The 144,179-nt window shown below is 44.7% G+C and overlaps 1 protein-coding gene across 1 annotated transcript; it reads right to left on the minus strand.

Annotated features, from left to right (window-relative positions):
- Nucleotides 1-37,094: 37,094 nt before the first annotated feature.
- CCK (cholecystokinin) lies at nucleotides 37,095-99,270 on the minus strand. Its single transcript, XM_069211500.1, has 3 exons — nucleotides 99,130-99,270; nucleotides 73,116-73,370; nucleotides 37,095-37,818 (listed from the first exon to the last, which is right to left on the minus strand). Exons 1-3 carry the CDS (start codon nucleotides 99,200-99,202, stop codon nucleotides 37,682-37,684), a joined length of 465 nt encoding a protein of 154 aa, XP_069067601.1. The 5' UTR covers nucleotides 99,203-99,270; the 3' UTR covers nucleotides 37,095-37,681.
- Between the last annotated feature and the right edge of the window lie 44,909 nt (nucleotides 99,271-144,179).

The following is a 144,179-nucleotide window of genomic DNA, read 5'->3' on the forward strand; positions in this document are numbered from 1 at the left end:
ACTCATATGGCTAAGGGACAGTGTGTGCCACTTACCTCTTTTCCGTAGCCCATGCCCTTGTATGAAGTCCATTGGATCCTGGCGCCATCTCCCCCATCAGCAATCCGTTTCCAGTTCACCACTTGCAGAGCTGTAACATCTGAATAGGGCGGGGGAACCACCCTTGACGTGATAGTCTTTTTGGGTCCGCCACTGACACAGCTTGGCAGTAACACTTCCAAGATCTAAAGCAGGCCCCTAGTCTGGAAACACACTTTTATAACATTACATACTGCAATAAATCATAAAGCTGAGTAGATAATATTCAGCTCCAGCCAATCAGATCTTGATGTCTTCATGTGAATAAGACAGCTCCCAGCGAGACGTTTTAACAAAGAACATTCTAACTACACAATACATATAAGTATGATTTAACCAGTAATGAAACACTCAAGTTTCTTCCCAACATTCAATGTCTTCAGAGAAAGAACAGTTAGGTGAGCATGATACATAATTTAAATGACTTAATTGACTTAATTTTCATTCTCACATCTCTTTCTAACAAAGCCTATTCATAAAGAAAATGTTTTTAAGATTAATCTAACATTGCAGTAATTCTTTTCATATGTTAAATGGTCATGAAACAAAGCTCTAATACTCTCTCTATCAGAAAGAATGAAGGAAATAAAGAAATAGAAATTTGTCTGTGTCAGCAGTTCAATCAAGTACATGTTGTTGTGCACATTTCACATGCAAAATCTACCTGTAATTGCAGTGTTTAATTAAGGCCTACAAAATCCTTCCATACAGGTTAATAATATAATGTTTTTAATCTAATAAAAGACTCTCTCATGTCTATGCACTTTAGACACTACAACGTTTTACAAACAGGCATACAGCTATACTGTGAGTCACCACGCCCATTCCTGATAAGGCTTCTGAATGCTATCTTGGTAGATCCCCTCCACCTCAACTTATTAGTGGCATAGGGATTAATTTAATTGTGTACATACATGTAAATTGTCCTTAATACGTTGTATATTGTGGCTCACATGCAAAGCAGGCTCTTGCCGTGCTTCCCCACCATCTTGTCCAATAGTAAGAACTGTCTCTATTGAATAATGCCCTGCAAGTAACAAAATGGGGCTTATTCACAAAAGCATTTATGAGTACTGGAAGTAGCACTACAGAAGTACTCTTTTAGTAACTCTTACATGCCTTTGTGAACGAGCACTGACATGTCCAACTCATTAGCAAAAGTGCAAAGAGGGCATGGTTCTTTGTATGTGTATTGCACAGAATCTTTTCATAAATATTTCCATTTTTAATATGCTAGGGCCAGGTCAAAAAGGCCTGTAAGAGTACATAAAGAGTACTACACGAGTATCACTTGGAATGCTCCAAACACATTTGTGATGGACCTATTGAATTACCAACAAGAACCTTTGTGAAAATCAATAGAAGGAGGAACCTTAATACCTTCAGCTAATATTCGCTAGGGTTGGGTGAAGTTTTCAACTTGGCCTTTGAATCTGGAAGAAGTTGAAAAAACTGTAGTGTATGCTTTTTGCACAGTTTACGGAGTTTACCCACATTGCAATCCTTTACTTGTAGAAGAAGATATCCACTTAAAGTGGGCATTTGCTTTGATTTTCTACTGGTAACCTATGTTTAGATGAACTTTTTGCCCTTTTTTTCTTTAAACGGGTCACAAATCTATGTGAATTATGGAAATACATTGATATTTTATCAAGTCATAGATACTTTGCATACCCATAATATCTACTCGTAATGTTTTTTTGTGAGACTATGAATAATAAAAATTAAAATAGCATTTAATAATGTTTTTCTTTATGTGACAGAGGATATATCCCATTAACTGTTGTCTACCTGTGTTCTCTGACTGCATTGTATACCTTTTTCTCTGGTAGATTTGGGAGAGCCCAATTTTACCTTTGCATAATTAATGCATATATGTACAAAGTGTGATCTACATTGCTAAATAACTTGTGCAAATTAATCATATCATTTGTAGTAGGTGACTGCATTTAGCCATTATGAGCAGCCATCAAGTTAACATGTTAAATAGTTGCCATTCTATTGCTATTTTGAATAATGACTTTTACAAGTGTAAGGCTGAAAGACCTGTAGGTTTCATTCTCGTTTGTTTTCCACATTATGGGGGTCATTACAACCCTGGTGGTCAGTGTTAAAGTGGCGGTAAGACCGCCAACAGGCCGGCGGTAAAAAAACTGCAACTACGACCGTGGCGGAAACCCCCAAAAAAGACAGCCACTTCAACACTCCGACTGCCACGGCGGTACAAACAAACAGCTTGGCGGTCACCGCCAACAGACAGGCGGTGGACAATGTACCGCCCACAGTATCACAACCTACCAATCCGTCAACTTTTCCGGGGCGGATTCACTGTGAACAAAAACACGTCAGAAACAGGACTTCAAAGGGAAAACGCTCACCTCTACACACCCCATGAGGAATCCGGACGCCATGGAACCCGAGCTCCAGATCCTGCCAGCCCTCATCTTCTTGTTCCTCTACCAGGAGCACGAACGCCGGCGGCGAAGACAACGGTGAGTACTGCACCTATGACACAGGGGAGGGGAAAAACAGGGACACACAAACGCAACGCCCCCACCCCCACCTTCACCCACTACAACACACACACTAATACAGCATGATACATTACAGTTACACCCCCCAAACCCCCTGGAAGAATGCAAAGACAAAAGCAAATTAGTGTAACCATTGTAATCTATTAAAATCCAGGACGCAAAAATATATTTACACTATAAACAAATATATACACCAAGAATAGTAGTCCAGGTAGTGCTCCATTGAAGTCCGTGGAACACTGGGCCCACACGGCATGGGCGAGGCCCACACTCAATCCCCGAACATGATGAGAGAACACTGCAGGGGCATCAGGTAGTAATAAAACAGGCACCTCGGGGGGAAGGGAAAGGGGGGGCACCTCAGCCTGTTGAGTGCACGATGCCAAATCCACGAGGGGGCCACATGCCCACTGTTCAATCCTGGGGAGTGCAAAGCCTCAGTCTCTCAAGTCTCTACAGTGGGTGGGTTGACCACTGCTTTATCCTGGGGAGTGCAAGCCACAGTCTCTCAAGTATCTCCAGTGGGTGGGTTGCCCACTGCTTTATCCTGGGGAGTGCAAAGCCACAGTCTCTCAAGTCTCTCCAGTGGGTGGGTTGCCTACTGCTTTATCCTGGGGAGTGCAAAGCCACAGTCTCTCAAGTCTCTCCAGTGGGTGGGTTGACCACTGCATTATCCTGGGGAGTGCAAAGCCACAGTCTCTCAAGGCTCTCCAGTGGGTGGGTTTCCCACTGCTTTATCCTGGGGAGTGCAAAGCCACAGTCTCTCAAGTCTCTCCAGTGGGTGGGTTGCCCACCGCATTATTCTGGGGAGTGCAAAGCCACAGTCTCTCAATCTCTAAAGTGGGTGGGTTGCCCACTGCTTCATCCTGTGGAATGCAAAGCCACGATCTCTCAGGTGGATGCCTTTCTCCACTGGTTCTGGAATGGAGGGAGCGCAGTTACCTCACATCCCATTGTCCCACTTTACAGGTCAGGCAGCCGCCATTTTAGGGGCCCACATGGCTTTATTTTAACTGCGTCATACATACTTAGGCCTTGCCTCAACACTCATACAGGCAAAATTCAGGTTATAAATGTTTTTCTGAGTAAGCTGTGTTTACGTACCTCTGAGTTGGTTGACTCTGTGTTCGCTGTTGTCCTTCATAGGCACCGTCCGCTGGGACATGTGAGGAGATGGCGGCATCCTCTGGTGTACAGACAGGTGATGGACCTGTCGACAATGGAGGAAGGACATGTGATCATCACCTACAGGCTTGATTGTGCCACAATCCTGGAACTGTGTGCCCAGTTGGAGCCACACCTGATGTCAGCTATCCGCCATCCCCCAGGAATCCCCCTCAAGGTCAGGTGCTGTCAGTACTCCATTTCCTTGCAAGTGGGTCTTTTCAAACTACAGTGGCCATAGAATCAGGGATGTCCCAGCCTATGTTTTCCAACGTGTTGTCCAAAGTGTTGTCTGCCCTGCTGAAACACATGCGTAGCTACATCATTTTCCCTCAGGTGGAGGATTTGCCTACAGTGAAAGGTGACTTCTATGCCCTGGGACATATCCCCAACATCATAGGTGCCATTGATGGGACACATGTGGCCTTGGTCCCCACACGCTGGAGTGAACAGGTGTACAGAAACCGGAAGAGTTATCATTCAATGAATGTGCAAATGGTGTGTTTGGCCGACCAGTACATCTCCCATGTTAATGCCAAATTCCCTGGCTCAGTGCATGGCGCTTACATCCTGCGGAATAGCAGCATCCCTTATGTGATGGGTCAACTCCAGAGGCACCGTGTGTGGCTAGTAGGTGAGCACCTGGAAGCAAGTCAGTGGGAATAGTTGTCTGGGTCTGGGGATATCCCTACAGGTTAGTGTGTGTCTAACAGTTGTCCCTCGCCATTTTCAGGTGACTCTGGTTACCCCAACCTGTCATGGCTACTGACCCCAGTGAGGAATCCCAGGACAAGGGCAGAGGAACGCTACAATGAGGCCCATGGGCGAACTCAGCGGATTATAGAGCGGACCTTCGGCCTCCTGAAGGCCATGTTCCAGTGCCTCCATGTGACAGATGGTTCACTATTCTACTCACCAAAGAAGGTGTGCCAGATCATCGTGGCCTGCTGTATGCTTCACAACTTTGCGACGACAGGTGCCTTTTCTGCAGGAGGATGGTCCAGATGGAGGTGTTGTGGCAGCTGTGGAGCCTGTGGACAGTGAAGACGAGGAAGCAGAAGAAGAGGACATCGACAGCAGGAACTCTGTGATCCTGCAATACTTCCAGTGAGACACAGGTAAGAAGACAAACCTGCCTACTACATGTACTTTAACACTACTACCTCTCTACTGTCAGTCCTTTTCACCCAGTGTATGGTCACTGAGTTGTCACTTTCCCTTACGATTTCACAGATGTGGGTCCCACTGTGTGACATCTGCTTTGTTTCCTCATGGACTAGAGCTGTGTGACATAGGTATGTTGACATTACATTTGAAAGAGCATTTTGTCACTGTAATTGCTAATACACTATTTCGAAATCACAGACAGATTCCAGATTGTTTTGTGCTTCAAGGGTGTTTATTTAAGTGCTCAATATTGGAAGGTGCTGTAACATGGTGAGGGGTGATGGTGGAGGAATGTCCATGGCAGAGTCCAGTCTATCAGTCTCACAGGTGCATTGCCCAAAGGGGCATAGGAAGTAGAGCTGGGGCAGTTTGAGGATGGACAGGGTGACAAGGTGGGACAAAAGGATGACATTCAGGGCGGTCTCATTTCTTGGCGGGGTCTTGGCATTGTTCTCTGTCTTTGTCCTGGATCTCAGGGACCGTTTGCGGGGTGGTTCCCCATCTGCCGGGGGTGGGGTGCCGGTGTGGTGGTCCTGTGGTGGTGCCTCCTGTCCACTAGTGCCAGCGGAGGTGGTGGGCTGTTCATCGTCCAGGCTAGTGTCAGGGGCCCCTTGTTGTGCCACAGTGTCCCTCCTGGTGTTCAGGACTTCCTTCAGCACCCCTACAATGGTGCCCAGGGAAGAATTATTGGATCTGAGTTCCTCCCTGAAGCCAAAATACTGTTCCTCCTGCAGCCGCTGGGTCTCCTGAAACTTGGTCCTCGTCTCCTGGGAATTATGGTATGCTCCCATGATGTTGGAGAGGGCCTCATGGAGAGTGGGTTCCCTGGGCCTGTCCTCCCCCTGTCGCACAGCAGCCCTCCCAGTTCCCCTGTTTCCCTGGGCCTCTGACCCCTGAACGGTGTGCCCACTGCCCCCAGGTCCCTGGTGTTGTTGGGGTGGTGGGTTAGCCTGGGTTCCCTGTAGTGGTGGACACACTGCTGATTGACGTGTCCTGGGGACAGAGGTATGGGCCCGCTGGGTGGGTGCTGTGCTGGTGTTTCCAGAGGGGGGAAGCTCTGTGGTGGCCTGTGACTGTGTGAGGGGAACCAACTGTCCCGAGGTCCCAGATGGGCCAGGCTGGTCGTCTAGATCCAGTTGGACAGAGCTGCTGTCATCACTGTGGGCTTCTTCTGTTGGTGATGTGGACATGTCTGGACCCTCCTGTGCGGTGACGTTGGGTAGGGGTACTGCAGGGGTGTAAAAGAATGATTATTGCATCTGTATGTGCCATGGTGTGCAATGGGTGGGTGACCGTGTACCCCAGTGCTTGCATTCCTGTGTGGGACCTTGTGTGATGATGGTTTAGGGGGGTGTATGGGTATGTGCAGTGGCTTGCATTGGTGATGGGTGTCCATGCTTTGGTGTTGCATGCAGGGCTTGGTGTTGGGATGTGTGGTTTGTGATATTGGGACAGTTGTGAGGAGTAGGAGTGATGGGGGTGATGGCGAGGGTGGGGGTATGTGATGGCATGCAGGTACGGTAGGGGATATAGTAGTTAAGGTTTGACTTACCAGAGTCCATTCCTCCAGCTACTCCTTCGAGGCCCTCAGGAGGCAGAATCACCAAGACTTGCTCCTCCCATGTTGTTAGTTGTGAGGGAGGAGGTGGGGGTCTGCCGCCAGTCCACTGTATCGCAAGGTGGTGTCTGGATACCACGGAACGCACCTTCCCCCGTAGGTCGTTCCACCTCTTCCTGATGTCATCCCTATTTCTTGCATGCTGTCCCACTACGTTGACCCTGTCCACTATTCTGCGCCATAGCTCCATCTTCCTAGCTATGGAGGTGTGCTGCACCTGTGACCTGAATAGCTGTGGCTCTACCCGGATGATTTCCTCCACCATGACCCTGAGCTCCTCCTCAGAGAACCTGGGGTGTCTTTACCGTGCCATGGGGTGGTGTGGGTGATGTGGTGTGTGTTGTGATATGTGGGGTGATATTTAGTGGTGTGTTGTGTGGGGTGCATGGATGTTATATGGGTGATGGTGTTGTGTGCCTGTGGATGCTTGGTTGTAGATTGTAGTGTCTCTCTCTGGCCTTCTTTTGGGATTTTGGTCGTAGGGGTTTGTGGGTGATGTGGGTGTGTGTTTTATATTGTATTGGGTGTGTGGGAGTGGTGTGTGTATGTGTATCAGGTGTGTGTATTTGGAATTGTCAAATGTGGATGTGTTTTGTAGGAGTGTGTGTATCTTGAGCGCAGTGGTGTGTACCGCCAATGGAATACCGCGGTTGAAAGACCGCCACGTGGATTTGTGGGTCGTGATAGTGTGGGCGTATTCCTGTTGGCGTGACAGTGGAGGTTTTGTTTTCGCCAGTTTATCACTGACCTTTGGTGTGGCGGACTTGTGTGAGTGTCTCAATTTTGGCGGAATCCGAGCTGTGGGTCATAATGGCCGTGGCGGATTTCCGCGGCCGCTGCGGTGTGTTGTCAGTCTTCTGCACGCCGGTAAGCGGCTTTTACCGCCAATGTTGTAATGACCCCCAAAATTAGTCACAGAATTAATCCAAGGCACACCAGCAAACAAAATAGGACAAAACGTGTCAGAGGGCTCTCTCGCTGAGCGAATAGAAGGAGCTGATGGTCTCAGGAGTCTAGCAAGTCTCTCCTACATTAAGGATTGATTTAGATGTTGTTGGTAACAGACCCGCTATCAACGTTTTGGCTGAAAAAAACCTGTCCGTCACAACAGTATGCCCGCCATATTTAGATGTTGCTGGTCCTACACCTGTAAGCCTGCATTTCAATAGCTGTCTCGGCCAAGAAACAGAGCCCGCATTGATGGTGGGAGAAGAAAAAGTGGATTCTGATGGGAACTCAGACATCCTTTCTGGCGTACAGATTTGGATGTGCCTCACCGCCAAGAAAAAGTGGTGGTCCGACCTTGACTTCTGAGTCGGCGGATTGGTGGGGGAGAAAGGGTGCAAACTCACCTTTTTTTCCAATTCCACTTCTGATTTCCACTGGACACGACTGGACAATACCCGCTGTTGTTGCTGCCACCAACCCATGGAGCAAACACTACCCCCCTGTCACCGGACTCAAAGGTAGGGACCCTGCATTGCCAGGGTACTTGGGTGGGCACTGTATGGAAGGGCAGGACCACTGCAGGCATATACATGTCACAGTAATTTATTTCAATCACTGTGACATGCATTTTTGGGGGAGAAATTGTGTCACACATGGCTGGGGACACACTGGCACAATACCCATATCGCACACATAGACAACTTTCATTGTGGTTTCAGTGTTCATTGCCAAATGAATGCTGGCACCGCAATGACAGTCCATTCCCACTTGTCAATGGTGTCCATGTGTGTGCAGCACAAGTGGACCTGTACTGGTAGGTTTGTGCCATTTGCTGTGTATGTGAGTCAGTACGAGTATGTGGATTAGCTGGTTGAGGTGAAGGGAGCTGAAGTGTGCGGTGTGGTTGCGTCCATATGTGTTTGACTTGCATGTGAGTTTGATGTTGTTGTGTATGTTGTGTTGCTCTGTGACACATTCAGGTGATTGTCGTTGTTGTGTGATGGACATTGTTGTGATGTGTGTAGTTGTGCTTGTGTGTGAATGTGTTTGTGTAGATGGGTGTGTGATTGTGTTTATTGTGGTTGCATCAAGTGAGGGTGCAATGTCAATGGTATGTGTATTTTGTGGCATGGATGTATGTCACTGTGTGTTTTCAGCATGTACAGGTTGTGTTGGAAAAAGTATAGGTTATTATGTGAATGTGGTGTAGTGTGTAGTGCGGGGTACTCATATGGCTAAGGGACAGTGTGTGCCACTTACCTCTTTTCCGTAGCCCATGCCCTTGTATGAAGTCCATTGGATCCTGGCGCCATCTCCCCCATCAGCAATCCGTTTCCAGTTCACCACTTGCAGAGCTGTAACATCTGAATAGGGCGGGGGAACCACCCTTGACGTGATAGTCTTTTTGGGTCCGCCACTGACACAGCTTGGCAGTAACACTTCCAAGATCTAAAGCAGGCCCCTAGTCTGGAAACACACTTTTATAACATTACATACTGCAATAAATCATAAAGCTGAGTAGATAATATTCAGCTCCAGCCAATCAGATCTTGATGTCTTCATGTGAATAAGACAGCTCCCAGCGAGACGTTTTAACAAAGAACATTCTAACTACACAATACATATAAGTATGATTTAACCAGTAATGAAACACTCAAGTTTCTTCCCAACATTCAATGTCTTTAGAGAAAGAACAGTTAGGTGAGCATGATACATAATTTAAATGACTTAATTGACTTAATTTTCATTCTCACATCTCTTTCTAACAAAGCCTATTCATAAAGAAAATGTTTTTAAGATTAATCTAACATTGCAGTAATTCTTTTCATATGTTAAATGGTCATGAAACAAAGCTCTAATACTCTCTCTATCAGAAAGAATGAAGGAAATAAAGAAATAGAAATTTGTCTGTGTCAGCAGTTCAATCAAGTACATGTTGTTGTGCACATTTCACATGCAAAATCTACCTGTAATTGCAGTGTTTAATTAAGGCCTACAAAATCCTTCCATACAGGTTAATAATATAATGTTTTTAATCTAATAAAAGACTCTCTCATGTCTATGCACTTTAGACACTACAACGTTTTACAAACAGGCATACAGCTATACTGTGAGTCACCACGCCCATTCCTGATAAGGCTTCTGAATGCTATCTTGGTAGATCCCCTCCGCCTCAACTTATTAGTGGCATAGGGATTAATTTAATTGTGTACATACATGTAAATTGTCCTTAATACGTTGTATATTGTGGCTCACATGCAAAGCAGGCTCTTGCCGTGCTTCCCCACCATCTTGTCCAATAGTAAGAACTGTCTCTATTGAATAATGCCCTGCAAGTAACAAAATGGGGCTTATTCACAAAAGCATTTATGAGTACTGGAAGTAGCACTACAGAAGTACTCTTTTAGTAACTCTTACATGCCTTTGTGAACGAGCACTGACATGTCCAACTCATTAGCAAAAGTGCAAAGAGGGCATGGTTCTTTGTATGTGTATTGCACAGAATCTTTTCATAAATATTTCCATTTTTAATATGCTAGGGCCAGGTCAAAAAGGCCTGTAAGAGTACATAAAGAGTACTACACGAGTATCACTTGGAATGCTCCAAACACATTTGTGATGGACCTATTGAATTACCAACAAGAACCTTTGTGAAAATCAATAGAAGGAGGAACCTTAATACCTTCAGCTAATATTCGCTAGGGTTGGGTGAAGTTTTCAACTTGGCCTTTGAATCTGGAAGAAGTTGAAAAAACTGTAGTGTATGCTTTTTGCACAGTTTACGGAGTTTACCCACATTGCAATCCTTTACTTGTAGAAGAAGATATCCACTTAAAGTGGGCATTTGCTTTGATTTTCTACTGGTAACCTATGTTTAGATGAACTTTTTGCCCTTTTTTTCTTTAAACGGGTCACAAATCTATGTGAATTATGGAAATACATTGATATTTTATCAAGTCATAGATACTTTGCATACCCATAATATCTACTCGTAATGTTTTTTTGTGAGACTATGAATAATAAAAATTAAAATAGCATTTAATAATGTTTTTCTTTATGTGACAGAGGATATATCCCATTAACTGTTGTCTACCTGTGTTCTCTGACTGCATTGTATACCTTTTTCTCTGGTAGATTTGGGAGAGCCCAATTTTACCTTTGCATAATTAATGCATATATGTACAAAGTGTGATCTACATTGCTAAATAACTTGTGCAAATTAATCATATCATTTGTAGTAGGTGACTGCATTTAGCCATTATGAGCAGCCATCAAGTTAACATGTTAAATAGTTGCCATTCTATTGCTATTTTGAATAATGACTTTTACAAGTGTAAGGCTGAAAGACCTGTAGGTTTCATTCTCGTTTGTTTTCCACATTATGGGGGTCATTACAACCCTGGTGGTCAGTGTTAAAGTGGCGGTAAGACCGCCAACAGGCCGGCGGTAAAAAAACTGCAACTACGACCGTGGCGGAAACCCCCAAAAAAGACAGCCACTTCAACACTCCGACTGCCACGGCGGTACAAACAAACAGCTTGGCGGTCACCGCCAACAGACAGGCGGTGGACAATGTACCGCCCACAGTATCACAACCTACCAATCCGTCACCTTTTCCGGGGCGGATTCACTGTGAACAAAAACACGTCAGAAACAGGACTTCAAAGGGAAAACGCTCACCTCTACACACCCCATGAGGAATCCGGACGCCATGGAACCCGAGCTCCAGATCCTGCCAGCCCTCATCTTCTTGTTCCTCTACCAGGAGCACGAACGCCGGTGGCGAAGACAACGGTGAGTACTGCACCTATGACACAGGGGAGGGGAAAAACAGGGACACACAAACGCAACGCCCCCACCCCCACCTTCACCCACTACAACACACACACTAATACAGCATGATACATTACAGTTACACCCCCCAAACCCCCTGGAAGAATGCAAAGACAAAAGCAAATTAGTGTAACCATTGTAATCTATTAAAATCCAGGACGCAAAAATATATTTACACTATAAACAAATATATACACCAAGAATAGTAGTCCAGGTAGTGCTCCATTGAAGTCCGTGGAACACTGGGCCCACACGGCATGGGCGAGGCCCACACTCAATCCCCGAACATGATGAGAGAACACTGCAGGGGCATCAGGTAGTAATAAAACAGGCACCTCGGGGGGAAGGGAAAGGGGGGGCACCTCAGCCTGTTGAGTGCACGATGCCAAATCCACGAGGGGGCCACATGCCCACTGTTCAATCCTGGGGAGTGCAAAGCCTCAGTCTCTCAAGTCTCTACAGTGGGTGGGTTGACCACTGCTTTATCCTGGGGAGTGCAAGCCACAGTCTCTCAAGTATCTCCAGTGGGTGGGTTGCCCACTGCTTTATCCTGGGGAGTGCAAAGCCACAGTCTCTCAAGTCTCTCCAGTGGGTGGGTTGCCTACTGCTTTATCCTGGGGAGTGCAAAGCCACAGTCTCTCAAGTCTCTCCAGTGGGTGGGTTGACCACTGCATTATCCTGGGGAGTGCAAAGCCACAGTCTCTCAAGGCTCTCCAGTGGGTGGGTTTCCCACTGCTTTATCCTGGGGAGTGCAAAGCCACAGTCTCTCAAGTCTCTCCAGTGGGTGGGTTGCCCACCGCATTATTCTGGGGAGTGCAAAGCCACAGTCTCTCAATCTCTACAGTGGGTGGGTTGCCCACTGCTTCATCCTGTGGAATGCAAAGCCACGATCTCTCAGGTGGATGCCTTTCTCCACTGGTTCTGGAATGGAGGGGGCCTTGTGCCTAGAGTGCTTCATCCTTCCAAGAACAGAGGTAGTGGATGTATCTCTCCACTGGTTCTGGAGGGGGCCTTGTGCCCAGAGTGCTTCTTCCTGCCAAGGACTGAGGTAGTGGTTGTATCTCGCCACAGGTTCTGAAGGGGGCCTTGTGCCCAGAGTGCTTCATCCTGCTCGTGACGGACTCAGTAGCGTCAGTGCCCTTGGTGCTCATGGGCCAGCGGTGCTTGTTGCGGCTGTGTCCTTGGCAGCGGTGCTTGTGGCGGCAGTGTCCTTGGCAGCGGTGCTTGTTGCGGCGGTGTCCTTGGCAGCGGTGCTGGTGGCGGCAGTGTCCGGTTCAGCGGTGCTTGTGGCGGCAGTGTCCTGTTCAGCAGTGCTTGTGGCGGCGGTGTCCTGTTCAGCTGTGCTTGTGGCGCGGGGTCCTTAGCAGTGACTCAGCTGCTGGCGGTCCTGTCTGGCCCAGTGACTCAGCTGCTGGCGGTCCTGTCTGGCCCAGCGGGGCTGGTGCTGGCGGTCCTGTCTGGCCCAGCGGGGCTGGTGCTGGCAGTCCTGTCTGGCCCAGCGGGGCTGGTGCTGGCGGTCCTGTCCTGGGCAGCTGTGCTGGTGCTGGCCTCCTGGGCAGCAGAGCTGGTGCTGGCGGTGGCCTCCTGGGCAGCTGGGCTGGTGCTGGCGGTGGCCTCCTGGGCAGCTGGGCTGGTGCTGGTGGTGGCCCTCTGGGGCTGTTGCTGGCGGTGGCCTCCTGGGCAGCGGGGATGATAGAGGTGGCCTCCTGGGCAGCGGGGATGATGGTGGTGGCCTCTGGGCCTTCTGGGCAGCGGGATGATGGCGGTCTTCTCCGCCGTGCTGCTCTAACCAGGCTTGCTGACTTTCTTGTGGCCCTTCCCCACCTTGGAAGTGTCGCAGCTGACTCCACATTCCCACCGGTACCCGTGGGAGCTGCTTTGGTGGCTGGAGTCTTCCCCCTCTCCCGCCGGGCACTGGCCAACTTTTGATGCTTCACAGGTGGGGGACTGTCCGTGCTGTGGCTCCGTGCCCCACTGGCTGCCCTGCTGCCTGGTGCACTCCAGATTCCGGTGACTACAGGCACCACTGGTCCCGGAGATGTTGTGGCTGAGGTGCTAGGTTGGGACCTGGAGAGTCAGACCCTAGGAGACTGACGGCGTGGGGGAGGTGAGGGAAAGAGGTCAAGGCTGGACAGGAAAAGTTTCTTGAGAACACTGGGACGGGTAGCTGGAGGGGGTTTGAGAGTGGAGGAAGAGGTTGTGGTTGTAGGAGGTGTTCGTTTGGTGACTTTGGGTGAAGGTGTATGCGCTGGAGGCTGTTATGAGGTAGATGGCTCTTGGGTGGGTGTGTGGTTGCGTTTGTGTATCTTGGGAGGTGGCGTCACAGACACACTGGGAGAGGACACAGGGGACGTGTGAATGGCAGTGGGGGTGGTGACTGCACGTGAGCGGGCTGTGGTGGTGTGTGTGCTGGTGATGGAAGTAGTGGCTGTAGATGTAGTGCATGCAGGTGTGAGTGGAGACGAGACTGGGAGGGAGGAGTGAGACGAGGAGGAGGGGGACACAGTGGAGGCAGTGGATGTTGGTGTGTCTGCATCTGTGTGATGCTTGTGTGAGTGCCTGTGGGATGTGTGGTGCTTATGTTTGCCAGAGCTTCCCTTGTGTGTTGATGTGTGTGCATCCTGGTCTGAAGGTGTGCTTGGGATAGGCTGAGGTAGAGGGGATTGGGTCTGGGTGGAGGAAGTTGGAGGGGGGAGGTTAGAGACAGGGACAATAGCTGCCATCAGTGCTGAGGCCAGAGTCTGAAAAGCTTGCTGAAGGGCCGTCTGACCAGAATGAATGCCCTCCAGGAATGCATTTGTTTGTTGCAACTGCCTTTCTACACCCTGGATGGCATTCAAAATGGTAGACTGCCCAACAGTGAGGGACCTGAGGAGGTCAATGGCCTCCTCACTGAGGGCAGCAGGGGTGACTGGGGCAGGGGCTGAGGTGCCTGGGGCGAAGGTGATGCCCAATCTCCTGGGTGAGTGGGCATGGGGCAAAGGCTGAGGGGCTGCTGGGAGGGCGGTGCTGGTAGTAGGGGTGGCGGCTGTACCTGTAGATGTGGGGGGCACAGATGTGGCCGCCACCACAAGGGAGCTCCCATCAGTGGGGGAGTCCGTATCACTGGTCTCAGCTCCTGTCCCCGCTGTGGAGCTCCCCTCGCCCTCCGTCCCACTGGTGAACTCCGAGTCTGTTGTCTCGCCCTCCAGGGCCATGTGGGATGCAGCTCCCTCCTGCTCCGGTGCCACTGCTCCTCTGCCTGATGATGCTAATGCACACAAGAACAGGGAGACCACAAAAAGGGGGGGGGGACAGAAGAAAGACATGTTGAGTGCATGCATTACCGCTACCGTTGGCAGACACGACAGACACAGAAGTCCCCGGCACTATGCCGCGCACTTGGGCTCCACTGTTCAAACCCTGGGACATGGCCTACAAGGCTATGGCCGACATCTGCACACATGGATGACAACGGAGCCTGACTAGGTGTACTTGGCACTGTACACAGGTGGGGTGGGGTGCCACAGGGTCTGCCAGAACAAGGGGACCTAACTAGCACACTCGCCCTGGCCTAGGGAAACCCACAGCCCACCTCCCCCACCCAGACACCTCCACTGCGCGCTAAATCAGCAGAATGAGAGTGTACTCACCCCCTTGTGGCTGCTGTGATGCCCTCAAGCGCCCATCTAACTCCGGGTATGCCACCACCAGGATCCTGAACATCATGGGGTTCATGGTGCGACGGGCACCCCTCCCACGTTGGGAGGCCATCCCCAGCTGGGCCTCCGCCGTCTTCTTGCTCCAGCGGTGAATGTCCTCCCATCTCTAACGGCAGTGTGAGCTCGGGATCCAGACGTCCTTGGCGATGGCACGCCAAATATCCTTTTTCTGGTGGGCCCTGACCTACATGAATTGTACAGGGGGAAAAGAAGAGTTATTACCAACTGTACCGTCACAGTCATTGGCCCCCATCCCTACCCTTGCCATGTGGCACATGCACTCACCGTCGTTTCATGCACGCCTCAATCTCCCCCCCATCTTTCATCCACCCCACTCCACACAGGCATAGTCCATACAGCATGCTCCCAGTGTACTTACCTGTTTGTCTGGAGGACCGTAGAGTAGCGTGTACTGGGGGAGGACCCCATCCACGAGTTTCTCCAACTCCTACGATGTGAAGGCAGGGGCCCTTTCCCCAGACGCACAAGCCATTGTCTCTTCCAGACCGAGGACACAGCAGCACTTGCAGTGTAGGTCCTCTCCTGTCGAAGATCAGGTATCGAGTGATTGAACAGATAGAAAATGGCGGTCAAGTCCTCGTCGGTGCGTACCGTCACTGCCGGCATACATCGTCATTGGCTCCTGGGATCCATAGGGTCCAATGTTAACCAATGCAGAAATGCGCTACGGTCTTCGACCACCTACCGCGACGGTGTACAATGCCAGCGCAGTTACCTCACATCCCATTGTCCCACTTCACAGGTCAGGCAGCCGGCATTTCAGGGGCCCACATGGCTTAATTTTTAACTGCGTCACACATACCTAGGCCTTGCCTCAACACTCATACAGTCCGAATTTCAGGTTATGATTCGTGTTCTGTGTAAGCTGTGGGTACGTACCTCTGAGTTGGTTGACTCTGTGCTCGCATTTGTCCTTCATAGGCACCGTCCACTTGGACATGTGAGGAGATGGCGGCATCCTCCGGTGTACAGGCCGCTGGTGGACCTGTCGACAATGGAGAAAAGACATGTGATCATCACCTACAGGCTTGATCGTGCCGCAATCCTGGAACTGTGTGCCCAGCTGGAGCCAGACCTGATGTCAGCTATCCGCCATCCCACAGGAATCCCCCCTCAAGTGCAGGTGCTGTCAGTACTCCATTTCCTTGCAAGTGGGTCATTTCAAACAACAGTGGCCATAGCATCAGGGATGTCCCAGCCTATGTTTTCCAACGTGTTGTCCAGAGTGTTGTCTGCCCTGCTGAAACACATGCGTAGCTACATCATTTTCCCTCAGGTGAAGGATTTGCCTACAGTGAAAGGTGACTTCTATGCCCTGGGACATATCCCCAACATCATAGGTGCCATTGATGGGACACATGTGGCTTTGGTCCGCCCGCAGGAGTGAACAGGTGTACAGAAACCGGAAGAGTTATCATTCCATGAATTTGCAGATGGTGTGTTTGGCCGACCAGTACATCTCCCATGTTAATGCCAAATTCAATGGCTCAGTGCATGACGCTTACATCCTGCGGAATAGCAGCATCCCTTATGTGATGGGGCAACTCCAGAGGCACCGTGTGTGGCTATTAGGTGAGCACCTGGAAGCAAGTCAGTGGGAATGGTTGTCTGGGTCTGGGGATATCCCTACAGGTTAGTGTGTGTCTAACAGTTGGCCCTCGCCATTTGCAGGTGACTCTGGCTACCCCAACCTGTCATGGCTACTGACCCCAGTGAGGAATCCCAGGACAAGGGCAGAGGAACGCTACAATGAGGCCCATGGGCGAACTCAGCGGATTATGGAGCGGACTTTCGGCCTCCTGAAGGCCAGGTTCAGGTGCCTCCATATGACAGGTGGTTCCCTATTCTACTCACCAAAGGAGTTGTGCCAGATCATCGTGGCCTGCTGTATGCTTCACAACTTAGCTTTGCGACGACAGGTGCCTTTTCTGCAGGAGGATGGTCCAGATGGCGGTGTTGTTGCAGCTGTGGAGACTGTGGACAGTGAAGACGAGGAAGCAGAAGAAGAGGACTTCGACAACAGGAACTCGGTGATCCTGCAATATTTCCAGTGAGACACAGGTAAGAATACAAACCTGCTTACTACATGTACTTGAACACTACTACCTCTCAACTGTCTGTCGTTTTCACCCAGTGTATCGTCATTGAGTTGTCACTTTCCCTTATGATTTCACAGATGTGGGTCCCACTGTGTGACATCTGCTTTGTTTCCTCATGGACTAGAGCTGTGTGACAAAGGTATGTTGACATCACATTTGAAAGAGCATTTTGACACTGTAATTGGTAATATGCTATTTCGAAATCACAGACTGACTCCAGATTGTTTTGTGCTTCAAGGGTGTTTATTTAAGTGCTCAATAGTGGAGGGGGTTGTAAAATGGTGAGGGGTGATGGTGGAGGAATGCCCATGGCAGAGTCCAGTCTATTAGTCTCACAGGTGCATTGCCCAAATGGGCATAGGAAGTGGAGCTGGGGCAGTTTGAGGAAGGACAGGGTGATAAAGTGGGACAGAAGGATGACATTCAAGGTGGTCTCATTTCTTGGCAGGGGTCTTGGCATCGTTCTCTGTCTTTGTCCTGGATCTCAGGGACCATTTGCGGGGTGGTTCACCCTCTGCAGGGGGTGGGGTGCTGGTGTCGTGTTCCCGTGGCGGTGCCTCCTGTCCACTAGCGCCGGCGGAGGTGGTGGGCAGTTCATCGTCCAGGCTAGTGTCAAGGGCTCGTTGTGTGCCACAGTGTCCCTCCTGGTGTTGAGGACTTCCTTCAGCACCCCTACTATGGTGCCCAGAGTGGAATTGATGGATCTGAGTTCCTCCCTGAAGCCAAAATACTGTTCCTCCTGCAGGCGCTGGGTCTGCTGAAACTTGCCCAGTACAGTTGCCATTTTCTCCTGGGAATGGTGGTAGGCTCCCATGATGTTGGAGAGGGCCTCGTGGAGAATGAGTTCCCTTGGCCTGTCCTCCCCCTGTCGCAGAGCAGCCCTCCCAGTTCCCCTGTGTTCCTGGGCCTCCGCCCCCTGGACCGTGTGCCCACTGCCCCCAGGTCCCTGTTGTTGTTGGGGTGGTGGGTTAGCCTGGGTTCCCTGTAGTGGTGGACACACTGCTGATTGACGTGTCCTGGGTACAGAGGTATGGGCCCGCTGGCTGGGTGCTGTGCTGGTGTTTCCAGAGGGGGAAGCTCTGTGTTGGCCTGTGACTGTGTCAGGGGAACTGACTGTCCAGATGTCCCCGATGGGCCCGGCTGGTCATCTAGATCCAGTTGGACAGAGCTGCTGTCATCACTGTGGGCCTCTTCTGTTGGTGGTGTGGACATGTGTGGACCCTCCTGTCTGGTGACGTTGGGTAGGGGCCCTGCAGGGGTATAAAAGGATGTTTATTACATCTGTGTGTGGCATGGTGTGCAATGGGTGGGTGACCGTGTACCCCAGTGCTTGCATTCCTGTGTGGGTCCTTTTGTGATGGTGGTTTAGGGGGGTGAATGGGTATGTGCAGTGGCCATGCTTTGGTGATGGGTGTCCATGCGTTGTTGTTGTTTGCAGGGCTTGGTGTTAGGATGTGTGGTTTGTGATGGTGGGACATTTGTGAGGAGTTGGAGTGATGGGGTGAGGGTGAGGATGGGGGTATGTGATGGCATGCAAGTAGGATGGGGGATGTAATAGTTAAGATTTGACTTACCAGAGTCCATTCCTCCATCTACTCCTGTGAGGCCCTCAGAATGCAGAATCACCAAGACCTGCTCCTCCCATGTTCGTAGTTGTGGGAGAGGAGGTGGGGGTCCACCGCCAGTCCGCTGAACAGCAAGGTGGTGTCTTGAGACCACGGAACGCACCTTCCCCCGTAGGTCGTTCCACCTCTTCCTGATGTCATCCCGTGTTCTTGGGTGCTGTCCCACTGCGTTGACCCTGTCCACTATTCTTCACCATAGCTCCATCTTCCTAGCTATGGAGGTGTGCGGCACCTGTGATCCGAATAGCTGTGGCTCTACCCAGACGATTTCCTCTACCATGACCCTGAGCTCCTCCTCAGAGAACCTGGGGTGTCTTTGCCGTGCCATGGGCTGGTGTGGGTGATGTGTGGGGTGATGTGTATAGTGATAAGTGGGGTGATATTTAGTGATGTGTTGTGTGAGGTGCGTGGAAGTTATGTGGGTGATGGTATTGTGTGCCTGTGGATGCTTGGTAGTTGTTTGTAGTGTCTCGCTCTGGCCTTCTTTCGGTAATTTTGTCGTAGGGGTTTGTGGGTGATGTGGGTGTGTGTTTTATATTGTAATGGGTGTGTGGGAGTGGTGTGTGTATGTGTATCAGGTGTGTGCATTTCAAATTGTCCAATGTGGTAGTGTTTTGTAAATGTGTGTATTTTGAGCGCTGCAGTGTGTACCGCCAATGGAATACCGCGGTTGAAAGGCCGCCGCATGGATTCGTGTTTTGTGATAGTGTGGGTGTATTTCTGTTGGCGTGACGGTGGAGGTTTTGTTTTCGCCAGTTTATCACTGACCTTTGGTGTGGCGGACTTCTGTGGGTGTCTGAATTTTGGCAGATTCCGAGCAGTGGGTCATAATGACCGTGGCGGAATTCCGCTGCCGCGGCGGTGTGTTGGCGGTCTTCTGCACGGCGGTAAGCGGCTTTTACCACCAATGTTGTAATGAAGGCCTATGTGCTTTTCCATTGCAGATGCTGGGTTTCCAGGCGCCTTTTGCTAGCTAGTAAATAGTTTATTGTTATGTATTAGCTGACTGATAGTGAGGGTCTCATCAAAAGAAAAAGAAGATGCCAGAGTGGGAGAGCTACTTGTGGGAAGAGCTGACTGTAGCAGGCAGACTGTCCAGTGTAACAATTCAACCATCTAGCCATTCATGGACCATTGTACTGCCCTGAGAACGTGTTTAAAGTAATATGATTGATTCTCAAGAGTAAGAACAAGCTGTAATGTTGTAAACTAATGCCTTTATTGAACAATAATTTAAAAAGAAAATGTCCATCCTTTTTTGTTTAAACTAGGCCTTCGGGTAGAGCAATTAAAAGACCATAGTAAAATGTATTTGTGCCAATAAGAATCATATTTTTCTGTGGTGCTCATTAGATGTAAAAAGGGTTTCTATTATAATTATATGTGGTAATTATTTTTCTTAACTGAAAAACTTATATTACAACCACATGTCCACCATTTTTAAGTGGTGCCATGCTTTCTTCTTTTTTATTTACGTGACATATGTTTGCAGCCAGAAACAAGCATTGGCAAAAAGAATAGCTCCTGTCTTTAAAATGTGAATCCAGACCTATTGGCTTTTCTGATGCTTTTTGTTTTGCCCTCTTGTGCATAATTGTTTTCAATTTGCCACTGAAAATAACCACTATTACCCAAACATTTTATTCTTTACATGTTTTGCTTGTGATTTGAATTGGACTTTATTTCTTGTGTGTAGTCCGTTTGCCTTGATGTTGCAAAGGTCCTACGTGTCACTATAGTTTTGGCTCAAAATCATTGGCTTTACCGTAAAAGGATTCTTGCTTATCCTCCAAAATGCAAAGTTCATAACATGAGGAACCCACTAATATTGGTCTGATAGTGGCACATATTCCGACCACTGTGGTGTGAAAGAGGCAAATGTATTCCAAAGACTTAACCAAGGGAATATAAAATTCTCTCAGTAGCAGATGAAGGAGACAGACCTTCCCAGGTGAATTATTATATCTGTCTACTTATTTGTTTATGTATTTAGTGTTAGGAATTGGGTTTCTGGTTAGCAGAGGTATGCACCCTGTCCAAGCAGGAAACACAGTCAGGGTAAGTCACAACACACCCTAAATTAACCTATGCCCAATAGGAACAGAGCAGCCAGGCTTAACTTAGAGCAGTATGTTAAATATGTATGCAAAACTTCAAACAGTAAAACAGAGATAAACACCACCAAAAGGATTCCAAACCAAGCTAGAAAGGTAGCTCTGAGTTCAATAAATAAAACAAGATCTAAGTGACAGAAATCCCAAAAGTAGAACTGAAGATATTGAATTTCAAAGCTTTAGAGTAAAATAGCGCTAAGAAGCATAAGTTGTTAACTGTGGGTATCTGGTCACGCTGGACAAAGTCAAAAGTTGAGGCTGACCACAATGGGCCAGCTACAGGGGCCCAGTTAGGCCAGATGAACTAAAGTACCTTAAATCCTAGATTGAAGAATGTTGCGTGGACGTGGTTCAAAGATATGTCATGTAGCAAAAGTAATGCATTGGTTCTGAGATACGGAGAGGCTGTGGTGCAAGGTCCTTTTGCGTCAACATAGTGAATTCTGTCAACTGGGCTTGCGATGGAAAGGCCAGTGTTGAGGATGTGTTACGCAGTCAAGGTGATGCATTGGCTTAAATGAGCGATGAAGCTGCAATGTGGAGTTTTGGCATCCTCCAGGCTGCCATCGAAGGGAGATGTGACAAGCTTGTGCTGGGACAAGTGTCGCATGGTGGTCGTTCTGAAGGCGCTGCATCAGTCCGAGATGGGGGATGCGGCAGTCTTTTGCGATGGTCCGATCCACACAGTAGTGGGGATGTGTTGGTTCTGCTAGAAGATATGCCGCTCATCCAAGGAGATGTGTCGGTTCTGTTGGGGATGCGTTGCTCAGCAGAGGATGCATCAGTTCCACTTGAGGAAACACCTCAGTCCCACTTCCAATAGTCCAGGACTGGGGTGCACCACTTGACAAGGCAGACTCATAGGTGGCAGAGTCCATGTGCAGATGTAGGGTGGTTAGAAATATTTTATACCCCTGAGACGTCAGGTCAGAAGGTCAGGTAGCTAGCCCTTGGAGTCACCCTGGGTTCACGTTATTCAGTTTCGGTCTTCACCCAGGAAAGGGAGCAGCAGGCAGTCTTGCAGCACCGCAAGGCCTTCTTCCTGGCAAAGTATTCACAGGTACAGAGGTGTACTGAAGTGATGGTGTGTGAGGTCCAATACTTATACCAAGTGGACCCTTTGAGGTGGGGGAGGCCTTGGAAGTGCACAGAGGATCTGCATTTCCTGCTTTTCCTACCCTGGCTCCAGACTCACTACAGGGTGTATGCACCCCTTTGTATGTGGAAAGGACACAGCCTATTCAGATGTAAGAGAGGAGGTACCCAGTTCCTCCCTCCCATCCTGCTTGAGATGGCCCATCAAAACACATCTAAGCTCCCATTATGTGTGGCTGTCTAGGAGGAATGCACAAGGCCCAGCTGTCACCCACCTCGGACGTGATCAGAGACAGGTAGCAGGCATTGAATGGCTAAAGTAAGAAAATGCCAACGTTCTAAGGGTGGAATCTTCAAGACTGCAATTTTACATCCAACTTAACCATAAGTTTGGATTTTAAATTGTGATTCCAGAGACACCAGAATTGAAATGTTTATCTCTTCTGAATTGGAAATTATGCTTATAAAATGTAATAAGGTCATCGTTATCCTTATGCTTATAAATGTAATGAGGTAATGTTATCCTCTCAGAGAGATAGGCGTTGATGTACAGAAAACAACTTTGGGAGCTTTTCACTGCCAGGGCATGTAAAATTTAAAAGTACATGTTCTGCCTTTTAAATACATTGCATCCTGCCCGCTTGGTTGTCTAGGGCCTACCTTAGGGGTGACATAAGTATAAAAAAGGAAGGTTTGGGCCTGGCAAAGGGATTATTTTGTCAGGCCGACATGGCAGTGAAAAACTGCACCCACAGGCTCTGCAATGGCAGATCTGAGACATGATTAAAGGGCTAATTAAGTGGGCGGCACAATCAGTGCTGCAGGCCCACTAGTCGTGTTTAATTTATAGGCCTTGGGTACATGTGGCACCACTTTACTAGGGACATATATTTAAATTAAATATGCAAATTGGGGATAAACCAATATTACCATGTAGGGAAACAATAGCAGCAGTGGCAAAGTGTCCAGAGTTTTAATACCTGCAAAAAAGAGGTCTGAAAAATGGAGGAGACAGGCAAAAAGTTGAGGGGGAAAACCACCCAAGGATTGTCAGGTCTGACACTGCACTGAGGTTATTTTTTACATGTGTGTGATAGACATTTGTGTCTTCTTTATCTATCTCTGTTAAATTAGCAATGCAATTTACTCTTCTAGCAACTGTCCCAGGTTTGATGGGTATGTCTAGACACAGGTGTTGTGTTCACTGTGCCACTGACAAGACCTAATTACAAGACTATTGTTTGCCAACTTAATATGGGTAGCACACAGACACACACACACCACCCTTTCTCTTACACACACAACACTGTCAAGCACACAATGCTCCTAGACACATAATGCTAGTGGTAGTAGTGGTTATACTGGTAGTTAAATCGTGCTGTTGGTAATAATTGTAAAGTTTGTGTTCGTGGTAGGGGGTGTAGTAACAGTATGTAGACATGGTAGTGATAATGTAATGATGGTGGTGGTAATATTGGTGATAGTTAATGTGTTCATTAATGTGGTGCTGATAAAAGTGGTGGTGATGGTACGGGTGGTGGAACAGTGGTTGTGATAATGGTGGTGGTGGTAAGGGTGGCGGTATTGGTGGCAGTCATAGTGGTACTAATATTGGTGGCTATTATGTTGGTAATTGTGGTGGTAATATTGGTGATAATGGCAGTGATGTTAATTAACCCCTTGGGTGCCACGGACGTAACGGTTATGTCCTCGGCAGCACCGCTCAGACATAACCGTTACGTCCTGCACCAGGCCCATGGGCCTAGGGCAGGGATGGAAGGGGAATCGCTTCCCTTTCCACCCCTGCCCCCCTCCACCCCTCCAGTGACGTCTGATGACATCACTGAGTTAGGCAGTGGAAGCTCAGCTTGGATCTCTGATTTCAGTGCGATTGGAAAATAAATGAAAGCATTTCTCTTCTGATCGGGATGGGGGCAGACAGAGAGGCATGATAGGAAAGTAAAGGCATTTCTTTTTGTTTAATGTCTCTCTGAGCATTTCTGTAGCCTGATTGTAAAGCGATCGGGCTGGAGAAATGCCCACTAGAAACCAGGGATTTTGTTTGTGTGGATAGGGTTGCTCCACCAGGGGGCAAATATTTATTAGGCCTTTTCTGTCCCCCGGGGGAAGAAGCCACTAGACACCAGGGATATATATATTTTTTTTACCTATTTGCCTATTTACAGTGGGGAGTGACCCCTTAGGCAAGGGTCGCTCTCCTGGGAGGCAGATTGGCGTATTTTAATTAGGCAGATAGAAACCACTAGGTACCAGGGATTTTTTAAAAAAAATTACAGATGGGGAGTAACACCTTAGGCAAGGGCCACTCCCCTGGGGAACAATTTTATTTTACGCCATTTCTGCCCACCTTGGGGACAGATCAGCCTATTTTTCTTAGGCTAATCCGCCCCTAAGGGGGGCAGAAACCACTAAACATCTGTTTTGTTTTTTTTGCACCAGTTTCACGCAAGGGGAGCAACCCCTTTCGCAAGGGTCGCTCCCAATGGGGGCAAATTTCTTTTAGGCCATTTCTGTCCCCTTGAGGGCAGATCGACCTATTTTAATGAGGCAGTTCTGCGGCAGTAACTACTAGGCACCAGGGTTTTTTTTGTTTTTTTTTACAGATGGGGAGTGACCCCTAAGGCAAAGGTCGCTCCCCTGGGGGGGAAATGTATTTTAGGCCATTTCTGCCTCCCTTGGGACAGGCGCATTTCTGTTAGGCCGATCTGCCCCCAGGGTGGCAGAAACCACGTAGACACCAGGGATTGTGTGTGTGTGTTTTGTTTGGGGGGCAGCCCCTTGGGCAAGGGTCACACCCCATGGGGCACATTACTGTTGGCCATTTCTGCCCCCCTTGGGGGCAGATCGACCTATTTTTGTAAGATCCATCTGCCCCCAAGGGAGGCAGAAAGCCCAGCAAAGACCAGGGAAGAATTTTGTTTTTTAAAAAGAGGGTGGGGGTATAGCCATACCCCCACCCCAAGGAAATGGGGACAAATTTGTTCTACTCACAGGTGGACAGATGAGGAAATTAGCCCAGATCTACTCCCAAGGGAGTTGCCAGGGAGTTAAAAGAAAATAGTGGGGTGGTGGCTACCAACCAGTATGGGCATGGTTATACCCCCCACCCCAACTAAATGGTCTTTCAGCTCTCCCCATGCACACTAAAAGATCTTATCCCAGTGAGTTCAGGGTGGTGTGCTTCACATTCACACTGTACCGTTTTCTTACCCACAGTGCCCTGAAAACCTCCATCTTTGCTTGAAATCACTCATTTTCCCCAAATGTTTGTGATGGAACCTAACAGAATCTGCAGGAATCCACAAAATTCCTACCACCCAGCATTGTCTCATCGATACCGATAAAAATTCTGCCCCACTAGTCAGCCTAAAAACTTTTTTTTCAAATTCCCGCTTTGGTTCCCCCTCACATTTGACATGTTTTTGGGTCTTCCCTGTTACAGGCACTTGGCCCACCTACACAAGTGAGGTATCATTTTTATCAGGAGGCTGACGGGAATATTGGGTGGTAGGACATTTGTTCCGGTGCAGTGATCCCACACAAGAATGTGGGAAAAAATCGATTTTTTAGCTAAATTTGAGGTATGCTGAGGATTCTGGGTAATAAAACACTGGGGGATCCACGCAAGTCACACCTCCCTGGACTCCCTTGGGTGTCTAGTTTTCAGAAATGTCTGGGTTTGGTAGGTTTCCCTAGATGGCTGCCGAGCCAAGGACCAAAAACGCAAGTATCACCCTCTGCAAAACAGGTCGTTTTGTATTTGATAATTTTGATGTATCCACATAGTGTTTTGGGGCATTTCGTGTCATGGGCACTAGGCCTACCCACACAAGTGAGGTACCATTTTTAACGGGAGTCTTAGGGGGAATACTGGGTGGAAGGACATTTAGGGATCCTCTCAGATTCCAGAACTATCTATCTATCACCGAAATATGAGGAACGGGTGTTTTTTTGCCAAATTGTGAGGTTTGCAAAGGTTTCTGGGTAACAGAACCTGGTGAGAGACCCACAAGTCACCCCATTCTGAATTTCCCTAGGTGTCTAGTTTTTAAACATGTATAGGTTTACTAGGTTTTTCTAGGTACCGGATGAGCTAGAGGCTAAAATCCACAGCAAGGCACTTTGCAAAAAACAGGTCAGTTTTCTTTGGGAAAATGTGATATGTCCATGTCGAGTTTTGGGGCATTTCCTGTTGTGGGCACTAGGCCTACCCAAAAAAGTGAGGTACCATTTTTATTGGGAGACTTGGGGGAACACAGAATAGAAGAACAAGTGTTATTGACCCTTGTCTTTCTCTACATTTCTTCCTTCCAACTGTACGACAGTGTGCAACAAATACATCTATTTGAGAAATGCCCTGTAATTCACATGCTAGTATGGGGACCCCGGACTTTAGAGATGTGCAAATAACCACTACTTCTCAACACCTTATCTTATGCCCATTTTGGAAATACAAAGGTTTCCTTGATAGCTATTTTTCACTCTTTATATTTCACAAAATGAATAGCTGTATACCAGGTATACAATGAAAACCCATTGCAAGATGCAGCCCCTTTATTGGCGCTGGGTACCTAGGGTTCTTGATGAACCTACAAGCCCTATATTTACCCGCAACCAGAAGAGTCCAGCGGACATAACGGGAGATTGCTTTAAAACATTTGCCATAGCTGGAAAAAGTTATAGAAGAAAACGTGGACAGAAATGGCTCCTTTTTTCATCTCAATTTCAATATTTTTTTATTTTAGCTGTTACTTTCTGTAGATAAACCTTAAAGGATCTACACAAATGACCTGTTGCTGAATTTAGTGTTTTGTCTACTTTTCTGAAATGCTTTGCTGTTCCGGATCCAGCATTGGTTTCATATTCATTTCTGGCACTAACTGGAAGGAGGCTGAAAGCACTAAAAATAGTAAAAATGGGGTAAGCCCCAGTAAAATGCCAACATTGTGTTGAAAAATGTGGCTTTCTGATTCATGTCTGCCTGTTCCTGAAAGCTGGGAAGATGGTGATTTTAGCACCACAAACCCTTTGTTGGTGCCTTTTTCAGGGAAAACCCCCCAAGCTTTCTTCTGCAGCCCTTTTTTTTCCCTTTTTAAAAAAACAACGACATTTTAACTGTATTGTGGCTAATTTCTTGGTCTCCTACAGGGGAACCCACAAACTCTGAGTACCTCTGGAATCCCTAGGATGTTGGAACAAAGGACGCAAATTTGGCATGGGTAGCTTATGTGGACAAAAGGTTATGAGGGCCTAAGCGCGCACTGCCCCACATAGCCAAAAGATGTCTTGGCACCTGAGGGAGAAAAGGCCTGATAGCCAGATGTAATGTTGGTTGTAAATGTGGTGGTTATAATGTTAACGGTGGTGGTAATAAAGGTGGTAGCAATAGTTTTAAGGTAATAGACTGGGCACAACAGAAGTCATGCCTGCTGTGAGCTTCAGTGATGCACTTACGAGTAGTGGGTGGTAGAGAATAAAATTGAACTGCCATGTGGCCTGATAATAATAGAATACGGTACCGGAGAGACAGGATCTCTGAGTCACAGTAATTTGGAAGGACGACGAGTGGAGCAGAAACTGGTACCGCCAAGAGTCACAGAACCAAAGAATTGGTAGAGCAGAAGCCAGAATCTCGTGAGATGATAGGATGGCCATTTTGAGGTCAGACCATCCTGATGTATAAACTCAAAAAAGTAATGAAATAGACATCTTAATTTCAGGCTTGCACTTGAGTTCTGGAAAATATTAATAAATAGATACTGTGAAAAACTTTACCAAAAAAGACTGCTTTGTGTATACAATACATGTATGAGGCAAAGAATTACGTATGCGATGAACGAGGAGAGTTCTTTTAAAAAGTAAAATAGTCCTTCAAGTAATGCAGTAAAACTCCTTACAATAGCATTAGGTGAGCGAAGTATACTCTTCTGAACCGAGCTACGTTGTGACTGACACACACTCGTCTCAGTGGTTGAATAGGACTGACTGAAAACATTTAGTGGCCGAAGGGCACTGGTGCAAATCACACTTTCTGAATACTTGAAAAAAAGGTCAAGCTGACAGCTGCACTTTCAAGCCAGGCCTAACAAGTGGAGCTGCCATCTTGTTTTAGTGTATGTAAAATGTAACCCGTGTCTTGCTATGTTAAAATTCACACAGTGGAGCACACTGCCACCATTGGGGTTGTAGCCTTCCACGTATGTACTTTAAGCTACGTTTAATGTGTTTTTACATTTAGCAATTTCAGGTATGTACTAATGTTTTCAGTCATAACGGTGCAAGTGTTGTACTACTTTCATTTTTTCTGAAATTAGTCTACCTTTCAGAATTTAGTACTCGAGATTTTCTCTTCGTCCATGTTCCCTTGCATTTCTGGCCAGGGATATTGCTAACACTTAAGGTCTCAGCAGACAATATTCTGGCACCTCTAAGCCTCTGTGCTAGGGCAATGAATTACAATAGAGAAAAGGGTTATTGCAACATATCGTTCCTGTACTAACTACCAAAACAATGATGAGCAACAGGAAAAAAGTAAATGTCATACTAATACATTCCTAATGCGCTTGACTGATGTTATAACTGACGCTTTGTTAGTGGCTTCCCAAGTTTTTTCACTTTTCTCTAGGAGGTTTTGCTGGTTCTCGCAAGGGGCCCACTGGCACTTGCACTTTCCCATGCCATCCTAACATGCACCTACAAGTGGTGCTTGCCCATGTGCACATACTAGCACACGGGTGCTTTCTATATAGATATTGGTTCTGACATCATGTGCCAGGGTGTTCACACTTGCACACAGGTTTTCTAAAATAAGGGCTGAGCCTGATAGTGCATGCCAGTATAGGCATACCTGTCCCTTTGTTGTGGCTGCAACCTAATTGTTCAGCATGCATCTGCAGGCTTGCATGTGCACCAGGGCACAAGTGCCCAGGGGTACAGAACACCCATACGTGTTCGCACTGTCCAGGAGAGCTGTTCTGTCCATAAGGTAACATGGGAGAAAAGAGTCTTATTAGCTCTGGCTGCAATAGTGGATTGGAGAGGAGCAGCTTCATTATGTTTGGTATCATTGGATTCAGAGTGGCAAACCCCCTCTAATGGTAAAGGTGGTTTTATTATTAATGCCCTAGAAATTCCACTTCTAGTAAGTGGGCATTTCTGTATTCTAAAATTCTTTGTTTTGTCCAGTAAATACAACTTCATTCCACTGAGTGCAGGGGAAGAGCACATCTGTGCATTTCCCAATTAACAGCTATAAAACTTGGGCATACAGAATGGCAGACTCTTGCCATTGGGTCCTGGGATAAATTGATTGGAGGGAGAGGTTTCTGACACTTGGCCTCGCAGAGCCAGAGCATGAACCCACTAAAGATAAAAATCTACATTCCACGTCCTCAGGGCAGATGGGGAGGAAATTTAGGGAAGACATCTGTGATTCAAAGGAAAACCCTTTCAACCACCCTTAACTTCAAAGGCACACTATAATATAACTAGGGGTTCTAATGTTCAGCAAGGCAGAGTTGCATCTACAGTGACGCAAGACTAGTGCTGCTGGACTATGTGGTGCACACTGCCAGAGGAAGCTGTTGTGTACAGGAGGATAACTGCCTGAGGAGGGGATCCGTGCACCCTTCCTGTTTTGTGGCTGGCCTAAGCCGACTGCCTGCTGCTGTTTCGTAACTTGAGGTGTGCTCTCCAAGGGCAGGTTGGCTACCCCAGGTTTTCTCCGGAGATCTCAGGGACATCAAGGACCTCCTGTGAGGGATTTACATTGTCTGCCAGTACCATCTGGAGACTGATGCCCTCTTCTGCGCCTACATCGTATGCTGGACTCCACCAGGCTGAAGCGGCATGAGCGTGGACTAGGTAATGTGTTTGGAGACTGGAATTACCTGGTGCAGAGCCTGCAAGTACTGCCTGCACTTCAGGTGAGTGCCCTTCAGTGTGGGGACCACTGCATGCCAAGACGTCTTCTGGTGTGAGCAGGATCACCCATTGCAGGACCCCGCATGTCCCGCTGTTGTCGAGGGAGTTTCTCTCATGTGACCCTCGGCTGCATGCACATTGCACGCTGTGTCCTGTTCATGGGTTGAGGCCCTCGGAGGTGGGTGCGCAACCAGAGATGTGCTACACACAACCTCATGTGGTACGGCTGAACCTGCATCGAAGTGTGTGACCAGGGAGTCTGATGCGACTAAAGTCATTGCGCACCGGATGCCTCATTCTAGGGATGTATGGAAACAAAGTTCCTTGTGTGACTGGATGATCTAGACTAACTCAGGCCATTGAGCAGTAGTCATTTTGCCTCATTCCAGAGAGGTGTGGGATTTATATTCTTCATGGGAGCGTCTGGGAGTGTCTGGTGCAGTTCAAGTCATCAGGTACCAGATTAGGGCCTCCTCCTGAGGAGGTACCACACTGGGAATTGCCTATGGAGTGATCATATGGTCAGGGTGATTCAGGTAATTGGACCCCTGACATTGTGCCTCATTTTTGTGGCGGTACAACAGTGAGCACTTTTCACATGCGAAACCGTCTGGTGTAACTCACGTCTTCATGCTCCAGATGCGGCGCTTCCATGTAAACTCATTGTGTACAACTGGAATTGTCAAGGGGGGCAAAAGTCAACACGCCCCAGCAGTGCACCTCCATACTGGAGTGCTGAAATTGGTAACTACTTTGTAATGCTGACTGTCTGGCTGGGGTGGGCGCCACAGTGGCTAATGGGCAGCGACAGTGACTCTCCCCCTGTGTGTTGCAGACCTCTGAGAGAACCTCATACTGGGAACCCAACTGTCTCCTTGCTAATTGTTGTCGGAGTGGCTGTTGTCTTTCCTTCTAGTCTCCCATTTTGTCCCTGGGATCCTGTGTAGTGTGACTAGGGTGACGAGCGGGCTAGTATCCAGGTGGAAGGTTGACTCAAACTATGTTTTGTGGTGTAGCGAGATAGCCAAAGCTGGTTGGTGGGTAGAGAGTGGTTTGGGACCCAGGATACCTGCAAACATAGTGGCATCCACTAGCCAGATATCAGGGCACCGCACTAGTGTTGCGGGAGCGCTTGTGTATGAGTATTTGTGTGCATGAGCCAACTGATACCCATAGCACTGCATGGCTGTGCAGAGTGGATGTGCGGGAGTGAGTGCCTCGTGAATGCGAGGGCAGCACTGTGGTGTTTCTGGTCATGTTCTTCTACCAGGGAATTCCTGAGGTTGGCATTACAATTTACTAGTGCAGCCTAGGCCGCAGCGCTATGTGAAAGTGTTCAAAACTTTGAATGTACTTATTGCTGTTAACGTTGGCAACCAGGTGCACCCTGAATTTATGTTACATTGAAGTTGGTCAACTCTAGGGTGGGTCTTGTGCTCACAATGTCTGGCACCACATGAGGGTGTGGGGAGGGGCAGTATCGTTTTCTCACTTGTACATACTGTTGTTGTTACACACAGTCGGGCTGAATATTGTGAACTCTATTGCTAAATGGGATTTATGCCCAGATTTTCATGACACTCATGCTGTGTTGCCAATGTGTATGTTAAATACAATTTTTATACACTCATACAATCTATGAAGTCTCATTTGTGCCGCTCAGCGTGGTTGTGGTGGGGCAGTGCTGTGAGATTGCTTTACACGTTGCCTCTGTGTTAAGCCTGTCTTGCTCTGTGCCAAGCTACCCAAGGGTGAGCGCAGGTTATACAGGGAGTGTAATCACCCATCCTGTCAGGAGTGGCAAGAATCTGTCTGGCTGGGGCCTTGCCGCAGCCAACCAGAACATGCCGCCTCCAACAACTGGTCTCTGTGAGAAGGTAAGGTGATCTATTGTCTGGAAACAAGAATCACAGTGAAAACTGTGATAGTATGGATTTTTTAGACAAATATCTGGAAAAGTTTCAATACCTGTAAAATACAGTGATCCACTCTTCTGAATTTTCAAAGATTTACTTCTGTAAAGGGCAGGAGTAAATCAATTTCTAGGCAGCGAAGGGTAACTGAACACCCATCAGTTTTGAGTGGGTCTAGGCCAAAGGGTTTCTACAGGGGAAAATAATTCCCACATGGACAAATAGAGATAAATGCTCTTGGATAAAGGTATTGAGATTTCAGCAGATATAATTGTAAACCATGCACAATTGTAATGGTGACAATGCCAAAGCACAGTCATAGCCAGTAATTCACAAAATCTTTTTTGAAGCACATCTCAGAAGCTGTGACTAGCACAACTTTCCAGGAATATCTTGGAAAAGTTTTGCGACTTGCAGAAGTCATATTTGTCTCTGTAAGCAGTTGTGGATCTGCAGGTTCAAATTGATCCCTTTCCTATCTACACTGTTTCTACCAGATATCCCTAATTACCTTTAACCTCTCTTATTTATAACTGATATGAGTTTCTCATTTGTAGAAAATATACTGAAAATGTGTTTGTTATATGTAATTATACAGCCATGCAGAGAAATGGTAATAACTTATATGTAGTCATAAATATATCCACTGTTACTCAAATACAAATGTTACTTTCCATTTACTTGAAGCTTCCAGTCACACTGTATTATTCACAAACCTTTGGTGATCTTATCAGACCTAGAATCCATAATGTTCTGTGTTGTGCACTGCACATTTCCCAGTAACTTAACCTTGTTTTCAAACATGGTAAGTGACACAGACTTTTCTGAGAATAATGGGACTAGTAGTGTTCATATCAATAATATCAGTACAATACAGGGATACCTTTCCTCACCAAACTCAAAAGTGACAGTTGTCCCACACTGGAAATGACATCACATCCATCACCAAGACTTATGGTCCCCTGAGAGCCCACCCCAGAACTGAAGTAGGTGTAGGTAAGCCAGCTGGGATTTGACATCATATGATCATGTGTTAGTCACATGCCATGGTCCTTGCCACAGTGTTTAGGTCTATGGGATGTGTAAAATTCTAGCCCTACAGGTGTGTGCAATATTTCTGCACCTAAGAGGACAAGTCTGGACATGTTCAAGCTGTCACGGCCCTGTGCCAATTGTGTGCCTCTTCACAGGGAGGAGCAGTGGAAATACACAGCCCCCTCCCCAGTGCTGCTTAACCTTAGGAGGGCTATTCAAATGTGATCTTTTAAAAAAAAAATCTTCATGCACCGCATGTACAGAAAGGATCAACAAGGGTGAATCTGACCTTAGAGCAAGGCATTTGAAAACCACAAGTCATAGTTATCTTAAGGAGGGAAACTATGTGTAAAGGGCAGATAAGTGAGGTCACCCATGAGGAGGCTTTCATGCCGTTATGCTATTTCAAGAGGAGTTGCTACCCACCACCCCTATTATCTTATCTGGCCTGCTTGTTTCTGCTTACTTCAAACAATGAACTTTTAACCGCTGTTGTTTTTTTGTGCATGTCATAGGACTCATACCTGATTAGCAGATGTCAAAGTATAAAGTGACTACCCTCAGGTGACACACTAAAGCATCACGATGTTGTGAAAAGGCAGCCCTAAAGCATGATATATTTCTGATCCTGGCCCTCCACAAAGCCTTGCATAATTAACATTTTGTAGCAAGTATAAAAGCCCCCACAGGGATCTTACACATAACCACATTCACAAGCCTCTTTTTGAACTACATATTTAAAGTTTGCAAAGAGAAGTGCTACCCCAGACCATCAAGGAGAAAAAGAATATGAAGGGCAGAGTGCAAATTGGTGATGCAAACCTGCTTCTACTTAAGGTAAATAACTATGGTCTGTTTTTATATTTATAATGTATTTTCTCCCCTACTACTGTCTCCATGCCTTGCCCTCTCTCACCAAGAGTATAATGCTTGTGCATTATACTTTGAACAGTATTATCAGAGGCCTGTTTGTATATTTTGTGCAAACCTATGTTTCATTTGAGATGCTGGGGTGGGGGCAAAGGCACGTATTTGTAGAGGCGAACAGAATTTTAAAGTCAAAAACCAGGGACATAGGGCAAAAATAGAAATATTGAAACTTTACTTCAAGAAAGCACACAGAATCACAGAATTCATCAGCACAGAAGAAACACTAGTAACATAACACCACATAAATAAAAATAATTTTAAAGCCAGTATGATGCATGTTAATTGAATTGCTTTACTGATATCACCTGCTCAGTATCACAGCTTTTGAAGATAATTAATATTTTATAACATTGCTATGCATGTTAGGTAATCACAATCTTAGTATTCTGGTGGATTTTCCAAATAGTAATATCTTTTGTTGAAGCGCTCACCCTATACCCCTACCCAGCCCCAACTGCCTTCCACCCATCTCACATACTACAGCAGAGCTAGGACAGAGTTGCGGACAGCTGTATGCAGTTTTTCTGGGCCCATGGTGGCAATGGTCTAGTTCCAGTGGTGTAAGGTTCCAGAGGTGTAGGGTTACTGTTGGGGGGGCAGTCCAACACACCAGGCCCACCGCAGTGATATTTACCCCCCAAGTAGGTGACTTTAAGTCTACTCCATGTTTTTTAAGGGTGGGCAAGGGTCTGCCATAGCACCCCAGGGCCTGCGGTGGTGATACTTCTCAAGTAGGGGTCTTTCACTAGGGCCGCACTCCTCCTGGTGGATCCCGGCGAGATCCGCAACCAACACTGAGGCCCCTTACGCTGGTAGGAATTGAGGTGCTGTCATGGCCCCTACTGGCCTTAGGGCCGAGGTGCAGGGTTCCTGACAGGGTCAGAGTGCGTCCTGCACTCTACACCGCTACCCTTCAGGTCGTTAGGGGTCAGACAGCATTCCAGGAGGAGGAATGCGGCCCGATCCCTAATGGCATGAGGGGCATCAGTGTAAGGACCAGGGCCACACTCCTGGAGGCGGCGGTGCATCCTGCATAAAACTCCCTACTTGGGGAATATCACTGCTGCAGGCCCGAGGTGTTATGGTAAAACTCCTGCTGTTGAAGCTTGGGCCATCTAGAGCCATGCAGCCCCTACCCCTGAGGCTAGTAGGGAAGAGGGACAGCACTTACCCTCCTGGAGCATTGTCCTGGCCTCTAGAGCAGGGCTGTAGGATGTGGAATGTGCGCCAAACCTGCCAGGAACCCTGCACCTTGGCCCTCAGGCCAGTAAGGGCCCTAACAGTGCTCCCAAAGGAGGAAGGTGCCTCAATCCCTACCAGCCTTAGGGGCCTCAGTGTTGGTCGGGGATCAGGCCACACTCCATGAGGAGAAGTGCAGCCTTAGCTAAAGACCCTTACTTGAGGAATATCACCACCGCAGGCGCTCGGGTGTTACGGCAGACATCCACCGTTCAATCTTGGGCTATCTAGAGCTTTGCAGCCCCTACCCATGAGGCCAATAGGGATTGGGGACAGCGCTCACTCTTCCGGAGTGTTGTCCTCAATCCCTACCAGCCTCTGGGGCAGGGCTGTAGGGTGCAGGACACACTCCGACCCTGCCAGGAACCCTGCACTTTGGCACTCAGGTCAGTAGGGGCCCTGACAATGCTCCCAAAGGAGGAGAGCAGCTCAATCCCTACCAGCCTAATGGGCCTCGTGTTGTTTGTGGATTGGGCCGCGCTCCACAAGGAGGAGTGCAGTCCTAGGAAGAGATCCCTACTTGAGAGAATTCACCGCCGCAGGTCCTGGGTTGTTATGGTGGACCCCCACTCACCCTTCAAAAAAAAAATGGAGCAGACTTAAAGTCACCTACATGGGGGGTAAATATCACTTTGGTGGGCCAAAGGTTTTGTACCAGCCCCCACCAGGAACCCTAAACCTCTGCAACCCTACATCACTGGAAGCAGACCATCGCCACCATGAGCCTATACAAACTGCATACCGCTGTCCACAACCCTGTGCCAGCTGCTGTAGTGTGTGGGGTGCGTAGAAGGGAGTTGGGGCTGGATAGTGGTAGGGGTTTTACTTTGACATCTCTGTGACATGCAAAAAAGGTTGAAAAGAGGTTGAAAGTTCATTGTTCGAAGTAAGCAGTAAGAAGCAGGACAGATAGGATAATAGGGGTGGTGGGTAGCAACTCCTCTACAAATAACGTATTGGCATGAAACCCCCCTTCATGGTTTTTCAGACCTCACTTATCTGCCCCTTACACACAGTTTCCCTCCTTAAGACAACTATGACTTGTGCTTTTTAAATGTCTTGCCCTAAGGTCAGATGCACCCTTGTTGATCCTTTCTGTACAAGTGGTAAATGAAGATTTTTTTTTTTAAATATGTCACATTTGAACAGCACTCTTAGGGTTAGGCAGCAGCACTGGGGGGGGCATGCATTTCCACTGCTCCTCCATGTGAGGACACACACAACCGTACAGGGCCATAATAGCCTGAACATTTCCAGACTTGTTGTCTTAGGTGCAGTAACATGGCCACACCTGTAGGGGTACAATTTTACACATTCCATAGACCTAGACAATATGGCAAGGGCCCTGGCATGTGACCAACATATGATCACATGATGTCACAACCTACCTGGCCCACCTACACCTACGTCAGTTCCGGGGCAGGCTCTCAGGGGACCGAAAGTCCCGGTAACTGATGTGACATAATTTCCAGGGCAGGACAACTGTCACTTTTGAGTTTGATGAGGAAAGGTATCCCTGTATGCCACTAGACCTTCCCTTCAAGGCTGTCCTGCACTTCCTTGAGGGAAAGATCCTGACACCTGCTCTTTTGTTTTTTCCCGCGAACAACAGGTTTCTGTAATGTGGTGATAAAACATTAACTTGAATTGAGAGAGATTGTATATATGCTTAGTTGAAAGAGAGATGCTGAGACATGAACAGACAGAAGGTAATGAGAAATGAACATGCCTTAAAGCACGTTATACTTTCAGTTCTTCTGGTTTGAGTCAAAAGTAAGCTTACATTTTACAAGGTTTTACAAACCATGGCCCAGTATATTTTTCAAAGTCCATTTAATAACATTGATTAATAAACCAAAAATATTTTGTTGAGTTAGAATAGACTTTCCTCAATATTGCAAATGGCGAATTAAAAGTACGGTCTGCAAACATACTTTCAGGTTTACCATAAATGAAACATGTATGATTTATTACAACAGCATGATGTTCTGTTTATTCTCTGAAGAGTTGAACTGAGCAAGATTTTCACACATACTTAAACAACAAAAGATTTATTTTTAACTAAGCCACTTATTTAAGGGGAACAACTCCCAGGATGCAAACTGTTGTCAATAATAGGTGCCTCCATTTTATACAAAGCATTGTTAACAATGAATGAAATTAACACAAGTAAACTAATATTAGGTTTTACTCTCAATGCGGATAAAAGTGATACTATCTGATTATTTCAGTGGTTCATTTTCTGCCTAAACGACCTCATTAAGTATGGTGTGTTTCTTCATAAGTCCTAAAATGGGTGTGTACGTGTGTGTGGCACTGTAGAACACAGGCAGCATTTCTACTGCAGTTTATGATGAGACTTCTAACAACTTGTGACAGGAAAATGGATGTCGAATTAAAGTGTTTTAATGTGGCATTAACAAACAGTACATGAAAAGAAACCAAGGACAAAGGGACATTGCTTGTGAAAATCTGCATATGTATATTGCATTGTAAAGTTTTACAAACAAATTTACATCAAGTACATAATAAATATATTATAGAACACTTATTTTTAAAGACAACTAATTATGTTTTTTCTGTACAGAAAGGGCGGTGCGTTTTGGAAACGGGCATGATATTTCACGAGGAGTATTCATATTCTTCGGCACTGCGGCGTCCAAAATCCATCCAGCCCATGTAATCTCTGTCATTTATCCGGTGGGTGGGGTCGATGATAGGCCGGTTTTGCACAATTGCATATCTGCCAGATGGGCCACCTAAGAAACATGAGAATAGGTATCAAGAAAAATTGCAAAGCAAGATGTAAGCTACCAGTATGTCACAATATGATTTGTGAACTCCAGTGAATACCCTGGGCCTAATTTCCTAAGCCCTTTACGATTTTGAGTCAACATTTATGGCTGGAAATGGCTCCTATAATGCCTGCCATCTGTCCTGAAACGCATGCATGACACGTGTTTATGGTTTTACTACTGCTAAACTGCATGCCCACATCTGTATACAATAAATCAGTAGCAAATCCCACACAAAATGTGAGAAATTGAAGTTTTAAGGCAAGCTTTGCTTTGAGAGTTACATCCAGAAATGTAAGAGCTTGTCCTGGTTCACAAACTATTCTCCTCCCTCTTCCTCTCCTAAAACCTCCAGATATTTACTCCATAAAAGAGTTGGAGTAACTCCCTTTCCACGATAGGAAAGCAACAGAACATCTTCAAACTCCATGGCATTGTAGGTGATAGGCTTTATCCACAGGCCAAATGTTTTTGGTGTGAAGCAAAAACAATCAGCATTTGCGCATTGGATTGTCTTTACCCAATGTTCTATTATAAAGCATGTACAATTACATATTGGTAAAATAGCAGCCTTCAAAAACATCAAAAACTCACACAATAATACCTATTGAAAGCTGGAGCTAGCACATGTTTTGAGGAGTACTACTGCTGATTTTTGTGAGAAAGAAAAAAGCGCAAATCAGGGCTTGCGAAGAACAGTACTTCTACAAGTGCAGTTTATGAGCAATTTCTGCGGGTTGTTCTGCAGATATTGTAGTTTGTCTCAGTAAGTATTCCAGGTGCTTTGTAAAGTACTTTGTTGCCTTCCAGGTATAGGCCTTCATAATAAAATAAATGCCAATAAAACTAAAAAAATAAAACAAGGAGCAAAATTACTGTTGCTGTGACAACCCTCGGACGTCCCTGCGTGAATCAAACAATACATTATTATGAAAGTCTGATTTCATCTTAACAATCATATTCAAATGCAAGAATTAAAAAAGTATTGTTAATTTCACACGTTAACATTGGGCTACCGTTTCCTGTCTTGCTGTTTCCAAGAAAAATATGTAATAAACATCACAAGCTAACCCCGCTGCCAGATTTGTTATGTAAAAATGCTGAATTGCAATAATGATACTTCTCCAAATGCACATTTTTCATATACATTCTCTATGCAAGTCACTTACAAATATTTTTGTAGCGTTTCACAGATCCATTGCAGCACAGACTCTGGACACAGTACTTAGCAGTAAAGGAATCTCCATAAGGTTACCTTGTGGACTAGCCAGGGAAGTGTATATTTGACTCTGTTCCAGTCATCATGTACATCTGAAATGGTGGTGTTGAAATCTAATGCAACAAAGTATAGTAACCGAAGGAGCTGCGCTGCGTTTCATTAAAGGGAGAGCGAAAAACAGTGCTATATCTTCTAAGATATGCAGCAGATTTGATCTGCCCCGCGCATGCGCACTTTAGTTTGCCATGGATCAACGCACTGTGGCCCATATTTATACTTTTTGACGCTAAACTGCGCTAACGCAGTTTAGCGTCAAAAAATTTAGCGCCGTCTAACGCCATTCTGAAGCGCCATGCGGGCGCCGTATTTATGGAATGGCGTTAGCCGGCGCTAGCAGACCGGCGCTGCCTGGTGTGCGTGGAAAAAAAACACGTAGACCAGGCAGCGCCGGCGTAGGGGGAAAATGGCGTTAGGGCGTCTTAAAATGGGGCAAGTCAGGTTGAGGCAAAAAAATCGCCTCAACCCGATTTGCGCCATTTTTTTCGACGCCCAGACGCCATTTAAATGACTCCTGTCTTAGTAAAGACAGGAGTCATGCCCCCTTGCCCAATGGCCATGCCCAGGGGACTTATGTCCCCTGGGCATGGTCATTGGGCATAGTGGCATGTAGGGGGGCACAAATAAGGCCCCCCTATGCCACCAAAAAAAAATTAAAAAAAATAAAAAATTATACTTACCTGAACTTACCTGAATGTCCCTGGGATGGGTCCCTCCATCCTTGGGTGTCCTCCTGGGGTGGGCAAGGGTGGCAGGGGGGGTCCCTGGGGGCATGGGAGGGCACCTGTGGGCTCATTTTGAGCCCACAGGCCCCTTAACGCCTACCCTGACCCAGGCGTTAAAAAGTGGCGCAAATGCGGGGTTTTTTGACCCGACCACTCCCGGGCGTGATTTTTGCCCGGGAGTATAAATACGACGCATTTGCGTCGCCGTCATTTTTTTAGATGGGAACGCCTTCCTTGCATCTCATTAACGCAAGGAAGGCGTTCACGCAAAAAAATGACGCTATTTGCCCATACTTTGGCGCTAGACGCGTCTAACGCCAAAGTATAAATATGGCGTTAGTTTTGCGCCGAATTTGCGTTGAAAAAAACGACGCTAATTCGGCGCAAACGGAGTATAAATACGGGCCTGTGCCTTTCAAAACAGTGCAAGGGTATGTGCATTCGGTCAAGCATAGATTGAAATGGCACCAACGCGTACAAAAAGTTTAGTTTAATACTTTTCTGACTTTTGTGTGTGCTGTGCAATGCAGTACACGTGCATTTTTTTAACAGTATGGAGAAATTAAAACCTTTCTCCTTCATTACACCTGCTTCAAAGAGATGTAAGGTGTTTGGAACAAATCACTGTCTACAATTGTTAGTAAATAGAGATTCATGAGGAAACCCATGTGTGACTGCAGTCGAACACCCATGTAGGACCCATGGAATGGCCACTGATTTGTGCTTGAAAGTAAATACCACCATTATGCTTTGCACTGGGTTTACATTATAAAAGAAATGCACAATTGGTGCAAAATTTTACTACACCTATCCCTAGAGCTGGTTCTGCTACAGAACTTTGTGCCTTTTGAAGTCATTCATTTGTGTGTTTAAGTGCACTATAAATGGCATTGTCAATGTACAATCTGCTTTGAACTAACATCATTCAATGAAAGTGAATGTGTTAACCCCAGATTGAAAAGATGACTGTATTGAAATTACTTGGAAAAGAGAATGTTGACCTGTCCACCTTTGACATAGATTCACCCCAGGCTTTTTGCCTTCACTACCCCGTTTTTTTTAACCCATTTTTGTTTGCATTATGACTCTTCACAATGTACTCCTGCTAAAAAGTGGCAAAGTTGTTTTCAGCCTTTCCTTAGCTAGAAAGGGCAGCCTGAGGGTTGTGCTAGCTACCTTCCTGACTTCCAAAGCTGCTTTGCCTGTCACTAGCAAATGTAGTCCACACCTGAGCCTACCTGCCCTTTGTTTCCATAGGAGCCAGGCCTAGGGGAAGGGGAAGAACTGACCAGAACTTGTTAGGGTTAGACAAAGTGGGTGACACCCATACAAGGGCTGGCACTGGGTATAAACTTGGCACTGTCATAATCTCTCATCAGAACAATCTTGGGAATCAGAATATTCAAAAGAAGAACTGCTCTGCTGTCTGAAGAAGGAAGTCTGAACCTGCTTGCTTGAACTCAGGATGCCAGAAGTGGCTACAAGGGTCAGTCGGCTGACCTTCTTATTGAGCTACAAGGGACAACAAACATCCAAAGCTTCCAGAGGCCTTTCCTGCAACTGCCCAGCTGACCAGCATCACCTGGACCAGAGTAGGTGCTTCTGTTGGAGTGAGTCCAGGCCCCTAAGATGTGTCTCACCAGGTCCTTGACTCTTAGCTGGTGCCAGAGTGTATTCCTCTGGACTACGGGTGTCGAAAAGGAATCATTCCCAGTCTCCACACATATGCAAGCTGACATAACTGAGGCCAATGCAGTATGTGCATCCAACTTGCAATTCAACCTACATGGCCAAGGACTCTGGACTTCATCCGCACAGGGCTCTTTGCATCGACAACAACCACACCACATTTCCCAGCAACGCAAAGCTCCAACTGGTACCCAGCTCTTTGAGCCTAAAACGCCTGTACCACCAACACAAAGTCCCAACTGAGGCTTCTTGTGTAGAGTTGGACTAAGAAGATAAACTCACCTCTGGGACAAACCTGGTCCCTGTAACTGCCACGCACTCCATTGCAGTCATCCGGTTATCTGTTCACTTTGACCTAGCCTATCATGACCAAATAACCGTGAATGGTGCTTTGTGCTTTTTGTCACTATTTTCAATTGAAACTTAAAAAAATCATATCTCCAGTTCAAGTTATTGGATTTTTAGAATTTTTGTGCCATTTTAATTATTTAATTTTACTCTACTTTTTAAATTGGTTTGGGATTGTTCTTGTGTTCTGTTTTCATTTTATTACTGTTTAAGTACTGCATGAATACTTTACACATTGCATCTAAGTGAAGTCTGACTGTTTTGTGCAAAGCTCCCAGGAGTTTAAGCATGGGTTTATTTAGTCGCTTAAGTGGCTCACCCTGACAAGGTTTGTTATTCTTATTTGAAATCCATCTTCACCCCTTGAGCTGATACTCCAATTTCTTATAACTTCTATCCTGAACCAGTTAAAAATCCTACTATTCCTTATTACTACCTACCCATGTACCTTACAAATCCCTACCTAACTCCTACCAGTACCCATCCCTGAACCCTGAAAATGCCCTACTGTCCCTTACCACTACCAACCCAGAACTTTGGATCCCCCGACTACACTTTACCACTAACCATCCAGGAACCCTAGAACAACCCTACTAGCCTACAATCCTACCATAACTGAACCCTAAAATACACTTACTACCTTTAACACTACCCATCCCTAAACCCTAAAAAGCCTTACCACCCCTTACTTCTACCCAGGCTTGAACCCTAAAAATCCCTTATTACCCTTACCACTTCCCATGCCTGAACTATGAAAGCCCCTCTAAACATCACTGATAGCCATTAAACCCACCCACCTCATACCTTAATAATATTTTAAATGTAATGTGTTGTAACTTAGCTCATTGTTACTTTCTGCACTGTAGCAATAAATGTGTTGTATTGCTCGGCATGTAGTGGCTTCTTATTGTTTGGATGCATTATAAAGGTGGGATACAAGCTATACTGATGTTACATTTTTTGCTGTCTCAGTGAGTACCAGAATATTTATTTGAACCTTCACAGAGAAGAAAAGGTTTTGTTCAGTGGTCACTATCACTTAACATGTATTATCCTTGTTTTTTGCATCAGCTTTCTGTCTTGGAGGTCTGTATTTTTCTCTGACAGGTAAATATTGCAGTACATACAGTTTTAATAGTTAATTCATGGTATGGGTGGGATGACTCATGAAATAAAACAATGTCCACTTCTTGAGGGTCATCTGTAGTGTTGCTGAACATAGAAGTCAGAAAGTATGTGTCATTCAAAAAAATCCAGTAGGTTCAAAGTTGGTATCTCTACATTCTGTAGTAGACTTGGCAGTTTTTACTCTCAATTTTAGGTACTAAATTTTTTACAGTGAGCATAGGATTCTCAACCAATGTGGATGGACTGTCTCATACGCCAGACCAAATATGTATGGGCCCTCTGGTGTTGATCATTAAGGGGATGGTCTGAGAAATCAACTAGATGCTGGTGATATGAAGGTCATTCTAGATCCCCCAAAAAATGTGCTGACAGTAAAACATTTCAACTTCCCTATCATCCATAAAAGGGTGGATTTCCAAGAACTAACCTTTCTTAAAGAGAGGCAAAGCGGAGATTCCGACACTGCTCTCTGCAAATTTTGCCACAAACACGTTTGCCTGACCAACCAGCTGGGCCACGTCAGAAACTGAAAAAAGAATGCAGAACCTTGGGATGGATTATGTTTTTTTTCATGCTGCAAGTCCTTGCGGAAATGAAATTGGCCTTCTATCATATATTTAATCCATATAGAATGTGTCCATTGCTTGGTACAACCCACTTCATCATATGGTCCTAAATCAAAGTGTTCTCTATGCTTACCTATTGCTCATCTGTGTATTTGAATATGTCACAAGAACCAGTGGTTAATCTAGAAGTTGTGAAAAATAGGTTAATTAGATTTATATTTGGCTTGAGAGACCACAAACATGTTCCAAATGTATACCTGCTGTCAGATGTGTGAGTCAGGTTAGAAGCCCATATTATAAAAATTGTGATCAGTGTTTTCTGGAAATATATTCTACCAGAATATCATGTTTTAAATACCCTACAGCAATTTTGTAGTCACACCATATATAGGTAAGTATCAATTTATTATTCTTAACTCTGCAGATATGGACTGTGATATGAGATATAACTTTGTTTTATGCAGATGGGGCTTTAAGAAATCTGTGCTTAACCTATAAATTCTTACTTGAGCTTATCAACATTCTGGCTACAATAATTTGGTAGTATGATATTCTTGCACTCAATATTTTAAACATACATTCTCTGGAATATAATTTATTACCAGAGACCTAACTATACATTTTGCAATTTGATTCCAGTTTGCTAAAGCTCAGAGAAACCTGACTGACAGTTAGTAATAATAGTAAAAGCTGTCTCTCTGTTTCAACTTTATTAAAAGCCCAGTTTTCAGGAGCATTAGTATCTTAGAAGCAAGACAACTGCTTAGCTACTAGTTTCCTAAAGAAGTTGAAAACATGCTTATAGGTCGATAGCTGTTGACCTCTCCTGCATCCTTCTTGGATTTGTTTAAAAAGGATAAAATACTGTTCATTCCACTTTGTAAGGCCCACCCTGGAGAGTAAAAAGACAACAGTGAACCTGGTGATCTAGTCTGTGACAGCCAAAGCCAAAGACCTAAAACCTGCCTCAAATAAACTTTTTCGGGTGATCATGATTTAATAGCAGCAACAAGAATACCAACCTGTTCCATATTAAAGACTGAAGACAAAGACCAATCCAGTTCCACACTGGGAAGAATGGAAGGGTACAGTCTGTCTTTCTGAGGATTATGACTGAGCTTTAGTCCTGCATAAATGGATTTAACTTTATGCATAAAGAAGCTAGGTAACTCGTCAAACTATCTCTGGAAAATTGGAGCCCTACTTGAATGGCACTGCAGATTAAGGAAGTCATTGAAGACTGCAAACAGCTAATGAGCAGAATTTGTGCTTCTATTGTGTATAAAATGCGATAGTGTGCACCTGGTCATGGCAACCTTCATAGCTATTGTATTACTTTTTGGTGCTTGTAATTGCAACGATTGACTCGGAATATGTATTTCCACTTCTTCCTTGTGCTTGACTTGTGCTTACTTGCTCAATTTTCACAGTATCACTGAACTAACTTTAAGGGGTTCCGGCTGCTGTATAACCAACTTGCTCAAACTGTACCCCTCTATCACAAGCTTCTCTGACACAATCATCCAGCAATTGAAAAGGGGTTGAGTATCAGGGTTCAGCCCTGCTGTTCAGGCCTGTTAGATCATTTAGCTCCTCATCTAAGCACATTGACCTCATAATCTGCTTTAGCTATTGAACGTGCAATTATATGTAAAAGTATAGAGCGAAGGTTCGCCCATTTGAGAGCCCTACTTGTGTCACAATCATGTAGTTTGTTGCTTTTATTACGCATATGAAGTAAAGGCGGAATAAACACTAGAATAGATGAAACTTTTAAAAACAGGTGTCATTATTGATGTACAAGCAGGCATCCTGTCCGTTCTACATTCACAGTGCCTCATTACTTGAACCGTTCTTATCATGGTCTCCTTTAACTGAGGCTCTCCCACCTGATGTACTCTTTCACTACCCCATCATGTCTAAGTAGCAACTAAAGAACAATCTCCTCAATGTTAAAATATTCATAGATTACTCTCTTATCGCATGCTGTTGACTGTTTGATTTCCGCCTTCCAGGAAGTCTGTGGAATGCAGGAGGGACTATTTTACATCTTAAAAGTACACTCAATATATCACATTGTTTATCACACCTTTTCTTTATCTTCTATATGCATCCATTTTTGGCACCTCTTCCCAGCATTGGAAAAGTCAATGGAACAGGTTTTACTGAAATAAACAGCATTTGTGAATGCAACACATGTAAACGGCATTTATGAATGTTTGAGATTAAATGCCTCGGCACATTTAAGGCAGACCTACTGATTGTGTCAATGTATGTTGTACTTAGTTCCAGTTAAGCATCACATAACTAGTTTTTCCTGCCAATGCGCTAGGCAACAACCCCATATTTCCGTCCATCTCAATAATAATATCTTTGGGTATATCCTGATTATGCATCCTATTGTAGGAAGACCCCCAGTCTTCATCATCTATGCTTACTTGACCTTACAATGACATTCATTTCTTCCACAAATCTATTTCCACTCCAAACTTTAATCAAAGAGTACGGTATTGTATCTCCTACTCCATCATTAGGCGCGCACGCACACGCACACACACACACAAGTGTGGAGGGAGCACAAGTTGTAACAATAATGAGTGATATGTGAAAAATCTGAAAGTAGGAACATGATTCCTCTCCTAGCAGAACTATCGCTTTGCTTGCTAGGGAGCTCAAAAGTTAGGTCGTGTCTCGCACTCAAGATTAACTAGAGAAACTAAGTGTCCCCTAAACTGATACAGAGAAATGAGAAAGAGCCCTCTTAGGATCGAAACAATGGAGTATTAAATCTCAAGTAACTGTTGGCTACACGTTTTGATCGACCTTCTCCAGTGTATGTCCATTCAGAATAAAAGAGCATATTTAATTCGTGATGTTTCCATAAAAGGAAAAAAGAGCACTTTTGAATTGGGGGACGCATGCACTGTAATTGTAATTGTTTTAAAGAGTAGTCGTACTCAATTTGAATATTTTTACATACCGTTATTCTTTATGTGTCATACTTAAACACTCATAATTAACAAGTACTCGGATTGAAACGTGAACTAGCACAGCTTACTCTGTAGCTGTGTGTATATTTTACCAAACCTGATCCGTCACCAAAACACACGATGATGTATGTCTCTGTCACATGTTATAGGGTGTAAGGAGGCTTGACACAGGCTGAACGTTTTAGGTAGTCGGCAAGTATCTAATTAAAACATTAGATTTGTAAGGTACATACTTGCAATTTACAAGTTAGTTTTCGTGAAACACAAAATATCACGTGTGAAGCGGGGGAAAACGTCAGAACACAGCAATGAAACACCAGGGAATCGTGTCTGGAAATTCCAATCTTGGTTAACTGTTGTAATTATGCACGAAGCTGGTTCTAATAAAACACATATCGTTTCGGAGTAGAGTCGCATGTGTATATACTGAGAATTAACAAAAACACTGCACATCAGGATTCGAATCACGTCTCCAGCTAATATAGCATTTACGGTACCAGAGCTCCTGTCACCACTGCATCAGCCGAAGGATAAAAAATTCAACTAAAGAAAGTAATATTCTTTGCCTCGGGCTAAAAATACACAGAGGAGCCACTCACATGAATATATCTCTAAATAATAAATATGCTCCAAAATTGGAGGGTGCCAGGCAATCTGAGTAAGTGGAAAATGGGAAGGGCAAACAATATCTGTCTGAAATAGAGAGGTGCGTGTATGACATGTGAATGAATGACGCATTCAATGAAGTAATAATAACAAAAAAAAACTTATCACCTAAAAGCACCTCATGACCCGTACAACGTTTTACGCCAATACAGTATTGTGTGCATTTATCTAAATCGAGTACTCCAGACAGCATTTATTCCCAACGTGCACCCTCATTCTGAGTTAAGAGTTATTATTGAAAGCATGAAAGCGTGAATAGCAATACACTCTTTTAATAAGGAATGATTACCACTGTTAGTCCACTGCCTTAGATACTACTGCACTTATTCCCATATTTATGGTCTTTGTGTTCAGGGCAGCTAGCAAGTCGCCTAGGTGCATTGCCCTGACCAAGGGGAAAGGGCAGGAATATGCTGTATTTATCCAACACGATGTATTCTTGTCCTTTCCCCCTGTGCCAACGTCTTTTTGCCACCCTAGCGCCAATGCAGACACCCTTGCACCATATGTACAAGGGTGCCTGTGTTGCACGCAGGATTGCTTTTATGCAAGAAGCACACCTTCCTGCACAAAAACAATCCTGAAAGGCTCTTTCCTTTTTTTGTGTGTGCTGCAGAATACATTAGTAATTGCATATTAATTAGGTGCAAGTGCCATCACAGTGTAAAACGTGCAAGAATCAACATAATAGTGAGCCATGACCACAACCTATTTGGATTTCCTAAGTTCTGTAATATTTTACAACCATGGCCCCTAGAGAGGTGTATACATCTGCCAAAGTAACACTACAAAACTGATTTTTTCCATTCAAGTTAACACTGAAATCTTTGGAGATGGTGAGCTCAGCCATCAGCATTTTGTGTAATGTAACGTACAGGTGTTGACGAACCATCACCCTTACATGACTCTATATATGTACTGCTTCTGTGGTTGCTAACCCCAACTCCCACACAACCTTCTCTACTCACTTACGCACCAAGCGCTCCAACAAGCCACAAGAGAAGAGATATTAGAGAGAACATTGGCTGTAGAAATGTCCATCTGGTTTTAGCAGCACTTATTGCCATGCACTGAGTTCTAGATGTTGCCTGCTGGCTAACTAGCTGCTACGGTAGGTAGACGGACTTTTGCTATGCAGTTTTTACTTTATAGTTTGGAATTTTGCAACAGCTTGTTCCTCTAAAGTTTTAATCAAATTTGTTTTATTTATTTTTTGCATTTTTGGCACGTACGTTTTTTTCACACGTTAACTGTCTCGAGGATTTCCATCCTTTTCCATTTCGCGCCATAAATATTTAAGGATGCTTTTCCTCAAAAATACATTGCTCCAAGTTTATGTCAAACAAGACAACTGTCTCTTGGATTAAAAATCAAATCAACACTCAGATTAGTGGGATCGTTTTACGTTGGAAATCTTGGTTTAATGGGACTTTGCTTATGTCTATGCAATGAAGTAGGGAGGATAATGTCCCACTCCCCCTCCGAAGTGATTTTCAAAATAAAGACTTTGGTAAATAACTGAAGTCCTGATCTCTGCGCGTTACCTTCTGTATTTCATCTGCAAACTGGACTCCATTCTTCCCTAACAGACACATTGTGTGCGTGGCGCTAGGCAGCCTATTTGTGCACAAGCAACAGGGAGGACAGCAGCCGTAGGTCCTTTCTATCTGTACTGCTCTCTTCCCCTGCACAAAGCAGACCTTAACTTTGATTGTTGGCAGCCGTATACATTTTGTAAATCTGCCCCTTCCTGTTTCATGGGTGACCGAAGGAATGAAATGGATGTAAATCAACGAGGAATCCCACAACAAGTTGTTAAAACAGTTATGGAATGTGATATTTTGGTCATCATGTACAAAGATGTTGTTTATGAAATCGTAAATTGCAACCAGCAACGATTTGCGATTTCTTAAATGGAGTGTGCAAAATTGGATTCTGTAGAAGTAGCCGTAGTTTGCGCATCGACTTCTACCGAATCCATTAGTATTTTGCGAACTGACCTATGTATTAATAGGTTGGGTCACAAAACACAAAATCGTAGTGAGTTGCAATTTGACCTATCTCACTTATACATGAAGTAAGGCGTATATTGTGGCTCACTACCATTGGCCTTGTTCACATGCATGGTGGCCTGCTGGGGTCAGCGAACCATCATGTCTTTTATTGCTTTTAAATAAAACTTTATTTTTGTTTTAAATGCAGCCCATTTCCCTCAACGGAAAATGGGATGTATTTAAAAGTAATTAAATATTACATAAATCGGTTTTAGGAGTAGGGAATGGTTCAAGGGACCACTGCCTAAAAACGTTTTTTGTAAACATTCACAAAGGGAAAAGGGTATCTTTGGGACCCTTCCAGTTTGTTAATAGCCTAGCACCTCCTTTGATGCGGTGGTAAAATATTAATGTTTTGTCACCAGATTTCAGTCATAAAACATTAATACATGCCTAAAGGAGTCAGTGTCTGGTAGAGACTCCCTTAACACCCCCTTCCAAATACCGATTCTGTATCTATTCCTAAACCCAAATTGTGATTCGTTAACATTCTGTATCATGTTACTGAATTGCAATTCTGGATTTGAGAATACAAAAATGCCGTTTTTAGATTGGAAATGCTCTGATTCTACGAACCAGATCCTTTCTAACCACAAAATGGTTTTGTACATAAGGGCCTTTGTGTTTTTTCAAGAATAGTGTATGTTTTTACTTTATGGTTTTCACTAATGCAATGCCCTGGGTTTTTTCATCATTGAATTTAGAACAAGAAGAATTTTAAATGAATTCTAACCACCCATACATTTGTCTTAATTAACTAATTTTATTGCTGATTAAAGGTTTAGTCATTCAAATCTTACATCATTGCTACATGAGGAAACCATTAAGATGTCAAACAAGTTTGCTTGACAGGTGCATTATATGTGCTCCAGGATTTTCCTATTTGGGAGGGAACTGGGTGATAAAACACGAAATTGTGGAAAGTTTCATTAAGGAGAAACTAAAATATTTTCGGCTATATTGGATACTGTTCAACATCTTCTAGTCGCTTTTGAATGTAAAAAAATCACAGAAGTAATTCTGGCACATCTACTCATAAGCCATTCTTTAGGAATGAGATCCAACGTCCAGAACCCAGACGACCGTTTAAATAGTCCCTCAAATCTCAGTGGATGTAGTGAATACACTTGTTTTCTATTCATGAAATGTATTTTTTATTATTGGTGGTGTATAGGGCATCCACTGTTAGGCAAATGGGTACAACCAATGGCAACAGATACAAAATAGCAACAAATACATGTTCAACACATTGCTTATCTATGCTCGTTAAAATGCCTGTAGCCCTCAGCTCCCCCAGCTATTGATAGTTAATCAACAATGTCAACCACGAGGTAGGGGTTTGTTCCCATAATTGAAACGCAGAAACTAAGGTGAACACAATCCCTCAGTAAACTAACAGGGGGAATCCACACCTGAGCTGTGGAACCTTACAGTTTGTCATCTTTTTACAGCATACTATAGCATGCCTTATATGTGAGAAACATTCCAGAATGGAAATATTGTACCACCACATTCTAGTGAGAATACTGTCTGACATATATCTCTAACTCTAAATGTCATCACACAAAAGTTACCCCATTGGACTGAATAATAGAAAATGTACACCCAGTGGTATACAATAGTTTTGTAAACAATATTTAGGAAATCATATTTATGTTATACAATACTTTTGTATTATGATATTCTGACATATAACCACCTAGAGGTGTAACAGGTAGGATCAGTTCCCACACAGGGGAAAAGTGGGGGTCTGGGTACCATGTAGGTATAAATTGCTTCCTGAGATGGTGAGTCCTTTCCATTAATACACATATTACGCTTGGGTTTTAAACATCATTACTCCGATGCAAGCTGTTGTGGCGTCCGACAGAGAAATGGGAAAATGAAACTACTTGAGTGTCATAACTATGGGGTGTGAGTTCACTATTCCAAGTATGCAACCTTATCATCTTGGTGCTAGAACAATGCGTATGTGCACAGTTCTTAGGTTAAGAGGGTTCCTTCAATCTACACAAAAATTGAAATATAGAGTTGTTTGCTGGGAACCTTAACCAAGAGGATGAAATTACAAATATCGAGTAGGAAATACCTTGTTACTAGAACATCCAAGCAATACATTGAAGACAAAAATAGCACAAGAGTTAAATATATATTGGTTAGTATAGGTTTACTATACATAACTCCACATCTACCTACCATGACGATATACATATTACAATGGTAGGTAGATGTTAAGTTAAGAGGTAAGAATACTAAATCTATACTCACCTATATGCACTTTCCACCTTAATATTTTGGCTACAATATTCTGGCAACTCAGTATTTCAGACTGAAATCATCATGAGACTCAAAGTATTAAACCAGCCCATCACTACCGGAGTAGTTGACAAAATATGTCTGGCTCGCTATCCTAAACCTACACTTAGCAAACATTTTCTTCAGATCTTTACCAGTGCAAAAACTGATGAATGCAATTAATAAGAGTGATACTTTTCTCAGTTTTTCCTGCTAATACTACATTGTGTGATAAACATTGGGACAATTTTGCCCTACACCCTACTCACATCTGCTCTAATAATCCGAACCTACATAACAACATTCAAATACTGATTGAAAGAATTGATGCAAAGTAGCAACTCTGTTATACCCCATAGTAGCATCAAGAAGAGAAGTTAGCTATCCATCAGGTCCATACCATAGCCTTCATGTGTTCAACAAAAAGAGTTTTGCTAGACTGCATACCAGTAACAGATAGATAAGACTGCAGACTAACAGAGTCTGTTCTCATATTAATATTGTCAAAGGCACAAAATGTGTGTAGGGAAGTGCTCCTTTTTGACATAGTCACCCCCATTTTTTTCCTGACATTCAATGCAATTTTGACTGACAGTACACTGGGTTCCTGCTAACCAGGTCCCCAGTGCCAGATCTCTTTCCCTAAAACTGTGGAGTTGTTCCCCCAATTGGCAATACCTTTGGTCCCCCAGTAAACCCCTAGTAAATGGTAACCCTGCTACCTAAGGCCTAGGTACCAAAGAGGGTCCCCAAGGGCTGCAGCATGTATTGTGTACCCTCAGGGACTCCTCAGCTAGCACATACAGACTGCCATTGCAGGCTATGGGCCTGATTCTAACTTTGGAGGACGGTGTTAAACCGTCCCAAAAGTGGCGGATATACCACCTACCGTATTACGAGTCCATTATATCCTATGGAACTCGTAATACGGTAGGTGGTATATCCGCCACTTTTGGGACGGTTTAACACCGTCCTCCAAAGTTAGAATCAGGCCCTATGTGTCTTGGTGCAGCTAAAAGTGAAAACACAACATGTGTGCCATGTCTCCTAACAATGTGTGTAATATATTTAAGCCACTCCTACAGCAGGCCTTCCAGCCCTAAGGCAGGATGCATTAAATTACATGTGAGGGCATATCTACAAAAGCAGATATGCCCCTGCTATGTCTTTGCTGATTCAGAGACCTAGGGCATATTTATACTCTGTTTGCACTGAATGTACGTCATTTTATTTTTTTAACGCAAATTCAGTGCAAACCTAACTCCATATTTATATTTTGACGTAAGACAGGTCTAACGTTAAAATATAGGAGTTTGCACCATTTTTTGGATGTGTGCATCTACCTTGCACCACTGAGATGCAAGGTAGGCATTCCCATTTAAAAATGGTGCTATCCCCATAGCCCCATATTTATCCCCCTGTGCTAAAATAATGCCCCAGTGAAAGGAGGGGCTAAATAATGGTGCAAAGCTTGCTTTGCACCATTATTTAACACCTGGGTCAGACCAGGCATTAGGGTACCTGTGGACCCATTTCCCTGGTTAAACACCATGGAATGGGTCCACAGGTGCCCTCCCCAACCCCAGGAACACCCCCACCACCACCAGAGGGACACCGGAGTCTGGGTAAGTATTTTTTTTGGTTGCCATCAGGAGCCCTAACTTGGGGCCTCCTGCATGGCACAGGGTGCAATGGCAATGCCCAGGGGACACTTGTCCCCTGTGCTGGCCATTGGGGTGGTGTGCATGACTCCTGTCTTTCCTAAGACAGGAGTCATATTTTTGGTGGTTGTGCACCAGAAAATGGTGCAAGTCTGGTTAGAGGCATTTTTTTTTTGCCTCTATTCGGGCTAGTGTAATTTTCTGAAGCACAACCCCCTCCTTCCCTAACGCCACCCCGCTAGTATCTTCTTCTAAGAAGCTAGCCCAAGTTCAGTGTCGGCTTGTGCCATTCAGTAAATATGGTGCCCGGCTGGTGTTGTTAAATGACGCAAGTTGATGCTAAACTTTTTGCAGCAAAAATGCATTAGCACAGTTTTGCGGCAAAAAGCATAAATATGGGCCATAAGGAATGAACAGGGAATCCATTTTAAATACATGTGCTGGACTCTGGTCACTACGAGTTCCCCAGCTACATGATGGCTTCACTGAAAATAGGGATGCTTGGTATCAAACATATCATATTAATAAACCTTCACTGATGCCAGTGATGGATTTATGAATGTATGCATCAAGAGGGCACCTTAGAAGTGCCTCCTGAAAACCTACCATGTACCCGTGTACGGACTGTTCAGCTTCAGCCAGCCTGCCACCATCAAACACGAGTCTACCACCCCACACCCCAAAGGTGAGAGCCTTTGCTCTCATGGCAGTCCTAAACTAAGCCTGTTGTGGGAGAGGTATTTACACACCGCGCACAACAGGATGATCTGGGAACCTCATTCCAAGGCATGGGGCTTCAAAGACGTCCACGACCCTTGATATGCAGATCTGGCTTCACTCACAGTAGAGATGCTGACATCCTACCCCATGCCTCATTTGGCACCTGGACAGGTGGAAAATTTAGTATTCAGGGAGGTATGTTCACATCCTCAGGTCAATCTCACCCCTAAGGTGAGCTGCCTAACACAAGTTTTAGAAATCTACCATCTTGGTGTTGGCGGATTTATGAACTATTGGACAGGATTATGCCCACTTTCCACAGGAAGTGGTCATATAGGGGGTGTAGTGACCCCAGGGGTAAGGATCCCATTGGCTACTACCCTACACTCCCAGAAATATCCCTAAATTTAGTATTTTGGAGAGGTCCTGGCACCAGGAAATTAGATTCCTGCTGACCCAAGAAGAAAAAGGACACCCAAGAGCCGCAAAAGCAAAGACGGAGGAAGAAACACCTGACTTGGCCCCAGCCCTGCTGGCCTGGCTGCTGCTACCATCGATTTGTGCTGAAGTTGACTGTTCCTGCAAGCTGTGGTACCCCCAAAAGCCTAGGAGGCCTGCCTGCCTTCAACAAAGAACCAGAAACTCCTATGGAGCAGCAGAACTGCTTCCCTGCATCTTGCAGGCACCGTAAAACAAACTGTGAGGACTCCAGACTGCCTAAAACCCGACACCGGAAAGCACCACTGCACCCATGCCGCACAGCCCGATTTCAAGTCAACCAATGGTGCCAGCTTGGTTCCCCAGCCCTCTAGAGATGAAGCCCACCTTGGACTTGGCCACTCTGGACTCACCAGCACCACCCTCAGCCTCTGCACATAGGCTTCATCAACCGCCAGTGCTCTGGTGGAGAAAACCCAATGCCTCAAAGCACCTCTGCACCCGTTGCCCCTGGCCCATAGAGAAGAGGACCCAAGGTGTCACCACATCCCTGGACATCTGAGGATTGGAACCCAATGTAGGTTCTCCCCGACTGGATCTCTAGTAGACACTTGCAGCATCTTTTCGACCGGACCAATACCCATTGAGTAACATTGGCTCCTGATGCCGTACCACACCTCTGCACCTGGCCACCCCAGTTCTGCCTGGTGTGATCTGTTGGTGTGTTCCTGACCCTTGCCCAATACTTACCTGAAGACCAGGAGATTTGTCCTGTAAGTCACTGTATTGTACCTGTTTTGGCGTCTTTTTTTTCTCCTCCATAGGACAACATTGCAGCTTCCACAAACTGCAACAAGTGTCGACTTTTCAAAGATTCTGCCTGCAAAATGTACTTGCCTGAACAAATTAATTCTGGTGCCAAAACAAATATAGATACTTGTTATTTTTGTAAATTGGAGCAGATCTCCTACTTGAGTCATGTGTCTGATTTATTGACTGTTTATGTATTTGTAGATGTCTCACACTCTCCTCGGATAAGCCTAAGGCTGCTCAACCACACTAACTCCTAAATGAGCACCTTGGGACTACTAGCGCAAGCCCCTGTCCTAGTAAGGGAACCTCTGAACTCTTTGCACGATATATCGCTTTTTTGATATATCATATAAAGAGCTGGCTTCCTACACATAGCATAAGGCGATGAAGGAAATAACTAGCCTTTGTTTTTTAATATACAAAGGCAGACATCTACATTTGCATTCTCACTGGCAGACAGTTTAGCAAAATAGCAATACTCTACTCTAGCATTGGCTCTACTCATTCAACTACTATCCGTAGAAGGTGCAGACTTCAAATGATATGGAAACAGCTACTCCAACAAAAATTAACTAGTAGAGAAAAGAAAGATCATTTCACATTATGTTACCTTCTTCAACTCACATTAACGTTTGGTTGAGTGGATGTTTTCCACGTAATTTGAAGCTTGCATTCTAGGAGGATATTGGGAGATATTTTGATCATCACTCTTTCCAGCAGGAAATAAAGCTATGGCGATCAGCCATAAGAAATCTTAGAAAGGAAACTACCTGATTTTCCAGGTGGAATGTGCAACGATTAAACCTGCTACAGAAAAGAAAGAAAAGGATGTATCTGTAGGATCGATCCCTCCTATGCCTAAATGCTAGGCGAAGTTAACCAGGTTGACAGTTGGATGAAAGGAAACATATTTCTTTGACAAACCTAAAGTAGCAACATGGACATGCACTGGCTTCTTAATTTAAGATGATCTTGTTACAATAATATTCTAGTATTTTTGATCATCCTCATTGCATCATACTGCCTGGAAACAGTCACATAAGTTATGTTGGGAACTCTTTTTTTACACTTTATTCCATTCTCTCCAGGTTCTCACACTGACCTTATAGCACAGGAATCCTTAGATGATGCACCCTTTAACAAAGAGAACAAAATGTGCTTCTTCTTCTTGTTTGGTCCCTTTGTTAGTATGAAATAGCTTAAATAGACTTTGGACTAGGCTTCTGCACCAAATAGAGTTTCTTTAGATGTCTCCAAAGCAATGGCTACAACTTAGTTGGAGGCAATTGTCGAGTCAAACACAGCCAACCTAACAGGCTTGCCTTCCAGCCATCAAATCCTTCCCTCATAAGAGAGTAGTGTTCCCTCTTTATGTAAGGGAGTACTGTCACAACTAAATGGTTAAGGTCACTCTCTCACCATCATGTGACCCACAGTTCCTTTATCCACCAGCAAGCATCTGGTTGCATGTAAACCAGTTTCTCTGGGGTATGCGATCCTCTGCTGATGAAATAGAAGAGGTTTTACTGTTTGCATACTGAAAACCAGTCGTTTTAGATCGATTATGAGAACTGTAGCACTTGTATGCATTTATTTGAGGGGCACTCTTCCTGGAATGCACTTGCTTGATGTCAGCATCAGCACACTTACCATAACTAAGGCCTTCCTCATAAGCAGACATAGTTATGCATTACCAACACTCTTCATAAGGATTACCTTTCAATTGTTCTAGCCATTCTAGGCAGTGTACAGCAGCACTGGCACCTATTTTGTCAATCAGAACCTGTTGGCCAGACATGTTGCTCTCACACAAAAGACTTACCTATGGTCAGGACATGATATATTCATCCAGCATTCCCTCACCCACTATTCTTTCTGTAAAATGTGCTAACACCAGATTATTCCTCAAAGAACTTTAGGCACAGTAAGAGTATCCTCAACACAAATAAACACAATTCTTTTGAAAGGCTTTGCCAATGCAGAGAGGTAATTGAATTTGTGAAGGCTCTTTGTAATTAATGACAATTAATTGCTTACTCCCTTGCAACATACGTTCCATAACAAGGCACAAAAGCTGTGAGGGAGCGTTAGTCAAATTCAGAATTAAATGATGGCTATATATGTTGTTTATCCTAGAGACTTAATATAACCAAGATTGTAATTCAGGAAAGCATATATACAGCTGGATAGACTAGACAACTGTGTGCCTGCCATGGATAGGTCTATTAGGATAAATACGACTGATCTACCATGGTTAGGTGTAGTAGAAAATTATTTTTATCTCCATAAATGTAGAGGTTTAGCAGGGCCTGCAACTGCACAGTTTGCCTTGTTGTGTGCTACCTTACTAAAAATGTCCTTGTAGTTATGGTTTGGTACCACAATATTACGGACTAAATAAAGTCTGATAAAAATATTGTGTCCTAAATATTATTCATAAAAATATCACCCAGTAGAGCTAATATCAGAAAAAGTACATCCAATGGGACAACGTTTTTGTGAAGAATATACAGCACACAATATAACCATTATAGGATTAGTTTTAATTTGAGTGTTTAGAGATTGAATGAAGTGTGCCAGTTCTTTTATGTAAGTGTTAGAAAGCGGGTTATTAGTTGCGAGGTATGTGAGTCCTTCACAAGTAATAATTCCACAAGTCCATCCTTACTGGGAACCAAGAACTGAGTTGTAGCACTTGTCTCTCTTAGGGTAGTGAAGTAGAGCAGCCTAAGGCCAACTCAGGGGAGGTAGAAAGGGCTAGTAAATCCAGCTCCTTGATACACCACAACTCTCAATAAATCATTGTCTAGTCAGTGCTTACTCTTATAAAAAGGAAACCTATGTCTATTACACACAGAATACCAGAAAGCATGCATTCATACAAATATATAATCAGGTGGATGGAAACGTCATTGGTGACGATTTCAGAATAGCTCACACCATAATCAACCTTGAGCTCATAATCACAACTTCCCCACCTTTATAAGATACAATATGATAAAATAAGGAGGTGTCAATATTAATTAGGCAGGCCTACTGATTTTGTCAGGGTGTCACCACATTAATAAAAGCAAACACGTTATAATCCACCACTGCAACAACTGAAACTGATGGGGATACTACCAACATTCAACATTATTTATTCTAGTATAAAACTTTGCCTTGTCAATTATTAACATTGTCAAAAGAGCATTGTGTTAAATAATGTGTCCCAGAGTATTTTTCTACCTTTATTATGCTGCTACTGCCACTTAAGAAGCAACGAAAAGAAGTCCCATGCTCTAGATCACATGTACCAAAGTACAGGCTCAGGGAGCACTTACAATAAATATAACCCTATAAGAGACTAAGGGCACCTTTGTGTGGCTCGGGTGGGTCTTCACAAAACACAATTTGTGCCCCTTCCTGAGGCACCACAGAAAAGCAATATGTACATTCTAAGGCTTGTGCTAGAGCCATTAAGATGCTCTTTTCACCAGGACATGAATATGAAATGAAAGGCTTCTTGACTCTTTCAGAAATGTTTTTTGCACTTTTTTCAGCCTTGCTCCCTCTTTCTTGTTTTTTTTAACTGGGTGCCAATGCCCACTTAGCACTCGGGTGCTGCCATTTTGTTGGGGCATCAATAGAGCCCACTACAGTCCTGCCCAGCTGGCTCCTGCACAGCCAACAATTTCCTTTGCTGGTTCATTCTCTCTGCTACCTGCGCTGAACATGGGTAGAGGGAGGTGGCACAGCCAAGAGGGCAGAAAAAGGTGGTGCTCATCTTAGGGTCTCCTTTCCTGAGAGATGGGGGTCCTTGAGGACAGTTTGCCTTGTGTTGGGCCCAAAAAATGGGATTACAAGGGCCAAAAGTGATTTTGGAGTGGGACTTTCATGAATGCCCACTACTCAATTAAAAGCAAAAATAATAACATTGTGCAACCTCCAGGGGCTTGGCCTTCCCGGGGAACAAATCAAGGATTTGTAGAGAAGTGCTACTTGCTTCATTTACCACTTGGTCTCCTTGAAGGTCTGAGATTCAGATGCTTGTTTCTCCTGCCCCATAGGGCCACTTTCCTTCACAGTTGTTTCATGTTACGTCTTGTCATGAGTTCTAGCCACCAAGAGCATTTTTTTCTGGTCTTCTGGCCTCCGAAGGGTATTTTTGTTAGTGAGCTTGGTTTTGTTGGGCTCTGCCAGAGCTGTCCTCTGCCTAGGCTCTTGATGCTCTCTTCTGCTTTGGGGCATTTTCTACAGCCCTCTATAGCTAGCAATCTGAACACACTTGGGCCACACTTTCCAGATCCTACAGCCTCATGGATGCTTGAAGGGCCCCTTTGTGTCAGTGGAGTCAAATGACAGTCTACAGAAGTCCCAGGGGAACCATCTAGGGTCACCCAGTGGTCCATTCCCCCAACGGTTCCTTAGGGGTCATAAATGGATAGCACCACTGGCCCTGGAGAGACCCTTCCTAGTTCTGGATGCCAGCTGGAGCTAAAGCTCTTCTATCTATCTTCTCATTGGGGTCTGTTGGCTTCTCCTTCCAGCTAGTCATTCTTTCACTGGCTTGACTATCAGATCTAGAGTTTTCTCAAGTGTATCACTGTTGTGCAGGGGTTTTTAAGTGGGAGTGGAAGGTTATGTGGTGGAGGCACTTCCCTCTGTCCAATCTTAGGGTGCCAAATTATTTCTCCATCCCTGCCCCAACCCTCTTACACATCATTCTGGCACATGTAAAGATGGCAAATTCAAGAGGTCTATGTCAAGATCTTACAGGAGAGCCTTCTGGGAACCTCAGCTCTGTCCCCAACGGACACTGCTGACTGATCCCTTCATGCCAAAACTTCAAAGGGGAGTCCCACCTGTGTTTGGCCTTAATTCCTTGTGTCTGTGGGTTTGGGTTTGCTCAGGCCAGGTGCAGTATATGTATTAATACATGCTGATTTCCTCCCCACCCCTTCCTTTCAGAGAGACCGGGCCAAACACTGTAAATGGCTTTATTGTGTATGGAGAACCTGTATGTTCCTGCTTGCCAACACTGTAATTAACTTGGCCTAGTGGGTGAGTGAGGGGAAAAGACCTAGAATATGATTACAGTTGATTCATTGAATTATCACAATTCTCAAGCTAACATGAGGAGCACATGTATCTCAAAAGTGGCAGCGGATCTGCACTTGTTATACATGTTAACCCTTAAATTGAAACACAACCGGTATGTCTAAGCCTAAATATTGTGAAACTGTGGTGGCACAGACTTTGTCCTTAAGGTTAAGGAATAATGTAGTAAGCACCCAAAGCACTACAGACCTACACTAAGAATGCCCACTCACACTGTAAGGCCTACACCAGGCCAGCATCAATCCCTGAAGGGCCCCTTCTGGAACAGACATGTGTGCTCACATGTTTATATGTAACCAGCCCAGAGCTTTTTACCCTAGCTACCCAGCAGTGGCCTTAACTTGTAAGGCAGGCACTGAAGGTCATCAATCTTAGTCCATTTCAACAGCGTTTAGTTATTTAATGTGAGTGAGACTCAGTTGGTGAGACTCACTGAGAGTAAAGGTCCCAAACGGGGTCATCTATAAACTAAAAATCCAGTGGAATTAAGTGGGTGGTACCCACTTTGATACAATAAATTACAGGCTTTCTTGCGAGAGGTGTTTCTATTAGTGATTTAAGTACTGCTTCTGCTAATAGGAGCACAATTACTATGGCTATTGAGTTGATTTCATGTAATTTTAATTATTGCTTATGTGTAGCACTCATGTTCATTAATAGCGCTTTGCAGGCTCTTGAAGATTGCTTGTCTGTCTGATCTTAAGGAAAGAAGATGGGAGGGACAGTGGACACTGCCACATGTTTATGGTTGGTTATGAATTTTACTGATATTGTTTTCAGGTTGCTGAAGATCGAAAGAAATATTGAAGCGTGTGGGCTTTATATAGTAGAGGGCTTAAAGCATTTTATAATACAAGGGGACCAGCAATATGTGTATAACAGCTGTCTCTAATTTCCTTATTACAATTGGATTGTGACATCTCTAGTCACCTGTAATAAAGAAATGACATAGTTGCTCAACCAATATAAGTACAGTTTAGTTCCCATGTCACAATGCCTGCTGCCAGAACAACAGCAAAGATGGAAGGCAGATCACAGATCATATTAACATCTCAGGTTTAAGCAACAAAAATGAAAACTAGCTCTTCTTGCTTCTGATTCATTTTGCTAAATCATCAGTAATCCTCAGAATGGAGATATTTATGGCACCGTGTTTAATTTCTGCATGCTGTAGACAGAATCACTCTACATGTTTCTACACATTCTGAGGTGGCATTTTTAATCTGATTACTATTAAAGGGATTCTAGTGTCTATTTGCAAAAAATGGCAACTTCTCTTTGGCGTGTTTTCTTTCACGATACAATTTCTGCTTTTACTATTCAAGTCTGTATGAAAATAAAAGCAAGAAATCAATAATTTAAGTAGTTTGTGGGAAGGGTGATGATGTAACCATGTATTAGAAAAAAAATATCCTTTACAATATAGTAAAAGAATATTGCAAGTCACCTCAGAGTTCCATGGCTTTATAAAGGAACTTGGCCTTCTACCTCGTTCCTCTATAAGGCCTAGCAATTCCCTGGTGACTTGCAATATCTTTGTAATGTATGACATGGGTACTTTATCCCAAATATAATGTATTTTATAATCTATTATATTTGTTTTGATTAGGGTAGGTGGAACACGTGGATTTGCGCTGAGCTAAATACAAACTTTGGGAGATTGTGCAGAGTTCCGCCCACCCCTAGTTCAGACTAGGCAGGCTGATTAAAGACTGTATATGTTTCTGCATATTCATGAAAGGGCTTGTGCAGTGGTTAGCTGTTCTATTAAAGGTATCATACTCCCTTTGGAGGTATGCACAAGGGCACCCGTGAAGGAGGTTTGGTTTCAGGCAAACCACTCGCTAACAAGCAAAATGTTTTAAGGAACTGAAGAGAATAACGCTTGTAGCCTCCTCTTTGGTTACACACGCAGGCACACAAGTGTTCACACACTCACACCCACAGGAGCTGAGGTTTACTTCGGACACTGGTTGGGTCAGGAATAACTTCCTTACATCACAGCTCCTTGGATACCTTGCTGTGTTCTCATCTTGTGCAAAATGCACATGGACAAGTGTCCATAGGTGGCCAAACAGTGTTCACTCTTGACCCTTGGAAAAACACACCCACGCCCCTTCATCTGCATCCATGAGAGAGAGGCTGGGTTACACCCTTGGCCTGCATGTGGAGCCTCTGGTGGGCCCAAACGCCAAAGTGGCCATATTTGGCTTTGTCAGCTTGGAGGCACATCATCGATGTGGGTACCCCTACCCTTCCTGAACATGCCAGGGTTTCTGTGGAGACCCAGCACATGCCTAGTATCTTTAATTTCAATTGTTATTATCATTTGGCTCTGGGTGAATTGGCACTTCCAAGAAAGGAGCATGGCTTCAGGAAAATGCATACTGTTCTACTCATCCCACTAGATGCACCAAGATCTGGCGAAAGTGTTGGAGTTTCCTAAATACTTAATGAATGGGTGACAAGTGTGTGAAGATAAAGCAGCACTACAGCAGGGCTACTAACGCATTAGGACAGTCATAAAAGTGAAACACCTGGTTTAGTCATAAACCCTGCTCCTATGAGCTGCCAAACAGCACCCAGGAGCTCAGCTCTATGGCCATATATACTATGAATCCTCGCTTGCACAATAAGTTGCATTCCCCCCTTTTGGTGCCACACAAGCACTTTCTCATACACACACTCCCAAAGAGGCAGCAAGACAATCCCCCACCCCCCAAAAAACAGAAAGGAGTCTGATACTGACTAAAGACCAGTGCCGCAGGTTGGGAGCTTCTGGTGATTTGTGTTTTTGATCTGCATGTATCCCTACTTACTAACTGTAGCCCTCCCCCTCACACTCCTCCATCCTATGCACTCGCAATGCTCTGTCAAACCCATGACGATCTCAAACTTAATGTACTAATGGCAGACTGTGGGCCATGCAATTGGCAATTACTTGAGATATGACATGCACATCATCTTCTCTCTGATGCACTGTGAGGTCACATGTACTGCATCCGCTCGTTAACTATTCTACTATCTCACAAATGACCTATAATGCACATACCATTCTTGCATGTAACCACGGTAGAGTGGGTCATATCAAAGAGTTTGCATCCATGTATTGTGCAAAGTAAATCAGTTAACTATGTTATCCCCCAGGGAGACTGTCCTTAACTGCCATATTTATGGATGAGGACAAAGTCAAGAATATGCACAATGGGCAGCTTCTGCAGTCAGGCAGGGCTACAGGATTCACCAGAGCAGGCAGGCTATCTGCTCAGCTCTCAAGTTGGAAGTGCGGGAAGTAGGCTATGAAGTATGGAAGGCTCCTCCTATCCGGGTGCCGGCTGAAGAGGAAGGGGGTAGCCTTACCTTGGAGGTTGTCGTCGTCGATGTACGGTGGGGGGGTGGGAGTCCTCACATTTCCCGAGCTGGCTGCAGATAGCAGTGGTGAGGGCTCCTCCACTCCGTCAGCAGCCTTGACTGCTGGAGCAGCAGCTGAACCTGCTCTGTCGAATGGGGGAGGAGCCGGGAAACAGTCCCAGTCTGTAGTGTAAAGATACTTGTCACCTTCACCATCTTATCCAATGATTTGTGCTCCTCCCTTCTCTTGAACTCCTCAAAGGAGATCTGCCCCTCAAGGTAATTGATCAGGTCAGGGCTGATGCCAGACATCTCCACGTTCAAAAATTAAAACACTGTGGTACGGGGGCAGAGAATGAAACAGACCGATGGTGCACTTCAAAATACACTGGATGGAATATTCGCCAGCCAGAGTTCTAGTCAGCATTTCCAGGAGTGATCAATGAATAGACACGCACAATTTTGTCTAGTGCTGATTAATTCAACCGGTGGAGCAAAGAGACAGAATTTATTAGTAATTCTGTGTTACAAGAGCAACGTGGGATCACTCAATTCCTCCAATTCTTCCAGCTGAATTAAAAATTCCAAACACCCCACTTTTGATGAGATCAACTAGTGCTGTGATTGTGTTTTGTATAGTAGTATTGATTTTTCTTGGAGTTTAGCTCAGTACTTTCGCTACTTTGAAATGTGCTGACTTTATTTGAGATTTAGCATTACCAGTGCTGGTTTGATTTGTGATTGTGTTATGTTATGCTACCTTAAGTTGTGTGAATTTCATTCAGTGGTACTATTATCAGCAAGTGGACTCTTGGTGCTGCTGCTAATCAACTTTTGAGACTATTAAACACATGATAGAGTTAGGTATACACAACAGTATTTCTCTACTTCACTAAAGAGGCAAAGGGCAAAATTTTGAGTACTTTCCTGTTGGCCATCTTCAATTTTCTTCAATTTTACAACAAAATATTTGAAGGACTCTAAGGCATAACTGACATTTTATAGCCTCTTTTTGGGTTTTCCTGAATTTCTGGATTTTCACTTTCAACACGTTTGCACAATGTACAGACCAAGTGCTGTAAACTTGGAATCCAGGTATTGGATCACTGCATCTGCCAGAGCAATCCTCCTACCTCACAGCCAAATCATGGAAGAACTTCCACCTACACCCCTGGACCTCTGCCACTCTCCCAGGCTTCTGGAAGAGCTCAAGACCTAGCTCTTCGCTTGAATGATGGGTCCTTGCCAGTGCATCAGTACCCTCACAAGCAGCGCTCTGCAAATTGATTGATTGATTGATCAACTTAAACATATACTAAGGGTAAACTAAATATGGTAGGTGCTATTGACAAATGTAAGTTACACTTGTGAGCAATTTACCGGTGTAATTTTACTGTTACACTTTTGAGTAACTTTACTACGTTTGGCTATTCACAAAATCTGAGTGTAAAGCTACTCAAAATGTTAGACTTATACATCTCCACCCCCTGAAATAGGGGATGGGGCAAAATCTACAAGTGTAAGTTACTGCTTAAAAAAAGAAAACAGTAGTGAGTCCAACACCACATACCAACTGATGAGACAGTGATACCACCAAAATTTGACCTAGATCTCTTTTCTCTAAAAGAAGCAGCTTTGGTTCTCCAATCAGTATGTAAAGGGAAGGCTCCCGGGCTAGATGGCATCCCAGGCGACTTATACCTGTCACGACCAACAACTTGGTCCTTATACTTAAATGCACTCAGCAACTAGATACTGAAGGGTGGAGGACTCCCCCCCACGTGGCAAGGAGCAATCATAGTCCCTATTTTTAAGAAAGGGCTTAGGGAAGAATCAACCAGTTATAGGCCAATAAGCTTAATTGATGTTAGCCAAAAAATATTTTGTAAGCAGGTCCTGAACAGATTACAAACATGGATAGAGGATTCTCACATCCTTTCCGACTTCCAGGCAGGATTTAGGAAAGGAGTGAGTACAATAGACCAAGCATTTAGATTGAACCTTCTCTGCTGGAAATACCTGTCACTTAACAGGAGCAACTTGTATGTGGCTTTCATTGACCTAAAAGCCGCTTTTGATATGGTCCCACAGGACTTATTGTGGAATGCTCTGGAGAGCTATCAAATTGATAGTGAACTACTAAGATTGATTAGGTTCCTACATGAGGGGACTTATGATCAGGTACGCTGGTTACAAAGTGGTGATTTAACAGAAGCTATACCTGTTAACAGGGGGGTAAGGCAGGGGTGTGTCCTGGCCCCCACATTGTTCAATCTTTTTATTAATGGTGCGGGGGACCAGTTGTTACACTGCAACCATGATGCTCCAAAGCTAGCAGGAGCTCCGGTTCCCACTTTAATGTTTGCTGACGACACCTTATTAATTTCAAGAACTCCAATGGGCTTACCAAATGAACTTGATGCTTTTTACAACTTTTGCTCCACTAGAGGACTTGAAATAAATCCAACTAAATCAAAGTTCATGGCTTTTAATCCACATAAATCATTCAGGGGGACAATGACCATAACAGACCACTTGGTAGAGAGAGTTAGCCAATTTGACTATCTGGGGCTCAGGCTAGCAGACAACCAACAGTGGTGGGCGCAGATTGAGAAGAGCCTCACAGTCCTTAGACAGAAGTCAGCAGTGATAGGGAAGGAAATCGCCAATATCTCGGAAGGGGAAATCTCACCTGCCATTACAGTCTACAAAGTAGCGGCAGTGGCAGCTTCAATTTACGGCGCCGAGCTTTGGGGGCATTCTAACTCCAGGTGTTTGACGATGGTAGAAAACCGCTTTATACGTAATTTTTTGCGGCTCCCGATGAGCACCCCTCTTACACCCCTTAGATTTGATTTAGCCATAAACGAGGTCCACAATGAAATCGCTTTAAGACCTCTTATGTACTGGGTACGTCTTTGGTCTTCTGAGCATTTGTCCACTTTCCAAATAGCAACAGACGAGCTCCTTATGGATGATTGTGCACTAAAAATTCCTTGGTTTAGATACATCAGAGACATGTGTAAAACTCTTAAAATGGAGGAGGTATTGAGAGATCCTCACAACTTGACCAAGGAAGCAAAAGCATGCATAAGCAGGTGCTATTGGGAGAACATTTTGGTGCAGACCTGGACTAAACAAACTCAAGGAAGTTGGACCGCGCAGTTCTTGGACCATAAATGCAGCCCTAAATTTGAGGCCTATATGGGTAATGTTAATCCTCCATACAGTAGAACCCTTTTTATTAAATTTAGATCAGGGATTCTCCCGCTCACGACATTTACTGCGAGATGGAGCGTAGAGGACTGTAACCTGATCTTTTGCCATCACTGCCATGAGAAACCAGAGACACTTGCACATTTCACGTTTTTTTTGCGCGAGATACTTGGTCCCAAGGAAGAAGTGGATTACTCCGCTATGTAGGTTAATGGGGATAAGGGAATACAAGACATCATTGCGCATTTTGACAACTGATACAACTGATAAGGTAGTCTTTTCAGTTGCAAAATACTCGCAAAGAGCATGGGCTATAAGAACCAGGGAACTGCTATAATTGTGCATCTTAACAAATGTTTTTTAGAATTATTGAATGTAACAGCTGTTAAACGATTGGTTTTAAGATATAGTGGCACAGTATATGTTAAGATTTTAACACTTATGGATTTTAAGATTAATGTTTGCTTATGCTGTTTTAATTGTAATTGACTTTATAATTCATTCAGGGTCTTTTAACGTATTAACTGATACACGCTGTCTATTTTTTTCGCTGTAATATGGTATTGCATAATTGTGACAAGTACTCCTTATATACTTTTATGGTTTTTAGCCGAAATAAAGTTATTATTGGATTGGAGTCCAACACCACATATGGCCAACCACTGGTACTGCAACACCTTTGCACATAAAGTAATGGAGGCAGTGCTTTAAATATAAACCCCATAGGAAATAATGTTAAATTAAATTAGTTTATTCAAAATAATAAACAAATATAAATAAATACAATTGAATGTAAAATGTTTTAGAAAAATAAAGTCATTAAAATATGTTAAAAACTTTTTTCATTTAAAAATTAAAGTAACAAACTATGTAATTAAAATACAATTAAATTACTTTAATTAACTGCATACAACACTTTTAATAATTACTAAGGAGTGATAAACATTTTATTTCCTTTAGGTGTGAATTTCTTTTTTAATTTAGACTTGAGAAAAATAATTCTGAGCATACATTCCAATTTGAAATAGCTGTTTTTATCAGGTTTAAAGATTTTAAATGCAGAAAAGGTTATTAAAATATAAAATGAAATTCAAACATTTACTTTTTATATATTTTTAAAATGAAAATCAGGAATAGTTATATTTGTAATTATTTTATGTTATTTAGTTTAACATTATTTCTACTGTGTTTTATTTTAAGCTCCTATCTCCATTGGTATACATGGGAGGCTGTTGCAGTACTAGTGGTTGGTGATGTGTGATGCTGGCCTTACTTCAGCCCTTAGCTGGAGTAATTTACAACTGTTTTGGGTCCCTTTTTGGCTGTAGTAACTTTAGAACATCAGTTTGTGGGTAGCAGTGAGCTTACTCTTTTGTCAGTAGGTAGACATCCCTCCCTCCATTCCTTAACCCCTTCTTACTCCTCCCCAAACCCCTCTCCTTTAGTAGTAGGTATTCCAGCCATTCCCTGTCTCTCCCACATTACTAATAAAACGTACATTTGTATGTGTGGAGACTCAGCTGTCGGGGCTGAAATCTCTGCACAAAAAAGATATGAGAGGCATAGGCGTAAACTCCGCAGGTAGATTTGTGAATAGCATTTTGTAGTTTGTTTGTAGCACTATTGTAGAACTGCACAAAATACTACAAAATGCAGTTTGTGAATAGGCCCCAGTAGTTTGTGAGTAGGACAGATTTCCTGCAAATTCTTTGAACGGCACCATAGCTGTTAGATTTGGTAAATAGTTTGCACTCCCTTAATCTTTCCCCCTTGAGACATCTGTATGAAGCTTGACTGACTCACCAAGTGATGGGACAGCATGACAAATCTCTGCCAAAAATTGTACAGATTCATCAATGGACAATATAATCAGTTTCTGCTGAAAAAAGGCTTTTCAGTGTAAACTGCAATTAAACCGTTACTTTGCTTGTAAGTACATGGCGGCTGAATTCACAGATTTAACACAACTCGTCAATTCAGCATTACCAGGATACTTTGTGCGTCAGGACACTGCTGTCCTTGTCGTTGTCCCTTATCAATGCTCATCATATCTCCTCAGTCGCCAACAGAAAGAATGCCTGATGCTAAATTTACGAGTGCAAAACTTGCGAGTTTCAAGATGACAGAAGTAATTCAAGCTCCTCATCAACCAATCACATCTCTTAAAAAATTCAAATGTAATTCACAGAACTCACCGGTTTCATGGCCACATAACTTGTACTTCTTGTAAAGTACAGCAATGCTTCTGTAACCTGTATGCACGGGCACTTGACTATCAATCTCTATGTACAAGCACCACAAACCAATCTCCTGGCTTGAGGTTCTTACCATACAATCATCTCTCACTTGTCCTTCCAAAAATCAGTAATACCCATGAGATTTCTAATCAAATATCTGATGAGTTCACCATCGGTCCATCCAGATAGTCCTTGTTGAGCAGGGCTATAAGCTAAAACCAAGGTCTCTGTGCGGGACTTTTTAAAAATTGCTACTATGAAATTTAGGCAATCAACGTCCAAAAAGGGTCACATGCATAATGCTTTGTTTAGCCTAAGTGACAAGCCAGGTGGACTCAAACAATGACATAGACTGTGTCAGTGGGGGGCTGAAAGCTGCTTTGTTGGAATCCTGATAGGGGACAGTTGATTCGGCCTGCTGAGCCACTTCTTCTGTTTGTCGTGGATGCTCTTATTCTAATAAATCATTGCTTACATTCAGTGGAGTTGTCTTGTCTGTTATTCTGGGAGTGACACCAGCACAACACCTGAGCAAAGTGATGGAGTAAATGAACAGGACATTGGATGCCTCAGACGTGATCTTGATGTAATACCTGGAAGAAATGTTCAGGGCCAGACATCCCACCTTCCTTTTGGTGCTGGAACTTTCTGAAAGGTTTCCAAGCTTTATCAGCCATACAAAGCATGCAGAACAGCAGTCTCTTTGAAAACATATTTGACAATTAAAATAAAACACGCTAATGAGCTAAACCTAATTTGACCAATGAAGATAGCTAAGGTGACTAGAAGAAGGGCTTGTATCATCATACATATAGTAAATATCCGACTGCGCATTTATAAAAAGCACAGCAACTCACAGGGCTGGACAAACGTGTGGAGAGCGCAAGGACAAATGTAAAACCGACACTGCAAAATTAAGTAAATCGTCTTTATGAAAAAACATTAATATCAATGTTTGTTGCTGCAAAACATTCTTGGCAGCTGAAAAAACAAACGGCGTGAAACGTTAATCCGTGCCATATGTAATATGATGTTGCATACCTCTTTAGTGTAAATAAGTACTACCTTAAAAGCACTTAGTAGAAATATTAGTACATTACATCCTGTAAAGTAGTTTACTTAGTACAAGGGCGCGAATTCGATTTTAGATTACATATATCTACGAAAAGATAATGCTTTTCTGGAACAAAATATTAGGGAATTATGTGCCCAGTGATAATCTTTATATTTTTAAGTATCTATGTTTAAATAAAAATTGAGGAATACAGTCAAATGGATGATGCAGATTAGCTATCAGCACATATTGGCAATGTCACGTATATATCTAACACCTGCATTTAAGTCCAAACCTGACTGCTTAAATCTAGCGTAACCTGAAAGTAACCAATACAATAGTAGGACCAACTCAGCCTTTGATTCCGGTACAATAGCTAAACTGAGCACAATTAAATTGGGAAATAGTAGCATGTGGTGTTTAAGACCCTTGGAAACACCACAGACATCAGTATGAAGTGCAATAATTAAACAAAATATTATTATTCATCTAACCACCCCAGCAAAGTATATTTTCAATTCAAAATGTAACTTTTTTCTAATTGGTAATAAAGCGATTGAGTCTTAGATACTGCATTAATGTAATGAACATTCATTATGTCTTAAGTACTGAGATATATCTCAGCTTTCAAATTCCTTGGAAAATAGTACTTCAAAGAAAATTCAGCCTGATGAAAGCTAGTGTTAAATGACTCAATATTGTCACTAAGGCTCTTGATGACAGGGCCCATGTATTCAATCCGTTGCAATAACGACATTTTGATTAGCGTCTTTCAACAGACTGAGAAGCCTGTAACGTCTTTTGCATACATGTTAAAATTGTTACTCAACCAGTCATGTGCAATACAAAGTACCTCGCAGCTATGGCTACTCCAACAAAATAAGACACTGCTTTAAAGAAGTGAAACACCCACCTTTAAAACAAATGGAGTGATTTGTAGTTTTGCTGCGAACCTTGTGTCTAACAGTGTGGTATTTAGCACCTCTGCGAAAGTGTCGGTGGAAATTCTGTCTCAATTTCGAAACCCTCAACGGCGTTTTGACCTAAGAAGGTGTCAAAGCATGCGAGAGACTATTTCTGGGGCTGGGGGATCTCTGGTGGAAAAAAATCGTCTCCGATCAATGGTGGACATTTTGCAACAAGCTGTGGGAAATGTGCCCCCAAAGTGTCTTGTTTTTCTGGAATACCAGATGATATTTTCCATCATGTCAAGTACACCAGTGTTACCTTCACCAAAAGCCCATTTCAATTGTGTTCTTTAAAGAGGCCACTTTGCAATGAAGTGTGGCAGATATGTCTCACTATATGGGACAGATAATTTTCCAGCATTTCCACCAGAGGTACATTCAGGCCTTTGCAGACCCAGGAGAGTCTCTGTTGTCAGGGTGTCTGCAGTCCAGAGAACAATCAACAGAGTGGCAGGATGGAGCAGAACATGAATCTGTCATTTTTAATAGATTATTTTTTACCTCTATCCGGCTGAACGTACCTCCCACACGTTGCTTCATATGACATGGCGACAGAAACGTGGAAGAGATAGAAAGTGATTGAATACTTTGCATAAAAATGTATGGACCTAAAATCATGTTTCATTAAGTAAGAATTTTCAAGCCTATAGCTAAGTATAGATTTAGTGTTACTACTTCACAACTATCTGCTTTGGCAATTTAGTGGTAGTTGATATAGTGGATCAAATATTTTTGCAGGTCGATATCTTAACACCCATATCTCGGTATATCTCACCAGTTTACAGAAGTGTAGCCCGACTCATTTCGAGAAGCGCTACTGCTGCTAATATTCTCTGCCCTGGTCTGTCATGTAATGCAAAGCGGACCCGGGTAGGGAGAACCATCAATGGATCTCACACAGAGATAAAAAAATCTCTCTGTGCTTCAGGGGCATTATTTGATTTTTTATATTTCTGGAACACGATTTTGCTTTGAGAGATGGTTTCAGGGAAAAAAGAATGCTTAAATGACCAAACAAACATGGTACCTGCTCTGCATTCATCTGCACAACCAGCTAGTGGGGACCTCTAAATAGGCAGCATATGCTGCTCGCTTGGAGGCCATGGCCACTGCCTCCCCAATGGCTGCTGGGCCATCTGCCACGTCCAAAATAAACCAATAAATTTGTCTTGGAATTTATTGGGTTAATGGATCTCTTCCAACATGTTTTATCTCTCTTAAGTTATCTGTGTAGGATCTTTGCTATTCCAGAGCGGTGTAAAAATGTATGAATGGGCCCACAAAAACGGTTTAGTGCACATTCCCATGACCCATGGCTATACATTTTGATGTTGAGTAAGAGCCAGACTGAGTCTGCATTTAGTAGTAGGTCGGTTTCTGTTTCCAAGCCAACTGAGTTGTGACAACTATTAAAGGAATTTGTTTCGAAGGAAGTCGCTGTTAAACTCAATCCAAACTATGCTATTATCGGGAATGTACTTGCTAATTACATGACTTATGAATATTTGTACACAAAAACACCTTAGGGTAATGTCTGGATGAGACGTACAACATATCTACTTAGTTACTTAGCTTTCTTGGCTTACTTTTGTGTCTTATTTGCTTTCATCTTGCTTTTGCACCAGTCATTATTGTAGATTGTATACCTTTCATTTCCAATTGGCAAGTTTCGGGTTGAAACATTTACTGAAGAATTTGGAAGCTGAATTTTGCTTTTTCAGCGAAAGGTGCATAACTGTGTTTAGCACTGTGTTTTCAACGAGATCACTCTTCTGACGGGCTTAGAGATCTGAGATTTTCTGGACTGAACATTACACCATATTGTCATACCAGATTACACTAGATGGACATAGTACTTCAAAACAAGCATCAAAAGTGTGAAAAAATAAGTATAGTCAACAGAGGTAGAGAAGATATGAGATGCTGATAGTAATCCATGCTCTATAAACAAGGAGTTTTGTTTTACCTTTCCTCTGCTGCAGGTATTTGGCCATTAAAGCCTGATAGTTGGCCTTTTGGTCAATGCTTCTATCCATTCTCAGAAAGGGTTTCAGCTGACCTGAAGACGAGGGCATGCGGACGGGCCTGTGGTGGTCTGTCAGGCTTTTCTCAATTTCAGCTGCGACTTGGTCCCCATAATTAGACCTTGCTGTCTGCTGTCCAGAAGAGCTCATGGAGAGCACAGCAAGTAACACACAAACACAGATTCCTCTGTACATAGCTACGGACAAGAAGAAAAACTTGTTAGCCTTATAACAAACAATTTTACACCTGCACATAACAAAGGCTATTTTCTGGACTGAAGATCACATCATGTGATAGCTGTCTTTCATAGTATCAGATATATGACTGCCTTTCTCATTATTTGCATTTTTGAATGCTACATGGTGGTTAATTCTTACCTAAAGTCACCCCAAACAATACGTTTCTCCATCAACCTACCCTCACAAAGTACTATCACATCAAACTCACTCTGAGAACTCTCTTTTGGCTCCTGATAGATACTAGAATTCAATTCATGTTTTAATGCACTGTCCACATAGCACCATGGGGCAAAGGTTCAGCATATCTGTAGAAACTGACACCTCACTTCTTTCCCATTAGAGAATCATATACAATGTCTACTCATTGATTCAACCAATGCTCCTTCAAGAGAGTTAAACAGAGTGGTAGATCTCTAGATGTGTAAAGACTGAGATTCTGGAGTACACTTTACCCCAAGGCAAGAGGGGACCCCAATCCCTTGAAGTTCAGGAAAATTCTGAAAACTGAAAAGTAACAAAGATCACAATACACAATTTTTAATAAATAAATAATTATGGTTTCTTACTTAGGCTTCAATGCACAGTAGCTGAGCAAGGGTCATCTGCAAAAACAATACAAGGCATGCTTGCTTGCATTGTTACTAGCCCTCTATCAACTCTGCTTTAATATCCGTGCGCTATAAATTTATCAATATGTGACATCTGCATTTATGCCTCTTGTATCATGCTAAATGGCAGCTGGTGAAGTCTGTGTCTTTGTTGCCCATTTTTGTTAAACTTTATTAAAGTTTATTTGGTACAGCCATCAATGTATTGACCACAGGGCCAGCACCCAACTGCAACCTGATGCTACAAATAGCTACAGTATCTCACATAGGTTGGCCATTATCATGAAGTACAAAGTAACAGCACACATCGTATCCCCTTGTCACTAAATTATAAGCATAAAGCATAGTGCCACCATATATTAAAACACCTTAACATGGATTACATTAACATTGAAACTACAAAACACCAAATCAGCAAGCACGGAGCGGTCATAATGAGAAAAAACTCCCATCAGTGGGGTTCTGTTGTCAAGGAGGATTACTACATCAGGGGGTTGAGTGTCTCAAGTGGGGTAGGAGGCATGCATGTGGAAGTCTTAAATCTCAAATAAATGAAGTGCCCTTGCATGGGGACAACATGAGAAAAGCAGAAGTCCCTGGATAGGAACTGCACCAAGGGTCCTCAAATGTAGTCAAAACTAGCCCTGTTGTCTGTCAGCATATCTACCAAATGCTCCTTAGAGAGCTCTTGCCAGAGCCTGGCATTCCATTGTGACAGAGATGTAGCGAGGGCCATCTTAGTCATCCCCAGACATAGCCACATGATTGAACGGTCCCCTATTGTCTGGCGACTCAGGGTGGGGTCACGGATACCTAATAATACACATTCCGGCTTAATAGGGATGGGATATCATAGAATTTCTTTAATTTGTGCCTGCATTTTGTTCCAGAAGGAGCGAATTGTCAGGCAGTCCCACCAAACGTGGTGGAAGTCTCCCATCATCCTACATCCCCTCCAACAGGTATCATGCATCCAAGGGTAGATCTTTTTTAATTTCTCACGGAACAGGTACCAGTCATGGAGAAGTTTATAATGTGCCTCCCGGAGCCCCATGGATCTACTAAACTTAGGGATATCACTGTAAAGTTTGGTCCAAAACTTTTTACTTTTAGTAGTGTCAAGTACTCAATTCCAAAATGTCATGTGACAGGGGGATGGGGGACGATCTATTGCTTGTAATACAGCTTGAAGAGCAGAGATCCAGTGTCTAGAAGCCCTGGCCTGCTGAACAAAGTGCTCCACTAGTAGTATTTCCATTGTAGCTGCTACCCGTACGCTAGGCTGAGACACCTAATGTTTCAGCTGGGTAAAATGAAAAAACTCGGAGACCTGTAACTTAAAGACCCGGCAGCCTTTTTTAAACGTTAGGAGATCTGTCTTAAGGAACAAGTCTGAGATCTTTAAGCAGCCTCCCTCCCACCAGACATCAAAGGGACCCTTCAGAAGGGTCGGGGAGGGCCAGATTGAAGTGGATAGTGTATGTGGAGAGGGAAAGTTGCCCACTGATATCTCTTATTCACTGTGTACCAAACTCTAAGTGTGGTGGCTGCGGGTATACTCAGATGTGCATTGCACGGATGATCTTGTCAAGGTTTCCACAACACCTCCCATACTGTTCTCCTTATCACTGCTCTGTCCATATGTAGCCATCATTTATCTGACTCCCTGAGTGACCATTCGGCTATTACTCAGAGTTGCGCCACATGATAGTAATTTTGAATGCCTGGGGTGAGTCGGACCATTAGAGGAGAGTCGCGCTCTACAGCCCTGCCACACGAACCTTGTTATTAGGGAGCATAGTTCCATAAAAAAAATCCCTAGGTATTTCTATTGGGAGCCCTTGAAAGTTTGCTTTTTACAGGTTCTCTACTTTGGGGGTGAGCTTTACACCCAAAAATGTAGACAATGGTCTGCATTTTCTGTGCAAGATTGACAGATTAAGCAAACATGATTTATGGATATTAACTCGGAATCCTGAAACTTCCTCGTATGTTTGCAGCTCTTGTTGGAGAGCAGGAAGCAAACTTCGGGGAAACTGAAGAGCTAATAAATCATCATCCGTGAAGAGGTAGAGTTTTTGTTCCTCAGCTCCAAAATGGATTCCTTGAATTTCTGGATTGGTTTTTATCTTAGCTGCCAATGGTTCTATACTGAGCACAAACAGCAAGGGGGACAGAGGACATCCTGTCTCTGTCTCGTCTCCCGCGTCATCTCAAAGAGCCCGAGGTAGTACCGTTTACCATAACCAGGGAGCTGGGGCAGGAATAGATGGCCATTACCCCGTCAATGAACCGCTCCTCAAATCAATGTAGCCACCAGGAAAGACCAGTCTACCCGGTCAAAGGCCTTCTCGGCATCAAATGCCAATAAAATTGCAGGGTTATTTTTTTATTTATCTTGTCGATCAGGTGGGTCACACGTCTCAAATTGTCATGTGTTTGGTGGCCTTTGATAAAGCCTGACTAATCTGGATGGATCAAATCAGGCAAAACAGATTCTAATCTTGTGGCCAGAATTTTGGTAAACATTTTAACATCTAGGTTAAGAAGGTCAATTGGCCGATAAGAAGCACATCTTTGGGAGTCTTTTCCCGGTTTTGGAAGGACCATGACCAGAGTTTTGCTTATGGAGGGAGATATTGCTCTCCCATTCCCTATATGGTTGAATAATGTGGTCAAATATAGCGTCAAGTCAGAGCTAAAGGTTTTATAAAAGAATGCGGTCAGTTCATCAGTACATGGAAATTTATTAAGTTTGAGGGAATCTAAAAACTCCAGTACCTCTTCTCTTGTGATGGGGTTGTTAAAGTTCTCGACAATATCCTGGGGAACTTGCGGCAAGTCAACTAAATCGAGATAGGTCATTTGCTCCTCACTGTTGACTGGGTCAGTGTTATAAAGCCCCTTATAAAATTCCCTAAATGCTTGGGCTTTCCCCTCCTCCTGGTATTGTGGCCTACCTCCTTCATCCCTGATCAGCCTTATACATTCCTTTTCCTGCTTTTACCTTAATGGCCTTGCCAACAGCAGACCTATCTTGTTTTTCCCTTTCATAAGTAGTTTGCTTCAGGCATAGTTGTGTATGGATTCCATGGAGCTTACCTTTAAAATATACTACTTTGCAGAGGCAGTGACAGTGTAGTTTTATGGGCTTTCTCCGTCAAGAGTAATTCCTTTTCGGAAGCAATCCATTCAGTAGTCGTTTTCCTATGTAGTGTGGTCATCAGCGAGATACATTTGCCCTGTATCACTGCCTTAAAGGCATCCCATGTTGTGGTATAAGAAGTATCTCTGAGACCATTTAGAGCAAAGAATTACCTTATTATCTTTCTACGTTTGTCTCTGAATTGTCTATCTCTTGTAAGAGCATTGGGAAAATATAAACTTGGATTTCAGAGCCAGCCATTCGAAGATAACCTCAAGGGGGGCATAATCAGATATGAGGATGTGGTGGAAGGTGGCAGACTTAGCTGCGGGTTGGAGTCGTTGGCTGGCAAATATGTAGTCAAAATGGGCCGTAAGAATGTGAATTGTCCATAATTGGGGGCATGTAGTGTAGCTAGTGTACATAACTTCCCTCTGAGAAGACCCTTGATTATGAGATATCTTCCCTCCTTGTCCATCTTGTTACCCTTAAAGACGATGAGGTGTGGAAAAGTAGTGCCACCCCATTATGTTTAGAGGCAGCTGAAGCACGGTAATTGAGAGGGTAACTCCTATGATGGAGGTGCCGGTCATCCCATTATTTAATATGTATTTCCTTGAGGGCTATGATATCAAAATGGTGATAGCCTATATATTTTCATATTTGGGAGGATTTGTTTGGCAAATCCAACCCCTTTACATTCCACGTTAACATATTCAGGGCCTTATTAGTGATCTGAAGTTAGCAATTGTTGGGAGAGTCCCCTAGTGCTTGCAATGAAATATTAAAAAGTATGCCTATTCCTTTGTTTCTCCTCTCTCATCAGCGGCCTCCCCTGTCCCCCCGCATATACCCCTTCCCTCCACCCTCCATGCAGCAAACATCCATAACAGTGAACTCAATTTAAAGACTGCTGAAAAACCTACAACTTTAAAATCTATTAGTCATGACATTGTCTAATATTTAGTATAGTAACTAACTTTCTTCTAAGCGGGCAGTGGACCATTACCTGCTTATGTGCCCCGCTGGTTTCTATAGGTCTTCACAGGCCTGTTTCCTTTAACTGGTAGATTCAAAATGTGCCATCTTGTCATGAGCATGAGCATAGGTCCCCCCTAGGGTTCCCTGAGTTCAGTCCCCCCAGACCTTAGTAGTCCAGCATCAGCATCTAGCTTGATAGGCTTCCCCGGAGTGAACGAGAAAGTCTAACTCGTGCAAGTCCTCAAAGGCCCTCTATCCATACCAATTTTCAGTAAAGTTGTAGGGAGTAGAGTCCTTCACCTCTTTATGATTTGTGGGATCTTGTCCCCTTCTTCTGTTGATGCCACAAATTAGAGGTTCTGCCGTCCCTGGGTTTTCCCGGCTGCATCTCCTCTTGTCTCAAAGTACTTGATGATTCTTCCCTGGAGACCCCCAACAGGGAGGCAGCCTCATCAAAATCCACATAATGGTATGGTTTATTGTCCATCTCAAATGCTATCCCAAATGGGAAAGTCTATCTATATTTAATGTTCTTGGAGCGGAGGGCCCCTGTAATGGGTCAAAACTGTTGTCTATCCTCCAAGGTGGCGGAAGAAACGTCTTGGAATAGGTAGCAGGTTGCTCCTTGAGAACTCACAGCATCCCATAATGGGCCTTTTGAAGTATCAGTTCCTTGACCTTGAAAGAGCTCACCTTGGCTAAGATATCTCTTGGCTTCTTCCCATCTCCGACAGTGGTCATACTCACCCGTGCACCTGTTCCAACTGATCGAGAACATTCCCACCATGAAAGCATCAAGATCATGGCCCTTGCTGCCCTCGTCCAGGCCTAGCACCCTTATATTGTCCCGGCATGAAAGATTCTCCAAGTCTTCACACTTTAGGAGTGTAGATCGTAGTTGGGAATGAGAAATGTCTATTTCCTCTGTCACTGCAAGAAACTGTTGTTCCAAGTCATGAATTTTAGTCTCCTGATTCATTGTGTGCATGCCCACTGAATCTATGTCCATCTGGAGACTGGTTAGATGGGAGTTTAATCTCTTCTCTAAAAGTCTCAAAAGTGGCTTTAATATCAGTTCATTTCCCTCAGCTCATTTTTAAATGCATGCAGGGAGACCAGGAAATCCTCTTTGATGAGCACCATTGCGTTTCCCGTTGGGCGAGCTCGTCGTCTGAATGGGTCTCGGCAGGGGTGAAGTAGCTGAAAACCCTACTAGGTTGTGTCTCTTGCACGACATAAAAAACCTGTTGTCACTGCTGTGTTTTGATAGAGAGCAGGGGATGTACCTTATCCAGGTTTCTTGGAGCCGTGTCGCCAAGGCTTCACCCTCGGGCCCTATGATTCTGCAACTTGCTGCAGCATGTAAGAGCCCGATGTTCCGTGGGTCACAGCAGGGAAGCTTCTGGCAACTTCATTCTCTGATGAAAAGGACTTCTGCGCGTGTCTCCTTAGACACCGCCATGGGTAATTCATCCACGCTGCTCCTCACGATGAACTTCTTCGCTGACCTCCAAATTCTAAAGCTGTGTTCGGAGGTAGCACAATTTCTTCCACCTGTCGATCCTCATTCTGCTGTAAGAGTTGTTTCCAGGTATGAGCCGCCCTGGCCCAGGTTGTTTCAAAGGGTGCATCTTAGGGTCAGGCAACCAAATGCAAACTTTCACTATTGTGTGTGTGTGTGTTTGCTATGGCCGGACGGAACCCCCAATTAGCCCCCCCGCCACTGGGGTGTACCTGTTGTTTTTGCCCAGGGCCTGTTGCTTCACTGAGGTTCGCGCAGCAGTGATCCACTCCCCTTCTCCTCCATCAAGCAGCGGGTGGACTTTGACCCAGGGGCCGTCCGCCACCACTCCCCCTCTGTCACCATCAGATCCTCCAAGGCAGCCCCCACCCGGCCCCACGATATCGTCTCAGACCTCACGCTCTTCGAATCAACAGGCAGCTCCTGTCTCTGTTGTCTCAGTTCATCCCCACACATCAGCACTTGCCATCTTAGCTCACCTTCTCCCTCGTCTGGGCCGTCTCACTCCGGGGTGGTCGTTTCCTAACATCTAGCGCCTCAAGTCTACCTTTTTGATATTTCTATGATGTTTGGCTGCCGTGTAGGCTTTATTCCAACAATTATTGGCCCTGATAATCAGTTGAACTGCGGGCATGAAGCGGAGCCACAGTGGCCCACATCCACTCGGCCATGTTGGTTGGCCACGCCTTCCCTTGCACATTTTTGTGGAGTGGAATATCCACCACACACAGCACCAGCCGAAAGGCAATGGAGTATGCACATCAATTTCGTTCTCAAAGAAGGTCTGCACCACAATACTTCGTTAGTGTGGGAATATGCTACATTTCTAATACTTCTAACTTTCAGAAGTTTCAGGAGGAATACGGCCTACCATAGCTATATGGCAATGAAATATTAAAAGTTTGTAGGTTTCCTCAAAGGTAAACCCCTATATTTGTATTTACTTGACATTCCTATTGAGGTTCCCATACGAGGTTTGCAGGAATATGGCATGGTACAATTGACCAATAGGAAAACTGTTACCGCTTTCAGGGTTTCCCTGGGGAGACTGTACCTCTCTAGTCCGAGTTGCACAGGAACAAGAAAGGTGTCCTGCAGCAGATGTAAAGCAGTTAGTCTACAAACATTAATGATGCATGCAGGGGGTGCTCTGCTTCTCTGTTACTTTAATTTTACTAGCAGTGCTGATACATAATGGTAGGGTTGGAGAAGAACAGGGCTTTAGATTGCTGGACTGAAGCTGAATGATGAACAGCCTGCAAGGAATAGAGAGCACCATGACGAAGACACATGGAAGAAAGCTGCCGAACATCTTTTTACATTGAGATATTTCTCTTCTTTGGATTGCCCTTGGGGGAAAAACAGCCATAAATACCATAAAGAGTCAATGCCAAGGTATTTCGATATGTTGATCAAGAAACTCAGAAAAGTAGAATCAGGCTGATTGTCTAGGAATAATGCTTGGCCACGGAAGGGTAAGAAAACATTGACAAACTGAAAAACACAGAGGGAAGCATATTCTTCATCAGAAGATACAGGAGCATCACCTTCTTCCAGTTCAAGGAAGAGTTAAGGCAATACCAGAGGGGGAGTGCATTTTAAAGAGTTAAATGCAGCTATTGAAGGCACATTTCAACAGTAACATTCACTTTCAGAACGAGAAATACCAGAACCATCTAAGGGACCTCTCTTGCACCACTTCCAACAGTCTTAAAGTGCAGGCTTCCTCTTGTGGGGTTGGTAAAAGAGGGAATCCTAAGGGAAAAGAAGATGGCAGACAAAATATCATTAATATACTTTTTATAACTGCTGTATTCCTTATTGGGAAGGGGGAGACAGAGGTAAAGGACTTAGATTAATTGCTCTCCAGTCCAGACCATCAACAGTCTGCAGAAGATGACATCTCCACAGACTAAAATTGATAAAACAACTAAAAGGAGACAAGGAGATCTTATGCTAGCACTCACCTGCCATTACATGTGAATACATCTGCAAACTATGCCACGTGTTCTCTCCTAAATTGTTTTATGCCATTACTCCATGCACTGGAAAATCTATTAGCATTCTATGTGAATACAGAAGACTGCCCACACTTATGCCTGTCCCAGAGCACGAAGGAGTAGAGTATCAACCTAAGATGCTGAAGCATCAGTCCCAACCAAGCATCATCTACTTTTTGGGGGCAAAAACAGCTCAGAAGAATTTAGATTTGGTAATTCTGTTGCAAGTGGTGAATCTATTCTATAAAGATAAACTTCACAAAATCTTAAAAGACACATATAAGTGTTCTAACCCATTGATCAGCTCATCGTCTTCCTCCCCAAAAATATGATTAGTAGCTGGTTCGGTTTTTTATTCACCAGCCAATTAAAACTGGTTAGAACCAGGCCTAGGTGTCTGTACCACCAATAGCCACCAAGAGGAAATAAGACTTCCCTTTCTTGAAAAGAGAAATTCTGACATTGTTGAGGTTACTCTGACAATTCTAGAAATCGAGAGAGGCCTCACCGGCACCAGGAGGCTTGGCAAATATGCATGTCCCTAACATTCTGCACTGAAGCGAGGGTGGTGAAATAGCTTATTCGAGGAGTGTAAATGGGCATGGAGGCAAGCTCATTACAATATTGTCTCTCTCGCCAGATCTGTTAGCCTTCACAACTTTAAGGCAGCTGTGTCTCTGGTTTGTAATTACAGTTACAGATTAGTTACCGCTTAATTTGGCTCTGCACAAATTTCCTGAATCTTATGTCGTGGGGGCCAGGTGTGCTGCAGCTGAGATTACCAAAAACTGTTTTATGTCTTTCCAACATTCCCCCTTATTGCAAAAGAACAGACTAAAGTATGACATTGCTTTTTCTTTTTTCAGACAAGGAGATGCTGACGGTTTGTGTGGGGGTTGAGTGGGAGGTCATTCAACCCTCATACAAACTTGTCCAGAGGTCCTGGCATTTTAGAGGCTGTTATCCTCTGTGCCTACAATGTGTTTTCTTCAGGCATATGTGCCCCCAAGCATGAATGTATTCCTGTATTTGGTAAATTAGTGATACTGTAAATCTTAAGGGATGAGTTGGTTATGAAGTTAGAGGTCATAACTTGAAAGCATCAGTGTGTATTACTAAATGCCATTAAAGAACACTCAAGTGGAGGTGGGTCTCTTAGAAAAAATATCTTAATGGCCAGACTTTAAGGGTATTACAAATGTGCCAATAAGCAAGTAGACCAATAAAGTCCCCCAGGATCGACCTCTAGTTCCAGCTACTCTTCAAGGTAACCATTTTTAGACTAGAATTCTTGAACAGAAAAACAGTGGGTCTCATTTACAAGGAACTGGCACATCGGCTCCGATTGGCCCTGCGCCCCCTAATGACATCATGGTGGCGCTGTATTTATAATACAGTGCAAAATGGTACTTGATAGCACAACTGCATCAATATTTTTTATTCAGTTGTGGCTCTTTGCTGGACTAGCATCAAAAATGTTGACGCTAGTCCAGCAAAGCTCGGGGAGACCTATTGAAAAGAGTGTAGCGTCAGTTTAACGCCTGCCCTAGGCAGGCGTTAAAAAATTATGCTGTAATGGCACAGTGAAATCTTGTAGATTTCACTACGCCATTTTTTTGGGCCTCCCACCAGGGGACGCCTCCCTTGCATACATTATACCTGGTGCAGATATAAGGTGGCACAAGGGTTTACAAACTGGCACAATGGTGACATTGCACCAGTTTATAAACACGGCACAGGGTGGGGGAGACTACTTTGTGCCAATGTAGCATTAAAAAAAATTACGCTACTGTGGCACAAGGGGCTTGTAAATGTGCCCCAGTGTTTTCATAGCCAACAACATCAGTAGCAAGGCTAGGGAATCTTCATTCATTGTTATAGTTGTTAAGCAGGAAAGACTGCATTTATTAGCTGTGCACAGACTATTGTTGAATTTTTTTGGAAGAACTATAGATTTCATAATTATTTTGGGAGAGCTGAAGGTTTTTAGGTGACATTGAGTCTATTTGTACCTTTCGATATGACACATCATGGGAAGACTTCCACCGTTAGCTTGGCAAGATTAATTAGCACCGCAGTAATTTATTTTTACCATGGTCGGTATTATGGGAGCCACTCACCTTGAAAGTCGAAAAAGTTTGAGAAGTAGAATCATTCTTCTCTGGCCGAATAGTCGCGGAAAGCTACAGCCCGAGCTCCTCTTTATAACAATATAAGTTTGTTTGTCATTACTGGTTGATGGTGCCAAAAGTGGCCTCTCCGCACTTTGGTATTGAAGATTCTAAAGGCAGTCAGTAAGTAAATGTAGGTATTTCTATCTTCAACAAATTCACATTGTGCAGCAGCAGCACCTTCCTGTTCTACGTAAACGCCCCACAAAAAGATACTTAAGAAACAAAAATTATCTCCGCTTAGCCCTGATTCATGTCAACCTCCCTTGGCACTCTCCAAAGGGAAGCCACCGAATCGGAGCCAGCACAAGCAAGAGAAACAGCAGCTGCCCATTTCGTACAATTATGGTGAAGGGAGCTAAGAAGAGCGAAAGAACAAAACCTCGTAGGCAAAGTTGTTAACTTGTCATGGCAAGAAATCATATTTTAGGAGTCCTACTAGCACGCTGCAGCTTAATTTTGTCTGCTTATGGTGGCCAGATATTTAAAGATGAACATGTTAAATTTTAGATGAGGATCCTATTTGCATTAAGTAACTGATAAGTAATTACTGTGCCTGTAATGAGCACCAAATATCACAGTGAACATTCCTGCCAATGAGAGGGTGAGGTCATGCCAGGGAGGAAAGGAAATGGGTGGAGCTGAAGTAGCAGATGTAGAAAAAGGAAGCACATAGATAGTTTGGAGACGTTGAAGGGAAGGCGACGATTTGGGTATAGTCAACATATTGATGGAGTAACCCCACTTAGGGGACTGCCTTTATACCTTCCAAAGAGACGTAGAGTTAAAAAATTACCTTACCCAGGAGTGAACTGTGGTGGATAGCCATACGTGGAGGCAGTGTTTAATTTGCGCTGTTGGTTCTCGGCTGGGGGGGCAGGCACTTCTTTTTGGGACCCGGGACTTATTTTTTCCTTGCAGGATATTTATTGAGGGCAAGAGAAGGAAAAACACACAGAATGGAAAAATGGAGGAAGAGAAAGATGGGAAACCCGTCACAGGCAAAATATAGGAACCTGCAAGAGGCGAAAAGGGGGCAGAGAGTGTCAGGTGTTAAGTTAAAGACTAGCAAACTTTTTTTCATCTTGCCAATGCTTAATTGCTTTGGACACCAGCTTCTGAGGAGAGCTTTGGCACTGCCACTCTTTCTTTCACAAATTAAGCTCTGTGTCTAGGTGAGGAGTAAGATATGCACCTAGAGAAAGAGTGGTGCAACAGGTACAATGAAGCCATTTCCCAGGCTTGACTCATAGTACTGAAAAAAGAAATGGAGTAAACCACTATTGTTTGGTCTGTAGTAGCTAATGCAGCTAAAACTTCTACTAAATTGAGTACACATCTCTCTGACACAAAAGACACTGCTGAGTAACCTGAAGTCCCGGTCCACGCCAGTTACATGGCTGAAATCTCACTTCTCTATTCAGTTGCTATGGGTTATGTGAAATTTTGAGAGCCCTATCCAATTTATTTGATCAGTTATGGACATTTGATACATTTCAAAATGTGAGGGAAAAAAGTTAGTGATTTAATTTTTAGCTATTAATAGTTTTTCTGTGCCTCCCTGACTCTTCCTTTAGTGCCATTCTGAAAGCATGTACATTGAATCTTGGTAGGAGGAGAGAAGTATGTATATAAGGGTCCTTCAGAAATAAAGCCGATTTACAGTCAAGCAACATGGCAAGCAATACTTAGACCCATTCTATGGGGCGTCCGAGAGCGCAAATGACTGGAAGAGAGGTATTTATGTGTTTGGCTGGAAAACTACAGAAAATTTGACAAATACTTTTGTAAAATAGTCACGTTTACAACTGAAGATATTGATTTGTGTTCAATTCTAGCAGTACAAAAGGAAGTGGTTTACAGAAGCATACTCCCCAATGAAATGTGACCAATAATATTGTTGCAGCTGCCTTGGTTAAAGAGATGTGTGTAAGTGGGCTAGTTTTCTTCCAGTCCTTCTTTTTTTGTCCCAGTATTGGTCCCTGTGATGTCTCACTTTAACTTGGGCAAGATCACATTTACTTTGAATATCGGAAAATGTCTAAGGGCCTCATTACGAGGTTGGCGGGCTGACTGCCGGCCCGCCAGCCCCACGGGGAGCAGACAGCCACAGAGCTGCAGTCCCCCCCCCCCAGCCCTATTACGATCTTTCTCTGGACTGACAGGCAGAAACCTCCATATTAGGAGGTTTCTGACGGTCAGGCCAGTGGAAAGAGTGTGACGGCTTTGGCCTCGGGTCCTCATGGAGCCGAGGCCCATGTCATTGCACAGAGGGGGGTCCCAGCACCCTAGTAATGTGCACTGTCTGCCAGAGAAGACAGTGCACATTCTGAGGGTGCTGGGCAGGGGGACCCCTGCACTGTCCATGGCATGGTTGTGGGCAGTGCAGGGAGCCTCTGTGGACCCCAGCACTGCCTTTCTGCCAGCTTTTTCATGGCACGGACCCCTTCATAAAAACGCTGGTGGAAAGGGGACTCATGAGTAGCACAGTGGTGCTGAACTCAGCACCGCTGTGGCTGACCACAACTTCAAATGCCACAACCCCACTGCGATCCTTTTCCTGGCTGTGGTGGTGGTCCCCTGGTGGTCTGATCATCAGGGTTGTAATCTGGAGGTCGAACTACCAGGACTGAGGTGGTCCAACCACCACGGCAGCTTTGGCAGTCCTCGGACTGCCAAAGTCATAATGAGGGCCTAAGTGGGTTTAAAAAAAACAATTTTTGCTCTGCCAAAGCATAATGTGGGTTACATTTCGGTCTACTCTCATAGTACTGTCTTTTTTAAGATGACTGCATTATGCTGTATTGTTGTTCTATCCCTCAGCCATTTCTACTTTTTGTAAAACTTTGCGTTACACAAAACAAGTCATTGTTTAAATGTAATGAAATAACAAATATAATTATAAAATGATGTAGTAGATAATGAACTAGAATTAGTAATATACCTATGTTCACTTGGTTAATTCCTGTTCCCCTTTCCCCGTGATGGTTAGAACATTCTACTGTCACGAAGGTTCTACGTTATGACAGTTACAACAGTTGCTGTGACTTTGAGTTTGTGACTGTACACTTGAATAAACTTCTCAAACCTGATAGACTTGTGACACTTTTTTACTAATGTAACACTGGCGACAATTAGCAGGAAACAAATCCAGCTGTTGAGGGGACAGCGTTACAACCTCACAGCCCCCACCTCTGTTAGAGGAATTTCTCATTTGTTAATGCTGAAAGGCAGACTTCCTGGTACTAAATTGTTCCCTAATTGGATGGGAGGAGGAGGAGGAACCAGATGGGTTCAGCAAGACAGTGTGTGTGAAAGTATTAGGAGTCATCAAAATGCTTATACAAAAAGATATGACAGCAAACGTGGTGTGAAAAGTAGATAAATGAAAAGTGGGTGATTTGGTGGTGGTCAGAACACCTGATTCAGGGAAAAAGGGAGCCAGTAAGTTTTCAAAACCTCTGAGAGTAATTAAAGTCAATACTAATGTGGTGACAATAGAGAATGGAAGAGTGTGGAGCATGGACAGACATTCCACTTTGTAACAGAGTTAATACAGAAAAAGATATAATTCATGAGGATTCCTCATCATGTCCTCAAGATTGACCAGACTTGGTCCACAGGTCGCAACAACACCACACTCTTTTTTGGCATGTTTCCAGCAAATGTTATCTAATGAATGGTTATAGGAGCAATCTACCAGAGTTATTCCACAGGTCATGACACATCACACACCTTTTGCATAAAGGCTATGTTTCTAGTTATCGTTTCAAATTAATGTATATAGGAGGGAGATTTGCTGTGATCATACTTGCATGCTATTCTTATATATATATTTACAAATATAATTGTAAAATTCTGTTAGTAGATAATGAACTAGAAATATTAGTATGGTTCTTTCCTGTTCCCTTTCCCTGTGATGGTTAGAGCATTCCACTGTCACGAAGGTTCTACTTTATAACAGTTACCACAGTTACTGTGACTTTGAGGTTGTGACTGTACGCGGAGGAGAGAGTGCACCTAAATGCCCATGTGTGTTTGTCCGGCTGTCTCAGGCTGGCCAAACACACATGCGCACTGAGGTTTCTTCAGCTGAACAGCCAGACTGGAGAAACTGCACAGAACCCTGGGTTGTGTCTGAGTGGCAGTCCATGCCTCTGAGACCAATCCTGATGCTGCTTTTATGTTAGGTTTAGCATGAAAGCAGCACCAGGATTGCTGGGGAGCCAGTGCTGGTGTCCCAGTGAATGGTGGGGCACCACATCGAGTGAAAAGGAGCAACACAGCAGGAGGCAACGGCAAAAAGTACTTTTTTTTAATTCCCCCCTGTCCCTGTCCCTCCCCCCACCCACCGTTCCCCTTGAGATGTGTGGCAGCAACCACTGCTTGTGACACATTTTTACCAATATAACAGTGAAGTCCACTTTCTTCTTTGTGGAGTCATTCATCCCTTTAATTTGCCTGAGTTTATTTATTTCTCTCTTTAAAAAGCCTCTACCACACCCACGTGGTATGATTAAGCTCTGAACTCACCCCAAAGTTATATTATCCTCCGTAGGACGTTCCCATGGACTACTGATGGGGGAAGCAAATAACTGGTCTGAGAAAGACCAGCAAAGTTTTTCGATAAGTAATCAGACCACAATAACATGTGCAAGAAAAAATATGCTGGGCACAGAAATAACTATTAAACCTGTGCTGTTTTATTTGAAACAGCTATCACAATATTTACAGGAAAACATTGCTCAGGGTAGCTGTACTGAAAGTGGTTGACTGTGCCCCATCCAACACAGCAATTAATCATGCTGGATAAATATGTGGGGAGATGTGCATATAGCTGTATTACAAATACATTAAATGGATGCTCATGGACCTAGCCCATGAGGCAGCCATGCCTCTAGTTGAACAATGCCTACTTGGGACTTGCTAAACATACTCAAACAATTCATATGCTTTTAGGGTGGCAAAACACAAGCATGAATTTGAAGTGCAGTAGACGTTATTTTTTCCCACTCGCTAAATGGGGCATGCTGTAAGTGAGGAAGAGGGACTCTAAAACTCAAAAGGACCTAGTGATATCTGCATAAGTGTTCATCCTATGACTTACAAGCTCCCTCCTACTTGAGCTGTGTAGTGTAAGGGAAGTCCAAAAGCATAATATCTACTTTCAAATTAAACCTGGGAATCACCTTGAGATAAAAAAACACCACAGTCTACAAAACCACCGTGCCCGTGGACACCTTGAGGTAAGACACACAGAGTATTAAGCTACTCAGTACTTACATTCTATAGGTGAACGATTTGGCAAACTAAAAAGCAACCAATGACGTAGTATAACAGGAGCAACCTTCTCCAGTTGTTGCAGATTAGATAGATACCTCTAAATATGTCAACAACATTAGGGAGTTGTGAGAGACCAATTCACAACTCAGTTTATGGATTGTACCAGGCATGGAATAATATGACTCCCTGAAAGAAAACGGATCTACAGGACAGCCACCCAGGAATCGGTGGTAAAAATATTACAATTATCATTTCAGATTAAAGGCTGCATAAATACATATTCCAAGAGGAGAAAGTCCGGTGAAGCAAAGAGACATAACAGAGTTGGGCTAAAAGATGCACCATCCCATGTAACATTAAATGTATTTATTTATTTTTTGTTCCTATTTTGAATCACAGTAACGTGCCTGGTCAACCCTGAAATTGCTTCTTATTTGACCTTCTAGGTTATGTATACAGCACCTTGAAGTGGTAGTAGTAACTTGTTAAGTCTTAGCTATTTTGAAATATTTTTCTAGACAGGTATATCAATTATAGGTCCTTTGTGAAATCACATAGAGCCAGGAAATGAAAGCTCCCAGTGTTGCTAACACTATAATTGGATGTGTTATTCGTAGAGACTGTACACTGTGTGAGAGAATATAGATGTTTGTGTATGGTATGAATGTGCTGGTAAGAATAAAGCTTGTGTTCTTGATGATTCACTCTAGCTGGTTTACCATTTCCATCTTCTCCTGAAAATCCTGCACCTATGGAATCCATATTGGGCTTTATACAAACTTCCCTTGGAGTCGATCCTCTGCCCATTCCCAATAAAATGGCTTGTTGTTTTGGCAGGTTTATTCTTCTATTTCATTTGCAGCAGGGGAACTAAAGTCAGTTTTATGCTTCAGAAGATCATATATCCTCCACCAAAAGGCACCATCATCTGACACATCCAAAATCAACAAAAAGAAAACAGAGCAGGAGACCTACTTGGATGTCTCCATCCAGAAAGTACAGCGTCCTTGAAGCAGGTGTACTTAGGTGAATCTCAAAACAACACCACGGTCTGGTGAAGCACATGGAGGTCCAAAGTTTAGAGAGGGCAAATCTGTGTGCAGAGTGGCCAGCAAAGCTCAGCAATTTGCAGAAGGCACTGTTATTGCGGAATGCAGAAGTGACAGTATCAACAGACATGTTCAACCGCAATAAGGCCTGGAAGCACCCATGAGTATCCTACTCAGATAGTTTAGACCATGGGTACTCGCAAACATTTTCCCAGGGGCCAAAAAGTTTGGTCTGTGTTGTGCCCGGGGGACACATTGATGCCAGAGCTGTGGCGGTTGGCTGGGGTGCCTGAGGGCATTGGTGGGAAGGTAGGTGTAGGAGAAGCAAAAGATATATATATATCTTGTGGCTGAAATGAACAATGGGAAACCAGAAAACCTGGAATTAATCCTGGCTTCCCCACTTTTCCAAATTGTGTGATTCTGGGCAATTATTTAACTTCACTTTCCCTCCTTTTTCTGCATTATCGCATATAAGACCTCGAAATATATGATTTCATGGTGTGTGCTGTACAAAACCTGCTTCTATGTTTGATTTAATAAACTATAATGTTGTTCATGTATGATAGGAACCCAGGCCACCCATAAAGTGCACATGACAAGTGACATCCCTCTTTACATTTACTATTGGTGGTGTTCTCAGGGTAAGGAGAAGAATTACTGTTTGAAAACTATCACTTTTACATGAATACATCTCAATGTACTGATATAACAAACTGTACTAGGGTGAAAAGGTTCTGTATGTTAACTAAATACACTTTTTTAATTTTGAAGTGACTGGCATAGTTTTCCACTTATGCTGCAAGATGGCTTTAAAAATGAAGGTGTTTCTAAAGTTAAGTGCAGGAGTCCTCAGTCACTTCCTTTCTTTAACACCAATTAAGTTTAAATAAATGAGTGTGTGTCTATTTAATATTTTTATTGAGAGTGTTGAGTCGGACAAGCAGCTGTCCAGTGCTCCTCTTGCCCAGAGGGCCGCATGATAAGGTCAGAGGGGCCGCATGAGGCCCGCAGGCCGTACTTTGAGTATCCATGGTTTAGACTTTCCATTGGATGTTAAAAAAGAAGATGTTAGAGAAGAAAGAAAAATCAAAGAGTAACTGGCATGGGGGATGGTGGAAGCTAAGAGTGGTAAAAAGGGGAGGTGACAAGATGAGAGTGAATGTAATACAAAATAACAATAGATAAGAATGGCAAAATGGAATTGTGAGAGTAGAAACAGAACATGAGAATAGCAGTTGTGAGTTGCCAAATATGAGACCTAACAGGAGAGGCAATGAAAGGAGACAAAAGGCTATGAACTATGAAGATAAAACAAGACAGGAGTGGGACAGAGTAGATAAAGCATGCCTGAAATATGAGTGGGGATTATTGTCTAACTATCGAGGGATCCTGGTCCTGATGAAAGCCAAGGACCCTGGGCCAAAAATTGGCAGGAACATGTTGACTTGTTGATGCAGGAGGAATTATGCTCCTATGTATCACAACTTTCATTTTGACCATCTACAGGGCACTCTTCATTTCAAGCAGTTACTTTGAGAAACTCCTGGAGATTGTTACTCTTACTTCTGAGATCCTTGCATCACCACCATCCTAAATAAAAAATACTCCCTATTTCATAGAGAGCCCTTTTGTCATTAGAATCATTTTTTACAGATGAGAGAACCCCATGATGAAGCATGACACCTAGGTTGGTGTATGAGGGCTTACCAAAATGTTTATTAAATAAGCCTGCATCTTGTGGACCACATACCCTCAACAAATGAGCAGCCTTATTTACCATGGATAATCTCCTTGGTCAGTCAGGATTGCTTTTGTTCTATAAGCATATTGACTGGGAGAGTAGAATCAAGACGGTCGACTGCCTTTCATTCCTCTCTACCCCCTTACTGTGTGAGTTGCTTTTGGCTGCATGTGGTATTAAAACATGCAAATTCAGGTGTGATGCCCCAACTATGAACATGAGCACTGTTTGGAAGTTGGGGCACCTCAACTATATATGTATTTATTTCTATAATACTAACACAATTTTATCACATTATACCTTTTCATTAGTACTTTTTTACTCATTTCATATATATGAATGAAGGTGAAAACATAAACTAAAGTAAACTTTTCCACGCAGAATATAAATTACGAGTTTAAACCTTGACCTGTTAGATAATTTAACACTGGACACAATAAAATGACCCCTCCTTGTCCTAAAATGTCAATTTAACACCGGATTATGCATGTGTAATATTAGTCACAGCATCATATATAAAATAGATATCAATTCCCCCCATCAGCATCATATCTTTTTTATGTCACATTAAGTTAAAATCCACAAGTGGGTCATCTAGCGCAACATTTTTATTTTACAGCAGCTTGTTTCTTAACAACAATGCTACATCAGAGAAGCTATTTTTGCTACCATATTGCACTTTTTTAAGAAAAGTGCTTTTAGTGTATATATATTTCTTAAGAAAAGAGTGAATGCACTTTACATTAATAGGAATAGTACTAATCAGGGACGATTAATCTGACAGTTTGTCTCTTGTTGGTCAAGGGACTACATTAATGAAATCAAGGCAGTAGCAAATCACTTTTTTTACAATATTTCTCTGCAAAAATTTTGATGCAGCCAAACATTATTGAGTTAAGTAGTAAGACTCTGGAGGATGAAGAAAAGTTATATTGTGAGAGCATCATAGGCTATGTCTACACAATTGATGTTATCACTCAGGTTACAACTTTTAGGCCTTGATTATGAGTGGGCCAAAGTTTTTTTACCCCATTTTAACCCCTGTTTGTGCAGGGGTTCGAGTTATGAGTTGGTGGTATTTACAGCATCCAGTAATCACTGAGCATGTCACATATCTCACTCTTCATTACATTTCAGCAGGTAAAATCTGATGGAATTTAGCATGGGAAAAGTGTATTGTGTTAATCATATAATGCGTGTTTTGATGTGATAGGCACCAAAATCTACATGCTATTTCCCAGAAACTTGTGATAGGTGCTATTTATGGAACCCAATAAATATTGTACTGCAAGGTATTGATATTTATCTGGTGCAATGAAAAACACCTGGATTCTGACAAACTCTTGATCAAGGTCCCAGTAGGCTGGATACAATCTTGAATTTCTTATGCACATATCTAACTGGGAGGTTAGTTAATATTAGCAAACTGCCAGTAGGTGGGCTCAAAGAGTAAAAGCCGAGCGGATCTAAAAGGGATTACAGGTGCACTCTCATGTGATAAAAAACAATTAGGCAAATTCTTGCACCAACATCCAATCATCAATTTATTAAAGCAACACTAAAAGGACTTGTTCTTAAAGCGACTCATAGCACATATGTGGCAAGTGAAAAGTTGTAAAATGTATCTACTTATAGAAAAAAAGAGTGAAAATACTGTAGACTGTCTAAGAAACCGTAAAAGGATCCATTCAAGCAGATAAGTAACAAAGACCGTGATCTAATAATCCAACAAGCTCAAAGTAGGGAAAATCCTATAGAGCTAAAGTCACACGTTTCTGTTAAAACTGCATCAGAGTCCACAGCAATATCTAAAGAAGAGGTGTTCCAAACGAAACAATGATTGGAGAATGTTCAAAAGCTGCCCATATTTATACTTTTTTAGCGCCGCATTTGCGCCGCTTTTTGACGCAAAAACGGTGCAAACTTACAAAATACAATTGTATTGTGCAAGTTTGTGCCGCTTTTGAGTAAAAAAATTACGCAAATGCGGCGCTAAAAAAAGTATAAATATGGGCCTTAGTATGCTGAGCAATAATGAACAAAAGCATAATGAAAATCACAGAGGAAAGGGAACAAGTAAAATGCATGGATCTGGCAGAATTGTTTAGGAGGGCGTATAGATTCGATAAGATGAGAAAAACTAGGATGGAATGGAGTGCGGCCAGGAATTAACTTGAAGACAAAACAATAGTGGATCTGAAAAGAGAGATGAAAAAGAGTCAGCAGAAGGAATATGTGGAAGAGTGAAAGGTCAGGTGAACAATGAGAGCTAGGGATCAGACAGACAGCATTCAAAACTGTTTGAGGAACGGATAAAGAGTAATAAAAAAAGAAAGCCAGAGAGAGACAGGCATCTAAATCGAAGTGTGATATGAAAAGCGAGCAGAATAATTATCTGTGCCTTTGGGGGATGAGTATGATGCCAAACCAGCAGTTTTTAAAAGTGGAGGAAAGAAAGAAATGTGGTTTTCAAAGGAGATGGTGGTAAGGATGGTGCCCAGTGCACAGACAGCAGGGATCGTCTGTGTTTAACTAGACCCTTCACCTGAAGCAATAAGAACAGCAGTTCCCTTATATGTGCCTCGGTGCAGGTTGTGATCAGTAAATCCACGTGTCCGTTAAATTACTTTGTTAAAAGGTAGTCAAGAGAATTACTTAGTTTTAAAACACATTATTTGCTGGTAATGTATTCCTTCGCGGAGATCCCTTCTTTTCTACGCCTTATCAACAGAGCACTAACTCACACCTTCTCAAAAAGTACTTGGAGACCCCTTTCCCTTAAAAAGTGCTGAAAATTCAGATGAAAACGCATTTCTTCTTGGTGAAATCATATTGTCTCAGCGGTGTTTGATTGCATTGTATGTTTTTTAACCTCAGATAAACAAACCTTATCTGCTGTAAATAAGCGAAAAATCATATTTTCTCACCTCTTTTAACTTGCCAACAGATGTTCTATCTTGTTTTCTTGGCAAGTGCACTATGGCCATCTGTGTGGTCTTTGAGCGCTGCTGGGGTTTGCCACTACATCACTACTGCAAACCTACACTTAGGCCTTAGAGACATTAGAATCTGTCTCCAGCCAAGCGGATGGGCTGAATGTGTTCATTCAACATTCTACTTTAGCCAATGCTTCCCTAATTGAGCCTGCATAAGAGGCCCTGCTCACAATGTCTGCTGGCATATTTAGTGATGTTTGGTTTACTTTTGATCTAATTATAAGCAAATCAGAATTTGAATTAAAAGTAAAAAGTGTTCCTAACCTTATGTATGTAGCTTCGAATAAAAAAATAAAACATGGATTGATGGATGGATGGATATTGGACATATTCATGCATATGTAGATTTTTTTTTGTTTGGGTGTGTACGTGTACCTTTGCGTGAGTGTGTGTATGCCTGTGTGTCTGTACGGGAGAGTGTGGGTGTGTGAATGTTTAAATGTTAGAGTGTGCCTGCGGCTGTGTGTGCTCTAGCACATGTATGTGGGGATATATTAGTTTTGTGGCAGGCACTTGGTGGCATGAAAGAATACACTGACAGCCCCATATGGCCATCGTGTGTGACCCACAGAGGGTAGCCTGAAGCCAGCTACTGAAGAACACACGAACTATTTGCATTTGTCTGCTGCTTTGCCTCCTTTAAAATCGCCAGCTGTAAATGTGCACTTCTTAGCGAGGCAGATTGTTTGCCAAATAAAATGAACTAATTAATATTGTTACAAACCCTGTATTTAAAGGTCGGAAAGAGCAATTATGATGTTGCTTAAATCCACTGAGGACGCATGGGCTTTTTCTTAATGAGCCCCGAGAGTCAGGGCCAAAGTGGACTCCGCTGATTTCCCTTAATCAAATTTTAATAGGACATTTGCTATCAGAGGTTTCTAATGAGTGCATCTAGATACCCCATTCATTAAAGGCTGCTAATGGAGAGCCACACGTCCCCTCCTGAGAGCTGGTCCTGGAAATGTTCACTGTGCTTCTCTAGGTATATACGGAGGAAAGCTTAATATCGCAGCTCTCAAAGCCTTCTCTTTGCTGTGCATTCTACCGGCTTTTTGCACTTTGTTTTACCAAAATGTTTGCAGGCACAGTGGCTCGGTATACAATTGATTGAATGCAAAAGAATGTAGCCACATGCGTGAAAGAACACCATAAAAGTGAACAACTGATGCACACCATGGGGGCGTAGCTTCCATTGGTGCAGCAGGCGCAGAGGCACCGGAGTCCAGAGAGTTGAGGGGCCCACCAAATCCTGATTATTGCTATTATGGATTACATGAAAAAGGAGTCAGGGGACCAATGATTTCTTCAGTAGGGGCTCATAGCCCACTGGTTACGCCACTTGTTCACCTAGGGCTTGGTGAGCTTCCTTGGGCTGCTGTACCCTTTAAAGGGGACTCAGCAAGGAAACTGGCATGGGCCACACAGGATGCTGTGGAGGTCACTTCCACAGGCTGTGGGTGCAAGCTCTAAACGTTGACAGTACTCAGAGGGTTTGGAATTATTAAGGGAGTAGCTTCCGGGGGTGTACACCCCCTTAATAATAAATATATTTTCTGATACATAGTTGGGTACAGGAGCTTTTAGTTGGGTATTGTGAGCTGTCAGTCCGATTTCAGCAGGAATGTTTACATAGAGACGAAAACGCACACATACTCTGTTTTGAAAGTCCTAAAAAATATTGATTATTTTACAAAATAATGTTTTTTTTCTTGGTACTCCTACCAATCCGCATTCTTCTCCCTTTCCACCGCCCCTTATGCCCCTCTCCTCTCATGCACCCTGCTTGTCGTATAATGTATTTAGGCATTACGTGCCAGCCGGATTGTCGGAAAATCTTAAGACCCTCACCACCACCACCCAAATGTACTCACCAAGCTACCCCCGTGGGAATCATGACCTTGAGCACTGAATCTACTCTCTGCCAGCCGTGTACGGTATTCATCATCTATACCCAGGTTTCATTATGTGATTTTCCCCTAACCCTGTATGCTTCACAGATGCACTTCTCGTTCTATGGCATTTTACAACAATGATGTGCACTGCCCCACACCCCTGTCATTTTATGTGAACCTAAATTAGAGGTATAACCTGGTCCCACACACTTCTCAATGTTTGTGGCACTACATGAACCCTAGCTAGCTTGTGTTGTTACACTGACCGTATACTCCAACCCTGCACCCGTGGCACGGTATGTGAAGTACCCTAAACGCAGACAGCGGCCTTCTGCCCATTTGGGTCTGAACTTGAATTAAATTTATATGCTAACCATTCACCCTTGTTATTTAAAGCAAGTTTACACTAACCCTATATTCTAATCCGATATTCGACGATCTATATGAATTTACACTAAACCTGTCCAAATACATTGTACCCTTCTAATTTTATATGAACTTGCACTAAACCTGTGTCCCACACATGTAGCCATAGTTTTATGTGAACTTACAGTAACCCTGTATCCTTCTTATGTTATCTCAAGTAATGACACACACCTGAATGCTGACCCTATACCTTTCTCATTTTCTGTACCCTAGATAATGAATAAACATGAGTGTGGCTCAATCTCTTTTCAACACTTCTCTTGGTATAAACAACACTCCACTGCCCCCCGGTCAGGACCCAGGACACAAAAAGAAATAGGATAAGTAAGAATGAACGACAGTACTCTTCCTTGCATGGACGATCTTTTCACTTAAAAGAAGTGTACACGTGGATGTTACAACCAGTGTGATTTAAGTGAAACAAGAACATAAGGCACTGCACTATGCAATCATTCTTATTTCCAGGTGTTTCTCAAGCAGCAGATTACAATTAGAAATGTTTGTATTTATTTATATTAATCATTACTGAAGCAGTAGATTTAAAGAAATGTAAATAACACTGAAAGCAGAGGACCAGATGCATTCTAGAGATTAGTGGATGCATTGCAGCCAGCAAAGATGGGTTTTGATCTTGGCTTTCTCATTTGAATAGATTTTCTGATCTTGGGCAAGTAATTGTAACTGTCAGATGCCTCCTTGGCCAAACCTGAAAGCACCTAAACAGAAGTTGATCATCAATATTATGTGCAATATAAATGACAAGGAAGCAGATCCCTCTGTATTTAAAAGACATAATTCATGCAGGTCTGCACTCTCCACCAGAAGCTTCACTTGGGCAGGAAAATCGCAAAGTTTTCTTGTGATGTTTGAAAGGCTGAAATCATGCGGAAACCAACCCCATTTAATACATCTTTGCAAACGCAATTAATTACCATAGTTGTGCGAATTAACAAGTTTACAAGTTTAGCCCTGATGAAGAGCTCTAGAACATTCTACCCAAAAGCTGACGCCTTCTCGATACACAAGAAAACAGACAAATATTGTGTTGTAACCTGCCATGATACTCGTCTCTTCCGCCTCCAAAGACGATAAAGTGGAAATTAAAATATTGGGTAATGGCACCACAGACCATTTACAGTGCCACAAAAGGGAGCCACTTAAGTGTCAAATGCTCCATAAAATGAGGTATTGTATTACGTTTCTAAACAATTTGAGGAAAACATTCATAAAAGTATAGTAATTAAAGCATGCTTGTATGCTCACCATACGCGTATAGTATCGCTTGAGTGTTTATCTATTCCGTGACACTACACTGCATTTTCAGTGAAATATCGTTAATATTTGTGGTACGCAAAAATGATAAAAACATAGCTAAAACCTATCTGATTAATGGCCCCAGAGGAATATCTGCGAGGATAAGACAGGATCCAAATATAAGTCACGGCTGCTTGACAATTTTGTAAAAGAGTAATGCAACTTTTTCATTACGGTCAGATAATCGCCGAGCAGATAGTTTTCTGCGGTAAGTACTGTTGTAAAGAGGAACCAATGCTATGAAAATCCATTTATCGAAAAAGGTAAACTTGAGGTTTAGCGTGCAAGCATCCAGTTTCTGATACAACATATAACAGTGAAGATGCCTTAAAACACGAACAGTTTATTCAGCAAAATAACCTATCACAGGTTGACACGCAGAGGGTTAGAAAACACCACAAAAACTGCCGTGGAGCAGTGCAAATTGGTCACTGTCCGAAAGCACACATCATATTTAACTTTCTGCATGAAAAGCAGCGTGCACGGGACAGCACAATACAAAGCACATCTTTTGTGCAGATGCATGCCCTGGACTTCCCACTAGCATCAGCAGCAGTGAGACCCTAGAGCGGCGTACCTTACCTGTAACGCGCGCGCCGGTTTCGCTGTGAACTCCGGGAGGTGAGTGCCACGCGCTGCAGTGAGAAGTTCCCATACTTGGCAGCGCTGCAGCTGCTTAAATAGGCGCGCGCGGCGCTGCCGGACTGTCATCTGTTTGCACAGCACTGACGCAGGCGAGGGATAGTCGCGCGCTCGGCTCACAGCGACCACATCATAACAAATTCATTTCACCTCCGGGGGAAGAAGGGTCCGAAACATTCCCGGCAAAGACGTCTGCTGTTAACCCTTTCACCCCGGCAACTTCCTACAAACCCCCTTCCTTTTCTTTTGTCAGCAAATAGTTTGAGCTGTCTCCGTCGTGGCTCTGGAGTTTCGTGGTACGCAGGTGTGGGGTAGAACCACGTTTACTAGTAAAAGGTGAGGCTCTTTCTCTGAAATATGCATTCTTTTAGTCATGATGTTCGTCCAATGCATAAATGCTTTTAAAAGGAAGCACACACGTAGGTATTTCAGGAAAAGATGCCTTTGAGCATGCATATGGTGATTATTGTTTAGTTTGCACACAAACACGTTCGCCATTTACTCTGAATACACATACATCAACGCATGAGAAACGAGTCAATAAAGCTCAAAGTGGCAGGCAACACAACTCCGCTGCCTTCATTAACTGGCGTGTAACCCCTCGAACGGTCCCTAAGTTGACCAGACAAAAATTGTCTTCAACCCATTTTTGCCCCGTGTAATGTTCACAGGGCCTCATTCTCAGTAGCCGGCAAATTACGCAGTATACGGTGTGCAAACTGGCACCTAGGTACATTCTGCCAATATGGTATTTACTAAGTGACCTCTTGCATCCCGTTCACACATAAGCACCTTGGAAATGGGAATAATACCTAACAACATGTCATATGGTATGTCACGGTCTGAGGATTGGGAAGTTCAAACGCAGCTTGAATGAATTGTGCCAAGTTTTACCTCCTGAAAATCATGAAGTTAAAGACCCCCACTGTGTGCAATTCGCACCCGGGTTACCATCCGGATTCATATGTCGGCTGGTAATTGTATTCGAATCGAGTTAGTGACCGCACTGGAAAGCAGGCTTCAGAAGGCAGGTCTCTTAGTATTCCGCACGTGCACACATCAAACGCCGTCAAACGAATAACACATGCGGCAGCTCGGCATAGCATGTAGCTGCTAGTTGCCTATGCTTTAGACTGGTGAGTCCTGGAAAACTTCGAGAATACGCAGCAAGACAGTAGCACTGTAATGGTATTTTGTTGGGTGCAATTTTCAAGTAAGTAGAAGCAGAACACTTTTCAAGATAACCAAAGACTGCATTAACCACCTGTTAAATCTTTCTATTACTCACTCCACAGAAAAGTGCAATTCCATCAAAGTCTTCTTTAGTGAAAAAATACAGAGTATCAAAGAGCGCATTTATAAAACCAAGTGTACTTCATCTCTTACAACACATTGATAACACAAACACTGATTCATTTCTTCCTCCCACCCTTTCCTGTAGAATTCCACAATGATCAGCCTTCAAGCCTCTATCCCTCACAAATCTCACCAACATATTCAGCTTCCTCACAGCCCCTTCGTATGAAGATATCTTACCCTCATCCTTCACCAAAGCTATCTCTATGGATGCTCTCTCACACCTGCCTACTACTGTCAATAGTTCCCACACTCCAGGCATCTTTACCAAGAGCTCTCAAGATAGGCCAAGTTCTACCACTCCTAAAAAAATCTACACTAGACCTTAATGACCTTGCCAACTATAGGCCCATCAATTACCTACTATTCATCAGCAACATTATAAAAACAATAGACAATGCTTAACTCCAAGATCACATTAACGATAACTATCTCCTGTGTGACTATCAGTCTGGCTTTAGATCATGCTGTGGCCTTGAGACCACACATGGTAGATAATGCCCTCCTGACAACAGAAGATGACATATGCCTCCTGTTATTGTTTGACCTCTCAGCTGCCTTCAACAATGTTGACCACCCCAACATTACACATGCCCTGGAGCCTCTAATGAGCATCACAGGCAATGTCCTTCACTGGTTCTCCTCCTACCTTTCCAACCATCACCAATTTGTTCACTTTGGCACCGCAAGGTCCAGAACGATCTGTATTACCAGGGAAGACACCCAAGGTTCCACACCACCTTCTCTCATCTTCAGCTCCTACCTGGGACCACCTGGTGCTCTACTCTCTTATATCAGTATCAAGATTCACTAATATTTTGATAATACTGAACTCTATTTGAAAGTTTCCTCTGCTTCAGACAACCAACACATCAAAAACTGCCTTCACATCATCCACACCTGGATGTGTGGGGATAATCTGAAGCTAACCCCAGTCAAGACAGGAACCCTCTTATTTGCCAAGAACAAAAAACAAGAAACAGCACAAACCTGACACAATTACATAAAACCTGACAGTTTCTTTCACCAGAAGCAACAAAAATTCAGAAAGTATTTCCATCTGCATTAGAAACGGCAACAGTGGGCCAAAGAGTTACCTCCTTCCTCTCCTGCTGGAGCTTCCATAGAAACCTCAGAATAAGAAGAATTATGTAAATAAATACAATAATTACGTGAATGTGCCTCTTTTGACATGGTTAGCCCCCACGTTTTGCAAGGCATTTGATGCGGTTTCAAAGTTGTTAGTGCCCAGGGCTCCTGCTAACCAGGTTCCCTGGGCCAAAGCTCTTTCCCAAAACTGTTGGGATGCATCGGCACAATTAGCAACACCTTTAGCTGCCACTATAAGTCTCTAGTAAATGGTACTTAGGTACCCTGGGCATGGGGTACTAAGGGTAGGCCCCTGAGGACAGCAGAACAGACTGTGCCACCCTCTTGGACCATGCATCCAAGTGCACCCAGAACTGCTATTGGAGGCTGAGTGTCCTGGTGCAAACCCAAAATGCAAAACGGACATGGCACACAGACTGTGTGACCTGTCCACTGCACACTGCATGCAATATAGGTAAGCCGCCTCTCTTAGAGGTCTTTCAGCCCTAATGCAGGGTGCATTATAATGCATGTGTGGGCATAGATGCACGAGTACTATGTCCCTACTGTGTCCTTTTCAAACATGGGACATAGTAAGTGAACAGAGCAGCCATTTTAAATACATGTGCTGGACACTGGTCAGTATGAGTTTCATAGCTACATGATGACCACTCTGATCCCTGGGATGTTTGGCATCAAACAACTCAGAACAATAAATCCAAACTGGTACCAGTATTGGATTTATTGCAAAATGTACCTGAGGCCACCTTAGAGGTGCCCCCTGCAGAAGCTAACTAACCCTGGCATGGTTTCTGGCCAGTCACAACCAACCTGCCAGAACCAGCCAAGATTAAGTAACCCTGTGGCGAGAGCCCTTGCTGTGTGGGTTCAGAAAATAAAGCCCTTCGTGGGCAGAGGTGTTACACTTCCTCCCCAGGAATATGCACTGCCCTGCCAGCGAGCTTCAAAGGGCTTTCCGCTTTTGAAACTTGAACCCCTTAGTGGGCACCCCTAGACCTGCAAATCAGATTCCAAGGACACAAGAAGGTCAGTAACAAAGAGGACCCAATGCACAAGAACCACATTCTTGCTGCACAATGAAAAAAGTGCCAAACCCTGCCTGCTGTACCCAGGACTCAACAATCGCCACTGAGGGGTTGCATGGATATTGGATGGACTCTACAAAACCGCGGAGGACCTCCACCCTTCTGAAAACTGTCAAAGATCTCCCTCCAGAGTGAAGGCATCATTCCCTGCAACAAAGAAGCAAAAGACCAGTGAAGTCCAGTTCACTGACCGGCTGTTGACCAAGGAACCGGACATAGCAGCCAGACCAAATTCCACCCAACAGATCAAGAGGACAAATCTTGAAAGTGTGCCAAGTTTGGTGGCACTGTAACCTCCAGGGGCTGAACTGTGCAATAACCGGAGGGTACTGGCCCGCCAATGCCAGACACCCAGAAGAAAAGTTTAGTCCAGACTCTCAAAGGACCAGGAGCAAGCCCCAGTCGAGAAACCTCAGGACACACAAGAACCATCCCCTAGAATGGTTCTGCTGACCTGCAATCCACCCTCAAAGTGATCTGTTTCCTGTTTCCATGGGCACCCTTGTGAACAGCTCTTGGTTCACCTATCTGCTCTGCACCTGGCCTCCCGGGGCCCTGCACCGGATAACCAGCTGTGCTCAAAGGGTCTCCCACCTCTTGCAACCTCTACACTCCAAGGGGACCCACCGGACTAACCTTGGATTCCACCTGTGCATTGCTTTTCCAAGCGGTCCCCTGCAGTAGCCCTGCACCAGCTCCAAGGAGTTTTCAGCAGCTGCTCCCGCTGAAACTAGAAGCCGCCCAAAATTCTCTGGCTGGTCCACAGGACATCTCAATGACCTCAGCCTATATACAAAAGAAGACATTACTAAACGTATTGCCTGATTTTATATGCTTTTTAAAAGGTTTCTCCCATTGATTCCTATAGTGTGAATTTACGCACAAAAGACTATTTTTGCTAAACTTAAAAAAATCTTAACCTGAAAAGTACTTAACTGATTTTGATGATCTTGGTCAAAAAAATTTAAAATAAAAATCTGAATTATTTTTGTAAATTGAGTTATTCTTTTGAGTGTGTGTCCATATTTATTGATACAGTGAGTAGAACAAATGCTTAGCACTTCTCCATGATTGGCCTACCTGCTCGACCAAGCTACCATAAAAAATAGAGCATTAGTTGGTCTAGTTTTTACCTCTTTAAACCAAGGTGGGGTTGCTTAACTCTCTGCACAGTGCACATAATTTCTGTCCACAATATAGAGAGCCTGCCTCCTACAATAATCCAAGTGGCGTTGCCCCGTTTAATCTTTTCAAGCTCCAGAGGAAAATCATTAATTTAACCACTGGTTGATAAATATATAATTTTAAGGCTGTCTGTATGCTGTTTGAATTTGTCACTGTGCAATCGTGAAGATGGCTTCGATTTTCTTCAATACACTTTTAAACTGTATTTTCCTGAATGAGCTTTAAAATCTTCTTCTCTGGCTCGATTTGGGGGTGGGGTGACTATTCTTCAGTTTCAGCAATAAATACTATAATACATTTTTGATTGCTCTACGCACCCAGAGAATTATTTTCTTTCAAAAGCCATTCAGAACATGGCTTTTCACTACATCTGTTTAATCTGTCTGACAGCGTGGTCTTGGAGACAGTACACTATTTGGGAAAGTATGCAGTTCATACATTGGACATTTATTAATTCATGTGGACAGTAGAAAGTTATGGTATTTTCCCACAGGACACTGGAGCCAGATTCTTTGTGCTAAATCATGGAAAGATGGCATCCTACTCTGATGTAAATTGATCCATCCTAAAGTGCATCAAGCGTTGAAGCACTAGCTAAAAGATGCCGAAACAGATGTCAATAGTGAACTGAGAGCATGAAGCCCTGAATGAGATGTCACTAGTAGCTGATTTCCATGCCTGGAAAACTGGTCACAGCAAATGGATGTCTTGAATCTCTGCAGAGACAGGTGAAGAGAGTTATAAACAACAATCTTAGTCAGATTGTCTCCATTATGGTTCTCATAGATTTTACCCACCCGTCTGCACATTGTGGTTGGACCTACAGGAAAGGTGAAAACGAGAGAAGACCATGAACATTGCTGTTAGTTATTCCCAGTTCAACAAGTGAAGTGCCTTTACTAGAGACCACGGCCATGATGGGGTTGGCATTTCATACTTGCATTTGTAAACTAAACATCTGGGAGAGGTGTATGTAAGAATATCTCATGGTTACCAAGTGTTTCTTTTCTTGCCACTGGTTCAGAGCTCTCTAAATTCGCCCTGCCCTCAAGACACAACATTCATAGCCCGGATAACTGCCCACTCAAAAGATGCCAAAACAGTGGCTCTGAATGGTGAAAAGCACTGGGAACCACTGATAACGTATGTGCCAAATACTCTAACCAAACTTATCTCCATCGAAGATGGAAAAAGCGTCTTGATACCCTAGTAGGCTGTTCATAGCCCAGTGGAGGAAAGGAGTCTATTTACAAAAATAGTTCATTTTCTTTGGCTGCTAAGTTTTTTTTAAAGGGGTTAAGCAGATTGATTGCCTCCATGATGGTATCATACCTCATAGATGAACAACTGTGACAGGAAGATAAATCAGGTGATAATTCAAAAAATATACGAAGATCTGTGTTGCAAATTCAATTTAAGATCGTGAAGAATATGGTAACAGTCAATAGGCATCCTAATGCATGATCTGACAGGTGCAACCTATTTTTTACAGTGTGAATGATTATATAGAATACTGTAGACGTAGGAACGTATTCCGAGTTCCTTGTTAACTCTGTGGGGAAATAACAGCTAGAATGAATCATTTTGGTCAGTATTTCCCCGTGGGTTAATGGGGATCATTAGTTAAACTCTCCTGAATGGGAAATAACCGGACAGACCTTTGTTTACTTTAACACAGCTTTCCCGCAACTTCAGGGAGATTAATGCTTTTATTTCCCACTTAGTGCAGGTAAGGGGGTGTCCGATGGTTGGCAGGCATGGCATCTGTGGGGTAGGGAGGCTGTGGTCTGTCTGAAACAGTTTGGTTCCCTGTGCTGCGGAAGAGGGCAAACAGGCTTTGCCTCTTTCCATGTCCCTTGATCCCTTTCCACCCTTTTTTTTACTGGGTGCAGAGCTGAAGCGAAGAGCAAAAATTATGATGGGGTTGAAATGGGAAATGCTGCTTTTTCTGACTACTGTTCATTTAATGACACTGTGCTTTTAGGTGTTACTTCTTGGTATAAATATTGTGATATCATAATCATTGAAGTTGATGTTGCAGTTATGGGTTACTGGCTATTTTGTCAGTTATGGATGGTATAGCTATCAATAACTTCTATATTTCTATAGTTTCAGTGGTTTTCAGGTTTATTACGTAAATTTAACTGTACTTTAACACTGGGTTTTTACATGAATTGCAAGGTATTTTTTAAACATTCCTTAATGTTTTGTAACATTACTAATCAGTACTTCACTTTAATTATCGTTTTTTATGGAATTTACAAGAATCTGACACATTGGCCAGATGTGTCAGATTTCTTGCGCTGGCCTACAATACCCTAACAATACCATGGATGCGTTGTATTTACAATACTCCTGTTTTCACAGATGCATCAGAAATGTATACGTATCTGTTTGTGCCAAATTCACGCATTGTTGGACTAGCATAAAAAAAATTATATGACTCCAGCCCTGTGCCAATTTTATGCCTGGTCTGAGCAGGTGGTAAAATTATGACCCAGTGAAGTTGCAGAATGATGCAGTAAAATGTAAACTTCACTGCATCACTTCTGCATGGCTTTTTCCGTGGGAACACCTACCCTGTATACTACCTTTGAGGGTTTACAGACTGACACATTGGGCCCAGTGTGTCAGTTTGTAAATCTGTTGCAGTGCAGTGCACTTCTAGCGCCACCACTGTGTCAAGAAGAAAAATGATGCAACTGTGGTGAAAATGCCTTGTAAAGAAGGCCTTGCGTTTATTTAGGATATCCTATAGCCAATATTGACAAAAACATTCCCATCTTATTTTCCAAAGCCTTTGGCCCTGTACAATGCCAATTGGTGAAAGTGCCCGGCCAAAGCTATGCTCCCTGTGCAACTCCCTGCTGGTGCTCACCACCAACTGTGCACTGCCTTTGTCCCCTTTAAGTTTTGTCTTTTTCATTATTAATTATTACTATTTTAATTCTTTAAATACGTTTTTATTTTTAAGGGGTTTGCAAAACCTAACCCTTAGTTCATTGAGGGCCCTTGTTGGGGCTTCTACAGGCTTTGCACACTCAGTAATGAGAAAGGGACCAACAAGAATCCACGAGGCCTTGCAATATGTTTCATGAACACTGAGGCAAGGTTCGAGAATCAAGAACCCTGCTACAGGTCTGTGAACCCTGAGGGTACTCAAACGACATGGCAATTTTTTTCATCTTTGGCAGTTATGGTTTCTTTCGGACGAACCCCCTCACATGGCCCCTGGAGGTCAGGGTGCCATAGAAAAGTAGTCGCTCTTCGGCTTCTTTCCTTATCATGTCAGGCAAAATCCTTCTTCCTTAAGATGTTTCTTCTACGTCCTTTATGTTTTGCGGAGCTGGTAGTGGTGTACAGCTGATTGGAGTTTTCCCTATGCTCAATATATACAGAATTCCCTTCAAAATTCCACCTTCCTTTTCAGCACTTCCGATCTTACTCGATTTAAAACCTTTATCAGACTTAGCAGAAATCGGGCTTTCCTTTCAGGAGCTCTGAATACGCGCTCCTATATCTCGGTGTAAACGAGGACGCTCAGATTCCTAATTTAGGAAGAGCTTCTCTTCCTGCTGTGGGCTGAGACCGATATCTGACGATCCCTTCTGGAATAAATGCTTCTGTCACCTGGGCCTGCTTGTGGCATCATGTAGACAGCGGGGCCGTTGATCTAGCCCTTTGTGATGCCATGTGTCCCTTACCCCTTCCAAATGGTTTATACAGCTAAGTAGTGATTGATTGCCCGCAATAGTGTTGATAGCTTTAGACTAGAGGATGGTGTTTCCTGGCTGCACAACACTTAACACCCCATTGGAAGATTACATAGTGCAGCAAGATCGCAGAGATGGTTTAACGCTGCTTGCATTATACCCAGTTCAAGGTGTGATTTTCTTAAAGTAGAAAAAGGGAAGTAGAAAAGGGAAGTTTCAAGCAAATAGCTATCATTTCCTATACAAAATAATTAAAACTGCCTTTTATTCACAATCTGGCCTTCTCGTAGGCAAATGCAACTTGGTCACCTACACATTACCAAAAGGCTTTTGGCACCTTTTTACTGTCGTGGCTTATTTTTCTTTAATATTTAGCTTATCCCACATCAATGCATTAAACATTCCGCACTCTCAGTTTATAGGACACACTTTGTGGTTATGTGGCTAACGTGTATAAGGAAGTTTATCTACATACCAAAGCACTTTTCTTTGACGTGGTACTTCAGCCATCCAAAACAGAATGATATTCATTGTAGCATAATGATTTAAGTCATGCATGTGGGTGGCTTAAGTGTACAATGCAGCTCACATATAATTCCCTTCCACACGAACGGTGAATTTCCTGCACCAATGAGCCAGGGCCTTAGGGGAAAGTTAAATAATCCACTGGCTCAAGAGCATTTACCTTATGTTTATAGGGAAAGGGTACATGCCCTGTGATGCTGAATGACATACTGAATGCTTTGTGTCATAGTGCAGAGCCCTAATGCATCAAAAACAGCCTACAAAAATGCATTAAAATCAGCCTACCAAAATGCATCAAAAACCAGCCCACAAAAAACAAAAATAAATAAATAAAAGAAACAGTATTGAAATGGAGACTTGATAGAAATGCTGAGGAAGCTCAGCTATAGCCCTCTGTTTTTTAAATATTAGCTGTAAGACACATAGGCCCTCATTCCAACCCTGGCGGTCTATGACCGCCAGGGTGGAGGTCGCCGGAAGCACCGCCAACAGGCTGGCGGTGCTTCATCTGGCATTCCGACCGCGGCTGTAAAACCGCGGTCGCCCAGCCGGGTCCGGCGGTTTCCCGCCGGATTACCCCCAGCTGGGAGAATCCTCCATGGCGGCGCTGGATTCCGACCCCCTTCCCGGCAGCCTGTTTCTGGCGGTTTTCACCGCCAGAAACAGGATGGCGGGAACGGGTGTCGTGGGGCTCCTGGGGGCCCCTGCACTGCCCATGCTGCTGGCATGGGCAGTGCAGGGGCCCCCTAACAGGGCCCCAGCATGATTTTCACTCTCTGTAAAATCGCGACAGGTGCAACTGCACCCGTCACACCCCTGCAACACCGCCGGCTCCATTCGGAGCCGGCTTCAATGTTGCAGGGCCTTTCCCGCTGGGCCGGCGGGCACTCCCTTGGCGGGCGCCCGCCGGCCCAGCGGGAAAGTCTGAATGGCCTCCGCGGTCTTTTGACCACGGAGCGGCCAATTGGCGGTTCCCGCTTGGCGGGCGGCGCGCGCCACCCGCCAATGTAGGAATGACCCCCATAAAAAGGGAACTCACCAAGATCCCTGGTAGGATTTCCAGTTGGCCACTATCATAAAGGGCCTGATTACAACTTTGGAGGAGGTGTTAATCCGTCCCAAAAGTGACGGTAAAGTGATGGATATACCACCAGCCGTATTACGAGTCCATTATATCCTATGGAACTCGTAATACGGCTGGTGGTATATCCGTCACATTTGGGACGGATTAACACCTCCTCCAAAGTTGTAATCAGGCCCAAAGTGTTTAATAGAATCAATTAGTAGTGGGATGGTTTTTGGGAACTGTGACAAAATTCCATTAGACTTCAGTTGCATTTTGGACCTCGATATTTGTTATCCTTGGTTCCAATAGTTTTTTTTTTTTCCCTTTCAATTTACCTTGTTTAATTCTGCGAGGTGAGTATGGGCCAGTGACCCCAAAAGTCCACATATTGCAATTGAATTTGAAATAAATGATTTCCCAAAGGTAAATGGAATGACTACTGTCGCCCAAATAGGAATAGTAGGATATGTAATGAGAAAGCTCATAGGCATCGTGTCTCTAAACATTTTGCAAATTTACTATCAGACACAAGGAAGGCGTTTAAGCTGTATTCATCTCCCTCAATGCTTACTAAAATAACATCAGTGGGGACAATTCTATTGGCCCTCCTTTTTCAACATACAACTGCAACCCTCTGTTAAGAGAGGGAGTCATGGATTTAGCGCAGGAGATGCAGCATGCGGTCTGCAGTACTTTATTTATGAGCTGTGAGCGGAAATAACATTGGGATGGAACACTTGCTACGAGCTCTCCTTTCAGACTGTAAGCAATTAGATCACTCAATCATAGATTACCAGTACCATTTTTAGTCCTGGAGAAAGTGGAGAAAAAAATGTAAACCAGTAAAACGCATCAACATTCATTTTCTTCTATCCTTGCACTCGACTAATGTACGTGAAATATTGATTAATCCGTGTGCAGCAGTATTATAGCCTGGGATGATTTATTTTTAAAGACTGATGTTTTTGCCTTTATTTTTACTTCTTCTGATTATGTTTTGTGTTATGTAGTGTGGTTATGTATGTACATTTATATTTATTATACATTGGAATACTTACTGTTAGACTTTTCATCCTTGGCGTGGTCTCCCTTAACTTTTTGCCTCTGTTCCCCAGGTTATTGATGTGTGCTGGACTCTGATTTTATTGTTATTGTTACTCTGGGCACTTTACCACTGCTAACCAGTGCTAAAGTGCAAGTGCTCCTGTTTAAAATGTGTATGTAATTGGTTCTCCATGATTGGCATATTTGTTTTACTGTTAAGTCCCTAGTAAAGTGCACTAGAGGTGCCCAGGGCCTGTAAATCAAATGCCACTAGTGGGCCTGCAGCACTGGTTGTGCCACCCACATAAGTAGCTCTGTAATCATGTCTCAGACCTGCCACTGCAGTGTCTGTGTGTGTATTTTTACTCTGTAAATTCGACTTGGCAAGTGTACCCACTTGCCAGGCCTAAACCTTCCCTTTTCTTACATGTAAGGCACCCCTAAGGTAGGCCCTAGTTAGCCCCAAGGGCAGGGTGCAGTGTATGGATAAGGTAGGACATATAGTAATGTGGTTTATATGTCCTGACAGTGAAATACTGCTAAATTCGTTTTTCACTGTTGCAAGGACTGTCTCTCTCATAAGATAATATGGGGGCTACCTTTAAATATGATTAAAGTGTAGATTCCCCTAGAGAGTAGATGGACATGTGGAGTTTGGGGTCCCTGAACTCACAATTTAAAAATACATCTTTTAGTAAAGTTGATTTTAAGATTGTGCGTTTGAAAATGCCACTTTTAGAAAGTGAGCATTTTCTTGCTTAAACCATTCTGTGACTCTGCCTTGTTTGTGGATTCCCTATCTGGGTCAGTTTGACAGTTGGTCGTTTTTCACCTCACACCAGACAGTGACACAAAGGGAGCTGGGGTGTAACCTGCATTTCCTGATTAGCCATCTCTGCTAGGAGGGAGGGGTGGAGTGGTCACTCTCATCTGAAAGGACTGTGCCTGCCTCTAACAATGCCGGCTCCAACCCCCTGGTGTGTGTCTGAGGCCTTGCCTGGGCAAGGCAGGATTTCACAAGTAGGTGTGAGTCCCCTTTGAAGAAAGGTGACTTCAAAGACTAAAATGGGTATAAGAAGGGCACCCAAATCTACAGACTTGAGAGAAACACTATTGGAACCAAGAGGAACCTCTGCCTGGAGAAGAGCTGAATAGCTGAGGAAGAAGAGCTGCCCTGCCTGTGACTGTGCTTTGTGGAGCTATCCTGCAGTTGCTGCTTCTGCCAGACTAAGAGGGCAAAGACTGGACTTTGTGTGCCTTCCACCTTGAGAAGAAATCTCCAAGGGCTTGATCTAGAGCTTGCCTCCTGTTGTTTGAAGTCTCAGGGACAGCAAAGACTTCTCTCTGCCAGCACCTGGAGTCTCTGGAGAGACTCCTACTCTGCCCTGTGGTGCCCATCCAGTTCCTGGGACCCTGAAAGGAGAAGCTGGCAGCCTAAAGACAAGAAAATCCACGCACAGAGCGCCGTGCGGGGAAAAGATTGACGCAAATCCGATCTGCGGCTGAAAAAAAGACGCGCCGCCGGCTCCGCAGCTGAGAAACGACGCTCGCAGGAAACGCGACCGAAAAATCGACGCACGGAGCAGGAGAAACGACGCGCAGCATCGCTGACGGAGGCTGGGAGATCACAACCTGCGCTGCGGGATTTTCAAATCATCGTGCGGCTGGATTTTTGACTCAAGTACCGCCGTGCGGGGTTATTTTTGACGCACACCAGGTACATTTTCACTCTAGCAGCGCTAGTGTGTTTTTAAAACTACTTAAAGACTCTTTTTGATTTTTAATTGATAACTTGACTTGTGTATGGTGGATTTTTGTCGTTTTGGTCTTGTTTTGTTTAGATAAATATTTCCTATTTTTCTAAACTGGTGTTGTGTCATTTTGTAGTGTTTTCATTAAGTTACTGTGTGTGTTGGTACAAATACTTTACACCTAGCACTCTGAAGTTAAGCCTACTGCTCTGCCAAGCTACCAAAGGGGTAAGCAGGGGTTAGCTGAGGGTGATTCTCTTTTACCCTGACTAGAGTGAGGGTCTTTGCTTGAACAGGGGGTAACCTGACTGTCAACCAAAGACCCCATTTCTAACATTGGTGATCAGCGGTTGGGATTTGGACTTGTATTTGTGCTTGACATACAGTAATTAAGTGTACACTACTGTTTGAGTTCAGACCACTACGTGACCACATACTACTAGTCTTGTGATTTTTGTTTTTTTCTACTTGGACTGTTTTTGCTCTGCATTCAGTTTCTTTTTTCGCTGATCCGGTGATTGACTTTTCTGGAACTTCATTTGAGAACTTGCTTTTCTGCATGTGGAACTTTGCACTCTTTTAACCTTTTATCATGTCTCTACTTGGAGATGCATCAGTTGAAGCTGTTTTTGACCTGAAGCAATTGGATAGTTATAACAAGGCTCAGCTAAAGCAGTTTTGTAAAAATTTTGGTTGTCCCATTAAGAGCTCTTCCAAGAAGGATGAGCTGAAAAAAGCGCTGAGGGCCTGGGTGACAACCAGAAGCACTGGAGGGCACACTGAGGATGAGGAGGAGGATGAGGAGGGAGAGCAATCAGTACATAATGGTATAGTGGGGGGACCTGTTATTCCCAGGGAAAGAGTCTCTAGGGCAAGTAGCAGTGTATCCTCCAAGGGTCTGACACCTGAAGAGTTACAGGACAGACAGGCAGAGAGGGAGTACCAATTGGAGCTGAAAAAGCTCAGTCTAGAGATGGAACAGAGAAGGCTGGCCATTGAGGAAAGGAAGTTAGCAATGGCTCATGAGCTCAGTTTAAAAGAGATAGATCAGAGGAGTCAGCCCAGTAGGGATGGTGGCAGCAATCCTACAGTGCAGCCTGAGAGAAGGGTACACATCCCAAAATACCTTGTGAGGGATTATAAGAGGGATGATGATATCTACTTGTGGTTCAAGGGTTATGAGTCAGCTCTCCACATGAACCTGGTCCCTGAAGCTCATTGGGGGGCAGCCCTGTGGAAGCATTTTGAGGCAGAGGGGAGGGACACACTGACAGCCTTAGGGGATGCTCAGGATCTCACCTACCCTGTCATGAAGGAGGCCTTACTTACCAGGTATGGTCTCACCCCTGAGCAGTACAAGGAGAAGTTTAGATCCTACAAGAGAAAGGAATCCCAAACATGGTTGGAATGTGTTGATTCTTTTTGCAGGTCACTGGATGGTTGGGTGAAGGGCAGTAAGGTAAACACGTATGAGGGGCTTTACAATTTAATTGCTTGGGAGCACTTGTACAGTTTATGTTTTCCAGAGCTGCGCCAGCACCTCATTGACAGCAAGCTGACTGACCCCAGGAAGCTTGCACAGGAAGCGGACCGCTGGGAGAGCACCAGGGTCCAAAAGAGGTATGGGGGAGACCACGCCAAGGGTGGGCAGGGTCCCTCTCAGAAGAAAGGGGGGGGTAAGGGCAAACAGGGGGAGTTCTCTAAAGGGCCCCAAACTGATTCCCAGGGTAAGGATTCCCAACCCCCCAGTGAAAAGAAGCCATGGTTGTCCAAAGGGAAGCCAGTGGCAGGTGGTCCCCCACGTAAGTGCTATGCATGTGACCAGGTGGGTCATGTGAGGGGGGACCCCAAATGCCCCAAAAGTACACCGGCACCCACTGGTGCACCGTCCCAGGGTTTGGCCAGTGTAGCGCTTGGGGAGGAGTTGGTTTCAGGTGGGTGGGAACCAGCAGAAATGACCCTTGTCTCACTAGGGGACAGTGAGATGGTCCAGAGAAGCCTAGTGCCTGATAACACTAAGAAGTACAGGCAATGGGTGACCATCAATGGACAGAGGGTGGAGGCTCTGAGAGACACAGGAGCCAGTGTGACTACAGTGAGGAGTCACCTGGTGTCTGAAGAGCAGATTGATCCCCGGGTACTTCACCAAGTAGTTGCGGTAGACAACTCTGAGCGCCTCTGCAGAGTGGCGCAGGTTCCCTTTGAATGGGGGGGGTCTCAGGTTCCTGGAAAGTAGCTGTGAGTCCAACCATGCCTGTTGATTGTTTGCTAGGTAACGACCTGGAGGATTCCCCTTGGAAGGAGGTGGAACACAGGTCTCACTTGGAGATGTAGGGTCTGCCTGGGTGGGTATGTGTATCCACCCGGTCTATGGCAGCCAATCAGGGTAGTCAAGAGCCCCTGGAGCCTGAAACAGTGGCCCAGGGGACCGCCAAGAAGAGGAAGGGCAGGGGGCGCGGGAAACCGGCCCGAGGTTCCCACGGTCCGGGAGGAGGCGGAGCCTGAGGGTGACGCCCCGGAACCTACAGGGGAGCAGGTGGCTGAACTGGGAGAGGTCCCTGAGCTGTCGCAGTGGCAGCAGGAACGGGGACCCACCAGGGAAGCATTCTGCACAGCGCAGAAGGAGTGCCCTACTCTTGAGGGGCTGCGGCAGCAGGCTGCAGCCCAGGCGGCTGGCGAGGCGCCAGGTACTCACCTGATTTATTGGGAGGATGGCCTCCTGTACAGTGAGCCTAAGGTTCCTGAGCCTGGGTCAGCTCGTATGCTGGTGGTACCCCAGTGCTTCAGGGCCTTCCTACTGGGTTTGGCTCATGATGTGCCTTTGGCAGGACATCTAGCGCAGGACAAGACCTATAAGAGGCTTGTCTCCCACTTTTACTGGCCCTTGATGCACAAGCAGTCAGCTGCTTATTGTAGGTCTTGTCAGACTTGTCAGGCAAGTGGCAAGAGTGGGGGGAAATCCAAAGCTCCCCTCCAACCTTTACCTGTAGTCAGTACTCCCTTTGAAAGGGTAGGAATTGACATTGTGGGGCCTCTGGATCCCAAGACAGCCATGGGCAACAGGTTCATCCTGGTCTTGGTGGACCATGCCACGCGGTACCCAGAAGCCATTCCTCTAAGGACGGTCACTGCCCCCGTGGTGGGACGTGCCTTGATGGGGGTTTTTACCCGCATGGGGTTCCCCAAGGAGGTGGTATCTGATAGAGGTACAAACTTCATATCCACTTATATGAAGTCTCTGTGGAAGGTGTGTGGGGTAACCTACAAGTTCACCACCCCTTACCACCCCCAAAGTAATGGTCTGGTTGAGAGATTCAACCGCACCTTGAAAGGCATGATTCAGGGCCTGTCAGAGCCCTTGAGGCGTAAGTGGGACGTTCTCTTGCCATGCCTTCTGTTCGCTTACAGGGAGGTGCCTCAAAAGGGACTTGGCTTTAGCCCCTTTGAGCTCATCTATGGCCACCCTGTGAGGCGACCGCTCAGTCTGGTGAAGGAGGCTTTGGAGAAAGCTCCTAGTAAACTACCCCAGGATGTATTTAGCTACATGCTGGCACTAAGAAACCAGACTGCCCGCTTCAGGAGTCTCGCTCAGGAGAACCTGGAAGCAAGCCAGGAGGATATGAAATGGTGGTACGACCAGAATGCCACTCTGGTTGAGTTTCAGCCTGGACAAAAAGTGTGGGTCATGGCACCAGTGGAGCCTAGGGCTCTCCAAGATAAGTGGACTGGGCCTTTTGAGGTGGTGGAAAGAAAGAGCGAGGTCACCAATCTGGTAGACTTGCAATCCCCCAGGAACCCTTTGAGGGTCCTACATGTCAACCGCCTCAAACCACACTTTGAGCGAACTGAGCTATCCATGCTCCTAGCGACAGATGACGGGGTGGAGGAAGAGAGTGAGCCTCTTCCTGACCTCCTGTCCGCAGGAGAGAAAGATGGGGCTGTGGAGGGAGTGATCCTCTCCCCCTCCCTGACTGAGGAACAGCAGAGGGACTGTCGCCACGTGCTGGGACAGTTCGCCTCGCTGTTTTCCCTGATCCCAGGAGTCACGCACCTGTGCACACATGATGTGGACACTGGGGACAGTACACCTGTTAAACATAAGGTTTACAGGGCGACTGACAGGGTCAGGGTTTGCATTAAGGAGGAAGTCTCCAAAATGTTAACCCTAGGGGTTATTGAGCACTCCAGCAGTCCTTGGGCCAGCCCAGTGGTCTTGGTCCCAAAGGCTGCTGCCCCTGGTGCCACTCCAGAACTTAGGTTCTGTGTGGACTACCGGGGTCTCAATGCGGTCAGCAAGACTGACGCACACCCCATCCCCCGAGCTGATGAGCTCATTGATCGGTTAGGAGCTGCCAAGTACCTCAGTACGTTTGATTTAACATCTGGGTACTGGCAGATTGCCTTAACTGAGGGGGCAAAGGAGAGGTCAGCATTCCCTACCCCAGATGGGCACTTCCACTTCAATGTGATGCCCTTTGGGATGAAGAATGCCCCTGCCACCTTTCAGAGGTTGGTCAACCAGGTGTTGGCAGGACTGGATGAGTTCAGTGCCGCCTACCTGGATGACATTGCTGTGTTTAGGTCCACATGGGAGGAACACCTGCAACACCTCTGGAGAGTGTTAGAGGCCCTGCAGAAGGCAGGCCTCACTATTAAGGTGAGCAAGTGCCAAATAGGGCAGGGTTCTGTGGTGTACTTAGGACACCAGGTGGGGAGTGGCCAGGTGGCACCCCTACAGCCTAAGATTGACACGATTCTGGCTTGGGAGCCTCCCAAGACCCAGACTGAAGTGAGAGCCTTTTTAGGTCTCACAGGGTATTACAGGAGGTTTGTTAAGGGATATGGTACCATTGTTACCCCCTTAACGGAGTTGACTTCTAAGAAGCAACCCAAGAAAGTGATCTGGACAGAGGCTTGCCAGAACGCTTTTGATGCCCTGAAGGCTGCCATGTGCACAGCCCCTGTGCTGCAGGCACCTGACTACTCCAAGGAGTTTGTTGTACAAACAGACGCCTCAGAGCATGGTATTGGAGCAGTACTCTCACAGCTTAATGAAGAGGGCCTAGATCAACCCGTAGCCTTCATTAGCAGGAGGTAACTACCCAGGGAACGTAGGTGGAGTGCCATAGAACGCAAAGCGTTTGCTGTGGTCTGGGCACTGAAGAAGCTAAGACCCTACTTGTTTGGGGCTCACTTCCGAGTTCAGACCGACCACAGGCCCCTCAGATGGTTAATGCAGATGAGGGGTGAGAATCCAAAACTGTTGAGGTGGTCCATTTCCCTACAGGGGATGGACTTTACGGTGGAACATCGTCCTGGTCCAGAGCACGCCAATGCTGATGGTCTGTCCAGGTTCTTCCGCCTTAGTGATGAGAACTCCCATGAGGTTGGGTAGTTGCTCCCCACTTTTAGCTGGGGGGGACACGTGTTAGACTTTTCATCCTTGGCGTGGTCTCCCTTAACTTTTTGCCTCTGTTCCCCAGGTTGTTGATGTGTGCTGGACTCTGATTTTATTGTTATTGTTACTCTGGGCACTTTACCACTGCTAACCAGTGCTAAAGTGCAAGTGCTCCTGTTTAAAATGTGTACGTAATTGGTTCTCCATGATTGGCATATTTGTTTTACTGTTAAGTCCCTAGTAAAGTGCACTAGAGGTGCCCAGGGCCTGTAAATCAAATGCTACTAGTGGGCCTGCAGCACTGGTTGTGCCACCCACATAAGTAGCTCTGTAATCATGTCTCAGACCTGCCACTGCAGTGTCTGTGTGTGTATTTTTACTCTGTAAATTCGACTTGGCAAGTGTACCCACTTGCCAGGCCTAAACCTTCCCTTTTCTTACATGTAAGGCACCCCTAAGGTAGGCCCTAGGTAGCCCCAAGGGCAGGGTGCAGTGTATGGATAAGGTAGGACATATAGTAATGTGGTTTATATGTCCTGACAGTGAAATACTGCTAAATTCGTTTTTCACTGTCGCAAGGACTGTCTCTCTCATAGGATAATATGGGGGCTACCTTTAAATATGATTAAAGTGTAGATTCCCCTAGAGAGTAGATGGACATGTGGAGTTTGGGGTCCCTGAACTCACAATTTAAAAATACATCTTTTAGTAAAGTTGATTTTAAGATTGTGCGTTTGAAAATGCCACTTTTAGAAAGTGAGCATTTTCTTGCTTAAACCATTCTGTGACTCTGCCTTGTTTGTGGATTCCCTGTCTGGGTCAGTTTGACAGTTGGTCGTTTTTCACCTCACACCAGACAGTGACACAAAGGGAGCTGGGGTGTAACCTGCATTTCCTGATTAGCCATCTCTGCTAGGAGGGAGGGGTGGAGTGGTCACTCTCATCTGAAAGGACTGTGCCTGCCTCTAACAATGCCGGCTCCAACCCCCTGGTGTGTGTCTGAGGCCTTGCCTGGGCAAGGCAGGATTTCACAAGTAGGTGTTAGTCCCCTTTGAAGAAAGGTGACTTCAAAGACTAAAATGGGTATAAGAAGGGCACCCAAATCTACAGACTTGAGAGAAACACTTCTGGAACCAAGAGGAACCTCTGCCTGGAGAAGAGCTGAATAGCTGAGGAAGAAGAGCTGCCCTGCCTGTGACTGTGCTTTGTGGAGCTATCCTGCAGTTGCTGCTTCTGCCAGAGTAAGAGGGCAAAGACTGGACTTTGTGTGCCTTCCATCTTGAGAAGAAATCTCCAAGGGCTTGATCTAGAGCTTGCCTCCTGTTGTTTGAAGTTTCAGGGACAGCAAAGACTTCTCTCTGCCAGCACCTGGAGTCTCTGGAGAGACTCCTACTCTGCCCTGTGGTGCCCATCCAGTTCCTGGGACCCTGAAAGGAGAAGCTGGCAGCCTAAAGACAAGAAAATCCACGCACAGAGCGCCGTGCGGGGAAAAGATTGACGCAAATCCGATCTGCGGCTGAAAAAAAGACGCGCCGCCGGCTCCGCAGCTGAGAAACGACGCTCGCAGGAAACGCGACCGAAAAATCGACGCACGGAGCAGGAGAAACGACACGCAGCATCGCTGACGGAGGCTGGGAGATCACAACCTGCGCTGCGGGATTTTCAAATCATCGTGCGGCTGGATTTTTGACTCAAGTACCGCCGTGCGGGGTTATTTTTGACGCACACCAGGTACATTTTCACTCTAGCAGCGCTAGTGTGTTTTTAAAACTACTTAAAGACTCTTTTTGATTTTTAATTGATAACTTGACTTGTGTATGGTGGATTTTTGTCGTTTTGGTCTTGTTTTGTTTAGATAAATATTTCCTATTTTTCTAAACTGGTGTTGTGTCATTTTGTAGTGTTTTCATTAAGTTACTGTGTGTGTTGGTACAAATACTTTACACCTAGCACTCTGAAGTTAAGCCTACTGCTCTGCCAAGCTACCAAAGGGGTAAGCAGGGGTTAGCTGAGGGTGATTCTCTTTTACCCTGACTAGAGTGAGGGTCTTTGCTTGAACAGGGGGTAACCTGACTGTCAACCAAAGACCCCATTTCTAACATTGGTGATCAGCGGTTGGGATTTGGACTTGTATTTGTGCTTGACATACAGTAATTAAGTGTACACTACTGTTTGAGTTCAGACCACTACGTGACCACATACTACTAGTCTTGTGATTTTTGTTTTTTTCTATTTGGACTGTTTTTGCTCTGCATTCAGTTTCTTTTTTCGCTGATCCGGTGATTGACTTTTCTGGAACTTCATTTGAGAACTTGCTTTTCTGCATGTGGAACTTTGCACTCTTTTAACCTTTTATCATGTCTCTACTTGGAGATGCATCAGTTGAAGCTGTTTTTGACCTGAAGCAATTGGATAGTTATAACAAGGCTCAGCTAAAGCAGTTTTGTAAAAATTTTGGTTGTCCCATTAAGAGCTCTTCCAAGAAGGATGAGCTGAAAAAAGCGCTGAGGGCCTGGGTGACAACCAGAAGCACTGGAGGGCACACTGAGGATGAGGAGGAGGATGAGGAGGGAGAGCAATCAGTACATAATGGTATAGTGGGGGGACCTGTTATTCCCAGGGAAAGAGTCTCTAGGGCAAGTAGCAGTGTATCCTCCAAGGGTCTGACACCTGAAGAGTTACAGGACAGACAGGCAGAGAGGGAGTACCAATTGGAGCTGAAAAAGCTCAGTCTAGAGATGGAACAGAGAAGGCTGGCCATTGAGGAAAGGAAGTTAGCAATGGCTCATGAGCTCAGTTTAAAAGAGATAGATCAGAGGAGTCAGCCCAGTAGGGATGGTGGCAGCAATCCTACAGTGCAGCCTGAGAGAAGGGTACACATCCCAAAATACCTTGTGAGGGATTATAAGAAGGATGATGATATCTACTTGTGGTTCAAGGGTTATGAGTCAGCTCTCCACATGAACCTGGTCCCTGAAGCTCATTGGGGGGCAGCCCTGTGGAAGCATTTTGAGGCAGAGGGGAGGGACACACTGACAGCCTTAGGGGATGCTCAGGATCTCACCTACCCTGTCATGAAGGAGGCCTTACTTACCAGGTATGGTCTCACCCCTGAGCAGTACAAGGAGAAGTTTAGATCCTACAAGAGAAAGGAATCCCAAACATGGTTGGAATGTGTTGATTCTTTTTGCAGGTCACTGGATGGTTGGGTGAAGGGCAGTAAGGTAAACACGTATGAGGGGCTTTACAATTTAATTGCTTGGGAGCACTTGTACAGTTTATGTTTTCCAGAGCTGCGCCAGCACCTCATTGACAGCAAGCTGACTGACCCCAGGAAGCTTGCACAGGAAGCGGACCGCTGGGAGAGCACCAGGGTCCAAAAGAGGTATGGGGGAGACCACGCCAAGGGTGGGCAGGGTCCCTCTCAGAAGAAAGGGGGGGGTAAGGGCAAACAGGGGGAGTTCTCTAAAGGGCCCCAAACTGATTCCCAGGGTAAGGATTCCCAACCCCCCAGGGAAAAGAAGCCATGGTTGTCCAAAGGGAAGCCAGTGGCAGGTGGTCCCCCACGTAAGTGCTATGCATGTGACCAGGTGGGTCATGTGAGGGGGGACCCCAAATGCCCCAAAAGTACACCGGCACCCACTGGTGCACCGTCCCAGGGTTTGGCCAGTGTAGCGCTTGGGGAGGAGTTGGTTTCAGGTGGGTGGGAACCAGCAGAAATGACCCTTGTCTCACTAGGGGACAGTGAGATGGTCCAGAGAAGCCTAGTGCCTGATAACACTAAGAAGTACAGGCAATGGGTGACCATCAATGGACAGAGGGTGGAGGCTCTGAGAGACACAGGAGCCAGTGTGACTACAGTGAGGAGTCACCTGGTGTCTGAAGAGCAGATTGATCCCCGGGTACTTCACCAAGTAGTTGCGGTAGACAACTCTGAGCGCCTCTGCAGAGTGGCGCAGGTTCCCTTTGAATGGGGGGGGTCTCAGGTTCCTGGAAAGTAGCTGTGAGTCCAACCATGCCTGTTGATTGTTTGCTAGGTAACGACCTGGAGGATTCCCCTTGGAAGGAGGTGGAACACAGGTCTCACTTGGAGATGTAGGGTCTGCCTGGGTGGGTATGTGTATCCACCCGGTCTATGGCAGCCAATCAGGGTAGTCAAGAGCCCCTGGAGCCTGAAACAGTGGCCCAGGGGACCGCCAAGAAGAGGAAGGGCAGGGGGCGCGGGAAACCGGCCCGAGGTTCCCACGGTCCGGGAGGAGGCGGAGCCTGAGGGTGACGCCCCGGAACCTACAGGGGAGCAGGTGGCTGAACTGGGAGAGGTCCCTGAGCTGTCGCAGTGGCAGCAGGAACGGGGACCCACCAGGGAAGCATTCTGCACAGCGCAGAAGGAGTGCCCTACTCTTGAGGGGCTGCGGCAGCAGGCTGCAGCCCAGGCGGCTGGCGAGGCGCCAGGTACTCACCTGATTTATTGGGAGGATGGCCTCCTGTACAGTGAGCCTAAGGTTCCTGAGCCTGGGTCAGCTCGTATGCTGGTGGTACCCCAGTGCTTCAGGGCCTTCCTACTGGGTTTGGCTCATGATGTGCCTTTGGCAGGACATCTAGCGCAGGACAAGACCTATAAGAGGCTTGTCTCCCACTTTTACTGGCCCTTGATGCACAAGCAGTCAGCTGCTTATTGTAGGTCTTGTCAGACTTGTCAGGCAAGTGGCAAGAGTGGGGGGAAATCCAAAGCTCCCCTCCAACCTTTACCTGTAGTCAGTACTCCCTTTGAAAGGGTAGGAATTGACATTGTGGGGCCTCTGGATCCCAAGACAGCCATGGGCAACAGGTTCATCCTGGTCTTGGTGGACCATGCCACGCGGTACCCAGAAGCCATTCCTCTAAGGACGGTCACTGCCCCCGTGGTGGGACGTGCCTTGATGGGGGTTTTTACCCGCATGGGGTTCCCCAAGGAGGTGGTATCTGATAGAGGTACAAACTTCATATCCACTTATATGAAGTCTCTGTGGAAGGTGTGTGGGGTAACCTACAAGTTCACCACCCCTTACCACCCCCAAAGTAATGGTCTGGTTGAGAGATTCAACCGCACCTTGAAAGGCATGATTCAGGGCCTGTCAGAGCCCTTGAGGCGTAAGTGGGACGTTCTCTTGCCATGCCTTCTGTTCGCTTACAGGGAGGTGCCTCAAAAGGGACTTGGCTTTAGCCCCTTTGAGCTCATCTATGGCCACCCTGTGAGGCGACCGCTCAGTCTGGTGAAGGAGGCTTTGGAGAAAGCTCCTAGTAAACTACCCCAGGATGTATTTAGCTACATGCTGGCACTAAGAAACCAGACTGCCCGCTTCAGGAGTCTCGCTCAGGAGAACCTGGAAGCAAGCCAGGAGGATATGAAATGGTGGTACGACCAGAATGCCACTCTGGTTGAGTTTCAGCCTGGACAAAAAGTGTGGGTCATGGCACCAGTGGAGCCTAGGGCTCTCCAAGATAAGTGGACTGGGCCTTTTGAGGTGGTGGAAAGAAAGAGCGAGGTCACCAATCTGGTAGACTTGCAATCCCCCAGGAACCCTTTGAGGGTCCTACATGTCAACCGCCTCAAACCACACTTTGAGCGAACTGAGCTATCCATGCTCCTAGCGACAGATGACGGGGTGGAGGAAGAGAGTGAGCCTCTTCCTGACCTCCTGTCCGCAGGAGAGAAAGATGGGGCTGTGGAGGGAGTGATCCTCTCCCCCTCCCTGACTGAGGAACAGCAGAGGGACTGTCGCCACGTGCTGGGACAGTTCGCCTCGCTGTTTTCCCTGATCCCAGGAGTCACGCACCTGTGCACACATGATGTGGACACTGGGGACAGTACACCTGTTAAACATAAGGTTTACAGGGCGACTGACAGGGTCAGGGTTTGCATTAAGGAGGAAGTCTCCAAAATGTTAACCCTAGGGGTTATTGAGCACTCCAGCAGTCCTTGGGCCAGCCCAGTGGTCTTGGTCCCAAAGGCTGCTGCCCCTGGTGCCACTCCAGAACTTAGGTTCTGTGTGGACTACCGGGGTCTCAATGCGGTCAGCAAGACTGACGCACACCCCATCCCCCGAGCTGATGAGCTCATTGATCGGTTAGGAGCTGCCAAGTACCTCAGTACGTTTGATTTAACATCTGGGTACTGGCAGATTGCCTTAACTGAGGGGGCAAAGGAGAGGTCAGCATTCCCTACCCCAGATGGGCACTTCCACTTCAATGTGATGCCCTTTGGGATGAAGAATGCCCCTGCCACCTTTCAGAGGTTGGTCAACCAGGTGTTGGCAGGACTGGATGAGTTCAGTGCCGCCTACCTGGATGACATTGCTGTGTTTAGGTCCACATGGGAGGAACACCTGCAACACCTCTGGAGAGTGTTAGAGGCCCTGCAGAAGGCAGGCCTCACTATTAAGGTGAGCAAGTGCCAAATAGGGCAGGGTTCTGTGGTGTACTTAGGACACCAGGTGGGGAGTGGCCAGGTGGCACCCCTACAGCCTAAGATTGACACGATTCTGGCTTGGGAGCCTCCCAAGACCCAGACTGAAGTGAGAGCCTTTTTAGGTCTCACAGGGTATTACAGGAGGTTTGTTAAGGGATATGGTACCATTGTTACCCCCTTAACGGAGTTGACTTCTAAGAAGCAACCCAAGAAAGTGATCTGGACAGAGGCTTGCCAGAACGCTTTTGATGCCCTGAAGGCTGCCATGTGCACAGCCCCTGTGCTGCAGGCACCTGACTACTCCAAGGAGTTTGTTGTACAAACAGACGCCTCAGAGCATGGTATTGGAGCAGTACTCTCACAGCTTAATGAAGAGGGCCTAGATCAACCCGTAGCCTTCATTAGCAGGAGGTAACTACCCAGGGAACGTAGGTGGAGTGCCATAGAACGCAAAGCGTTTGCTGTGGTCTGGGCACTGAAGAAGCTAAGACCCTACTTGTTTGGGGCTCACTTCCGAGTTCAGACCGACCACAGGCCCCTCAGATGGTTAATGCAGATGAGGGGTGAGAATCCAAAACTGTTGAGGTGGTCCATTTCCCTACAGGGGATGGACTTTACGGTGGAACATCGTCCTGGTCCAGAGCACGCCAATGCTGATGGTCTGTCCAGGTTCTTCCGCCTTAGTGATGAGAACTCCCATGAGGTTGGGTAGTTGCTCCCCACTTTTAGCTGGGGGGGACACGTGTTAGACTTTTCATCCTTGGCGTGGTCTCCCTTAACTTTTTGCCTCTGTTCCCCAGGTTGTTGATGTGTGCTGGACTCTGATTTTATTGTTATTGTTACTCTGGGCACTTTACCACTGCTAACCAGTGCTAAAGTGCAAGTGCTCCTGTTTAAAATGTGTACGTAATTGGTTCTCCATGATTGGCATATTTGTTTTACTGTTAAGTCCCTAGTAAAGTGCACTAGAGGTGCCCAGGGCCTGTAAATCAAATGCTACTAGTGGGCCTGCAGCACTGGTTGTGCCACCCACATAAGTAGCTCTGTAATCATGTCTCAGACCTGCCACTGCAGTGTCTGTGTGTGTATTTTTACTCTGTAAATTCGACTTGGCAAGTGTACCCACTTGCCAGGCCTAAACCTTCCCTTTTCTTACATGTAAGGCACCCCTAAGGTAGGCCCTAGGTAGCCCCAAGGGCAGGGTGCAGTGTATGGATAAGGTAGGACATATAGTAATGTGGTTTATATGTCCTGACAGTGAAATACTGCTAAATTCGTTTTTCACTGTCGCAAGGACTGTCTCTCTCATAGGATAATATGGGGGCTACCTTTAAATATGATTAAAGTGTAGATTCCCCTAGAGAGTAGATGGACATGTGGAGTTTGGGGTCCCTGAACTCACAATTTAAAAATACATCTTTTAGTAAAGTTGATTTTAAGATTGTGCGTTTGAAAATGCCACTTTTAGAAAGTGAGCATTTTCTTGCTTAAACCATTCTGTGACTCTGCCTTGTTTGTGGATTCCCTGTCTGGGTCAGTTTGACAGTTGGTCGTTTTTCACCTCACACCAGACAGTGACACAAAGGGAGCTGGGGTGTAACCTGCATTTCCTGATTAGCCATCTCTGCTAGGAGGGAGGGGTGGAGTGGTCACTCTCATCTGAAAGGACTGTGCCTGCCTCTAACAATGCCGGCTCCAACCCCCTGGTGTGTGTCTGAGGCCTTGCCTGGGCAAGGCAGGATTTCACAAGTAGGTGTTAGTCCCCTTTGAAGAAAGGTGACTTCAAAGACTAAAATGGGTATAAGAAGGGCACCCAAATCTACAGACTTGAGAGAAACACTTCTGGAACCAAGAGGAACCTCTGCCTGGAGAAGAGCTGAATAGCTGAGGAAGAAGAGCTGCCCTGCCTGTGACTGTGCTTTGTGGAGCTATCCTGCAGTTGCTGCTTCTGCCAGAGTAAGAGGGCAAAGACTGGACTTTGTGTGCCTTCCATCTTGAGAAGAAATCTCCAAGGGCTTGATCTAGAGCTTGCCTCCTGTTGTTTGAAGTCTCAGGGACAGCAAAGACTTCTCTCTGCCAGCACCTGGAGTCTCTGGAGAGACTCCTACTCTGCCCTGTGGTGCCCATCCAGTTCCTGGGACCCTGAAAGGAGAAGCTGGCAGCCTAAAGACAAGAAAATCCACGCACAGAGCGCCGTGCGGGGAAAAGATTGACGCAAATCCGATCTGCGGCTGAAAAAAAGACGCGCCGCCGGCTCCGCAGCTGAGAAACGACGCTCGCAGGAAACGCGACCGAAAAATCGACGCACGGAGCAGGAGAAACGACGCGCAGCATCGCTGACGGAGGCTGGGAGATCACAACCTGCGCTGCGGGATTTTCAAATCATCGTGCGGCTGGATTTTTGACTCAAGTACCGCCGTGCGGGGTTATTTTTGACGCACACCAGGTACATTTTCACTCTAGCAGCGCTAGTGTGTTTTTAAAACTACTTAAAGACTCTTTTTGATTTTTAATTGATAACTTGACTTGTGTATGGTGGATTTTTGTTGTTTTAGTCTTGTTTTGTTTAGATAAATATTTCCTATTTTTCTAAACTGGTGTTGTGTCATTTTGTAGTGTTTTCATTAAGTTACTGTGTGTGTTGGTACAAATACTTTACACCTAGCACTCTGAAGTTAAGCCTACTGCTCTGCCAAGCTACCAAGGGGGTAAGCAGGGGTTAGCTGAGGGTGATTCTCTTTTACCCTGACTAGAGTGAGGGTCTTTGCTTGAACAGGGGGTAACCTGACTGTCAACCAAACACCCCATTTCTAACACTTACCATAAGTGACAAAATTATTTTTTTGCATAAGATACAGCACAAATATTAAATAATTCAGTAATGATTACAGATTTGAACGTATGCTCTTTCCTTTATGAATAGCCAGGGGGAATTAATTGGCTTATGGAAAGGGAACTCCCCAGGTATATTTACCTCTCAGAGCGATGGAGTAGGGGTAATGCAAGAGATAGAGACCAGTTCAGGTATGTTGACTTTTCAGAGTGAGGTAGTAGAGGTAATTCGATGGGTAGGCCAGTGGCCTTTCAGAGTGAGGTTACAGAGGCATTGCAATCGATAGGCCAATGGCCTTTTAGAGTGAGACTATAAAGAAAATGCAACAGATCGAGAAATCTCCAGATACATTGATATATCAAAGTGAGACAATAGAATGAAAGTTAGGCTGGGCACGCCATATAGGAGAGAAAAAAATCACAAGTATGCTTAAAACCAGGGGGCGGTTTGAAGAGATGTCTGGATAGAGGGGTCATCAGTTATCCAGCAGGACAAACAGCCATGAGGGAATGGACAAACGTTTCTTATAAACACGTATCTAATTTGTCACTCCCCCAAAAAAAAGTTACGGAAAAGATGGACATTCTCATTTACTCATCTCCAGTATGGCGTTGGCTGGAACATATTCTCCAGATTTGCCTTTCCTCCCAGTCTGCGACTGGGTAAAGGAAACAACAGGGGGCTCTTAAAGTATGTTTCCCCTTTAAAGTGGGGGTACAGAGGTAAAGCAAAGAAGAAAGATTTTGCCAGGTACATAGACATTTCAGAGTGAGTCAGTAGGAGTAATGCAAACAATACAGAGCTCTCCGAGTGTGATTTCCTTTCTCAGTGAGGCAGTGGATGCACTGAAATAGATAATGGTCCCTCGAGGTATATTGACCTTTCAGATTGATGCAGTGGAATTTAGGTAGAACTGTCCAGTTACATTGACCTTTCAGTATGTGTTAGTAGATATAATGCAATGCATAGATGACCCTCCTGGTGCACTGTTCTTCTCGAATGAGGCAGTAAATCCAATACAATGGACTGAAGACTCTCCATCTTTGTTGTTCTTCCTTTGCACATGCATTAATGTAAGCCAGTGGACCTCTACTTTAGTTCTTTGTTCACTGAGTGCACAACTTCCTAAATAACTGGAAGTTGCATATTAACTTGGCACCTTCCATCGTTAAGACGGTGGGCTCCCTAGTGAAACTAGATGTAGCTCTTAAGCGGATGCACAGCAAGACAGAAGAAGATGGGTGTGTCCAGCAGTAATGAAAGAGAAAGCCATTATTGAATTTTGTTGCTAATTTCTCTCATTGACACGTGTCTGAATGTGACCAATAGCTAGACAATCTTACAAATACCAAGATTCATCCAAAAAATGGTTGTGTCTGATATGCAAGAGGTAGTAATTGCACCAATAACTCAACACATGAAGAGAAGGTAAACAAGCATTTCAGAAACGTAATTAGATAAATGAGTAGATGTTAACGCTCTTGAATGCTGTACCCGCTGAATTCACTTTTCTCGTTTTCATTGTCACTGAAGCTTGTCTTATTGACACTGTTCCAAGTGGTGGTGGACAACAAACTATGGCAGATAAGTGTAATGATCATGCGTCCGTTCTGGTGAGTAAAACGTAGTTTTATTCATCAAAGTAGCCAGTATGAAGCACAAACTACCTCCCTTAACTGCCCTCCTTCTCTTCTCGCAAACTGTCCCCAGCCTCGTGCCAACATTTGATGCATGCCATTCATGACCTCATGCATGTCGTAACGAGGCTGGGTGACAGAAGGAGATTTCCAATCATAACATATCACCTTTCTTTCCTATATACAAATTTGTAACAAAACCGAAAAATACTCATCACGTTTACATCTCTACAACTGTATTATAGTCTTAAGTTCTTATAACAGTAATACCTGTTTTATTTCATCACATAATCCTTAAATTTTATTGGCATCCTACATGTTCTGTGCTCTCTAATCCTCTCCCCTATTTTCCTCTTGACCGGCTCCCTCGTTTCTTCCTGCTACCACCTCCAATCCTTCATAGGTCACCCTTGTTCTCCTTACCCTGCCTGGTATATCCTTGTCGTCCACCAGCATGAAACCCAAACACTTAAACTCCCCATGAGCGTTGACCTTTCGTGCCCTTTCCTTGCTTGCAATACAGAGCCACTCTCCTTTTGTTCCACTTTTGACCATTCCTTAACACCACGTGCCAATCATGAACCTCACGCACCTCCATGGGGTCTGAAAACTTATTGGAACCACTCCCTCTTTCACCCAGTTTTAATTTCACCCAATCTCTTCTGGCTATCCTGCCACTTTCACTCCTTGTTTCTCTTCCTTTACCTTTCTCCTCCATCCACTGTGGTGACATTTTTGTTTTGGGTGTCGTGCCTCTCATTCTCATAAAAGGAGTGTCCCCTGTCGCTCCATTTTCTGTAGTGTTGTACGCTCACACCATTTCTTCTACTGTTTCTCTCACCACCTTACTGTTTTGCACAGCCATTTGTAGTGCACCTTTCACCATATGATTCACTCGTTCTGCTATTCCATACTCCTGGGGGTTGTATAATGATGTTCGCACGTGTTTGATGGTATGCCCCCTAAGAAATTTCTCATTTCCACCTGGTTAATTGTGTTCCATTGTCCGTCATAAATAGACCTGGGTTTCTCTCACTTCTAAACAATTTTTCAGGACTCTGATCACACTTTCCGTAGTTACATTCCTTACAAACTCCACCGTGACCCACCTTGAGTGCACATCAACCATCACTATGGCGAATTGCTCACTTTCATTCACATAATCCATAGGCCCAATTATGCCCAAACACAGCTTCTTCCACGGGCCTCCTTTTTCACTGAGAGACTCCATGCCCTCATTAGTGATCTTCAACCTTTTTTCACTATCCTTACACATGTCACATTCTTCCACCCACTTGTTCACTTGTTGATTCATACCAAGCAACCAAAAAGTTTCCTTTAATCTATTTTTAGTAAGCATCTGCCATATATGGCTTTCGTGTGCCAACATCACCAATCTTATTTTCACTCCATCAGGCGGTATTAACCTGTCTCATTGTATGATCGTGTTCCCATCCTCCCCCATTTGTCAATTATTCCTGTAATTTCACAAAATGGTGTGCACTCACCTTCAATTCATTCTCACGCGTTCACCCTTTGCAAATGTTCCTCCTCAATTCCTGGAACACTTCATCCTTACTGATGGCTATCTCCTATTCTGCTTGTGTAACAACTTTAAAATCCCCTTCCAAAGCATCTTCCACTACAAAGAAACCACTTCATCATTATCTTGCTGTTTGCCAGTGGTTTTTAAGGGTAGCCTAGACATACATTCAGCTTGTACATTTTTCCAGCCTGCCATATATTCTACCTTGCAACAATATTCTTGAAGGCGAGCTGCTAGTCTAGCTAACATTGCTGACACCTTGTTTGCTTCACCCGGTTGCAAAACTCTTCGAAGTGGTTTGTGATCTGTGCATTAAGTAAAATACATGCCCCATACATATGTGCAAAAGTATTCCACACCCCACGCTGCAGCCAATGCTTCCATTTTCAATTACCGTGTAGTTGCGCTCCGTTTGACTTAAGGATCTTGATGCAAATGCAACTGGCTTTTCTACTCCATTTTTGTACTGTGATACTACTGCTCGTAGCCCATGTGCATTTGCATCCACCATAACTACAGTTCTACATTTTAGCTCGAAGGGTGTTAGAATCTTGGCATTTGTGATTTCTTCCTTAATGCCCTAAAGGCTTGGTATTATTCACTTCTCCACTGGAACTCTCTGTCCTTCCTTAATAACTCCCTTAATCGCTCAGTCTTTTCCGCGAAATCACTCACAAAATTTGAATAATATTCTACTAACCCCATAAGGGACCTCAGTTGACCTTTCCCAGAGGGTGTGGAAGCTTCTCTTATAGATTTAATCAAATTCTCCTTGGGACTAACTCCTTGCCCCAAAATGGTATACCCTAAATATTCCATTTCCTCTACTACAAAATGACTTTTTCCTTTAGTCAATGTCAATCCTGCCTCTCTGAAAATCTCCAGCACCCTCACTAAAGTGCTATTGTGCTTTTCCCTCATAGATCCATAAATTAATACATCGTCCTGGAAAAACCTTACACAAGGGACTTCCTCCAATAAGATGTTCATCAGACGTTGGAAGACACTTGAAGCTTATACCAACCTAAATGGTAGTCTTTTAAATTGGAACACCCCTTCTGTGGTTATATAAGCAGTTAGGTTTTTTGAATTCTCATGCAACTTAATTTGGTGGAATGCGGACTTTAGATCTAGTTTGGTAAAGTTCTTAGCTCTGTTCAACTGCAACACCATCTCAAATGTTAGGTAAAGGAAAACTGTCCAATTTTCTGGCCTCCTTTTGCATATCCTTTAGTAGCTCTCTCACTTCACTTCTTACGGCTATTGGCACCCTCCACACACTATGTCTCACAGGTATCTTTCCACACTTCATTTTGATCTCATGCACCTAACCCTTCAAAGTACCTATGCAGTTTTCAAACACTTCTCCAAAGTTTTGTAATATTCAATCAACCCCTATCAACCCCTTACTTGTTTACTGGATCTGGGGTCCAATATTACCTGTAAATCGTATTGCTGCACCCACCCTAATGTTACTGGGCCATCATTTGATATGTACACTTTCCCTTCTGAGGTTCTCCCTCTAAATTCAATGATGCATACATGAAACCCATTATGTTGATGTCTGCTCCGCCAAAGCCCTTCAGTTTCACATCACTGATTTGTAACTTTACTTCAGGCCATACCTTGTTGAATACCCTAGACTTTGACTTTGAGCTGCCTTCGAGCCGCCAAGCATCGGACACGGGGGAACGCCGGCACCTGTGCTCTCCCCGGCGCCCGCGACTGTGCCCTGCTGGGGGTGCCGTGGACAGGGCAAAGCACCACGGTAGACGCGACCGAGACGAGTCCATCAGTGAGTCCGTCAGTTCCTTGCAGGAGTGGCAACTGAGGAGACGCTTCACAGGAACGGCAGGAGGGGCAGGCGAGGAGACGCCCAGCTCCGAGGCTCCAAGGAAGCTCTGAGGAAGCGATCCTCTTCGCCCGCTCCCTCAGGGCAGCAGCAGCCCCCGTGGACCCCGCGGACTCCTGCGTAAGTGGCCCGACCGGGTGTGGCTTGCAGGGGGCGGGGCTCTGCGTTCTAAAACAGTCTGCCTCCAACTTCTACATCTCTGCCCGGAGTGCAGCTCCAGTACACAGCAGTTTACCAGCCCTCCATTTGGGGACAACTGACTGTGCTGCAGGGGGACAGAGAAACGTTTTTGCCCCCCGCCGCTAGATACTGCTCCCTGCCGGAGGGTCGCCCCCCATCGCGGACCCGCAAGATCGATCTACAGGACTGCGACGCGGGATCGTGGACCACCCCGGGAGCGAAAGGGGCAGTTTTTGGCGGCCCACCAGCTTCCATTTTCATCAGAGCTCTGCAGCCTTTGGAAGCAGGACCACGAGATCGCGGATCGCCCGGGTTGCAGGGGAGCTGGTCCACTAGCGCGGTAAGCCATTTCAGAGTCCCCTGGGTGAAGGGGCCTTGCTTGCTGCTGAGAAGAGCCGCCGCCCGGTAGAGAAGGGACCGAGGCCGCCCGAGCCAGCGTCAGCACTGGTACTTACTTTGGCCCATCCATACAAGCGAGACATCATTTTTATCGGTTGACCGAGCGGAATGCAGAGTGGTAGAAAATTCGTAGCTCCCCATAGATTCTAGAACTTTCCATCAACAGGACTCACCAACTTTCTGATTTGTGAAAAGTTGCCTCTTGGGCGGCAGGCCGGCGACTGGCTGTCAGTGAATTGAATAACCAGCTCCCAAACCTTAGCCCGGTGGAAAGAAACATTGAGGACCTGTCAGGAGAAGGTGTGCAGAGGAAAGGGCGGGGCTATCCTGAGCGTGACTGTACAGCCCGGCTCGAAAAGAGGCAGCGGGGACACATCCTAACATTCCTCTGCCGCGGCCAGCGGCCGGAAGATCAAGTTGAGAATCACTGCCCTCGGTGCCCTCGGTGCTGCTGACTTATTAATACCGTAATTTACCTACGCCCGCCCCTGTCGTCCTCGGGGGTGCTGTCCCTTCTGCTGGCCTCCACGTCTCCCCCCCGCCGTCGCCTGACATCGCGACCGCTGTGTGGGGGGAGCGTTTGACGGGACAGGACGGGTCTACATTACCCAGGTCCCCCTTTGCACCCCGGAAGCGGAGCCAACGCATTTTGCGCGCCCGAAGGCGCTATCAAACTGATCCTGCCCCTGGCTGAGCGGGACCAGGCAAGGCGGGCCGTTGTGTGGCCGTTAGGGCCATTAGGGGGGCGGAAGGGGTCGGGTTGGGCCAATTCGCTAAGCTGTTACTTGCTTCTATTGAATCCGATACCACTTTAGTAAGCTGTATACTTGGGCTCCATTTAATTGAGTTATTGTGTCTCCTGGTCTTCTGGGTCATATACACTTGTTGTTCTGTGTTATTGCTGATATATGTAGGTGCCCTATACTTTGTTACGATATAAAAGCTCTGTGTAGGGCAGGGCTATAAAATTAGACAGTCCATCGAGTATTTTATCAATACTAGTAGTGGTTGTTATATACGTGAGGGTGGTGTAGAATGGCTAAAAATATTTCCACCCTGGATAATTACTTGGTTAAAATGGTGAGCAAGATAAACATTGATAGAAGGAAATCCTTAGGGAAGGAGTCCACCTCAGAAATGTTTTCTTCTGTAGACAATGGTAGCGGTTCCATTATGGTGGATCCCCTTAATATTGAAGCTTTCCCTTTGGAAAACTCAGCCATTTTAGCCTTAGTTTTAGAACCACCAATTCAAGACCCATTGGAGCCCCCGAGTGAGTCTGCATTGTCTCACTCTCCTCCTAAGAGAGCTGTTAGAAATTGCAGAAAAACGCAAACTAAGCGGGGGAACACACATCTTAAACCAACGATAGAATATGGTCATAGAAGTAATGTAGCTAATAACGAGATTACAATTAATAAGGCTGATGTGAACTGTGATCTCTTGGGTTACATCGCTAAGCTATTTGAGGAAAAACTAGACCATATGACTAAACCTCTTATGGAAAAAATTGAATTGTTATCTACGGAGGTATCTAGGTTGGGTGGTCTTTTAGATAAGATGTGTAAGGAACAGACTATGAAACAGTCTGAGCTACCCGTCCAACTCAGTAACTCTGCACAATTGGTAGTAGCACAGAGGCCATGTTTACCAGAATATAGGGAGCCACCATGTATGGTGGATAGTACCTCTCATATGAAAGCAGCTGCATCTAATATTGCGAGGTACACTACTCCCGTGAACAGACCAAATCATATTAATCTTCCACCTGATTGTGAACCATATGTCATAGTCCTTTCGAATGTTCCTCCCTTAGACCCAACAGCAATGAATTTCCATGAGGAATCACATGATTCTCTCAAACGGAAATCAGTTGCTTGGTTAAACAAAAATTGTGGTTTCCCCCCACATCTATCCGATCATATACTGTCTACTAGACGGGTACCATGGATCGGAAACGCAAGGAAAAAATGTAAGGGGATTGTGTAATTGTTAATTTTAGGCACCCTCAACATGTTGCGACTGTTCTTCTTAGAGCAGCTTCTTTGGATGTAGAGGAGTCTGACGTGGGTGTGCACCCTCTGGGTTATTTTTATAGACATTTAGCCAGTACACCAGAATTTTCTAATAAACACAGACTCTTGACTAATAGAAGAAACACAAATTTTTATACTTCAATTGAAAATAGATTTTCGGTACTGAGTACTTTGGATGAAAACGATTGACTCCCACGAGCAGGGGAATCTATCACAGAAATGTTAGTATATACCCAGACGTGGGAACAAAAACAGAGTATAGAATATTTAGAACCGAAACTTATAGTACCTTCGAGCCCCAGAAATTCATGGACAGTTAAATTGGTAAACAGCGCTAAATCCCCTTATTCTATTTTGAGTGAGGTAATCAGTTTGCACGTACCTGATAAGTGCCTCACAGTGACTATGGAGGGTAATGACGTTAGTAAAGACTATAATCAAGACAAAGAGTTAAATCCTTTAGTTGAACCAGAGGATGTTACAGAAAAAGACAACTTACCTATAGTATTAGATTCACCCTGTGTAAAAGGGAAAACAAATATTAAACTGATATCTTGGAATATAGCTGGCTTAGCCAGGAACCTTGAGGATGTGGTATGGTGTTCCTATATTGAGAATTACGATATCATATTCCTACAGGAAACTTGGATGGTAGAAACCCCCCATAGGTTGGGGTATAAAACATACTGTTCCTTTGCTATTCCATCAACTAGAGGTAGAGCCTCAGGGGGACTGGTTATCTGGGTTAAAGTGACTCTAGAAATAGATGTCACCCAGTTATCCATCCCCTCTCCGGACCTACTAGGCCTTAAAATTGATACAAGAGGGAAAGAAACTATACATTTAATAAATATATATAATAGACCGTCCCCATCTAACAAGGAGTCAGAGGTGGTAGAACTCTTGGATTCCTTTTTAGATTCATTAGGAAATAATGCAAAGGTGTTAGTTGGTGGGGATTTTAACTGTAAATATGAGCCTGTCTTGGGGTTGGAAAAATTACTTGATGAACAAGATGCTGCTAATGATATATTGCCCTTAGAATCTGCAAGTTCAGCTAAAAGCACAAAAGCCGCCTTACAGATTTTACAGTTGACTGTGGTACATGATCTAAGGGCTTGTAATGGTCGATTCCGATCAGATAGACCAGCAGCTCCAACCTATTTTAAGGGAAATTCCAGGTCACATATAGATTTTGTAATGGCTTCCCGGAATATATGGGACCAAATAACCGATTTCAAGATAGACCATAGGACGGAGAGTGATCATTTCCCCCTCCAACTATGGCTAGACTCTCAATCATTTATTGTTAGATCCGAAGAAAAGACCCTATTAAATACCACGGTCGCGGAGCTAGAGGTAACCAACAACAGGCGTGCTCTAAGATGGCCATATATCTTGGGAACAGAAAAGACGCTGATAAATATTTACAATGTATTTACCGAAACGGTAGGAGACTTACAGTCAGCATTAGTGGGAACACAAGGTGTTCTTGATTTACACCTTAAACTGGTAGATGCACTAACTCCACTATTGAGTAAAATCTATAAAAAAGATGGTAATAGGATAAGGAACCATCTTGAGACAGCGAACCCATGGTATAATAAAGATTGTCGAATAGCAAAATCAAGACTGATCCAGGCAGTAAAATCCGGGAATTGCTTGGATATAAAAAGCGGTAGACTAGCCTACAAAAACACTATGGCCCAAGCTAAAAAAGCATGGGATGAACATTTTTGGGAGGATCTCTTGAATGCAGCTAAGTTACGGGATCAGAGCATGTTCTGGAATTTAATCGCTAAGGGAAATAAGCAGGGTAGATCAACAAAGGATATTTTCCTAGATGAAAATACTTGGTGTGATCACTTCACTAAGCTCTATACTAACAAAAAGGAGAGTTTGCCCTTCGGGGACTATGAGACAAACTTAGAAATGAGTATTGCTCCATTAACTTTTAGTTTAGAGGAAACTAATAAGGCTTTATTAGCTGTGAAAATGGGCAAAGCCCCAGGCCCTGATAAAATTCCCGGCGATCTATTAAACTATGATGTGGATGTGTGGGGGCCTTATATAAATTACCTGAGTAATTCCATTGTGGCAGGCACACCGATCCCCGATACATGTAAAGGGGCAGAAATCATAACAATTTTAAAAAAAGGTGATCGCTATGATCCAAGTAATTACCGCCCAATAAGTTTAATAGACATTTTTCAAAAGATATATGCCAGACACATTTTAAATAGGCTTTTAGATTGGATTGAAGAGACCAAAATATTAACCAAATATCAGGCTGGTTTTAGAATAAAAATCAGTACGGTTGACCAGGTGTTTAGGTTTATGTGCATCTGTTGAAAGTACATAAACATAAGCAAGGGTAGTCTCTATGTGGCATTCGTGGATCTAAGGGCCGCCTTTGATCTTGTTCCGCGCAATTTGTTGTGGATTACATTAAGGAACATGGCGGTCCCTGGGGAACTACTTAAAGAACTTATCAAGCTTCACACAGGGAACTATGCAAAAATTAGATGGGGAAAAGAAGGTGAAACCTCAAGGGCCATACCTGTAGACCGTGGTGTGCGTCAAGGTTGCGTGTTAGCACCTACACTCTTCTCATTATATGTTAATGATATTCCGAGCTATTTAAGGAATTGTGTACATGACTCCCCGAAGCTAGGTGGTGAGCCGGTTACGGCATTATTATTTGCCGATGATACCATCCTCATTTCTCAAACTCCCAGAGGTTTGCAAAATTTGGTGGATTCTTTCCAGAAGTATTGTGTGGGGAAGGGGCTAGAAATAAATCCTACCAAAACTAAGTATATGTCCATAAACCCCAAGAAATCCCTCAGGAATAACCTGTCCTTGGAGAACCAAAAACTGGAACAGGTAGGGAGTTTTAATTATTTGGGGTTAATGCTGGATAGTAACCTGTCCTGGAAAGGACAGATGGATAAAAGCATCTTATCCCTTAAACAAAACTCAATGCCTATTTTAAAAGTACACCGAGCTAGTTATTCTAAAGCAATCTCACCGGCACTTGAAGTATATAAAGCGAAGGCCCAATCGGCCGCCCTTTATGGTGCTGAACTCTGGGGCTACTATTGCAATAACAACTTTGGAAAAACGGAAAACCTCTTTGTACGAAGGCTACTTAAAATACCGACAAGAACTCCTCTAGTCCCTGTTTTCCTTGATATTAATCTTAAAAGAGCAGACTATCAAGCATTATTAAGACCACTGCTGTATTGGGTCAGGTTATGGGTAACCCCGGAGTTGAGTGATTACAAGAGTGGATTGACTGAATTAACTCAGATAGATGGTCATATGAATACCCCTTGGTTAAAATATGTTTCTAAGTGGTATGAGAGATTAGGTTTATCACACCTATGGGATGTTCCTTAGAATATGACAACATGTACCAGGAAATATGTAAAGGACACTTTTTGGTCTTATGTCAACGGAGAGCTATTGCATAGTTCATCGATTGGTATTCTGACTTTGAATTTTTTCAACATAAAAGATACACCTAAATTCGAACAATTTTTGGACGAGGTCGGTCCTCCACTGGCAAAAACACTATGGGGGTCATTCTGACCCTGGCGGTAATTACCGCCATGGCGGAGGTCGGCGGTAGCACCGCCAACAGGCTGGCGGTGCACCGCTGGGCATTCTGACCGCGGCGGTTCAGCCGCGGCCAGAAACGGAAAGTCGGCGGTGTCCCGCCGACTTTCCGCTGCCCTTGAGAATCCTCCATGGCGGCGGAGCGCGCTCCGCCGCCATGGGGATTCTGACACCCCCTACCGCCATCCAGTTCCTGGCGGTTCTCCCGCCGGGAACAGGATGGCGGTAGGGGGTGCCGCGGGGCCCCGTAAGAGGGCCCCAAAAAGAATTTCAGTGTCTGCCTAGCAGACACTGAAATTCACGACGGGTGCAACTGCACCCGTCACACCTTCCCACACCGCCGGCTCAATTCTGAGCCGGCGTCCTCGTGGGAAGGGTGTTTCCCGCTGGGCTGGCGGGCGGACTTTCGGCGGTCGCCCGCCAGCCCAGTGGGAAAGCCAGAATGACCGCCGCGGTCTTTCGGCGGGAACCGCGTGGCGGGCGGCGACCGCCGTCCGCCGCGGTCAGAATCACCCCCTATATCTACAGTTTAGGTATGGGGTCTTACAGATTAATGCTTACACCTGCAATTGGGGGGGGTAAAAGGTTGTGAACTGTGCACTCTCTGTACTTTAGGGGCCAAAGAAGATGTTGTTCATCTACTCTTCTTTTGCCCAGTATACAAGAAACCAAGGGATTGTTGGATCAAACCCGTTTATAAATATGTGGGGGTTAGATCCTACAAAGAAGCAGAGCGCATATTTCAGTCTAATACTTCACAATTAGTGGTGTTTGGCACGAGTAGATTTTTATTTAATGTGTACCTTATCAGAAAACGACTTGGTCACAAACTGTAATATTTTGTTAGGTGGCCCGCTCTTCCCCTTCCTTGTAAAGGTATACGATGCACTGTTTCTTCGATCCAAGTTAATACATTTTTTAGTTCTGGCTTTTAATTAATTTATAAATAGTTATTTATATTTTTATACGCGGTACTGCTGAATCATGGAGACATCCATATATTTCCTGCCAACTGTTTGTATTGTATTTTATATTTAATTGTGAAATGTATATATGTATGTTGTATTTATCTCTTGTCTTGACTTTTATGGCAATATTTGCCGAAATAAAGTTTAACGAACGAACGAACGAATACCCTAGATGGCATTATAGTATGCATTGAGCCAGAATCTACGATTATCTCGATTCCTTTCCCATTAATTTTAAAAATTGCTTTTGGTCTGACAATTTCTGTAGATTCTTTACTCTTAATGTACATTGCAATTTGTCCTGTCCATGTTTACTAAAAGTTGGATGATAAGTCAGTCACACACTTTGCCTTATTGCAGGTGCGTGTATCACTGTTAATTTAACCCGCATGTTAAATCTGCTGGTAAGCACTACGACTAACTCCGTTTATCTCTGCCTGCACAAATTTACCCTATTGCAGTTACCGATTCCTTTTATTTCTACTTTATTATTTATTGTTTTAAGGCGGCAAAAGCATGTGTTGCGTTAAAGCTGAGAATTTATCCATGTACGATCACCAAGATGGCGTCCGACTTCTCTTAGGGCCGTTTCATGTGATGAATGTGACTCGCACAGGAGATTCCCAAGACGGCAGCTGACTCCTCTTTGGACTGTGTCACGTGATATGTGTGACGCGCACAGGAGGTCCCGCTCACAACATCTACAAGGGCCCCTCCCTATGCAGTGACTGCCCCATGAAACAGCTCACTGAGGTTCCTCGAATTTGTTTGCCTTGGGAACACGCCGACTCTTTCTGCTTTCCTCTGCCACCGCTCCTCGCTCTGGATCCCGGCTCACTCTGCCACCGCTGCTCACTCTGGGTCCGGGTTCATTCCATGACTGGCTGGAGGACAGCTCATTGCCAAAATTGTAATGATCACGTGTCCGTTCCGGTGAGTAAAACATTGACCCTCATTATGAACACAGCGGTTTTCACCGCCGTGTTCAGGCCGGTGGTCATTCTACTGACCGCCAGCCCCCCTGGGACCCTGCTGGCCGTATAATAAACATGTGGATCCGCCTTCAATGCCTCTGTGTGGTGGGTGCAGCTGCACCTGTCGCACAAATCACTTCCCGTAAATGCATGGGCAGTGCAGGGCCCCAGGGGGGGCCCTGAACACCCCTTCCGCCAGCCTTCCACCAGGGAAAAGCTGGAGGAAATGGGATTATTATCTGAGGGGCAGCAGCACTGCCCTGTTGGATAATGATGCTGTCCACCATCAGGCTGCCTGTCGGAGGCAGCCTGGTGGTGGGTGAGGGCCGCCTATGGTGGCCCTCACGCTGTTCATTATATGGCGGTTCAGCCCGCCATGCCGGTGGTGGACTTTTCAGCCGCCGCCAGCATGGCGGGCTGAACCGCCAGAGTTCGTAATGACCCCCATCGTTTTATTTATCAAAGTAGCCACCATGAAGCACGAACCACCTCCCTCAACTGCCCTCCTTCTGTTCTTGCAACTGTCCCCAGCCTCGTCCCAACATTCCATGCATGCCATTCATGACCTCATGCATGTTGTAATGAGGCTCGGTGACAGAAGGTGATTTCCAATCATAACAATAAGTAGCACTTGTACAGAGGTTTTGAATTGTAACAGAATGTAGGCTACTGTTCCAACATTGTCCAGTGGTTCTCCCTTCTAGTATCTGGGGAGTCAAGTAAAAAATAAAGAGCTATCCAACAACATGCATCTTGCAGAGAGGAGAACTGAGTGCCTTAAAGTGAAAACATGAATAACTTTAAAATACTCATACTTCAACATCTGTTGCAAGTGGATTCCGTCCATTCAGAATGCCAGATTATTTTTTTTGATGTTTGGATCACCTGGTTCTGGACTTTTTTTTTTACTATGGCAGAGTCTCACTAGATGTGTCTCACCCACGGTAGTCACATGGCAAATGGACTGTACATAGGTACTCCCGGTGTCCGCCTCTTAAGAAAAGCTGGGTTGCAGCAAGTGCAAGGAGCACTTAGCTGGTTACATGTAAACATGTGTGCAGACAGGTGTGAGAGCTGTACGTATGAGATTACTGTTGTGCACAGCTTGGCACATGTGCACATGTGCACAGATAACCTGGTGCAGAGGGGACTCTGCAGGATTAGATATTGACCTGGGATATGTCTTATAATGTTAATTTACATGCATAGGGAAAGTAAATGTGAATTGCTGTTTTGTCTGTGGAGACACTTTATTATACACATGGAGAAAAATGTTCATAAAGTGCAGTTTCACTTCTCTTTGGCCTAAGATGTTCAGTGGCATATCAAAATGGGGGAACCTGCGTGAGAAAATCAAATCTGAGAGTTCCAAGAGAATATCTGTACAACATATGGCCTATTGAGAATTGTAATATTTCTCTGGGTCAGCTCAGGATTAGAGCCCAGGCCTTTTGTCACCCTGCTGTGCCAACTTAATTCAATTACTATTCAGGAGCAGGAACAAAGGAAGTCCTACACTAAAGGAGTAATTACCAGCCCTCCCCTCAGCTCCTGAGTAGGGGAGGGTGGGAGTGAAAAATCTGCATCTTTTAATTGCCTACCACATGGCACCAGGACTGGGTACAGTGCAGGCCCACTGAACAAAGGAGGAAACACAGACAACTGGAGCCAACTCATGAGGGGGCTCCTCCTCTAACTTTTGGTGGAAAAGGCTCTAGCAGTGATGTCAGCGAGGGGTGGCGCTGAGACCACAGGAGCAGGTGTGATAAGTGACTCCTGGATGACCCCACCTTGAACTGCCCCAGCTTGCTGTGCAGGAGAGTTGGAACAGGGATGGAGAGGTGGTGTGGCACCGCTGGGTTGGTCAGGGATGCCTGGCTTCTAGAACCTTCCACCACCCTTTAAAAACTCTTGCACAAGGGGAGACTCTATCTTGGTTGCATCATTTTTCTGCTGGGCACTGGGGCTGGAAGCAGCAGCCATGGACAACTGGAAGGAGGAACCCCCTGATGCCCATGTGGACTAAGTACTCTGACTACAGTTGCCTGAGGACCAGTGGGGCTCTCCCCAGGGTGAGGGAAACTGGCTCCTTTACACCCCCCTAAAGACTTGTTGGGGGAAGATCTAGACTTCTACTCCAAGGAGGAGAGAAGCATTAGGTGGGAAAGAACTGGTGCAGGGAGCCAGTGGAACCAGCTCCCTGCAAAGATTGCCACCTCAAAGGCCAGGGGGCCTAAGGAAAGTGCTCCAGATGCCAATAGCTCACCACCAGGAGCAAAATGAGCACCAGAGTGCAAAACAGCCCAAGAGGGCACACAATACTGAATGATCTTTGACCCTCCAGCATGATTGCGGTGCACATGGAGCTCTACTGCAAGAGTAATCCATGCCCCCTGCGTGGGCCAGGGCCTGGGAGTTGCCATGAGGAGCAGTTGCTATTTCTAAACCCTGGGAGGGTGCAGCATAGGGCCCCCTCCCCAAACCTCAGGAGGCCTGGAGGCCCCAACCTCAGGCCGCTTCATGGATTGTGGGTCTAGGACCCCCCAACTCTGTACCCATGATGCACCGCGAGGATGGGTGAATGTTGTTGTTCTCCCCCAAAACAGAGAGGGGGAGGCACGGCCCAGGATCTCCAAAACTAGGCCCCCAACCAGCAATAGAGGACAGGGGTGTGCTGCCACACTCCCACCTATTGTGGTGGGCCTGCTCTGCTCCCCATGACTGTGTTTGCAGAGAGCCACCACAAGTAGAACTCCGCCCAGAGAAGTGGGCAGGGAAAGAGAACTGCCAGGGACGTGCTGTCCGTGCTGGCAGCCAGTATGGCAGCCATGGGTCGGTTCCCTCGGCTGTACCCCCTGTTAGCAGCACATGGGGTGCCCAGGTTGGACTGGACACCGCCAGAAAAAAAGATAAAGTAAAAGGAAAGTTGCAATGCCCGAGGCCTTGCAGCGCAACAAACAAGCAGATGGAGTTGTTCATTAGTATTCATGCTCCTGGCTGCCTGCGGAGCAGCAACTGACAAAACGCTTTTCTCTTGCTTGTGGTGGCCTCAGGATGGTGGCCAACAAAATAAAAGGTGTGTGCAGGAGTTGCAGCTCTTCCCGTCAAGGAGGCCTAAGAGCATTTTAAAAGGTATTGATTCTAAGACAGGAGGGTCTACAGAAAGGTGACTCTCTAAGTTTGCTTATGGTTTCAAGCTCTCCCCTGGCTGGAGCATGTGCTCTATAGCTGGAAGTGCAACTTTCTCCTGGGGCTGAGTTTATGGCTGTAAACTCTGTGGCCCAAAGGGTGTCAAGAAAGACACAAAGACATTGTGTACTGAAAATGCTTTATTTAAAAGTGATATACTCCAAGGTCTTGTGCAAAGCTTTATTCTAAGATGTCAGCAATACTTTACTTAAAGAGGTGTTAATGTCAACAGTAATGTATATCCCTAGGGGGATGCAATGTTTTATTAATTATGATGTGATTATAATATTGCAATGCCTGATTACTCATTAGTGGAGAAGGGGATGTTGTGATGTATTGTTGATAATGTGGCCACATGATTGCAATGCTTGACTATTCTTGAAAAGTGTAGAGGGATTATGGTTACTTAAATCAGTGTTGGAATAAGGTATTACTATAACATGACTCTAATCTTGAAATGGGACAACATTGACCTAATGTAAACTGACACCCCCATTTATGGTTATGTGCTGCATTGTATGTGAAGGGGGTGTACTGTTAACTTGAGGAGTTGAAAGTAATGCCGCCAAAGGTATTTCCACCAGCCTTATGTATATTTATAAATTACTGTATAGTATTTAGTAATATGTTTGTAATAAATGTACTTTTCCTTTTTCTAAAGAAAAAGCACTGACTGGACAATCACTTATTCAGTGTTATTATTGCATGTCGTTGAATAGCGATCATTAGCCCATGCCACCTCCCTTGATGTAAGCATTGGACTGCTCTGCTCCACTACCCTGAGAGAGTCAAGCACTACAACGGGCTCAGTGGAGAGCGAATGTGGACCCACTACATGTGCAAGCCACAAAAACGATTGGCCTTTATCCCCACACATGCGGAGAAGATAAAGCAAATCAATTCTCATTGATTAAAAAGCCAGGATCACAGTGGTTGCTGTGTAGGCCACCAGGCAGTCATAGGCAATTAGGCTATCATTTCTATTCTTCATTTTTCACCATCTTACCAATTTGTTATTTCTGTAAACAGTCCCCAAACCTGTGTTAAGTTTATATTCCCCAAGAGTCTCACAGG

The sequence above is a fragment of the Pleurodeles waltl genome, chromosome 10 (genome assembly GCF_031143425.1).
Source record: "Pleurodeles waltl isolate 20211129_DDA chromosome 10, aPleWal1.hap1.20221129, whole genome shotgun sequence".
Lineage (NCBI taxonomy): Eukaryota > Metazoa > Chordata > Amphibia > Caudata > Salamandridae > Pleurodeles > Pleurodeles waltl.

Coding starts and splice junctions, on each gene's coding strand:
- CCK (XM_069211500.1), bottom strand. CDS start 99,202: ATGGGAACTTCTCACTGCAGCGCGTGGCACTCACCTCCCGGAGTTCAC. Junction 73,371..99,129: donor AACCGGCGCGCGCGTTACAG/GTAAGGTACGCC, acceptor TCTTGTCCGTAG/CTATGTACAGAGGAATCTGT. Junction 37,819..73,115: donor ATACCTGCAGCAGAGGAAAG/GTAAAACAAAAC, acceptor CATGTTTCTTAG/GTGGCCCATCTGGCAGATAT.